The sequence below is a fragment of the Crinia signifera genome, chromosome 1 (genome assembly GCF_055691185.1).
Source record: "Crinia signifera chromosome 1, ASM5569118v1, whole genome shotgun sequence".
Classification (NCBI taxonomy): Eukaryota; Metazoa; Chordata; class Amphibia; order Anura; family Myobatrachidae; genus Crinia; species Crinia signifera.
In genome coordinates this window covers 67,315,227-67,459,405 of record NC_139217.1, presented here as the reverse complement: position 1 = coordinate 67,459,405, position 144,179 = coordinate 67,315,227, and the positions used below count along the sequence as shown (strand labels likewise).

The following is a 144,179-nucleotide window of genomic DNA, read 5'->3' as shown; positions in this document are numbered from 1 at the left end:
CGTTTTTTTGGGATGTCCCACATCCCGCCTAGGACCGGCAGTTTCCCGCAGGGGGGGGGGGGGGCAGTGGGGTGTCCCCCTGCCCAGCAGTGCGGTAAATAGACACTGTGCACATGCTCATTGTGTCTATTCCCGGAGACAGAGGGGATGGGGGCATGGCCAGCATCTCGTATAGCCGCTGACCATGCCTCCACAGTGGCAAAGATGGGGGCATGGACTTTGGGGAGCTTTGTGAGTATAGGCCATGCCCAAATGGAGCTGCTGGTATCAGATATGGAGGAGCAAAGCTATTGGCATTCCTGGGCAGTGTATAGAAGCTGTCGTGAAGGGCCTGCAAAAAATTTGTTGCAGGGGTGCTGCCATCTGTGCAGTATAATTCCAGGGGTGCCTCCATCTGTGCAGTTTAATTACAGGGGTGCCGCCATGTGTGCTGTGTCAGGTCAGGGGTGCTGCCGTGTATTCTGTATCAGATCAGGGGTGCCGCCATGCTTGCTGTATCAGTCCAGGGGAGCCGCCATCTGTGCTGTATAATTCCAGGGGTGCCCCATGTATGCTGTATCAGTCCAGGGGTGCTGCCATGTGTACTTTATAATTCCAGGGATGCTGCCATGTGTGGTGCATAATTCCAGGGATGCCCAGTGTATGCCGTATAATCCAGGGGTGCTGCCATGTGTGACGTATAATTTCAGGGGTTCTGCCACGTGCACTGTATAGTTCCAGGGGTGCTCCATGTGTGCCGTATTAGTCCAGGAGTGCTTCCCCAATGTATAAAAAAAAAAAGTATTTTTTCTTTTCTTTTACTGCAATGGTGCTGCTAAGTATGTCATATCATTCCAGTTGTGCTGCTATGTGTGCAGTATCAGTCAAGGTGTTCTGCTAAATGTGCAATATCAGTCCAAAGCTGCAGCTAAGTGTGCCATATCAGTTAGGGGTGTTCCAAATTGTGCTGTATCAGTCCAAAGCTGCTACTAAGTGTGCCATATCAGTCCAGTTGTGCTGCTATGTGTGCAGTATTAGCCAAGGTGTGCTGCTAAATGTGCAGTATCAGTCCAAAGGTGCAGCTAAGTGTGCCGTATCAGTCCAGTTGTGCTGCTATGTGTGCAGTATTAGCCAAGGTGTGCTGCTAAATGTGCAGTATCAGTCCAAAGGTGCTGCTAAGTGTGCCATATCAGATCAGGGGTGTTCCTAATTGTGCTGTATCAGTCCAGTGTTTGTGCTGCCCACTTGTGTCGCATAGCAAAGTCCTCGGTGAAAACCCTTCGCCCAAAAACAATATTGGGAGGTGTGAGCTGTTTAGAATAGACTGGAAATGAGTGGAAATTAATGTTATTGAGGTTAATAAAACTGTAGAAACAAAACAAAAAACATATGTGATTTATGCTGTTTTTATGATTTAAAAAAAAATAAATACAGATCCAAGACCAAAACCCGAAAGGGTGGTTTTGTCAAAACCAATCCAGATCCAAAACACGAAGGGAGATCCAGATCCAAAACAAAAACACAAAACCTGAAAAGTTTCCGGTGCACACCCCTAATATCAAGTCCAAGGCAGGTGGTTTCTTGTTCCTACAGTACCAGGTAATTTACGCTGTTCTAGAGTAGGAATATAGAATTTGAGTGGGCTGTCTGGATCCTGACTTTAGAGGAGGAGGGGGGCCCTCAGACAGTGGGGCTCACTGGGAATTTCCATTTTACCCCTGTGGGCCAATCAGACCCTAGGGCACCACCCAGAACAATGGAGATGACCATCCCCTCCAACAACTGCTGAAGATTCCTACAATCCCTGATGTCCCTATTAAAAAATCCTAATTATAATTTTATTGCAATGCAAATAGTATTCAATCTGTTATTTCATATAATAATTTGACCTAAAGAAATAAAAAAAACACAAACATTTAAATAAATGAGAAAATAACTGTACGGAATAGCATAGAATTAGCGATTTTTTTTTCCATCCCTGGAAAGAGTTTTGTTGCTTTGAAGGATCCAGAATTTCATGTCAATTTACTGGCAGAAAATAAGCTTGGGGACTTTCCAGTATGATGAGCCCATTCCTTTTTTGTTCATTTGAATCTGATATCCAAGAAAATTGGGAGAAGAATCCCTATTTTCAGAAGGCTTTTGCCAGGTTCTGGAGTAGTCAGGATGATTAGTCTGCTGCTTAGTGTTTTACAGAAGGATTAAAACCATTTCAGATTGAATATGGCCTCATTTCTTGGCATTTGAAATTGAATGACTTCCAGCACAGGGATTTAACAAATGACTTTAGCAGTAGTGAGCGGTAGAGATAGATTTCGTATGGCTCGTCAGATATAAAATGAGATTCAGATATAAAAAAAAAAAGACCCAACACTAAGGGGAAATTTTGATAGGATGAGAGATTCAGAAAGTGAGAGATTTGGTAAGAAATCTCCAGGTTTTTAAAGCAGCAATCATTTACATTGCAAAACCAGTTTGGTTTTGCAGTGTAAATGATTGCCGCTTTAAAAATCTGGAGATTTCTTACCAAATCTCTCACTTTCTGAATCTTTCATCCTATTACATTTCACCCTAAGTTTTTTTTTTTTATTCATCTTTCTCTCTCTTCCTCACGCTCAGCCCATCCTATATACTGTTAGGAAGAGCATTACCCAGTGTTGGCTTCTGTGATCAGCCTGTGTGTCTGTGAGATGGGCAGTTGGACCTTGTGCGCGGACTCTCTTTGAGTGGGGGCCCCAGGGTGAGTCTGGAAGACCAGCCTTCTTAAGGGCTGGTTCCGGGTGATAGATCTACAGTTTCTAGATAGACAGTCAATAGGTCGACACTGAAAGATCGACATCTGATAGGTCGACACAACTGTCACGATTACAGCGGGACAGTCCCGATTTTCGGGTCCTGTCCCGCTGTCTCACCCGCGGCAGGCATTGTCCCGCTGCGGGGGGTGGCAGTTGGAAGACCCCCCAATCTAATAGAATAGACGCTGTGCGCATGCGCACAGCGTCTATTCTCGTATGAAAATGAGGTTGCGGCTAATTAGCATAAGCCACACCCTCATTTGCATATGCCCCGCCCCCTTTTTGGGCGCTGTGTCCCTATTTCCCCAACACAGAAGTTGGGAGGTATGCAGCTGTAAGTTATCTGGGTATGGTAGCTCTATTAGTTGCTGGGGCAAAAGAACTGCACTAGTTCCAGGGGCAAGGGAACTGTACTGGTTACAATGATATGGTTGCAATAATATATACTGGGGCATAGGAGCTGCACTAGATACCTGTCCATAAGAGCTGCACTAGATACCTGGCCATGGGAGCTGCACTAGATACCTGGCTATGGGAGCTGCACTAGATACCTGGCCATGGGAGCTGCACTAGATACCTGGCCATGGGAGCTGCACTAGATACCTGGCCATGGGAGCTGCACTAGATACCTGGCCATGGGAGGTGCACTAGATACCTGGCCATGGGAGCCGCAATAGATACCTGGCCATGGGAGGTGCACTAGATACTTGGCCATGGGAGCCGCACTAGATACCTGGCCATGGGAGCTGCACTAGATACCTGGCCATGGGAGGTGCACTAGATACCTAGCCATGGGAGCCGCAATAGATACCTGGCCATGGGAGGTGCACTAGATACCTGGCCATGGGAGCCGCACTAGATACCTGGCCATGGGAGCCGCACTAGATACCTGGCCATGGGAGGTGCACTAGATACCTAGCCATGGGAGCCGCAATAGATACCTGGCCATGGGAGGTGCACTAGATACCTGGCCATGGGAGCCGCACTAGATACCTGGCCATGGGAGCCGCACTAGATACCTGGCCATGGGAGCTGCACTAGATACCTGGCCATGGGAGCTGCACTAGATACCTGGCCATGGGAGCTGCACTAGATACCTGTCCATGGGAGCCGCACTAGATACCTGGCCATGGGAGCTGCACTAGATACCTGGCCATGGGAGCCGCACTAGATACCTGGCCATGGGAGCTACACTAGATACCTAGCCATGGGAGCTGCAATAGATACCTGTCCATGGGAGCTGTACTAGATACCTAGCCATGGGAGCTGCACTAGATACCTGTCCATGGGAGCTGCACTAGATACCTGGCCATGGGAGCTGCACTAGATACCTGGCCATGGGAGCTGCACTAGTTATTGGGGCACAGGAACAGTTCTAGTTACTAGGGCATGCAAGCTTTACTAGTTATTGAAAAGGGGGGCTGTACAGGTTGAGTATCCCGTATCCGAATATCCGTTATCCAAATTATTCCGAAAACCATACTTTTCAGAAAGTGGAAAAAAAATATTTTTTTTGCTAAAAACTCACTGGGGACATATGTAACAGCACTACTGAGGACATGATATGTAACTGGCACTATATATGTACAAGACAATGATTGCTTGGCATTCTAATTCAATATCTGAGATAGTACACAAATTTTGTTTCATGTTTTGAAACCTTGTTTTTTGAACAAATAAAATATATTTGTGTGTATTTTATGTGGTAATAAAATATATTTGTGTTTATTTTATGTGTTTATACAGCATAAATGCAAGATACTTCAAAATACATCATTGAAATATTAAAATATTCCGAAATACAGAATAATCCGTTATCCAAAATTCTCCTGGTCCCGAGCATTTTGGATACGGGATACTCAACCTGTACTAGTAACTGGGACATGGGAGCTGTACAGGTTTTCTAAGTGGGTAACTGAAGTTCCCCTCTCAGTCCTTTTGTACTTGCGTTAGGAAGCTCAAAAGCAGGGGGGGCGATTACTTGGGGGTAGGTGGAGTCTCCCCAGTAATTCATGACGCCATAGGTATTATAATTCCACTATCATGGTTCAGCTTACCTGAGGTGTACTGCTAACTTAGCATGACCTCCACAAACTAACAATACGGCTCTTTATACAACAGTAATATAGCTGTAAACCGCCTGGGTCTATTTTTAAAATCCTCCCACATTTAAAAAATTTATATTTGGCTTAATTTGGAATATGCCGTAACTTTAGGAAGCTGAATAGAATGCCGTGATTTGTGTGCTGATAATCACTGTTATATAAGACAAAAAGAAAAAAAAAATCTTTTGAGGCCGGCAGGTGTGACATTAACACAGTTGGAGATGCATTTAGTACCCGCACGCTGCTTGTTTAAGCTCAGCTACTTAAATGATCAACTGCATGATGCAGAATACTCTATTATCCATGGGCAGGCAGAGGTTGGGGCAGCTGTTTCCTTTCTGACTGTTAGCAGAGCTCTATTTTATTCTCCCCGGTTCATGCTATCAACCTGACATGAAACTTTTCAATGTGGAACGGGACCTTTGTGATGCATATGGCCTTTCTTGTGTTCCATTGTGCAGGCTGTGACAGAGCGCTGCGCTGGCGGAGTGCAAGGAGCAGGTTTCTGCATTGTCCGTGTAGATATGTACTGCTGGGTGCACCCCCTGTAGAAGGTATTTATTATGTTCAGGACAGACGCCGACCCTGACAACTGCCCTGACCCCCAGCAGATGGTAGTGCAGCATCGCCACTGGCCTGGAACTAACAGCATATGCCAGCTCCCTATTGTCTGCATTATACAGCCAGGACAAGCCGTGTGCCCTCCATTGCTAAGCAGCTGTATATACAGTAGGGGCTGCCAAAAATCTAACTGCCTGATGAGTGCATTGGAAGCTAAGCTGCAGTCAGTGGAAGTGATACACTATTCTCTCCCCCACCGCAATCTCCTCGGTGACATTTACAAATACTCCAATCAGGTGATGACTTTGCAGCAAGTTAAATCTGCTGTTCCATTTAATATACTTCTTTATCTGCTGTTGGCAACCGAACGAGAGGCCCTTTGTTTTATAGAAGGACTAAGGAGGGATTATTTCAATTAACCCCATAATTACATTTATCAAATATAACAATGACAATGAGGGGAAATGAAGAGTGCTAATCTATTTATTCTTATAGCATCCGTATGGTGCCGTGGTAACCCAAAATAAAAGATGATTGGGGGGTATATAGTGTAAAATCATTTATTGAGCAAAAAAAACATATAAAAATAGGAATGGAACCAAATGGCATATTACCGTCACAGATGGAGAACAGAGATGTATATCAAAGTTTTCAAACAGGCTAAAGATGAGCGGGGCTGATCCCGGGAAAAACAGTCCACACTCCTTCCACGTGTTGGTCCCCTCTGGACCGTGTGTACTTACCGCACAACACGTGGAAGGAGTGTGGACTGTTTTTCCCGGGAGGTGTTGAGAAATACATCCCATCAGTGTGGCATCTACCCCTGGGATCTGTCTGAGCTTATACACTCGGAGAAGAGGAGCCCTCTTACTCATTAAGGGGCGTATGGTATTTATACACTAGCTTTCCCTAATTGGAGAAGAGGACCGTTCCTTTATATACAGGAAAGTATGATTTGGCGCCAGTAGAGGAGATATCAATACTTATTGACCACTATTGATCGATTTTTTTTTTTCTTAGTTTTTTTAAAAACTTTTTTAAACTTTATTATCCACGTGGACTGTAACTGGGAACAGTATGCGAAGCACGGGTGTGGATCAATTGGTCACCAGCAAGTTGTTAGACAGTCATTAGGTCGACATGCATTTAGATCGACATGTGTCTTGGTCGAGAGGGTCATTAGGTCGACAGGGTCATTAGGTCGACAGTCAAAAAGTCCACATGGGGTTTTTCAATGTTTTTTGACCCGAATGTTGACACAGTCGACATGGACACAGGTTAAAGTGCACCTGGTCCACTCGTATGGCTCATTGCGCTCGCCATGCTTCGGGCTAGTGGATAGTAGGGCATGAAATACCTCCTGTCGGCTCAAAAAACTGTAAAAACCCCATGTCGACCTTTTGACTGTCAACCTAACCCATGTCGTCCTAATGACCCTGTCGACCTAATGACCCTGTTGACCTAACCCATGTCGATCTAGACTCATGTTGATCTTCCTGCATGTCGACCAGTGATGGCTAACCTTGACACTCCAGCTGTTGTTGAACTACATATCCCAGCATGCCCTGCATCAATTTTATCATGGCCAAATAGCAAAACTGTAGCAGAGCATGCTGGGATGTGTAGTTCAACAACATCTGGAGTGTCAAGGTTAGCCATCAAGGACCTAGACACATGTCGACCTAAATGCATGTCGACCTAAATGCACGTCGACCTAATAACTGTCTAACAACTTGCTGGTGACCCGATGACCATATCCCACTAAGCACAGCTAGGCACCTGGTCTGTACCTTAGCGGGTGACGCAAGCCATGTTGGGGTACGCGGTGCTCTAACTGGGGATCTACGTGTCCAAATCTACTAATTTACATAAAAAAAAATGGAGAAATGCATGTTTTCACGTGTTGATCATTTCAGTGTCGACCTATTGCTTATGTTGACCTTTTTCCTATGTCAACCATTTGGGGGTCAACCTAAATACTGTCAACCCTATGATCCACGCCACCCCAGGGGTATATTTAGTAACTGAACATTTGTAGAAGAGGAGATATTGCCCATAGTAACCGTTGAGGTTCTAGCTATTATCTTATAAAAGGTGCTAGATTTACCTTGTGTGTTTTATTCACATTACAGATGCAGAGAACACTACTCACAGCGTACCAGAGACGCTGGGCTGTGACTTTAACCACACTGAAATTAGCTTAAGTCCCATTGTGGCCAGGGGAGAAGTCGCTTTAGTGTATGGGGGCCTTTAGCCTCTACCACCTCTGATGGAGGTGAATGCTTAACCCTTTGCCATTCAAACAGTCTGGTTTAAATGTTTAAATTAACTGTCTTTTTTTTTTTTTTATTCAAAAATGGTCTACATTGAATGTTGAACGATGTTAATGTTCTTATTTTAAAGTGGCTCACTGTTGGATCTGCTATTAGTGCTAGGGCTGTTGAGTCTGACTAGATGTTGGACCTGGAAGGGTTAAAGAACAGTGAATGCTATAAGCAGCTCTTTTTAATCACACTTGCTAACTCCTAGGCAGGGGTGTGCGGGAAGGTCCAGGGGAGAGGGCAGCCTGGGGAACCTGGGGGCGGCTCTACGATCATCGGCAAATACCGGGAGACCTACCTGTACTTCCTGGAATCCAGGAGAGTGACCTAAGAGCCAGGAGTCTCCTGGACATTGTAGAAGAATAGGCATTTATGTTCCTTATTAACTTGGGTCTAAGGTGTATTGCTCCCCCTAGAAGAAAACTGTAGTTATAAGATCAAGCCACAAAAGTGGAACTTATAGGACAGAAAACAGACTGAACATTATTATAATAATAATTTTGGTACTTGTGTAGTTTCACGGCGCCAGCATGTGCGTCTGAGTCCCCTTGCGGGCTCGGTGGCTCGCTACGCTCGCCACGCTATTTAAAATCAACTCCTGGCACCGTGAAACTACACAAGTACCATAATTTTTATTATCGGTTATATAAAATAGGCACACTTTACACTACATTACAGCTATTTTTTTTTAAAGTTTAATTGCAAACTGCCCAGGATTCTACTTACTAAACATAAATGTGCTTTGTATTATTTTATAAAATGCTTGGCTGCAGTCAGTAGACAGAAGTGTCTACAGTAATGATTTAGGTATGTGCCTTATAGAACAATAGGCAAGGCAATAAAAGTATCACATAAAATACATCTAAATTCTAAGTCTGATGTGACCTACATTTGTAATTCAAAATTGCATTGGGAAAACCATCCTTCTTGTCCTCCTTCCTAGAACGTGGTTAACCAGTACGTATCCTGTGTTTATAACATTCCTGAAGGCTTGTATCACTGCAATGGTAGTAGCAGAATTAAAGCCAGCAGTGGAATGAAGAAGTGCTCTGTAGGTTGAATTGGATTTCGTAGTCTCTGGATCCTCGGACTGATCACTCTTAATAACCCCATGGTGAATATTATATCAGTAAATCTGCAACTCGCATTAATGTTTATCTGATATGTTACACGCGCCAGACTCATCATTTTGGAACTTTGATAAGAAATCCCTACAGGCCAACAGACTCCTGACTAATACTTACGTGCACTAGGAAGGGCCCAGCACAAATGCCTATCCGCTGTCCGCTGAGTGTTGCGACAGTCTCAAACTTGGTCAGCAAAATATTCATCGAACTTCTTGTTAGCATTTAAAAATACGTTTTATAAGAAAGAAGCAGATTGGTTGCTATGGCAACTTCTCCAGCCATCCACTCTAATCACCTGGGGAAAGGAGTGGACTAGGCATAAGGATTATAGCACATCCTGTAATGGGCAGCAACAACATGTGTCTATTTACAGTCGCCTTTGCGAGCTTATGCAAATGTTGCTGCACATGGGTTCACCCAACTGTGCAAGGTGTGAGACGCACACTTCTAACTCCCATGCATGATGTATACCTCCCAACAATTATCTGTTCCTGGACCTCCTTGCCAGTGGAATTACGGAGGTAGGGCAGTCCAAAATTTAAATAGGGGAGCCACATCTACTGTCATTGGGTCTTGGACTGTTGTGTTTGGCAGTGTTAGAAGTGGCAGTTGGTTCAGACTCCCCTATTAGAATTTTGGACTGTACTGCAGCACTATCTCTGCAACTGCCACTGGCAATAAAGTCAAGGAACAGAGCATCTTGTCCCTCCTGGAATCGGTGCTGTTGGGAGGTATGCGTGCTGTAATACCTATCAGAATGCACAGTCGCTTGCACCATTGAAACTTGCACCAACCCTATGGTAGGTGGTTTTTCCCTTCTGACCACAACCTCCTATGCTTATGGCTCTGCATCTGGGAACAAAGCCGATTACATTGACACCTGCTACAATTTTTGCTTGCACTACTTCATACATACAGTAGCAGCATACCTCCTAACATGACCCATTCCAGGAGGGACAAAATGCTCTGTTCCTGGTCTTCCTTGCCAGTGCTGTCTCCAGAGAAGGGGCTACAGCACAGTCCAAAGTTCAAATAGGGGAGCCACACCAACTGCCACCCCAAACACTACCATGCACCACTGGCTGGGACTTACTGGTACAAGGTGGGGTTCCCCTATTTAAATTTGGGACTGTCCTGCAGCACCACATCTGCAACTGCACTGGCAAGAAAGTCCAGGAACAGAGCATTTTGTCCCTCCTGCAATGGGTCATGTTGGGTAGTATGTACCAGTCACCACCCCTGTCACTTTTCAGCCACATTTTGATAGTTTGTGCCTATTGCAAAGGCACCACTGTGTGTGCACTGTGGGTTCAGCATGCGCCATAGGAGATTTTACATTTTTTCATGCATGTGCAGTTGCAAATAATCGCTCAATTACGGATCATCGGCATGGTGTGTAATAATTTATAAAGGTGGTTGTGACCTTCCCAGGCATCAGGTTCCCATGCGATACATCACATGTGGTCCTTTGACATGTGATGTATCGCATGCAACCTCATTCCCCCCACCACCGGGAAAGGGTCCAAGTTGGAGGTCGGATGTGCAAGCAGGTTTGACCTCCGACTCTGATTCGATTTACACGGGACCACACATCAGATCGAATGTGATATAAACACACGCGATATTGGCCTATTTCACTCAATTTCTCAGCCCAACTTGTCAGAATTGGGTGAAATTGGCCCAAATCCCATAGGTGTATGGGGACATTTAGGGGGAAATTTACTAACATGTGTATTCTATTTCACATGTGATGTTCCTATGGGCAACCAATCAGAATCTACTACTTATTTATTTAGCACCCTCTAGAAGATAGTAGACAGGATTTGATTGGTTGCCCATAGCAACATGTAATGTAGAATATACATCTTAACAAATTTCCCCCTAAGTCTCTGAATGTACAAATAAAATCAATAACCTACCAGTGTTCAAAAGGCTGTGGCTCTCCAGTTGTTGTCACAAACTACAAATCCCAGCATTCCCTGCCTACAGTATGTTACAGAGGTTGGTAAAGTATTCTACATCTGCCATAGAGAGAGAGCTTCAGATAGCTGTGAGGGTTTTTTTTAGTTTTGCGGGCAGGAAACTTGCTCCAAACAGCTGGTAGAGGTGTGAGCCAGCAACGTGCGACATTTCCTCCTGTAACGTGTGCTGCTGTACATCACTCTGAACCTTGTGCTCAACTGAATCTCCCTCATAATGTTTATAGTGTGGCAGAGACAGCATATCTCCACATGAGAGTAATGTGGAGGAGCCAGACCAGGTTTTGGCGCAGTAGCAGAAGCCAGATGTGTAATCAGCAGCACCTGTGATTTCCAGGGCAGAGTGCACAAGCTCCTGAGGGTGGATCAGCTGCCCAAGTGATAGGCCGGGATGTGGGCTATGGTAGGGACCACTGGAGCATTTAATAGAGTCTGTGTTTGATGTGATTACCCGTATGCTGCTGCCTGTAACTACGCTTGCCTATGGAATTCATCTGGTATGCTGTGACCTGCTATACAAAATAAAGATCAAAGTCTTCATTTGAATCCCCAGTGACTACCTAAACTTACCTCATTCTCTTTACATAACCAGCCTCCCTTTCTCTCCATAACCAGCCTCCCTTTCTCTCCATAACCAGTCTCCCTTTCTCTCCATACTAGGGATGGCCAGTGGTTTGATTGCCATAGATTGTTACAAATCGTCATCGATGGTAATATACCATGTAATGTATGACCATCGATGGTTTTGTCTATTGATAGTAATCCCTTTTCTCTAGCTGACTGGCCCATGGGCCAATCAGTACTTGGGGTGGGATTTTACAAGTGTTGGGAGTGGAGCCATGCCCCATGTCCCAGCAACTTGGGGGGAAAATTATTCAATTATGCTGTGCCATCAATGGAGTGAAAGCATCTGGTTCTCCCTCATTGATAGCAAAACTACCCTTCATCGGCCATAAACCATCGATGATTATGAATCATCAATGCTCGATGGCCAACCCTAGTTCATACATAGACTTTCTTTCCCTCTACAACCAGTCTTTTGTTCCCTCCATGACCAGTCTCTCATTCTCTTCATAACAACATAATATCCTGATTCAGCTTCACTACACTTATTACAGTATCTCCCAAAAACGCTCACCGCTATTCTCAGACCATTGGCCAAATATAATAGCCTCTGAGTTCGTTGCCCCTTTAAAAAATCTCAGAGTTCGGCCATCACCAAACATGAAGTCTATTACATTTGGCCCCATAAGTCTGATTCCGTGCTGCGTCTACCATGTCACGCAGATAAACGTGACACGTGTTCTGGATATACTGGCCACTCATTCTGCATGCGCTTACTTAAAATATGCACCATTTGCACGCACAGACGACACTGCGTCAGCCTTTAAATAATCCTAATCAGCTCCCAACTGTCATTTTCCACATTGCTTTTGAAAAAATACTAGGTAGGAACTGATTGGTTGATACTCCCCTTTAGCTCTCTCGAAATTTGAATACATCTCCCCTTCTGTAAATAAAACCCAAACGTATTTATATGTTCCACTATTAGATATATATATACTGACTCAATGTTGTAATTATCCCATTATTTATCAGCCACCAGCTAAAGTGTTCTGGGCACAAGCTGAGCAAAAACACTTCCCTGGTGTAATCTTATCAGCAGCTTTAATTTACTAATGATCCAATGAAACATTTCAGCAGTATCTATAATTAACTTCAGCTGATCCTTCAAACCGCCTGTGGTTAGTAATTCATTGGGTTTATTTACCACATAAATATGAAACATCATCATTCAATCAACCAAAAACTAATGTTAATTGAACAAGTACAAGTAAAACAATGATAGCAAATATTTAATTGGTTGCTGTTGGGTTCATTAAACATTTGTTAGTAAATTTGTTACTGAAAATAAACTGAAACATAAAAACCAAGAATGCCAACGGCCATTATTAATTATATATTATAATAAAAAGCCAGTGGCATACACTTAGCAAATAAAGAGAAGACAGTTCTTATACAGGCAAGAAGAAATCCACCAATTGGCTGCTCCACAATTCAGATCCATCTCTGTATTGTAGAACCACTAAAGCTGTGTGCACACGGAGCAATATGATCTCTGGCAACATATTGCTCAGCAATCCTATTGCTCAGTGTTTTCCGCTTTCGTTGCTGATGAAAATGACACACTGCCGGGAGAAGCGGTAGGGGAAGTCGCTGGTCGGAGGAGCATGCTCCTCCGACCAGTGACCATTAGGGGGCTGAAAACGGGAGCAGCACGCCGGTGCACACTCCAATCAATAAATCGACCATATTGGCAGCGATTTATTGCCAGTGTGTCTGCACCTTTACAGTAAGCAGGAGACCACTGTGCATTCCATATGGGTTCCATTACAAGTAATCACAAGCACTCAACACTTTTAAGGTTCATCTACAGATAATCTGGCTGGTTGAAACAAAAACCTGGTAATGGAGGAGAGCAAATGCCAGTTGACCATTTGCTTCAAAATGCTGGAAAACTGCCAAACTGTCATTTAGTTATTACCAGGTTTTTGTGCCAACCAGCCCAATCTGACAATAAATCTGTAGATGTATGGCCAGCTTTATGCTGTTTTTGTGAATTTACTCAGGCACCATACATGGCCTAGTCCACCACTGGTATGCAGATGATACACAATTGCACCTTTCCTTTGCTAGGGGTACTGAGAACCCTAAAACAATCCTAAGGCTGGTTTCACACACTCCGGTCCTGCCGGACGGTGAAATCCCGCACGGCCAGGGAGCCGTGCCGCACACACTAGTTTATCATGGAAGGGATGGCCACAGCCCGGCAGCCGTCCCTTCCAGTGGCGGGATCCGGCTGCAACCGTGCGGCCGGGTCGTGGCCGTCCCGTGTGAATGGACACAATAGTGTCCATTCACAACTAATGTGTGCGGCACGGCTCCCTTGCCGTGCGGGATTTCACCGTCCGGCAGGAGCCGAAATGTGTGAAACCGGCCTAAATGTCTTGAAGTGAACTGAACTTCAGGAGTGGATGAGTACCAGCTGGATGCAAATGAATCATGAACTGGTTCTTATGATAGAACTTCAAAATCAGAAACATGCAGCATCGCCAACCAACTGGACTTAAGGTGGCCATACACACGCAGGTTTATCGTCAGATCTGGCTGGTTGGAACAAAAACATGGTTATGGATGAAAGCAAATGACGGTTGACCATTTGCTTGGAAATGCCAGAAAACAGACAAACTTTCACTCATCCATAACCATGTTTTTTTTCCAACCTGCCAGATCTGAAGATAAATCTTACTAGTGTATGGGCACCTTTACATTTGGGGGGTGCAGTATTACAAAGCACCAGTGGTGGCTCCGTCACAGTCCAATTCTCAAATAGGGGAGCCACACCAACTGCCAATGAGTCAGTTTGGAATGACAGTTGGTGGCAGTTGGTGTGGCTCCCCTATTTGAATTTTGTACTCTGCAGCAGCCCTACCTCTGGCCCTGCCACTGCAAAGCACTGATTATGTCCAGAATCTTGGCGTTGTCCTTGATGGTGTCCTGATAGATCAAATCCTCATTTTTTTCATCTGAGGAACATAGCCAGAATCAAACAATTTATTCCCATTGAAGATCTGCCAAAAGTCATACATGCATTTGTATCATCTTGCTTAAGGTGCATACACACGGGGGCGATTATTGCAAATATCGCTGGAAATATGGTCGCTGAGCGTTTAGTGTTTTTGGGACGAGTCTCTGAATGCCTCTCTGTCATCTCATCTTTTTTTCTCGCCACCTCAAACTCAACATTTCCAATATAGAATTAATTATATTCCCAATTTCCCACCAGCCAAGAGCAGTTACCATCCTGATATCTCCATAACTGTTGACAACTCAAAAATCGGTACTTGTGTATTATAGCGGCGCCCCCGATGTACATCGTACGATGAACGTATCGCATCGCATGCCATGTACCCGATGGCATGCGATGCGACGCGATTTTGACCCCCTATACGATTAAAAATCGTATAAGCACCCTAAAGGGTGCTTTTGAGCACCCTAATGGGTGCTTACAATGTTAAATGCACCCCCACGCCACCCCCCCCCCCACTATAAACGTGAACCCGAAGCAGGGCGAGCGCAGCGAGCCCGCGAGGGGCGGCGGTACGTGTCCTACGACCTTTTCATACCTCCACTATCCACGTCGGCGTGGAGTTGAGAATAGATTAGTGTGGCGAGCGCAGTGAGCCACCGAGCCCGAAGCGTGGAGAGCGGACGCGGATACCTTCACAGGTAAACGCGTCCCTTCGCGGGCTTCACAGGTATCCGCGTCTACTCGCGGGGCTCGCTGCGCTCGCGCACTTCGGGCTTAGTGGCTCGCTAAGCTCGCCACACTAATCTATTCTCAACTCCACGTCGACGTGGATAGTGGGGGTATGAAAAGGTCGTAGGACGCGTACCGCCGCCCCTCGCGGGCTCGCTGCGCTCGCCATGCTTCGGGTTCACGTTTATAGTGGGGGGGTGGCGTGGGGGTGCATTTAACATTGTATGCACCCATTAGGGTGCTTAACATTGTATAAGCACCCATTAGGGTGCTTATACAATGTTTAATCGCATCGCATCGTATGGCATTGTATGCCATGTACACTGGCATACAATTTGAAAATTGTATGCCATCGTACACTAACCAACGAAATCGCGTCGCATCGCATACCATCGCATGCGTTATGGTATACGATGCGATGGGTGCCGCCAAAATACACAAGTACCCAAAAATCTACCCTGCCCCACATGCTTGCTGCCTAGGATTCATCCTAGACTCTGTACTGTCCTTTCTTCCCCACATTCAATCTGTCTCCAAATCATGTTGCATGCATCTAAAAAACATATCCAAAATACGACCCTATCTCACACAACACACTGCTAAAGCTCTAATAAATACACTCATTATATACTTCTACTCACATATAAAGCTATTAACCATACTGCACCAATGTATATCTCTTTACTTATCTCTAAATATCTCCCAACTTGACCACTCCACTCTGCACACATCTATCTTCTGCAAGGATCACTAGCTCCCATTCACTATTACAGGACTTTCACCAGGCTGCTCCCATCCTATGGAATGCCCTTCCTCGCACAATAAGACTCTCCACTAGCCTCCAAACTTGCAAGCGTTCCCTGAAAACTCACCTCTTCAGGCAAGCCTATCATATTTAAGTTCTACACGCATAACCCTCGCTGTTTGTGTATTCAATGCAAAAATGGAGAACGGTGCTCACTTTTTTTTTTTGGTATGGCTCTACGTTTTGCTCTCATTTTTTAGGTGAACTCAACTTACGTACTTATGTTTTTTTGGTGTTTACAAGTCTATTTTTTATTATTTGAAGGACCTATATATTTTTTTCGGTACTCTTTACTTAGAAGGGCGCCCATCTCGGCCATCTCGGGCATTGAATGCACTAAAAAATCAGGTGCGATGCGACAGACGAGATGCCCGAGATTTCCCATAGGGAACAATGTTAAATGTCTCAATTGACCCGATTTTCCTGTTAAATGCCTCAATTGACCCAATTTTTCCATAGGAAACAAGGTAAACGGGCCACAGAGGCCAAATAGGCACCCTGAATTGAATAATGGCCACCCGAATTGTTAACGCCACCCCACGATCAACGTCAACCCGAAGCGTGGCGAGCGCAGCGAGCCCGCGAGGGTCGGCGGTACGCGTCCTACGACCTTTTCATACCCCCACTATCCACGTCGGCGTGGAGTTGAGAATAGAAAGTGTGGCGAGCGCAGCGAGCCACCGAGCCCGAAGCGTGGCGAGCGTAGCGAGCCCCGCGAGGGGACGCGGATACCTTCACAGGTATCCGCGTCCCCTCGCGGGCTTCACAGCTGTCCGCGTACCCTCGCGGGGCTCGCTGCGCTCGCCACGCTTCGGGCTCGGTGGCTCGCTGCGCTCGCCACACTTTCTATTCTCAACTCCACGCCGACGTGGATAGTGGGGGTATGAAAAGGTCGTAGGACGCGTACCGCCGCCCCTCGCGGGCTCGCTGCGCTCGCCACGCAGCGGGTTGACGTTGATCGTGGGGTGGCGTTAACAATTCGGGTGGCCATTATACACTTCAGGGTGCCTATTTGGCCTCTGTGGCCCATTTAACATTGTTTCCTATGGAAAAATCGGGTCAATTGAGGCATTGAACAGGAAAATTGGGTCAATTGAGACATTTAACATTGTTCCCTATGGGAAATCTCGGGCATCTCGTCGGTTGATCGCACCCGATTTTTTAGTGCATTCAATGCCCGAGATGCCTGAGATTTTTTACTAACGATGCCCACGATCAAAATCGTGGGCGCCCTTCTAAGTAAAGAGTACCTTTTTTTTCTTTAGAAGAGCCACATTAATATATTTTTATTTTTCCGTGGTAATTTCCCCCCCCCCACATGATGCATTCTGTTTCTCACTGTTTATTCTACCCATAATTCACCTCAGTTATTACCCATGATTCACCTCTTCTTCCTCACTCCTTCGTTTGGACTTTGAGGAGATATACCGATTTTCACACAGATTTAACTGCTTTGGAATACTTTTTTTAGGCTAATTTGTGTTTTTGAACACTGACTACAAATGGAGCCAATAAATCCTTTTATGCCTCATTGGTCAATGCTCGCCATCAGGGTCCTTGTTACAGTACTGTACAAGGACCTGATGCAGTGCAGTGTCAGGCCCTTGTGTATAACATGCTTCCCTGCGTGATGCCCAGGGCCCCGCCTCCAAGTACGATTGCTTTGTCAGTAGAGACGACTAGTTGCAGCGCCAACTCGACAATGCGCCGCTGCAGTGCCGAGTTTCTTTGCCTGGTTATAGGCTCCGGTCAAGGTATACCCATCTCTAGTCTTGGGGAAAAATTGCAGACTGTCACTATATCATCTTGAAATACTGACACTAATAGTTGCATGGACGTCACATTGTCAATGGCTATGCCACACACAGAAATACAGAAAGGTAGTAGCGCTAGACAGTAATACATTTAAAAAAGCAAATTTAATAATGGCATAATATCAAAATGCACAAAAAGTTAAAATTAAAAAGCACAGGCACCACTATTACTTTGCTACCTATAGTAAGGGTCCATTCCTATTGTACCGCCATAGATCTTTATATAGAATTTCCGGATAGAACAACAATGTCTTTTTGGTTTGAAGAGATGTAGTATAGTTACCGCAATGGATGTCCAAATGAAGAATTAATCTGTGTACAAAAGCATAGCAGCAGGGTCCTTCAAATGGAAATGGAAGATAATTTGCAAAGTTACATATAGTAGCGGATTTGATGGCAAACTCTGGTGGCGGCTGGTCTGGAACGAAATAACAAGGTAGGTAGCAGGAGGGTAGCCAGTGTGCTTGGGGCTGATGCGTTTTGCTGTAGCCAGGTACAGCTTTATTTTCCTTTGATTTTATATATATATATATATATATATATATATATATATATATATAGAGCCGGTAGGTGTGGCACTCGTAGCTTATGAAATCAAGTGACAGGAGCCAAATTGATAACAACGTTTCAAATTTTAGTAATTTTTCATCAGGTTATAACACATATAAAAACGAACATACCTTTATACAAACGATCACCAGAAAGTGTGTGGCTGAGCGGGACGGGGTTGTAACACCCGCCCTTTCCGCCGGCAGAACTGACGTCATCAAATCAATGAGTCAGAAGAACAGCAGTGTATACCCATCACCATAGCAACAATCCTGCATAAGTAAATAACTGCATTTAGTCATTATAATCACAAGTAAGCAGCAAAGGCAAAACATAGTAAACACTACCTGTAACAGATCTCATCTAAACACGGAGAGAGAAATCTGCTCATTTAAGCCATTAGGAGAGATGACATTCAGGCGCTGAATCCATCTGGATTCACAGCGCAATAATTGGAGAGGACGATTACCACCTCTGATGGCCGGTGGAATGCAATCAATAATTCTGAATCGCAGGCTGTTCAGTGGATGTCGACACTCCAAAAAGTGGCGAGCCACTGGCTGTTCAGCCTTACCACTGGAAAGAGCCGCCCGGATAGCACTTCTGTGTAGCGCAATGCTCTCTTTGCATTTGCGCTCTGTCTTCCCAATGTAGCTGAGACTACACGGGCAGATGAGTTGATAAACAATAAACGATGAATTGCACGTGAAGTGGTATTTAATTTTAAACACTTTACCGGAGTGGGGGTGGGAAAAAGAGTCTCCTGACAGCATAAATTGACATGCCGTGCATGTACATTTAAAGCAACCGGGGCGGAGTTGGTTAAGCCAGTTAGGTTCAGTGGGTGACGGGTTAAAAATATCATTGGTTTTCACCAGGAAATCTTTCAGATTTCGACCTCTGGAGTGGCAAGGCATAATGCGAGTGTCCTTAAACGGTAAGGAACAGTCGCTTTGAAGCAAGGACCAATTCTTTTTTATCACTGATGATATGGCATTGCTAGATGTGTTATATTTATTAACCCATGTAATGGTTTGCGCAGCCTTATTGGTTTTGGGTTTGTGGCACAACAAGGAATTTCTTTCCATAGTGAGCACTCTGGCCAGACATTCCATCAATTCACCTCTGTTATACCCACGGGTAACAAATTTTTCAACAAGTTCTTTAAGTTGGATCATACAGATGGCATCAGTATTATTAATGCGACGATATCGAATCATCTGTGAAAAAGGAAGGGACTTAACAAGGTTACGTGGGTGACAACTGATCGGTTGGAGGGTTGTATTACGGTCCGTCCCTTTGATGTACACACTCGTAATAAGGGTATTGTCGACCATTTTTATGTCGACATCCAAAAAGTGGACATGGTTATCATTAATTTCAAAGGTGAATTTTATTGGGTTGTCGGACAGATTATGAGTGTTGATGAGGTTACTGAGTAATGATGGTGGACCCTGCCATAAAACGAACAGATCATCAATATAACGTTTAAATAATAAAAAATTATTAGAAATATCTGTAACCGAAAAAAACACATCAAATTCAACAGAAAACATGGTGCCACCGAAGAACCCATGGCACAGCCACGTACCTGTAAATAAAAATCGTTATTGTATATGAAAAAATTGTTGTTTAAAATTAAGTCCAATAGAAGAATAATAAACTCAATTTTACTCAAATCAAAATCACTGTGCTGGGAAAGAAATCTGCGCATAGCAGCTAAGCCAAGAGAGTGGGGAATGACCGTGTATAAATTTACCACATCGATGGTAGCAAGATGACAGTTCGAGGGTAGCTGGGGAAGTTCATCAATGTTCTTTAAAAAAGAGGTGGTATCCAATAAGAAAGTCTGTTGACATTTAATCAAAGGTTGCAGCAGATCGTCCAAAAAAGTGGCTGCTGGTTGCAAAAGGGAGCCTTGAGCCGACACGATGGGGCGACCAGGGGGAGGGTCGAGACCCTTATGAATTTTGGGCAAAGTGTATAGGATTGGTACCAGTGGGAATTCAGGGGTAAGAATTTTCTTGGTGGCGTTATTGATGACATGGGAATCGACTCCCCATTGGAGGATTTCAACCAGTTTCTGTCGGCAAATCTTGGTAGGATTGTTGGATAATTTCCGATAGGTCGACACGTCAGACAAGTGTCTCATAATTTCAGAGTGGTAGGCGTCGATATCCTGAAGCACGATAGCACCTCCTTTATCCGCTTGGCGGATGATGAGGTTGCTATTATTGGCTAGATTCTGTAGAGCAAAACGTTCATTATTTGAAAGGTTAGGATGGACCGTCGTAGGTTTTTGAACAATGTCCATGGTTTCTTGGTCAATGAGTCTGGCAAATGTTTTGATACTAGGGCTGTTAGTAAAAGGTTCAAAGGAGGAAGGGGGAGCAAATTTCTTGATTGAAGAAGGGATGGCATCAGTGGAGGGTATGAGGGAGGGCGTCTGGTTAGCGAAGAATTCTTTTAATTAAATTTTTCTGAGCAACTCGTGGTTCTCAATTTTACACTGTAATTCCTGTGCAGGCACGGAAGGGATAAATGAGAAACCATGGTTCAGAAGTTTGATTTCGCTTTCCGATAAGTCATAAGAGGACAAGTTATAAATCAGGGTTTCTTGTTCGTTGGGGGACGACCCACTCGACCTCTGCCTCTTCCACTGCTTGTCTCGACGTGTACATCTTCTTTTATTCCTCCTTTCACTCCTCTGCCTCGTCGGATTTTGACCCCTAAAGGGGCTTTGCCAGAAAAAGCCTTGTCAGAGTCACTATTAGAACTATGAATGTCCTGGGAAGAATCAGACTCAAATTGACTAAGGCCGGTTTTAGGTGTTTTTTTCTTTCTAAAGAATGGACGTCTTTGACCTTCTGCTGAGTTGCCGGCAAGCCAGCGGTACACTTGATGTCTGTCATAGTCACCTTGTACTTTACTTAGTTTTTCCTTCTTGAATAGGATAAGTTCTTTTTTGTACACAGTGATTTGGTGTTGTAGGCGATCAAGCCAGTCGGTCTCAGAATCAGAAGTAAGCAGTGGCAGATTGGTAGATTCGTAGCTCTTGATTTTATCTTTGATAATAACATGTTCCTTGGACGATTGTTCTATTACAAGAACCATTAGGTCCAAGGAGCACTTGTTTAAAGTGCCTATCCATCGCTTACAGAATTGGGGGTCAAAACGACCAATGGTAGGACAGTTGCGTATTCTAAAACCTCTGGGGATCATCTTAGCTTTAAAATAATCGCTTAAAGAGACAGCATGTAAGTGAAAATCTATTTCTTTCTTCTTTAAACGGAGAAGATCGCGAAAGATAATGTCAGGGGTAGAGGATTCCAATTCATCATCCAGACCAGTGTCTAACAAGATAGCACCAATTTCAGCATCGGAGAGGACATGAATATCACCAATAGGAAAGTGAAAAAGGGCAGCAGTATCCTCAGACATGATTAGCAGATCCGATACAGTTGTTGTAAACGAAGCTGGAGTGTTGCTTGTGGAACACCGATGTGAAGAGAGGGTGGAAGAAATATATACACTGCTATAGTACTTAGGAAGATAGCACTAAACACAGAACTTCCATGATGAACTTTGAAGAAAATAGGATGGGTGCCATGGCTGAAGAAGGTTCCTTGGCAAAAAACACCTAAAACCGGCCTTAGTCAATTTGAGTCTGATTCTTCCCAGGACATTCATAGTTCTAATAGTGACTCTGACAAGTCTTTTTCTGGCAAAGCCCCTTTAGGGGTCAAAACCCGACGAGGCAGAGGAGTGAAAGGAGGAATAAAAGAAGATGTACACGTCGAGGCAAGCAGTGGAAGAGGCAGAGGTCGAGTGGGTCGTCCCCCAACGAACAAGAAACCCTGATTTATAACTTGTCCTCTTATGACTTATCGGAAAGCGAAATCAAACTTCTGAACCATGGTCTCTCATTTATCCCTTCCGTGCCTGCACAGGAATTACAGTGTAAAATTGAGAACCACGAGTTGCTAAGAAAAATTAAATTAAAAGAATTCTTCGCTAACCAGACACCCTCCCTCATACCCTCCACTGATGCCATCCCTTCTTCAATCAAGAAATTTGCTCCCCCTTCCTCCTTTGAACCTTTTACCAACAGCCCTAGTATCAAAACATTTGCCAGACTCATTGACCAAGAAACCATGGACATTGTTCAAAAACCTACGACGGTCCATCCTAACCTTTCAAATAATGAACGTTTTGCTCTACAGAATCTAGCCAATAATAGCAACCTCATCATCCGCCAAGCGGATAAAGGAGGTGCTATCGTGCTTCAGGATATCGACGCCTACCACTCTGAAATTATGAGACACTTGTCTGACGTGTCGACCTATCGGAAATTATCCAACAATCCTACCAAGATTTGCCGACAGAAACTGGTTGAAATCCTCCAATGGGGAGTCGATTCCCATGTCATCAATAACGCCACCAAGAAAATTCTTACCCCTGAATTCCCACTGGTACCAATCCTATACACTTTGCCCAAAATTCATAAGGGTCTCGACCCTCCCCCTGGTCGCCCCATCGTGTCGGCTCAAGGCTCCCTTTTGCAACCAGCAGCCACTTTTTTGGACGATCTGCTGCAACCTTTGATTAAATGTCAACAGACTTTCTTATTGGATACCACCTCTTTTTTAAAGAACATTGATGAACTTCCCCAGCTACCCTCGAACTGTCATCTTGCTACCATCGATGTGGTAAATTTATACACGGTCATTCCCCACTCTCTTGGCTTAGCTGCTATGCGCAGATTTCTTTCCCAGCACAGTGATTTTGATTTGAGTAAAATTGAGTTTATTATTCTTCTATTGGACTTAATTTTAAACAACAATTTTTTCATATACAATAACGATTTTTATTTACAGGTACGTGGCTGTGCGTGGGTTCTTCGGTGGCACCAGCCTACGTCAACATATTCATGTTTTCTGTTGAATTTGATGTGTTTTTTTCGGTTACAGATATTTCTAATAATTTTTTATTATTTAAACGTTATATTGATGATCTGTTCGTTTTATGGCAGGGTTCACCATCATTACTCAGTAACCTCATCAACACTCATAATCTGTCCGACAACCCAATAAAATTCACCTTTGAAATTAATGATAACCATGTCCACTTTTTGGATGTCGACATAAAAATGGTCGACAATACCCTTATTACGAGTGTGTACATCAAAGGGACGGACCGTAATACAACCATCCAACCGATCAGTTGTCACCCACGTAACCTTGTTAAGTCCCTTCCTTTTTCACAGATGATTCGATATCGTCGCATTAATAATACTGATGCCATCTGTATGATCCAACTTAAAGAACTTGTTGAAAAATTTGTTACCCGTGGGTATAACAGAGGTGAATTGATGGAATGTCTGGCCAGAGTGCTCACTATGGAAAGAAATTCCTTGTTGTGCCACAAACCCAAAACCAATAAGGCTGTGCAAACCATTACATGGGTTAATAAATATAACACATCTAGCAATGCCATATCATCAGTGATAAAAAAGAATTGGTCCTTGCTTCAAAGCGACTGTTCCTTACCGTTTAAGGACACTCGCATTATGCCTTGCCACTCCAGAGGTCGAAATCTGAAAGATTTCCTGGTGAAAACCAATGTTATTTTTAACCCGTCACCCACTGAACCTAACTGGCTTAACCAACTCCGCCCCGGTTGCTTTAAATGTACATGCACGGCATGTCAATTTATGCTGTCAGGAGACTCTTTCTCCCACCCCCACTCCGGTAAAGTGTTTAAAATGAAATACCACTTCACGTGCAATTCATCGTTTATTGTTTATCAACTCATCTGCCCGTGTAGTCTCAGCTACATTGGGAAGACAGAGCGCAAATGCAAAGAGCGCATTGCGCTACACAGAAGTGCTATCCGGGCGGCTCTTTCCAGTGGTAAGGCTGAACAGCCAGTGGCTCGCCACTTTTTGGAGTGTCGACATCCACTGAACAGCCTGCGATTCAGAATTATTGATTGCATTCCACCGGCCATCAGAGGTGGTAATCGTCCTCTCCAATTATTGCGCTGTGAATCCAGATGGATTCAGCGCCTGAATGTCATCTCTCCTAATGGCTTAAATGAGCAGATTTCTCTCTCCGTGTTTAGATGAGATCTGTTACAGTTAGTGTTTACTATGTTTTGCCTTTGCTGCTTACTTGTGATTATAATGACTAAATGCGGTTATTTACTTATGCAGGATTGTTGCTATGGTGATGGGTATACACTGCTGTTCTTCTGACTCATTGATTTGATGACGTCAGTTCTGCCGGCGGAAAGGGCGGGTGTTACAACCCCGTCCCGCTCAGCCACACACTTTCTGGTGATCGTTTGTATAAAGGTATGTTCGTTTTTATATGTGTTATAACCTGATGAAAAATTACTAAAATTTGAAACGTTGTTATCAATTTGGCTCCTGTCACTTGATTTCATAAGCTACGAGTGCCACACCTACCGGCTCTATACCTATTCTCTATGCTGGCACCAGCTGAAGTTCCTCACGTTGTTTGGAGTGCCTGACCCTCCATTTACTATATATATATATATATATATATATATATAGAGAGAGAGAGAGAGAGAGAGAGAGAGAGAGACAATGTCACCTGTCACTCAACGCTGACCAAGCGGAGACAACCCTTTAGGGGGGGAAGTTCTCATAAAAGAAGGGTTATACCATACAGGGTGACTATAAAGTGTCAAATTTTATTAACTGTAATTCTTTGACAACCTTTGTTGTCTATCTTCTTACGTGGATGTGGTTTAAAATACGTAAGGAAGACGAAAAGGTGTTTGAAGATAAGAATTTTAGAACACATCAGAAATATTAAGCTAGAGTCCAGAACCATAGTGTCTCGAGACACTTTATTTATTATTTTATTAAGTTTCTTATATAGCGCATACATATTCTGCAGCGCTTTACAGAGGGAATTTAAGGAATTTCATGGTTGCGATCCTTGTAGTTTAACTTTTAAAGGAATCAAACTTGTCCAGAAGGGGAATAGAGGTGGGGATCATGAGAAGTACCTGTTAAAACGGGAAACAATATGGATCCTTAGGATTAATTCCCTCGTACCCAACGGACTAAACGAGGGTTATGAAATTACTCCTTTTATTAATTGACTATTTGTCCTACTAATCAATTATCCCCCTTTTTAAGTTTTATATATATATTTTTATTTATTGGTTAATTGGGGTTTATTGTGCCTCTTTTTTATATAAATCTTTTGAAATTTTTGTCACCTGAAATATGTTTCAGTTAACATTTTCAATTGGATATAAAGTTGTGCAGGTGCACAGCGATAGTCAGGCGCTGGGGGGGGGGTTGGGATAAGCAACAATGAACGGTGGACCATACGACAATTGGGATAGGGATAACGTGGGGGGGTTAGTACGACAAGATGGATAGAAAAAGGGGGGGTAATGCGATACAATGAGAGGATTTTTAGATAAAGAACTGAATAATGAAAAAAATGAAATGAAAAAAATGAAATGAAAAAAAGAATGAAATGAAAAAGACCTAAATAAAAATCAATACAAATAAATAAAAGTAAATAAATAAAAATGAAAATAAATCAAAATAAAAATAAATATAAAAATACAAATAAAAAATAAAAAATAAATAAAATAAAATAAATAAAAAAATTGACCAAATATGTTTACACTCCTTCTGTGAGTATGTGGGAGCAGTCCAGGTTAGAGGGAGGTTAAATAAGCTTGCCCTGCACTATACTGACGAATATGCCGCTTGCTGCGGCTTTGCAGACTTACAGGACTCCGGAGCGTACAGCTGGTGACGTCACCTGCCGGCTTCTTCGTTTGCGGCTCTGCAGTATCGTCTGGCGGGGGGATGCTTCTCCTCTTCTGCTGGGGGCTTCTTTTCATCCAACGCGTTTCACACGCAAGGTGCTTTATCAATCCTTGATAAAGCACCTTGCGTGTGAAACGCGTTGGATGAAAAGAAGCCCCCAGCAGAAGAGGAGAAGCATCCCCCCGCCAGACGATACTGCAGAGCCGCAAACGAAGAAGCCGGCAGGTGACGTCACCAGCTGTACGCTCCGGAGTCCTGTAAGTCTGCAAAGCCGCAGCAAGCGGCATATTTGTCAGTATAGTGCAGGGCAAGCTTATTTAACCTCCCTCTAACCTGGACTGCTCCCACATACTCACAGAAGGAGTGTAAACATATTTGGTCAATTTTTTTATTTATTTTATTTTATTTATTTTTTATTTTTTATTTTTATTTTTATATTTATTTTTATTTTGATTTATTTTCATTTTTATTTATTTACTTTTATTTATTTGTATTGATTTTTATTTAGGTCTTTTTCATTTCATTCTTTTTTTCATTTCATTTTTTTCATTTCATTTTTTTTATTATTCAGTTCTTTATCTAAAAATCCTCTCATTGTATCGCATTACCCCCCCTTTTTCTATCCATCTTGTCGTACTAACCCCCCCACGTTATCCCTATCCCAATTGTCGTATGGTCCACCGTTCATTGTTGCTTATCCCACCCCCCACCCCCAGCGCCTGACTATCGCTGTGCACCTGCACAACTTTATATCCAATTTAAAACTTCTTAATCAGGCTGCTTCTACCCACTGAGCGCAAATCCTATAAAAAGGATTTTTTCCTTTACAAACCCATAGTTAACATTTTCAAGTTCTCCTCACAGAGGGCCTTATTCTGGTCGATGCGTAATTTTCCGAATTCTTTCGGATGGCGTTTTTTAGCCGTCTGCGCATGCGTGGGCAATGCTATGCGCATGTGCCACGCAAGGTCTCCGTACTCGTTCTCACTAATACCGTACAGAAATGTGCACCGCATTCACTCGTGAAATATGGGCGTAATATGGCGTCATTCGGAACTACACAGGGGCGTAGTTTCAAAGTGGGCTAAACTGGGCGTAAACATGGGCGTACACGAGGGAGTGCACTAATTATGGTAGGCGTGCATTCGGACAGCACACCGACTGCACACGAACAAAAAGGCAGGAAATATGCGGTCTTCATAAGCAAGTATTGCTTTGCGGACACCACTCGGTCATGCGCTAGGCAGTCGGAACGCCCAATCAGTACGGCCGCACCTGAACCAATGTCAGCTGAACACAATACAATCCACTCCTTTACTCATTAATTACACTCTTTTCATTGCTTCAATTGGAACCATTGCAGCTTAAATGGACCATTACTAAACACACAAATATATGCTTAAAGCACGGCTGCATTTTTTACACACATTTACACTGTAAGCAATGGACAGAACTTGCTATCACTAATATAAATGTATATGTCACTTTTACATTCACCAATAACAGCACACATTTGGGGATAAAAAGAAAAATTTATTACAGGAAGATTTAAATCATAACATTTTAAAAGCATGTTCTTTGCCACATGCCAAAAATTAAAGTTACCATAACAGGAATTTTAAATCGAAAAAAAAAAAATAGTGTATTCTTTGCATACATAACCACAGCAGAATCATTAGGAACACATCAGGTGGCTTCACAACAAAAGTATAGCACCAACACTTCAAGTACAGCAGACAGTAATGGTAGCCGAAAGAGGGCAACAGGGGAACCAAACAAAACATTCGAACCGAGGGCAAATGTGGGTACCCTGTGCACGGGATTGGGTTGCACACAGGAAGCTGACACACACAGCTAAATGAAAGATTTGGGAAAACATAAGGGTGGAGATTAATGTGGACACAAGTTCATTTGTGGGACTTTTTGGCCATGGTAGGGCCCTTGCCACGTGCAGCAGCTCCTCGGCCACGTCCACGTTGGTGGGGCAGGTGGAGCAGATGCTGTTAAACGGGGGGATGGTGTTCCCCTTCTGCCAGCAGGGAGTGCTGGTGTTGGAAATGCACCAGAAACGACTGACAATAGGGCCCTATTGGTGGTAACTAGCTCCACCATAAGCTCATTATGGTGGAGGAGGAGGGCATTTTGGCGCAGGGCTTGATCTGCCAGCACCTGCAGGCTGGCAGCTTTGGCCTGCTGGGTGCCAGCCATGGCCTGCTGGGTGTCAGCAATTGCCTGCTGGCTCCCAGCTATTGCCTGCTGGGTGCTGACAATACCCTGCATGACCTCCTCGGTCCTACGCAGCCGCTCTGATGCTAACTCTCCCTGCTTGCGAATCTGCCCAAGCATCTGCACCCACCTGCCCAAATCTGGTGTGGCCGTTGGCTGCTGCTGCTGCACATGGCTGCCACTGGTGGCAGGTGGCACTGACTCCTCCGCCTCCTCAAGAGATTCACGACCAAACGGTGGGGATGCTGCTGAAAGAGAAACTTACAATTACAACACATTCCTTGAAAATTAGTACAAACTACTTATGCCATGCAAACAAATTACCTTCTAAATCAGCAGCAAAAACGTCCACTGGGGCCTCACTATCCATGTTGCTCACCCCCCCGGACCTCCTCAATTGCTATACAGCCCTCAGCCATCTCCTCCAGGGATGTGAGCTTCAGGCGGCCAGGCATGGGGCCAGCCCCAGAGGTGTGGCTGTGTTCCCACCGTTTGGTCATTTTCTTCTTGAGGTTGGTTTTGAAGTCATGCCACCTGCAACCGAAGTTTACATATTACTACATGTCACTCCTGATGTTTGATGTAGCAGCCATTGCAATCTGCTACAGATTACAACATGTGCTTCATTCCACATAACTTACATTATGTTAAACTATAAAACCAACCCTTAGAAGATACATTCACACTCACCCTACAAAAACTATAGACTAAGTAACATGGCAATCATGGGTACTCTTTACCTAGCACGGCGCCCATCGCGGGCATCGTGGCCATCGCATGCACTAAAAAACGGGTGCGACGCGATGCCCGCGATGCCCTATAGGGAACAATGTTAAAAGTGTGATTGGACGCGATTTTACTGTTCAATGCCTCAATGCCCCGCGAGGGGACGCGGATACCTTCACAGGTAAACGCGTCCCTTCGCGGGCTTCACAGGTATCCGCGTCCCCTCGCGGAGCTCGCTGCGCTCGCCACGCTTCGGGCTCGGTGGCTCGCTGCGCTCGCCACACTATTCTATTCTCAACTCCATGCCGACGTGGATAGTGGGGGTATGAAAAGGTCGGAGGACGCGTACCGCCGCCCCTCGCGGGCTCGCTGCGCTCGCCACGCTTCGGGTTCACGTTGATCGTGGGGTGGCGTTAACAATTGTGGGACATTTCAGACTTCAGGGGGACTATTAGGGCTCTGTGGCCCATTTAACATTGTTTCCTATGGAAAAATCGTGGGCATTGAGGTATTGAACACTAAAATCGCGTCCAATCACACTTTTATCATTGATCCCAATGGGAAATCGCGGGCATCGCGATTTTTTACCCCCGATGACCGCGATGGACATCGTGGGCGCCGTGTTAGGTAAAGAGTACCCAATCATGTCTGTTGCTCCTAGCAACGTGACCAACCATTTACCAACTCCATCTAACATCTATTAAAAACATTACTGGTCTTGTTCTGCTCAAATGTAACACACTTGAACTTGCCTCTTCTTCACATGCTCCGCCTCACGAACTTGTGGAGCTACCGCATTATTCTCCACAGTTATGTCCTCCCAAATCTTCCATCTCATTGTGTGTGTCAACCTCTCCTGTGGACACTCTATCCAATCCCGTGCACGGGGTACCAGTATGGCAAGCTCCTGCGGTTCGAATGCCATGTTCCTGCTGCTTGGTTCCTCTGTTGGCCTTTTTCGGCCACGGCCACCAGTCGCTGTACTTGAAGTGCTGGCCAGGCTACTCTCTTGAGAAGCCACCTGCTGTGTTCCCAATGATTCTGCTGAGGCAGAAGTTGGCCCAGCTGCAGATTGGGCATCTGTCGATTGACCTGCTGTTGATGGCCCAGCTGCCTGCTCACCTCCCAATGGCTGGTCTTTGGTGAGGGGCACATAGGAGGTGCTGGAGTCCAGGCGAGCTAGGAGGCCCTGTTACTCCTGTTCTCCCTCTGATTGAGAACCAGACATGTTTGCAACACCATTTTGTTTTTCTAGCACACCTTTATATACACATTTCTGTCATTGGCGTACATCAGCCACACCCTGCGTTCTTTGCGGCAGCGTTCCGTACGGCAGCGTTCCGTACGGCAGTGTACACCGTGCGGCGCTTAGGCCACGCCCATACCAGCGGACAAACAAAAGTACAAAACCAGGCATACATTCATAGTCTGATTTTGTACTTATTGGCAGATTTGAACACCAATCTTTGGCCAGACATAAAATCTATATGTGAATGTTCATTTCTACTGTGCACTTGTTTGGTATGTACAACAAATGACACTAACCCATTCCATATGTTCATCCAGTCCACAACTCATGCATTAGTAATCACTGCTTGCATCCAAATCACATGTGATAGGCCTATAAATATTGCCTTGATGCTAGGTACATAAATGCCACCATGGGAAAGGGAAAAGGTAAAGCACTATTTTGTATGTTAGTGGTGTATTGCTTTCTGACCACTAAGGCTGACTAATGTAGTACCTTGTACAGATATGTGTAACTGTATATTGTGGCACACTATTTCACCTGTTGTTTTCTGCCATGTTTGGTGATTACATTGGTTTTCAAACTTCTTTCACCCTGTCTGTTTTGAATATACTAAGTACTGCCAAGGTTAGCGCAGCGATGCCAACCTACAGCAAGTGTTGTTTGGCTATGCGATGTTTTAGCCGTTTGTTGTGGCGCATACACGCTGTTAATGTTAAAATGATCTATAAAGTTATTATCAAATTTCACTGTGAACAACCAATTACAGGACATGATTGGTTGTATTGTGCCATTGCTAAGATGGCGGCCTATGGCAGAGCAGCCCCATTTTCACCTGCGGAGCTCAGGACACTGGTCTCCGTTATGGAGAGAAGGCTGGGCCGTGCGGGGCCATTCATCACAAAAAGCCAGAAGCGTAATGCTTATGCAGGGGCCCGCCGCCGAATATTCGCCCGCACCCAGGTGCGGAGGAGCAACGCCCAGCTGGAGCGGCGATGGTCAGACCTCCGGAGGCGACAGCCAGATTTGCTCCAGCAAATCAGGGGCAGGATTGCTCAATGTGAGTGTTTACACAATGAATGGACATTTTTACATCATTGCTTACATGAACTTTTTAAAGTCAATAAGGTAAACTGGCTGATCATGAGTTTAACATGCCATACACTATATATGTGCTACTTCCTCTTTGACATGCAGTCATGTGGATATAATATGTAATTCTATAGGATTATTGATTGTGATGCATACAATGGGCCAGATGTCACATCATAACTGCCATGTTACAGGCTGTGTTTGATAAAAGTCAGTAAGGAGCTGATTGGCTGGACATTTATCTCTTGAAAAAGACCAACGGGTCGAAACGCGTTGGTGCGGTACCTCCTGGCCACTTGCTGTACAACTTTTTTTGCCTTCCTGGACACCCCAACTTTGATCTGGTGAGTCACCCCGGGTTTTTTCCATCTTACTCCCAGTGATAAAGTGAGGAGAAAAGGAGGCTTTTTAAAGATCAGCTTTTACAGACTTGTACATATATTTTTTCTGTCGTGTGTTTGTTTGGAGAATAAAAAGATTTGTTTTTTGGATATTACATTGGATGGACATCCACTCTATTTGAGATATGAAAGATACCTTGATGAGAGGATCCACATCTGTACTAAAGTGAGCATACACGTAAGCACACTTTCTGGAGGTGGATGGGAATGAATGTGATATCGTAAAAAGATACCGTGATAGGTGTTCCCCTTGTTTTGCATATGTAAGCATACATGTAAGCTAAGAGACGTATTGCCTGCACGAGGTGACCCCTAATTCGAATAAGGACAACACTTTGGGTTTTAGAAAGGACCCTATTTATTCATTTCCCTGGTTTATTACCATAATATATATGTGGGTATGAACGCCTACTAAAACCATCTTGAAAAATTATTTCTTTTTCATGGTTGCGGTAAACTACACCCCCGACTGAGATTTGGGAGCCAGATCGTTCAATACGTATAGGAGAATTTGTGGTGTTTAAAGAAAAGATACCTTGATAGGTTTACCACCCGAGATGCATATGTAAGCATACATGTGAGCATGCCTTCCTTTTGACCACACGAGGTGTTCCCTAAACAACTAAAGAAGACACCCGGGTACATAGAAGGACCCCATATATCTCCCAACATCATTGTGAAAACGTGTGACATTCCAGAGACTGAGACTATATTTTGTGTTTGTGTATCTTCTCTTTTTCATGGTCCGGTTTTCAACTGAACTTTGTGAACTCCACATATCACATTTCTCTCATCGCCCTTAATGGACATGATCGTACCACGAAGAGACGGTATGGTCTCTCTCCTTTTTTAAATAAACCATCGTTCCCACTTGAGGGGCGCCACACTAAAAACCCCTATTTTTACTGTATATCTTATGTTACCAGGCTGATAATACCTGGTTTTAGTGTATTGGCTGACCCTATTCAGCGCCTTAACAGTATATTGTTTGCCTATTGTGATTTATCTCTACTTATCACCCTCGCATTTATCGCTTGTTAAGGTTTAATACATCTGCCCCAATGACCCTTAATTGGCACTAATGTTTCTTTTCTCCAACACAGCAGGGGATCGAGCACGACAGGCCCGGGAGGAGGCAGAGGCGGGGCAGGCCCGGGAGGAGGTGCCGGAGGAGATGGAGGAGGAGGTGGTGCCGGAGGAAGTGGAGGCGGAGGAGGTGCCGGAGGAAGTGGAGGAAGTGGAGGAGGTGGTGGCGGAGGAAGTGGAGGAAGTGGAGGAGGAGGTGGTGGCGGTGGAGGAGGCCAGGGATGAAGTGGAGGAGGTGGAGCCGGAGGAGGAGGAGGCCTGTGAGGTGGTGCAAGCGGAAGAAAGTGGTATGTATACATAATGCATCATTATTCATTTTTTAGACTACTATTTGCTATGTAGCACTGGTGATTCAATTGTGTTTTACAATAGTATAAAGTCATAAAACAAACTGGGTACCAACAGACACACTTAGGGGTTAGATAGGGTGTCAAAGTCATCCCTTTCATCCTGGACACATCTTAATTACAGAGGTTCTGGGGATGGCTTTCAGCTCGATTTTAACTGCCACTGAACCTGTGTAGTTAATCCTGGATTAAAGGGATGACGTGCTCATCTAAGGGTTACATTTCCCTGCTGCAAGCGTACAATCTGTAGCCTCATATAGGTGAATAGAGTTTACAGTTGATTGATATTTCTAAACTAGATTAAGTATGGCATAAATGGAGTATGGACAGGCGTGGCTTAGAATGGAGTCACAAGTGGTCAGTGCCCCTGGGCCCTCCTCTAGCTAGCCACCCCCTGTGGTTTGCATGTATTTTTGCAAACATAATTGTTGGTTGATTTTGTCTTAATAATGATTTTGTGCATGGGAGTGGGTTAGTGCTGCAGCTTCACCTACCTGGCATTATGACAATGATTTATGGAGCAGACCATCAGCAGCCAAGCCATCCATGATTGCACAAATGTACTGTGCATTCCTGAGAGTTGAAGTCCCATGCCACGTTGCAGTTGCATCAGAGAACAGACACTGAGCGGTTTTTGATAAGTTGTTATTGGTGGAGCTCATTAGCTTAGTCATGGGTGGGTTGGGATTCAGAAGGAGCACTATGACTGTGAGGTCTTCTACAGAGTAAAGGGTAGAGGGACAAAAACAGGCTTTACATTTAGTATGTATGCATGTATGTATAGATGTATGTGTCATATATATTTATATATGTCTCTATATATATATATACACAATGGAAGACCGGCGGCACCCGGAGTCTGTTCAAATAATTGGAGAATTGTTTCCCTTGGGTCAATCACCATAACGTAGCGAGTAAAGAGATCCTGAATATCTCTAGAGACCTGTGGCCCATTGTCGGGACCGATCCTGAGCTACAATTGGGTAACAAAAGACTCATGCCCTGCTATACCCGGGGAAAAAATATCAGGGATTGGGTTATGAAAACCGATATCAGTGGTTTTGACAGTGCCCAATCTGTACAAACAGGCTTTCTACAACGCAAACTGGGTTGCTACCGCTGCCTTAACTGTGCAGTTTGCAAATGCCTCAACACTGGCAGTAACTTCCCGCATCCCTTGACTGGCCGCCGCATCAACATCAAACACCGAGTAACCTGTACCACACGGTACATTATCTATTTAATAATGTGTCCGTGCGGTCTTGGTTACGTCGGGAAAACCATACCATACCAATACTGTATATAGATGTATGTTATTGTAGTGTGCAGATCCTTGCAATACACAAATGTACTATAATTGTAGAGCAATTAACATTATCCAAACAACAAAATACACACACACACTGTGTTTATAACTGTTGTTAAGTTTCCTTTAGTATGTGTTAGTAATAATTAGCACATTGTAGAATATTGCATTTGACGTGCAATTATGATATAATATGCATACATAAAACCTAGATAAAGGGGTGACAATGAATAAATAGCACTTCACATGATGTAAGGGTTAATGTCTGTAATGAATGTGGTAGTAATGTGTTTAAGTATCTATTAGGATTTAATTGATTTCAATTCCAAACAAACACTTTTTAATGAGGTTGCCTAATTGCATAAGTGGGTCATGTGACCGATTTTGGAGTTCAGATAATAGTGGTGAGTTTTGCTAAAATACACCGCATCGGTGCGTACGGGCAGGTTCCCGTCCGTTCTGACGTGGTAAGACCGTGCAAACGCTGTAAGACCGTGCAGAATATGTGTGTGTGTCCACCGCACACGCAAGGTTTGGATGTCGTCCGTAAACACGCCCTGTTCTTAAAGTGTGAGTCCGTCCGTATGCGGAGGTCCGGTGGGCGTTTCTTCGTACGATGTCCGCACAGCGTGGCGTGCGAACCGCTCCGAAAGAATTCGGAAATTTACGCACCAACCTGAATAACCTCCAGAATCACAAGTGAACTATTTAGCTCCAACTGTGGATCTTTTGAAATGTGTTAGTCAGTAATAAGTGCACCTGTGTACCTGTGAGATGAGCTGGAAAACGTGAACTGTTGGTAGTCTACCCTCCCGGAATGGCTGGGAGGGTCCCGGAAATCGGGTCCCCCTCCCAGCCCCCCGGAAAGGGGGGCAACCTCCCGCATAACCCCCCGTCTCCTGGGAAATGCCCTTTGGCGGGGGTGTTCACGTTATCGTTAACGGTGCACGTTCCCATGGATTGTTACCGATAACTCCTATCATCTCAACATGCCGTCAAATCTGAACATATCAGTGACTGCATGTTCGGCAGGAGTCCCGCAGTGATATATTTAACAATGTCTTTCAGTGTTTACCCAGCGGGTCATTCGTTGGCACCGCCAATATAAAATATGCATTACTGACGCATATTGTATAGTGCGTACAGGGCATCAGACCTGTAAACAGCCAAATAATGCTCATAGAGGTGATTCAGGTTGGCTCGGTACGCAGCGTAAATTCGCTGCTTGCTGAGCGCTAAAATGCTAAAAACAACCTGAATCAGGCCCATACTAAATTGGCTGGAACAGATGACAGAGGTTGGTAAATGCTGATAAACATGTTGCTTGAGCCAAGCGAGTTATCAGTGACGCAGGACAGAAGTCATGCGGGGAGACTTCACGTGCAGCAGATGCTCCGGCTCTTACACACCAGCTAATTGGCTCACACTAAGCATTTGCTGACACAAGATCAGCAAGCTGCAGTGTCAGAGCTGGCAGACATGAATCCATTGTCCGGCACACACAGACTCAGATGGACCCCAGCACCTCCAGCTACGTCCTCACTTCTGGGTCACTCACCTCTATGGATTTTATTCACACCTGATCGCCTCTTTGCTAATATGCAGAGCCCCGGGATCAGACCGCCTCCGCCCAGCCAGGGGGAATTCCCACCCTGTGCAAGTCAGGCGATTAGCTGCAAATCCATCTTTTCCAGCATTTGCAGCCTGTGCGTAACCCAGGACCTACTCGGCCAGTGCCATAAAATCAGGCTAATCGAGGCCGGAGCTGACTCCACACACGCCCTCCCTGAAAATGGTTGGGTATGCCTGCATTTTTACTGACACACCCAGAAAACGGCAGAGGTCCACCCCCCCAAACGCCAGCTTCCTGCCAATCAACTTGCGAACGGGTTGCGATCAGAAAAGACGTTGGGTTTTATCACTGGATGGCCCCACGCATAGGTGCTACTGTCTGTACACATGAATAGTCCTTTGATAAACCATCCGGCCTAATCAGGTCTGAATAATACCCTGTATTTCTACACCCAGCCCAAGACCGCTAGCTTAACAGGTTCCAGAAAAGCGGCCCACAATAACTTCTGGCCGTCACACACACACACACACCCACACCCGCCATGCAAGGAAAATACAGGCTAACTTTGACTTTACATATATTGCCCATGTTTTATGAGACTGTAAGCTCCTTAGAACAGGGTCCTCTTCCCTCCTGTTCTCACAGCACCCTTCTTGCATTTCAATGACATCTCTCTTAGGGCCAGATCAGCTTCTACTTGCCATGTCTCAGGCTGTGTTTGAAAAATGACAGGTCGGAGCTGATTGGTTGGTGGTTTATCACTCTCCATTTGATCACTTTTCAAGGCTTAGTACATCTCACCCTTACTACCTACCATCTATACCGGCATTTGTTCTAATTCACTTCCCTATATCCCTATATCTCAGCTGTATTGTGTACTAAGCTTTGTGCTGTTAATTGTGTTCTGTTTTTGATCTTCTGTCACTGTTATGTCTAGTTCTGTATACCCTGTACTGTTCTAATGTGTGCTATATGTACGGCGCTGTGTACCACTTGTGGCGCCTTATAAATAAAAATATAATAATAATAGCTATACAAATAATGTTTGATCAACCAAATTAGTCCTGGGCCTAGGGTTAATTTTGCCAGAATTCAATTAGCCCACTGTTACAGTCAGGGTTGTCTACCCTCCTGGAATGGCCGGGAGGGTCCCGGAGATCGGGTCCCCCTCCCGGCCCCCCGGAAAGGGAGGCAACCCTCCCGCATTGCCCTACATCTCCGGCGGACCCCCCCCCCCCCCCCCTGAAATTACGTGATCGCAGCCCCAGGCATTGCACGGCGGGGCTAAAATGACGCGATCACTATGGACACGCCCTAATAGGGCAGCCCATCAGTGGCTCCACCACTAACCCCACCCCCTTTTCCCTCCCGGTGATGGCCCCGCCCCCTGCTTTACTGAGCTGGCTGCCCTCTCCCAGATTATTCAGAGGTGATCGCTCTTGTGTCAACCATTATTGAACGACTACACGTGCATACGGATTACAGTACGCATGTGCGAGGCCAGACAGCGACAAAATTCAACAAAAAATCTAATCATAATCCCCTCTCAACTTGATGTACAGGAAGCCACCATTTGGTGGTGGTAACTGGACATTTTCTGGGAGTGTCGGAAAAAAAACGCAGACATGCCCAAGCATTTTCAGTGAGGGTGTGTGACATCAGCTCCAGCCTCTATCAGCCTGTCTCTGTCATTAAGTTGTAGAAGAGTCAGGGTTACTGACTGGATTTGCAGCTGGCGGCTAATCAGCGATGCATTCACAAGTCATTCCCAGACATGCACTTGTGTGCGCCACATATCGTACACACTGATACCACTTCCTCAAGTTTGTAACATTGTGGTGCACCCTTCATTATGTTTCAGTGCTCCTTGCATTGTGGCACTACCTGCATTGTGGCACTCCCTGCATTAGGGCACTTCCTTCATTGTGTTTGAGTGCTCCTTTCATTTGCATAACTCTCTGTATTGTGGTGCTTCCTACATTATGGCATTGTCTGCGATGTGGCATTGTCTGCATTGTGGAGTTCTTGGCATTGTGGCGCTCCTGGTATTGTGGCACTCCCTGCATTGAGATTTAGTGCTCTTTGCATTGTGGCGCTCCCTGCATTGCTTCACTCCCTGCATTGTGGCGCTACATGCATTGTAGTGATCCTGCATTGTGGGGAGTACATTGCGTGAGTTTACACATATAGTTTACGGGAAAATCCGAAGTTTATGTTATTGAACCAAGTGGACCTACTGTACAGTAAATTTTAAGTGCGAAGAGCTTTGATGTGGGGCATATTTATTAAAGAGCATCCTTTACTTACAAAATTAATCATACACAGGTTGAGTATCTCTTCTCCAAAATGCTTGGGACCAGAAGAATTTTGGATAATTGATTATTCCGTATTTTGGAATATTTTAATATTTCAATTATGTATTTTGAAGTATCTTGCATTTATGCTGTATAAACACATCAACCACATGAAATAGACACAAATATAATATATTTGTGCATAAAACAAGGTTTCAAAACATGAAACAATGTTTGTGTACTATCACAGGCACTGACTTTCAATGCCAAGCAATCAATGGCCCTTATTCTTGTTCGTGCGGTACGGCCCGCGTGCGGCCGTACCGCCGATGTTTTTACACTGCACATGCGCAGAGGTCAATCTGCGCATGTGCAGCCCCCTTCGCCGCAGACGTATTTCGTCCGCCGCAAAGGGGGCGTATAGGGGCGTGAGAGGCATCATGCCCTCATTTCCCTATGTGTACGCCCCGCGTTTCATGGGCGTTCCCATGCAAACGCGGGGCGTACGCATGGTAATGAGGCCATGACGCAACACATGGGGGCGGAAAGCTGACGTCGCCGGATGTCAGCTTTCAGCCCCCATACAAGCTACCACACGGACGATTGTCCGTGTGGTCTCAGCTTGCGGGAGCTGCCGCGGCGTGCGGACCTGCCTTCGATGGTCGACGACCATCGAATGCAGGGGGCAGCTCCCACCATGGTGGAGGCGTACGCCTCCACCATTTTTATGCGGATCGCCAGCCGTCCGTGTACGGACGGCCGTGGCGATCCGTAGGGTGGGCGGGGATTCGTCTGGTGCGGTCGGAGCCGCATATGCGGCTCGACCGCACCAACCAGAATAAGGGCCAATGTCTTGTACATATATAGTGCCAGTTACATATCATGTCCCCAGTAGTGCCAGTTACATATCATGTCCCCAGTAGTGCTGTTACATATCATGTCCCCAGTAGTGCTGTTACATATCATGTCCCCAGTAGTGCTGTTACATATCATGTCTCCAGTAGTGCTGTTCCAGATGTCCCCAGTTTTTAGCAAAAAAATAATAATATTTTTTCACTTTCGGAATGAATGGTTTTCGGAATAATTTGGATAACGGATATTTGGATAAGGGATACTCAACCTGTACTAATTATATGTGGATGCTCCCAGAGACTGTAAAATGCACTACACATACAGGTAGGCATACTTGGGGATAAGAACTGCTAATGTGCACAGTTTTATGGTTTGTAAATAATCCTTGGTGAGTTTGCATATGTTGGAAATGAAGTATTTGCGTGTGTTTTTATTGCAGTTATATATAAACTCACCAGCAGATGTCTCACCCTAGGATGAGCCCAGTTACAAGACCAGTGTGGTTGGTTTATTGATATATAGCAGGTACAGCCGTACTCACTGTTACATGTACTCTGGTTTCACACAGTAAAATAAAAGAATGACCCTGCCCATATTTATTAATATTCTCAATGGCAAGCTTGACAGCTGGTACATATAGGTTACATATAGGTTTCAATTGTCTCAGTGAACAGGCAGCAGAAGATTCAACTTATGCCATGGATCGTACAATTTAAACACATATAACACATAGGGTGGAGCGGCGACTCATAAGAGATTGAGATATAGAGTTGGGGGGGGGGGGGGTGCGCAGAGAGTCAGTAGGTGCAAAAAGTGGCTAAAGGGGGTTGCAAATATGGACAAACATTTGGAAACAGACCCGCAACAGTAGCAGTGCCTCAGAGTCGCTAGTCATCGATGACTGTCACAGATGGCTTTTTTACGGGAATAATATAGCTGTATTTCCTTATTTCCATTAGATTATTGGAAATCTAATAAACATTCCGTGTTACCATTTATTTTTTTAGAGGTTTTCTGCCTTGCAGTGACCTCTGAGATGCTGCGTGTGACAGAAAAAAAGATTGACGGTTGTTTTGTAATGTTGTTACTGTTGCCATGGGAACCCAGAAGATTTGTACAACTGTTGAAAAATAGCCACACCTTAACACCAGCAATATCTTCTCTTACTAATGTGACACCTATGCCAGTAAGCGCTGTCTGTCCTGTAGTAGTTCATAACAAACGCATTTATCTTGTGTTAGAGCAGTACTACGGTATACTATACCTATAGTTTCATTATTTAACCTTTTTTCCCCCCCAATTGTTTGTTTTAAAGTAACACTCGTTACGTGGAGACTTCATTTGTCAAGATGTGTCATAGCTTGTTATATTGCAAATTAAAAGGTGCAAACCTATTATTTTGTATTGTTTGCCCAAACCCTCAGAGCAAGGAGTGAGGTTAGTGAGCAAATAAACTTCTATTTGATATAACCTACATTATTATCAATTATTTGCAGGGTGCCAGAACACATAAATCATGCACACAGACAGAACAAGTGTGTACAAGGCTGACAAAGAAGATGCAGATTCGAGAAGACTCTGCTTGTTATAGGTTACTGCCTAGAGCAGGCATGTCAAAACTGTGGCCCTCCAGCTGTTATGAAACTACACATCCCAGCATGCCTTGCCATAGTTTTAGCATTCCCTAATAGCAAAACCGTGGCAAGGCATGGTGGGAGTTGTAGTTCCACAATAGCTGGAGGATCATAGTTTGGACATGCCTGACCTAGAGGGAATTGCAGGCACATGTCACAGGTAAAAACAACTATATACACAGTTTCCGGTCTTCCTAAGAAAAGACTCTCACCTCTACAATCCATGTTGAATGCAGCTGCGAGGCTAGACGTTCATCGTCTTCTGATCTGCTCTGTCAATCCCTCCATTGGTTGCCTGTATATTACCGCATTCAATATAAAATACTTCTACTTACATACAAAGCCATTACTCTGAGTACACCGACTTATATCTCTTCACTTATCTCAAAATATATCCCCACGGACCTCTCGGCTCTGCACAAGATCTGCGTCTCTCATCCACACTCATTACTTGCTCCCATCCTATGGAATGCCCTATCACGCACATTAAGACTTTCCTCTAGCCTCCAAACTTTCAAGTGTTCCCCGAAAACTCACCTCTTCAGGCAAGTTTATCATATTCAGGACCCCCCCCCCACAACTTCCAGTAGCATTTATATCTAATTGCATCCCATCGGGGTTGTCTTGTAATCTTGTGGGACTGCCATGCTATGGAATTCTATCCTTATGCATACCTCCTATTATCCCTATAGATTGTAAGCTTGCGAGCAGGGCCCTCCTACCTCCATGTCGGTTTGTATCTACCCAGTTTGTTTAATCACTGTTGTCTCCCATTGTAAAGCGCAGCGGAATATGCTGCGCTATATAAGAAACTGTAAATAAATAATAACTAAATAATTCCATGATATAGATTAGAATATTGCACATAAGCATAGAAAACTGCTCTAATTGAAACTGATGCAGTCTTTCTGTCCATATAAAGGCCCCAGGCCTCTTGAAATAAAGTTCCTATGACCAGTATTATGGAAATAGCATTTACCAATGATGGACAAGTGGTGATGACCAGCTGGTTGGAGTCATCTTTTTGCTGTGGTACTCTGAATAGGAGGATTTTTTACCAATCTCCACTGGAGAGAGTATGCTGGTGCCCACAGTGATCCAATTTGGCAGAGGTAGAGGTTCAAACATTGTCTTCTGGCTCAACAAGAATTAGAGGTCCGGGGCTGTTTCAGACTGCAAACTGCCGATACGGTTTTCAGAGGAGCGTGTGTGGAATATAGCAGGGGCTGACGCGTTTCGCTGTGTACCCCCAACAGCGTTATCAAAGGCATGGTAACACAGCTCAGTGCTGGATATTTATACCTACTTAATGAACTAATCAGTGTCACATGATACTACACAGATCATCCAATCAAAGAAATTTTTAAAAAAAATATTAATGAACTAAGAGGATTTATTACAGGTAAAAAAATGGCTCAAGTGGGGGATATGTATCAAATGGCAAACGATAAAGTGGAGAAAGCTAAAGTACTACAGCTGTCATTTATCAATGACAGCTAGGGGCTGATTAATCAGTACTTTAATCCACTTTATGTCTCTACAAGCTTTGATAGATATGGGCAGCACGGATGGTGTAATGGTTAGCATTACTGCCTCACAGCGCTGAGGTCATGGGTTCGATTCCCACCATGGCCCTAACTGTGCGGAGTTTGTATGTTCTCCCCATGCTTGCATGGGTTTCCTCCGGGTGCTCCGGTTTCCTCCCACAATCCAAAATATACTGGTAGGTTAATTGGCTTCCAACAAAAAGAACCCTAGAATGTCTGTGTGTGTGTGTGTACATGTGGTAGGGAATGTAGATTGTAAGCTCCACTGGGGCAGGGACTGATGTGAAAGTTCAAATATTCTCTGTAAAGCGCTGCGGAATATGTGTGCGCTATATATGTATATAACTGGTAATAAATAAATAAATATGGGCAATCAGATACTAAATATTGTCTTCTAGAAGGGGCTAAATAAACATGAAGTTGATTCTGATTGGTTGCCCATAGCAACATCCCATGTGAAATACAACTCCCATCTTATTAAATTTCCCCCCATGTAAATGAATCGCAGCCACTGATCTGTGCACACAGATCCCAATTCAGACTTGATCGTAATGGACAAAACCATGTGCACTGCAGGTGGGGCAGATGTAACATGTGCAGAGAAAGTAATACTGCTTTCACATTGCAAAACCTGCTTAGACCCAGTATTTGAAAGGTTTCTTAAAACGGGTCTGAGCAAGTTACACCCCTTTAACATCGCCAGTTGTAACCTGTATATTACCGATTCATTACTGGGTTGGTACATTTCACACTGAACCCATTTCACCCATAGAAAACAGTTGTTGTCATTTGTAATGGACTTTTATGGCTCACATTTTTGTATTATAGCTAAAAATAAGCCTGTTTGTTGATGATTATGTACTGGACCAATTACAAATGCCTTTAGTTATATGTGAGCGAATCCTTTACAGTGCCAGTGATTTGTCTGGCAATGTCAGCCTCCCCTCTTATCTAAGCATCTCCATCCCCTCCTTATCAGTCTGTGTTGCTATAACATACTCTCCAACATATGCAATCTGTTAAACGGGAATTCCCGAAAAGGGGGCGTGGTCTATGGAAAGGGGCCATGGCCTCAAGTGATGATGTGTCCTTAGGCCCCTGTTTTCCGCCCTTTTGAAATGCTGAATAGACACTGTGCGCACGCTGTGTCTATTCCCTTCAGACTGGGTGGAACTGCCCACTGCCCCCCCCCCACTGCAGCACACTGGCAGCCCCAGGCTGAGTAAAAACAAAGCAGCCAATATTTACCCTGCACAGGGATAAAGTAACTCCCCCAGATCTAAAGGTCCACTGGGTGTTTTTGCCCAGCATGTATGGATAACGAGCTGCCGATCTGATAGATCCTACATTCAGCACTTGTGATCTAGGGACTCTGGTCTGATCTGCACAGAACTGCAAAACACATGCGATACGCCTGATTTCCCGTCCAGAGGAGAAATCGGGCAAAAATGTAGTAGTGTATGGCCACCTTAAAGGTGCGTACACACAGTGAGATTTTGTCTATGGCTGATTTTGACTATGCAGTTTCCCTTGAACTCCCCAGAGCTCAGAACCATACAATCTTGACTATATTTGCTTTAGATTTGAATTATATTTACCTGCTCCTGAAGAAGCTGGGAGGATAATCCCAGGGAAACGCGTTAATCTTATTTACTGGACATTCATCTCCATCTTCACTAAGGGCTATTTATGAACCACGGACAATTCCAATTCATCTGTCTATTGTAATCTCCACCAACAAATTACCCGGAAAAGCAATCCGAGGCAGCTCCAGCCCTGCATAGGTCATCCAGGTTTACCATCACCCCTGTCAGAGGAACCTAAATTCCACCTATGGACTCTGTTTTGGGACTCATTGGCCACCTGATGTTCATCTGCTGCTCCATTGGAAGACACTTTACATTGATGTCCGAATGGTAATATGCCCTATACATTTGCATGCATATGTAAAGTTTTATTGTTCCTCAGTGAGAAAAACAAAATAGCAATCTAGCAAATATGATACCTTTTAATGGCTAACAAATATAAATGTTGTTAACAACATTTATTTTTGTTAGCCATTAAAAGGTATCATATTTGCTAGATTGCTATTTTGTTTTTCTCACTGAGGAACAATAAAACTTTTCTTATCAACTGGTGTGGAAGTCTAGGTACACACACGCCATTTTGTGATAGTATGGCCGCCATTTTGGTTCGCAGAGTTGCGCAAATAAAGTTTCCATACCCGAGTATGTGTGACAATGTGGACCAGAAGAGTAGACATACTATCACACATAAATTCATAATAACACACTTACACGAAAGGAAATATAGTTAAAAGGTTTAGAACGCCACACATAGCTTAGTTAGCCCTGCACACATCTGTCTGTATCGTGTTTAGTATCGTTCCGCTCAGCTCATCATGCAAAGTATTCCGGTCATTGCGAATATTTCGCAATGTACACTGTCCGATAGTTATGGACAAAATCCATATTCCAGAGACAGTTTCTGTTGTAAGTAGTTAACAAAGGAAACTAGCTCAAACCGGTTCTTATCCTTGCTGACGCCGAAACCACCAAACAAAGGACTCTTAAAGTTCCCTCCCCTGCACCTGGTCAGACCAGGTACAGCGTCTAACCTCCAATCACAGTGGACCGGACATATGATCTCTGGCCAATGAGAATGGCCTTTTGACCTCCCCCTTCTGACCCTATAAGATATGCGACCCAGAGCAGCCAGGGTCTCTTCGGCACAACTACTTTCCCTGGACCTTCCTACCGGACTATCGCTCATTCCTGAACGATAGTGAGCTCTGACCGGACTGCTTTTCACATACTAGATGACCACGGTAAACGGTTGCATTTTCACGGTATTTATTCTTAAAGTATTGTTGGCTGATTGTGTTTTGTATTTGTATTCTTTCCCCTTAGCAGAGTTTGTTTAGTATTCATTGTTATTGTATTGTATCACTTGTTATACCTGTTTATTCTTATTTCTGTAACCCCCTTTTTGTCCATTAGGGACTTTAATACAATCTTTTTACGGAGTTCTAACCTCCTTACTTCTATTCAGTGGTCGTGTCTAGTTATTCGCATAATAGCGATAAGGTACATTAAGGACTCTGTCCTTACATTGCGGACTCTGTCCTTTAAGGTATATTCGCACAATTGGAGACAAAGTCCTGCGAAAGGATCTCTTATTAAGGTATCGGTTCTTGGTGTATAACATACAATAGACTGTACGCTGCGCTGCGCTACGTTTTGTTCGCACGCAGTTAGGTATAAAGGGTACGTTGGTTGCGGACTTATTACGTAACCAACGCTTTTCACTTATCGTCACTCTGGTTATATTTTAATCACCATTAACAATTGGGGTGCTCGCCCGGTCGTTTCACAGTCCGGAACTCAGTACCAGGCGTGCGACTCGACCTATACCAGCAAAAGGGTGGAAGTATTTATTTGTTTCCATTGCTGGATAGGCCGAGTCCGCGGCGGTGCGGGGTTCGGGAAGTGCTAGCGCTGAACCCGGAGTACAATAAGTGAAAGCCACATGTTTTAAAGCATATCATACCTAAGTGTTTAGTAAACTGTACTTCTGCCTGCCACAAGTAGTTTAACGGGGTATAGTGTCTTGGGCTGCTTGTTTATTATAGTATATGTACCACGTGCGATAAGGTTCGCACACGTGGAATCTGTGTTTATTATAGTACATAGAGGATCCCCTCTGTGCAAAACTATAATTGTTTATTGTTAGCTACCGCAAAAACAGGGACTCCGCCACGTGGCGACAAGTCCTGGGCCTTTTGCAGTAACGTAAAGCGTCTATTGTGTATTACGCAAGGTGCGCGCGCACGTGCCCACATCGGGAAAGTTTCGCATCTTTGTACGTGGTTTACGGATTAAGTGCGGGATTTATTTCGCATCTTGATACGTAACTCTCGGACAGAGTTAAGGGATTTATTCCACATTTAGGCGCAATTACTGAGTATAGCGAAACCCGAGCGCAACCTTGCAAATACACTATAGAACACGTGGGTGGCCGATTCATCGGCGGCCTGTGAACAAGCGCACGTACACACGTGGCTGTTCATTGGTACTGCACACGCAGCACACATAGGAAGAAGTGAACAGTATTTAAACCACTAGCTTTATTTAAACAGTATAGTAATATACTGCGAATGAAGCGGTGATTTAAGAAAAGAAAATAAGGTTTTCTTTTTGTTCATTTTCTCATAAGCAAGCAACTCAAGCATTATTTTAATAGATTCCTATAGCTTATTATAAGGGATTTATACCTGCATAAGAATCTAGTGAAAAGCTACCGGCCTGGGAAAAATTTTCTGTACAGAAATATTTCAAAAATAAGCATAAGACCTAGGTGTAAATAGCGCCCAGTGTGAAAAAGAACTGAGGCGGACGGGTGTGGGACGGACACAACCCAAGCGCAGTGTAATAGGACAGGTCCAGTTAGGACAGGGTGTACGTGCCGACGTACACATAGGAACTGCCCCTTCAGTGGAATTAATTCCGCTAGGAGGGTACAAGAAGATATATCGGAACGCACTTGTTTCCGATTAGCTACTTTAGAAATCCGATTTTTGGGGGTATAGGAAAACAAGTTTGTTATACCCTGGAAAAATTGTGCCGCATCAAGCAAGTTGGCTAGAAGTTCGCTGCTAGTTGAGAGCTTGGTGATTGAGTATAATACCTCGTATCCTTCGCACCTGCTTGACTGTGGGATGTTCTAGGAAGCTGTAGAAGTGAGTGTTTGGGGAGCTCTCAGATAAGTAATAACCCACCGATATCTATTAAGCTGTGAACGTTTATTCCTGTAACTATGGGTAATAACGGGTCACGCTGTGATAACGTGCAAGATAGGGAGGAAGCAAGCCGGCCAAGAGGATCGGCTGCTTTTATTATGTGCAGGAAGCACGGTGAACTCGCAGTTGTTTACCAAAATAAATGGAGAAAAATGACACAAGGCAGCAAGTTAGAATTTCCCAGTGTTGGTAGCTTCGATCCAGAAATCTTATCGGCAGTAAAAGATGAAATATGCCTACTCTCCAGTCGTAAGGAGAGAGTGAAGCATATAAATATTCTTAAATTGTGGCAGAAGGAAGGACAGGAACAATGGGGAGCCAGAGGTCTGGCAATACCTGATGCAATCAGCCACAATAAAAATGCAAATGCAACCGCTGCCACACTAGAATCAGCTCCCCCACCCCCATATGTGCCGAAGGGGTTAATGTCTCATAAGAAAGACCTAAGTAATAATGTACCTGTTACTAACTTGTACCCTGTTTTATCCCCTTACAAGGAAACCCGAGAGGAAAACGAGCAGCTGTTGGCACTGGCCGTCTCTCATGCAATTAATATGATTGAGGGAAAAGCTCAACCCGCTGTTGAGGCCCCAGCACAGGAGGAGGAGACGGCTGATGCCAACAGCATAGTATTGGACTCAGGTAATGATGCACCACACAGCACAGACACAAATGACTCCCAAGCAGGTCCCAGTAATGCGAATGTGGTACAAACATACCCTGTACGCACACTGGAGGTTCCCTATGGTAAGGCAGACAGAGAGGGTGTGATACCTACCAGAAAGATGACCATGCTAAACCCATGGACACGGTTAGAGCTGCGGTCCATCATTACAGATTTCCCTGATCCTAGGAAAGATCTGGCAGTGTGCCGGAAATTTGTAAGGGATCTAGGAAACTCTGATGAGCCCACCAACAAGGATTGGAGAATCATGTTGAGGGCCTGTCTCCCCACTCACATTGACATCCCGAAATTCATTCAGGATAGTGGATTGAAAGTGGACAAGGAGATAAATGATGAGATCAACCAGGAGAATATACGCCTGATTAACTTACAGTTGGGAGTATATTTTCCTGCGGCAGTAGAATATAGCAAGATTTTCACCATCAAACAGAAAGATGGCGAAACTGCTGCTGATTATTTTACAAAAGCCTTACTGGAGGTATCAAAGTACACTGGTGTCTCCGAGCCTAAGGACGACCCCCACCTGAGGGAGATGATTGTCTCTGTGCTGGTGGAAGGGCTTAGGGAAAACCTGAGAGCCAGAGTCCAAACCTCTTTCCCAAATTGGCGTGGAATGACAGTGGATGCCCTACGGGAATCTGCTGTGGACCACGACCGCAACATTAAGAAGCACAGGGAACTGCAAACTGACAAACTGATGATGGTTAGCATCCAAGCCCTTACTAATGCCCCAAACAAAGCTGCATACCAACAACGAAACACCAGGGAAACAGGTAGAAAGCCAATTATCTGTTACAACTGCAATAAGGAGGGACACATTGCAGCTCAGTGTAGGTTCGGAAACCACAGGAGTTATCAGACACATAAGCGAGAATGGGAATCTCACAAAGGTGAGACACGGAGATACCCAGCACCTAGACAATGGGAGGAGACAGACAGGTCACGCAACATGCCTCCTCCCCATCTGATGGCTGACACTGTGCTAAGGGCAACCCAGGTCAGACCATAGGAAACAGGTCATACCTGTATCCTACAGCCAGTTAGACTAACACAACACCTTGGAGAGGAACCTCAGGTGAAGGTTGATATAGCTGGAGTAAGACAAACCTTTTTGGTTGATACAGGGGCGGCCAGATCTGTTCTCAACACTCCTCTTCACTTGGGTTTCACTAACCAATCAGTAGCGGCAATTGGGGTAACAGGAAAAATACAACATTACCCACTGACAAAACCAGCGGAGGTTACAATCGGGCCTCTGCATACCAAACACTCTTTTCTGTTGGCTGCAGCGGCCCCGACTAACCTCCTGGGTAGAGATTTACTATGCAAAATGGGATGTGTCATCTATTGCACCCCCGATGGGGTATTTCTGGACACTCCTAGAAATCTTACACAAGAAGTGCAAGATATGCTGGATAGTCCTCAGAGGCTAATGTTGTGTTCCACTGTTGTAGAATCAAATCCATCTAGGGTAGCTGAAATTACAGCACAAATACCGAGTTCCCTTTGGACTAAAGATGGACAGGATGCTGGGCTGATGGCAAATGTAGCTCCAGTAGAAATCCGCTTAAAAGAAGGCAGGATAGCCCCAAAAATACCGCAATACCCTTTAAAACCTGAAGTTGAGCTAGGAATATTTCCAGTGATCCAACGATTGCTCCAACAGGAAATCCTAGTTAGAACTTCCAGCACGGCCAATAGTCCCATCTTTCCTGTGAAAAAGAGCGGGGGGAGGGGCTACAGACTAGTGCAGGATTTGAGAGGGGTAAACAAGGTAGTCGAGAGCCAATTCCCCGTAGTGCCAAACCCAGCTGTCATCCTCATGCAAATCCCACCCCACTGTACACATTTCACAGTCATTGATTTGTGTTCAGCATTCTTCTCCGTCCCTTTGCATCCTGACAGCCAGTATCTGTTCGCCTTTACTTACAGAGGAGTACAGTATACCTGGACAAGACTCCCCCAGGGGTTCATAGACAGCCCCAGCATCTTCTCCCAGGCCTTGCATGATTGTTTGCAATCCTTTCAACCCATGAGGGGTTCGATACTGATACAATATGTGGATGACTTATTGTTGTGTTCTGAATCACTGGAGTCATCAGTGGATGACACTAGACAGCTACTGATGCATCTCTCAGAAACAGGACATAAAGTATCAAAGGATAAGCTGCAATTATGCCAGACCAGGGTTAAATATCTGGGCCACTGTCTTACCCAAGGGCTGAGACACCTCACCGACGACAGAATCCAAGCGATTCAGAACATGGTACTGCCACAGACCCAACATCAGATCCGTACGTTCCTAGGCATGTGTGGATACTGTCGCAATTGGATCCCAGGATTCTCTATTCTGGCATTACCACTGCAAGAGATGGTTTCCTCAACTAAGCCTGATCGGGTCTCTCATACTGAGGAATCTGAGCTGGCTTTCGAGGAACTAAAGGTGAGCCTAACCAAGGCCCCAGCACTAGGAATGCCAGATTATGGGAAACCCTTTGAACTGTACGGAACTGAATCAGGTGGGTGTGCGGCAGGAGTGCTTGTACAAAAACATGGTGATGCCAACCGACCAATAGCGTACTACAGTGGCCAGCTGGACACAGTAGCACGCTCACTCCCAACTTGCTTACGAAGTGTGGCTGCAATAGCACAACTAGTAAGTAAGAGTGAGGACGTAGTGCTGGGACACGATTTAACTGTTCATGCTCCCCATGCTGTCTCTGCTCTCCTAAATTCTGCCCAAACACGTCATGTGTCCTCAGCACGGTTCACTAAGTGGGAACTGGCGCTGATGGCCCCAGTAAATATTACCATCAAAAGATGCAACACATTAAACCCAGCCACATTTCTTCCTCATGTGCCCTCCAAGGCACAAAGGGTGGAGGGTGATGGAAATGTTGCTGAATATGGTAAAGCAGAGTTTAGTGAGAGTGAGGACAAACATGATTGCATGACCTACCTGAATCAGACCTTCACAGCACGTCCTGACATAAGCGACAGCCCATTAAGTGAGGTAGACATAACCTTATTCACAGATGGTAGCTGTCATAGACAGACGGAGACGGGAGAGCTTTGCACAGGCTACGCGGTAGTAGATGGAGAAGGTATTGTGGAAGCTGAACCCTTAGGACCACCTCACTCAGCGCAAGTAGCGGAACTGGTGGCACTGACCAGAGCATGTGAACTGGCTAAAGGGAAATCAGTGAACATATATACCGACTCCAGATATGCTTTCGGAGTAGTCCATGATTTTGGAGCCCTATGGCGCCTCCGAAATTTCATGACGGCGGCTGGCACACCAGTGGCGCATGCGACGTACATTAGGAGACTTCTGGGAGCTATCCAGCTTCCAGACAGAGTGGCTGTTATCAAGTGCAAAGCTCACACATCAGAGAAAGACCCGGTGTCACTTGGTAACAGCCGCGCTGATGAGGCAGCGAAAAGGGCCGCATGCCCTGTAAATATTTTTACCCATCCCACCAACCTTTGTACACTGAACATGGTATCCACATCCAAACTGATAGACATGCAGAATTTGTGTTCCCCACAGGAAAGAGCAGTATGGAAGTCGAAGGGATGTGGCCAAGAGTCCACCGGACTTTGGAGAGATGGACACGGGAAACCAGTGGCCCCCAGAGCATACCTTCCTAGTCTAGCCGAGGCGGCCCATGGGCTGACACATCTTGGGAAGGAAGGTATGTGCAAGCTGGTAAAGGCCTACTGGTGTGCACCAGGGTTCGCTTCTCAAGCAGGTAGAGTGGCAATGTCATGCCTCACCTGTTTGAGGAAGAACGTTGGAAAAGCCATCCCAACAGAGCCATCCCACATCCCTCCTACAGAAGGCCCTTTCCAGGTAATACAAATCGACTTCATACAGTTACCACCCTGTAGAAATTTGAAATATGTATTGGTTTGTGTTGACATGTTTTCCAGCTGGGTGGAGGCTTTCCCCGCTGCCTCCAACACTGCTACCTTTACAGCAAAGAAAATATGTCAGGAGTTTGTCTGTAGATATGGTATCCCAAAGGTCATTGAGAGTGACAGAGGCACTCATTTCACAGGAGAGGTCTTCCAAATCATGTGTAAACTCCTGGGGATTAATAGTAAACTTCATACTCCATATCGTCCCCAGGCGAGCGCCAAAGTTGAGAGAATGAATGGTACTATTAAGAACAAATTGGGTAAAGTTATGGCTGAAACAGGGTTGTTATGGCCAGAGGCACTGCCTATTGTGTTGTATAGCATTAGGACCACTCCCAGGACTCCGCTCAACCTGTCCCCCTTCGAAATACTGTTTGGTCGGCAGCCACACATCATGATAGACCCACAGGATGATCTAAAATGTAATAATGAGCTAACTGTACAGTATATCCTAAAGCTAAACAAACAGCTAAGGAAGCAACAAAAGCAGCTGAATTTACTGAACCCTGATATGCCTACCGAGAATTGTCATAATCTTAAACCAGGAGACTTTGTTATGATCCGAAATTTCTTACGCTCAGGTTGTTTGATAGACCGTTGGGAAGGACCGTACCAAGTTTTGTTGACCAGCACTACATCAATTAAAGTCGCAGAGAGAGAGACTTGGATACATTCGTCCCACTGCAAGAAAGCCAGTAACCCAGAATCCCAGTGTGCAGAGAGCGAGAGAGAAGAAGTGTCGCTAGAAGCATTGTTTCGGGAACACTGAGAAGCAGCCAAGGTCGAGCAACCTGAGCGAACAAAGGTCTAAGAAGCAGAGCAAAATACAAGTCCCCTGGTAGAGATGATGGAAGGACTCCAAGCAAAAGGTTCACAGTTATGCACATATGTCTTTGTTTTCTTTCTGTGTTCTTCTCTTCATCCTAAAATACTCGGTGGCTGCCACATTCTAGAGCGATCGGAGCGGAATCCTGACAGTGTAATAATGGACCCAGATATGGGTGAGGTAGAATCCCTAAACCAGCTTGACACTTTACCCATGACAGGAGAAGGTAAAAGGTATGAGGAAAACGTAGTTCAAGGGCTATGTGATGATTTATTGTCTGGTGAGTACTGTGTCTGTAGATATTGTCAACCTAAAATGGAAGAAGGATGCATCCAGCGATGTCAGTCGACCAGTAAGGCAACTACCGGCCAACATCCTTTGAGTGATTACCACTCATTAGTGGGTAAGGTTTTAAACCAAACAGAATGCTGGGTGTGTTCTCAAGTATTACATAAAAGGAGTAGTGTAGGCCTAGTCCCATACCCGCTTAGTATTTCAGAGATAAGCGTATTAAATAAGGGGAGGCCATTGGATAAGAGATACCTGTATACCAGGTCCCCTAGTCTTAGATTACACCCATACCAAGTGGATAAATCCCTGGTATGTATGAACTTCTCAAGTTCCAGAACAATTGGTACTTGGGAAGTGACATGGCAAAACCAGACAATAACTTACTCCCAGCGTCCAGATGGAGAGCCCATAGATAAAGAATTATTATTAAAAATCCGAACCAGTGGAAGACACTATAAATATGTTTACACGGTGAAGAAAAGTAAAATGATGGCCGGCAGAGTATCAGCCGGCTACTGTAATATGACCCTACAGCCAGAAACATGTGAGGAACGAGTCAGGGAGCAGGGGACGGGGATGTTCTTATGGATAATGTGTGACAAGATAATGAAATACTCTGTCCCTTATTTTCTCCCTGACGATGTTTATTATATTTGTGGTAGAAGGGCGTACAAATGGCTCTCCATGAACTACGTTGGTATTTGTTATCTAGGCAGAGTGTTACCGGAAGTGATGACCCTCACACACGATGAGATGATGAACGTACACAGAGGTATTTCTCCTCCTTACACTCATACCCATTATGACCAAATCCATAAAAGGGATTTAACAATAAGAAAAGAACCCCTAGCTTCTGAAATGATACACGAGTCGTTCGGTATCCAATTCCTCATTGCATTAGATATCACCCATACCGCCCGAGGAGTTATCAATTTTAAATACATACAAGCATTAGCCAGCTTGGTAGATAACATAACTGAGATTTATGATGACACCTTTAGATACACTGGGAAGGAGTTGCAAGCGTATAAAAGAGAGCTAGTCCAACATCGAATGGTGTTGAACTATCTGACAGCCATGACAGGAGGATATTGTGTCACCCTCTCTACACAGTTTGGGGTGAAATGCTGTACATATATCACCAACAATACTGAAGACCCAGAAGAAATCATCGATCACCGGATGGATGAGATTCTTCAGCTTAAATGGGAATTTAGAAGGGAACATAATATCAGCCTGGCAGAAATAGGTAACAAAGTTAGCGAATGGACCTCCTGGTTGAATCCAATGCACTGGTTCTCTGGTTTAGGAGAATGGGCGCAGGGGATCATAGCTAGCATAGGAAAACTCCTTCTCTGCATCGGTGGTGCCATCATAGTCTTTGTGCTATTGTTCAAATGTTTAAAGGTGGTGACCCGGGGAAAGGCAAAACGTACCGAAATCATGAGTGTAAGAACGAGGGATACAGAGGAAGACCAGGGTTTGGTATATGACCCAAAAATCGAAACCACCTCCCTTTAAAGAAACCATATTTGTGAACGTGTATATGTTGTAACCACCCCTGTTTTTATTTTTATCCCAAAATTGTACATTATCCTTCGTGACCCTGAGTAGATTGTTCGATAAATGCGGCCCATCATTTATCCATGATCCTGGATCGGCCGAGAGCAGATGGTTTACTCCCCTTATATGTTTATTTCATGGATCCCAATTTCTTTGTTAGGATTATGAATTTCTGTTTTGTCGTGTGAAATATTTTGTAATGTAACAGTTTTATATTTACTGTTAAAGGGTGGACTGTGGAAGTCTAGGTACACACACGCCATTTTGTGATAGTATGGCCGCCATTTTGGTTCGCAGAGTTGCGCAAATAAAGTTTCCATACCCGAGTATGTGTGACAATGTGGACCAGAAGAGTAGACATACTATCACACATAAATTCATAATAACACACTTACACGAAAGGAAATATAGTTAAAAGGTTTAGAACGCCACACATAGCTTAGTTAGCCCTGCACACATCTGTCTGTATCGTGTTTAGTATCGTTCCGCTCAGCTCATCATGCGAAGTATTCCGGTCATTGCGAATATTTCGCAATGTACACTGTCCGATAGTTATGGACAAAATCCATATTCCAGAGACAGTTTCTGTTGTAAGTAGTTAACAAAGGAAACTAGCTCAAACCGGTTCTTATCCTTGCTGACGCCGAAACCACCAAACAAAGGACTCTTAAAGTTCCCTCCCCTGCACCTGGTCAGACCAGGTACAGCGTCTAACCTCCAATCACAGTGGACCGGACATATGATCTCTGGCCAATGAGAATGGCCTTTTGACCTCCCCCTTCTGACCCTATAAGATATGCGACCCAGAGCAGCCAGGGTCTCTTCGGCACAACTACTTTCCCTGGACCTTCCTACCGGACTATCGCTCATTCCTGAACGATAGTGAGCTCTGACCGGACTGCTTTTCACATACTAGATGACCACGGTAAACGGTTGCATTTTCACGGTATTTATTCTTAAAGTATTGTTGGCTGATTGTGTTTTGTATTTGTATTCTTTCCCCTTAGCAGAGTTTGTTTAGTATTCATTGTTATTGTATTGTATCACTTGTTATACCTGTTTATTCTTATTTCTGTAACCCCCTTTTTGTCCATTAGGGACTTTAATACAATCTTTTTACGGAGTTCTAACCTCCTTACTTCTATTCAGTGGTCGTGTCTAGTTATTCGCATAATAGCGATAAGGTACATTAAGGACTCTGTCCTTACATTGCGGACTCTGTCCTTTAAGGTATATTCGCACAATTGGAGACAAAGTCCTGCGAAAGGATCTCTTATTAAGGTATCGGTTCTTGGTGTATAACATACAATAGACTGTACGCTGCGCTGCGCTACGTTTTGTTCGCACGCAGTTAGGTATAAAGGGTACGTTGGTTGCGGACTTATTACGTAACCAACGCTTTTCACTTATCGTCACTCTGGTTATATTTTAATCACCATTAACACTGGCTAACACGGTACCAAACCTTTTTCTTTTGACATGCATATGTAGTGATGTTAAACATTGAGATAATGATTGTCCAATTATTTTATACTTGTTTTAATTTTTATGGAATTCCATGAATTTAAATTACAGCTATTTTGATTAATAAATTATATTGTACAAGATACCGTTCTATTATATAGTTTTTTTTTTTCTTCAGCCTGCACTGGTACACCCACCTGTTACTTGAGATTTTGACTGTACTAGAACACTATACTGTATACTATATAGTCTGCACAGTCTATTTTTTTCTTGTAACGCTGATCCCACGGGGGCAGGCATTGGCATCGCAAGCTGTAGACACACTGTGTGATTTGTGGTAACTTTTCTTCCGATTTATATATAGTTAGAATCGGAAGGTCAAATTGCACTGCGTGTATGCACCCCTGAAGACTGAGAATGAGAGGCACATAATAGACAATTGTAAAGCGCAACGGAATCTGCTGCGCTATATAAGAACCTGTAAATAAATAAACAAATAAATTTTTAGAGAAACTTGCCAAATTGTAACACACATACATTGGGAAAACCTAGCAAGTGCTGTGGTCCTACTGCATGTCAAAATCAAGAAAAGCATTAATTACTGCGCTCCAAAACATTTGGGGAATATTACATGTGAATATGACAAATTCCACTCAGAATGACAGCAGTTTGCTTTAGATTTAGCATGCGATTTAAGGGTGTATGAAGAGTTACACTTCGCTGGAGAGTTACGGAACCGACACCGTACACTTATGCGATTTCTTGGAGAGAGAATTCCCATAAGAATTCCCCCTACACCGCCCAGGAGCTTCCCCAGTTTTATATTTGAAACATTCAAAGTGCTGGAGAGTTAGAGCCAGATGTATCAAACTTCAAACAATGATAGATCCAATCAGCTCCTAACTACCATGATACAGACTGGGTTTGAAAAAATGACAAGCATGAGCTGATTGGCTGGTTGTTTATCACTCTCCACTTTATAATTTTTTGAAGCTTGATACATCTGGCCCTCAATGTGGTGGTTTTGGGACAAGATCATAAGCAATGTGCAACAATTCCAAAACCGCCAGAGAAACAGGATCCCCCCTCCCAGGAGTTGTATTCTGCAGGTCTATTCTTGTTTTGACATATGTTTTTTTTTTTTTTTTTAAATTGTTTTTATTGCAAAAGATGAATACAACAGTATAAAATGTCATTGAACATCATTGTATAATGCAAGCATTTTCAATTTTTATTTTTCTTACCAGTCAACATTGATCACTTCTTAGGGGGGTATTCAATGTCAGGGACACGGCTGTCGAGCTAGCGTGACAGCCGTGCCCCTGTCCCGTTCTCGGTCAGCGTGGCCGCGAGTTGATGACGGAAATAGACGAGCTCCGGCCGGGAGCTCGCCTATTTCCGGCTTTTCTCGGCAGAACGAGCCCGACAGCTTGTGATGTCGGGCTCGTTCTGCGCAAATCCCCTGTTCAATGCTGTCGGGGAAGACAGCATTGAATAGGGCCCCGCAGCCATCTCCCCCGTCGGGAGATGGCTGCGGAAGCTCGAATGACATTGAATACCCCCCTTAGAGTCTGAGAATGGTACAATAAAGATATTGTATATAAGTGAGTTATGTATGTTAACACTTGTGAAGTTTTGGACATACTAGGGATACATTTTAAGTATATATACAATATATTAGCCAATTCCTGTAAATATTAGTTCTGTGTAAAGCAAATTTCAAAAAAGTGTATTTGGAATAAATCAATACATTAAAAAAAAAAATTCAACAATGACATCCGGAATCATAATAATGTATGATAAAGCTTCTTATGCTGCTGAGATCCCATAATCGCGCTACTCTGTAGCAAACAGCATTTTCCCTTCTCCATTAAGGACAAGTTCTGTTGCCTCATATCACTTTTGCAAGAGCTTACTGAGCAGTGGAGACAGTGGAAATCCTCGCGAGATCTCCCAAAGTTCCCACGCCTGTTGTGTCTGAGGCTGAGAACCCAGCAGCCCCCTCCCCCCACCCCTGGTGAGCTGGCTGCAGGCTGACAGTGGAGTCTCATACAGGCTGCTGCTCCTGCTATGCTAGTATTGCCTGACAAACTACTGTACTTCTGCAAAATTGGCAACTGCTTCAGATCAGAGTTTGGTATTCTGTTCTATATAAATGTTTTATCAGAAGAATTCTGCTCTGGTGCTGTTGCTTTCACATTGTAAGCTGGCAGGCCCTCTATGGGTGTGAGGTATCAGTGTTAAGATTGGTACACACTTGGGGGCCCACTTCATATTGCAATATGTGATCCTAGGGATGTATCAGGGATGTATCATTCCCCCAGGTAGGAGCCTGTCCCTGCGATGAGCTCAGCCGGAAGCCAGGGGGTCTGCACATGTGCAGAGGTCATGGGTTCGATTCCCACGATGGCCCTGTGTGGAGTTTGTATATTCTCCCCATACTTGCGTGGGTTTCCTCCGGTGACTCCGGTTTCCTCCCACGATCCAAAAATATACTGGTAGGCTAATTGGCTCCCAACAAAATTAACCCCAGAATGTCTGTGTGTGCGTGTACATGTGGTAGGGAATATAGATTGTAAGCTCCACTGGGGCAGGGACTGATGTGAGTGTTCAAATATTCTCTGTAAAGCGCTGCGGAATATGTGTGCGCTATATAAGAAACTGTTAATAAATAATAAATAAATAAATGTGCAGTTAGCGCTGCCCCCCTTCCGACCTCACTGCCCTGGCGGCAGTGCGGTGTGTAGCCCATAGGCGACAATGGGCTACCGCCATCTCAGAATGGCGGTAGCCTGGGGATGTGAAGCGCTGCTGCCCGATGTTCATACATCGGGCATCTTCACATCCCCCATAGAAACCTATGCAGGACGCGGCCGGCGGCGGTGCAGGAGGGATCGGCAATTCCTGCTGAGATCCCTCCTGATACATTCCAGTGATACTTAATTGTTACCCAACTGGCTGCTGCACAGAAAACCGAAAACAAATTCCTAGTATACGCAAGTATACCTGGCCAATAAAGCTGATTCTGATTTGCGGCTGACCCCCGAAAAAGGATTTAGTCACAAATATTGAATGATAAATGAGCCCCTTATATCCCTTTCACACTGCCTCCTCAATCTGGGTTATTGCATGAAGTCTGTGTGAGCGGCGGGCGGCGTTTAATCCACACGCGAAGCTGCGAAATTAGCAGCCATTGCGTGTGGACCAAAATAAATCTGTGGCAGAACTTGTGGGGTGTGAGCCCAGGTGCAAAACTATAATTTGGAGCCCCCTCCTCCACCCCAAACCAAGTTCACAATATGTTACATGGCAGTGGGTGACAGGGAGAGGCACAGAGGGTAACAGGGAGAGGGAGATGGTGACAGGGAGAGGCACAGAGGGTAAGAGGGAGAGGGAGATGGTGAAAGGGAGAAGCACAGAGGGTAACAGGGAGAGGGAGCAGTGGCGTAACTATAGCCCCGCAGCCCCCGCGGTGGTGGGGAGGCGCTGAGGGGCTGTGGGCGCCGATCTGCGGGGCTATAGTTACAACTATATATATAACAACCCCCCTTACCCCTCCGCATGCCGCCGCCAGCGCCGCCGCATTCAAGGTCCCGGCCGCAGCGCAGATCTTGTCCTGGCTCCGTCTCCTCCTGCAGTACTTCTAATGAAAAATAACTATCAGAAAATGGCTGCCCCCTAACAGCAGACAGTTTTTTGGGATGCTAGAGGAGGCGCGGGCCTCCTCTAGCATCCTTAAAAACTGTCTGCTGTTAGGGGGCAGCCATTTTCTGATGGTCATTATAGAACTGCAGGAGGAGACAGAGCCGGCTGCGGGACCATGAATGCGGCGGCACGCGGAGGGGTAAGGGGGGTTTTAACTTCACTTGGGAAGGTGGGTGGGAGGGCTAGGGGAAGGGGGGGCCGCGCTGCCGTTATCGGCGGGGGGGGGGGGGGGGGGCGCACAAATTCTAGCTACGCCACTGAGAGGCAGATGGTGACAGGGAGAGGCAGAGTGTGTAAGATGTAAGTATTCCTGCATACCAGCAATCAATACTGCAAAAAATTATACTTTGCACTCTAAGGGGCACATTTACTATTGAATATTTGCAGCTAATTCCACAAAAACACCCATTTTCTGGGGTTAGCCACAAATATTAAGTACCTCTTGCATGTAAGACGGAGAAACAGCAGCAGGAATCTCAGTTCCCTGCTGTGATTCCCCCCTGCACTGCTGACAACCGCTCCCCCATAAGTTTCTATTGGGGATATGATGCTGTACAATGTATATGTACAAATATCGGGCATCATTTCATCAGGTCCCGGTGCTACCTCCATTCTCAGATGACAGTGGCTCATTGTAGCCTATGTGCTACTTACCGCACTGCCGGCGGGGAATTATGGCCAGCGCGGGCCAGCGCTAACTGTATATGAACAGACCTTCCGCATCCAGTGAAGCAGATTGCAGGGACATTGATAAAATTGAGAGTGATAAACAACCAACCAATCAGCTCCTGCCTGATATTTTCAAGCACAGTCTGTGACATGGAAGTTAGGAGCTGATTGGCTGGCTGTTTATCACTCTCCATTTTATCACTTTTGAAGCTTAGAGCATCTGGCCCTAAATGTGCTAAAATTACCAATCAGATGCTGTCTATCATTTTCTAGGATGCAATTGTGAATTGATAGACATAATCTGATTGGTTGCTATGGGCAACATCACCTCTTCATTTTTAAAAGCTTTAGCATACCTCCCAACTGTCACGATTACAGCAGGACAGTACCGATTTTCAGGTCCTGTCCCGCTGTCCCACCCGCGGCAGGCATTGTCCCGCTGCGGGGGGTGGCAGTTGGGAGACCCCCCAATCTAATAGAATAGACGCTATGCGCACAGCGTCTATTCTCATATAAAAATGAGGCCGCGGCTAATTAGCATAAGCCGCACCCTCTTTTGCATACGCCCCGCCCCCTTTTTGGGCACGCCCGCGGCTTCGCCGCGCGAGTGTCCCTATTTCTGAAGCAAAGAAGTTGGGAGGTATGGCTTTAGTAAATGTACCCTCTAGGTATAATGCTGCGATTTAACTTATTTGTTTCATCTATGTTATTGTTTTTTATATTTTTTTCCTGCATTATATGAACAACAATATATGATTGAAAAATATAGTAATTAAACCAGTGATCATGGACGCCATTTTTACTGAGCAGCACTTTCCTTTTGGCACCATTTTCTGCTGAGTGAAAGGACCAGTAAAAAGCTGAACACATTGCAATTGAGCTATCACCCTTTCCTCTACTCCTGAGATGTGCATGAGTGTATATTCCAGGAATGAGACTACAGCACGCATTGTCCAACTCCATCCCACTGTCCTCCCTTGCCTCTGCCCCATCTCTAGAATCCCTCCCTCTGCTGACTGTCTCCTCAGCCTCCTTGTTCTGATCCATCCTGCTGTGAGTGACAACGTGGAGGGAGCTTATATAGAAAGTGCTCCTAGTTTTACACATGCACAGGCAGAAAATATAACAGCCCAGCCAGTGGAAGACAATCATTTTTGTGAATAAATATTTTTTTACAGCTCCCTCAGAAGCTTTGTTCTCGGATTAAAATTTCCAAGTAATTGTGAAAGAAAAGAAACACAGGGCCTAATTCAGAGCAGATCACTGCGGTGCGATTTTGCTGAGCCCTACGATCAGATAGTCGCCACCCTGCCAGAGTGAAAACCCGCCTCTTTACAAGTCTGTGGATGGCTTGTAAAAATCTCGTTGATCGTCAGTCAGCTGCAAATTCATGTGCAGCTCACTCCCCACATCCAATGTTTTTTTCCAGTGTGTGTCAGTCTGACCCTTCCACAACTCTGCGTCAGAGACACGCTGATTGAGGCTGGAGCTGACGCCACAAACCCTCCTTGAAATTGCTTGGGAACAGCTGCGCTTTCCCTGACTCCCCCAGAAATTGCCTGGGTGACACCCACAAACATTGGTTTCTTGTCAATCAACTTTCAAACATCTTGTGAAGAGAGTAATTGCTGAATTCTGACAATGTTTGGCCTTGCACATGCGTACTACGATCAGCTCACATGCACAGCCGTTTGATAATCGGTCACCGTGCAAATTTTGCAGAGCAGCGATCAGGTTTGAATAACTCCCACTGGTCCTGACACAAACAATTGTACGCAAAGAATTGCAACATGGCCATACTGACGGCGGCACAAATGATGCCATCATCCAGGCTACAAAGACAAGGTTGTAGCAACTCTGGCCAACTCATACTATACCTACTTAGGCACCCAGTGCAATAACGGAGGTGCCTGCCTGGGTTCCATGTTCTTTATATGGGTCAGATGCACTAAGCTTCAAAAGTGATAAAATGGAAAGTGATAAACAGCCAGCGAGTCTCTCCTTATCAGTGCATCAGGCATGTGTGATCGCACCCCCCCCCCCCCCCCCCCGGCTGCCTGGGCATGCGCGAGATCTCGCTATTATCGCGAGAACTCCAGTGCAGCTTGGAGCCAGCAGCAGTTGTCCCTGTAGTGGGGATAGGACAATGCTAGCCCAATGCTAGCAGGGGACATCCCGCCGAGCTGTCCCTAGTGCACATTAAGTGCGCTGTTTATACATTTAAAAAACTGTAATCCCCTCCAGTTAACCAACGTTAAGTGCAGAAATGAACTTAATACTGGTTAATACATCTGCCCCTATCTGGGCCAGATGTATCAAGCTTCAAAAGTGATAAAATGGAGAGTGATAAACAGCCAGCCAATCAGCTCCCACCTGCCATGTCCCAGACTGTGTTTGAAAAATATCAGTTAGGAGCTGATTGGCTGGCTATTTATCATTCTCCATTTTATCACTTTTGAAGCTTGATACATCTGGCCCTTTTATCTTATTTATGATCAGACAGTTATTAATTATACATAAAACCTTCAGATAATTGGGCAGATGTATTAAGCCTGGAGAAGAGATAAACTGGAGATAAAGTAAAAAGGAGATAAATCAACTCCCAACTGTCATTTTGGTACTTCCTCATCTTTTGTGGCCACCGCTTACGTTACGGAACTTATGTAGCACCATTGTCCGCTCGCCATGCTTTGGGCTCGGCTTTGTGCCTAAGGGCGCCCTCATCCCTAAATCCGCCCCTGGTAGCGTGGACATATGAGGGTGGCGTGGACACAGGAGGGTAGCCGCGAAGATGAGGAAGTACCGTCATTTTCAAACACAGTTCTTTGGCTGGTGCTTTATCTCCTTTAACTTCATCTCTGCTTTATCTCCAGTTTATCTTTCTCCAGGCTTAATACATCTGACCCAATGTGTGTGTGATAGTGAGTTGTGCGCTGCCAGGCTGCCAGCCAGCCAGCCCGCCCACAATGTGTGAATGTAATCCTGCCTGACGTCACACAGGCAGCACATAGTAACACGTAGTATATAGGCGGCGTGGGAACGCAAGCTGGGGCGTGGTCATAGTGTGGGAAGGAGGAGCAGGCTGGGCGGGGCTGTTCCCGGAGGGGCGGGGCTGAGGCTGGCTGGACGTTCTACCGACAACAGCCTGGTTCTCGCGAGCTTTGGAGTTTTGGCGAGAGTTTGTGGAAGATGGCGCCTGTTGTGACAGGGTAAGTCTGGGAGTCGGGGCGGCTGTGAGGTGGACCGGGGCGGGCGGGGCTGAACGATGCTGTGTAAGGGGAGGCGGTCACCCGGTGCCTGCGGCTGTATGAGGCTCCGGTCCCGAGAAGGGCGGTCTCCGTAGTTTTCGGCCGGTACCGCTCACTCCCTGTGTGTGTGCCGGAGCTCTCCGCTGCCGTGTGTGTGCGGGCGGGGAGCGCTGTGTGCGGGGCTTTGTGTCCAGAACTACCCGGTGTGTGCTGGAGCTCTCCTGTGTGCGGAGCACTATGCAGCCGCAATCCCGTATGTGTAGCTGTTTGCGGCAGCATGTGATCCCCAGTGTCCCCATGCCTACTGGTCCCTGTACCCTTCCCTGTAACAACCCCCCTTTCCCGTACCCATCCCTGTGATCCCCCTCCCTTCCCGTACCCATCTCTGTGATCCCCCTCCAGTACCCATCTCTGTGATCCCCCTCCAGTACCCATCTCTGTGATCCCCCTCCAGTACCCGTCTCTGTGATCCCTCTCCAGTACCCATCTCTGTGATCCCCCTCCAGTACCCATCTCTGTGATCCCCCTCCAGTACCCATCTCTGTGATCCCCCTCCAGTACCCATCTCTGTGATCCCCCTCCAGTACCCATCTCTGTGATCCCCCTCCAGTACCCATCTCTGTGATCCCCCTCCAGTACCCATCTCTGTGATCCCCCTCCAGTACCCATCTCTGTGATCCCCCCCCCGCAGTACCCATCCCTGTCACCCCCCCCCGCAGTACCCATCCCTGTCACCCCCCCCCCGCAGTACCCATCCCTGTCACCCCCCCCCCGCAGTACCCATCCCTGTCACCCCCCCCCCGCAGTACCCATCCCTGTCACCCCCCCCCCCCGCAGTACCCATCCCTGTCAGCCCCCCCACCGCAGTACCCATCCCTGTAACCATCTGTCACCCCCCCCCCCCAGTATCCATCCACGTCAGCCCCCCCACCGCAGTACCCATCCCTGTAACCATCTGTCACCCCCCCTGCAGTATCCATCCACGTCACCCCCCCCCCCCGCGCGCAGTACCCATCCCTGTAAACCCCCTCCCTGCAAGTACCCATCCCACGACCCCCCGCACCCGTCCCAGGAACCCAACCCCCCCCCCCCCAGTTTCCGACCCTGTAATCCCCCCGGTGCCCATCCCTGTGAATCCCCCTCCCGTAACCCCCCCCCAGTTTCCGACCCTGTAATCCCCCCGGTGCCCATCCCTGTGAATCCCCCTCCCGTTTCGGCCCTGTAATCCTCCCACCTCCATTCCTGTCCCTGTAATCCACTACCCCACACCTCATTTCCATCCCAGTAAACCACCACCTCCCTGTGCCCAGCTCTGTATTTACCATCCTCCGCTCGTGCCCATTTCTGTAATACCCCACCCCTTTGTACCCATGTCTGTAACCCACTTCCTTTTCTCCATTTCTAATCTTTTCCTGTATTGTTTGCTGTAATCCATCCCACTATTAAAACAACTCCAGCGTGACATGCCCTGCAATCCCTCCCCATTTAACATTCCCTGTATAAAAATTCCTGAACCATCCACATAACTTCCATACTGTACATCATTCTGCCCACTTGCTGTGCCTCCTTTTTACACCGTTCCCGTGTTCTTTCTCTACTCTCACTAACCCCCTGCCTGCAGTTCCATATGTATTATTGTGCCACAAAAGCCTTTACATGTGGCGGGACCAATTTGCCATTTGTTGCATTTATTCTCGTGTATTGAATTCCCAATCTCTTAAAATTGTCAGCATAATATTATTTGTCAAGTCTTTTTTTTTTTTTTTTTTTATTACTTTTAAGTTCTCAATTGTAAGCGCAATAGAAATATAGTTTTTCTATAAATTAATGCTAATAAATGCAACTACTGTTCCAGTACTGTGAACTGTGCAACCTCCATACACCATTCCACTACCTCTGTAATACCATATAATAACACTGGTGTTGCTGTCCCCACCTCACCTGATGTATAGCCTGCGAGCCCATGTGTGTCTTCCAGGTTATCTTCTATACATATTTTAGGGATTCCAGCTGTGAAAACATATGTCCATTTCCTTCGTGGTGTAAACTCGCCCCTCTCATTCCCTGTAACACGATGCCTTGTGTAAAACTCCATTTACTCCGTGCGCTTATAGACTTCCTCTCCTTTCTCTATTTTGTTGGATGACGTCACTTGTAAATGGGTGACATCCCATGTAAATTACTTCTCGATAGGTGGCATCCTTTATATACCCTTCTTTGATTGGTCTGTCCGGTGAAAACCCCCCTCAGCATTTGGGGATGTCCTGTGTAACCCTCGCCCTTGATGTGTCATGTACCTCCTTTCCCTCATTGAGCGTTGTCCTAGTTAAACTCCCTCCACTCTTCCTCTTATTGTGTGGCGGCTATGCAACCCCGCTTGTGTGACGTATCATGTACACTACCCTCATGTAAATATTCCCCTACACATTGTGATGTATTGCTTAAATTTTGAGTGTCAATTTGTGTAACCACTACTCTTTCCCCACATTATAGAAACATAGAATTGATGGCCGATAAGAACCACTTAGCTCATCTAGTCTGCCTGTGTACATACTAACACTTCAGTGTTTATTTTCTGTCGGGAGCCAAATAACCTATCAGCATGTTTGGAATGTTGGAGGAAAGAGGGGAGGATATGCCACCTCCACACAGCTATGAACAACAGTGGGGGGGGGGGGGGGGTCGCCCTCATCTGTGGGTGCACATTGGCAGTCGTGTACAGCATACACACTGCCCGATAAAACAAGTGATATCACTCTGTGCATGTACAGATGACCCGCGGGAGTGCGCATCAGGCGTCTTGTACGGCATCGAACTGGGCGAAAAAATGATATCACTCTGTGCATGTACAGATGACCCGCGGGAGTGCGCATCAGGCGTCTTGTACGGCATCGAACTGGGCGAAAAAATGAACGCTATCACCCATTTTATTGCCCAGTGTGTACGTGGCTTTAGGGTTGTCCTCTTTTGTGAAAACTATTGCATATAGCCATCCCCTGTTGTGATAACGCAACCCCGCTCTTTGAATAAGGCTTTGTTTAACACACCAAGTTGTCTTACGTTGAGTGACATCCCATGTAGCACTATTCTCGCTTTTTGCTCAATGTCCATTGTATAAATAAATGTAAAAAAAAAAAGCACTCTGGTAATATCCCATATTATTGAACAATTATCGGTAAATGATCCTTCTGTCATGTAGCAAGATTAAAAAGAAATCCCCATTCGCTTTCATCTTTTTTACAGATCATTTGTAATGATGGCTGCACATAGCGCTGTTCTTTGGGACAGTTTTTGAATGACATTATTGTAATAACGTGTTTGCACAGATCCAGAGAGAGAGTGTGTTTGTGTGTGTGAGAGAGAGTGAGATCATACAGCCTGTAGTGATTCCGGGTTGCCTGATGACATCATGCTTTATGTAATCTGTGATTGGTTGCCCCGATTTACTCTTCTGCTCTTTCAGTACAGACTTTGATTTCAATAGTAATTATGGTCGGTCTCTCTCTCTCTCTCTCTCTCTCTCTCTCTCTCTCTCTCTCTCTCTCTCTCTCTCTCTCTCTCTCTCTCTCTCTCTCTCTCTCTCTCTCTCTCTCTCTCTCTCTCTCTCTCAATTTGGCTTGATGAAGTTGAATTACAGTATCATTGAAGTAGGTGGCCTGACACTTAAAAATATGTTGCCCAAGTAAAATAATCATATCTACATTTTTGCCCTTGAAAACTAAAATAAGCCCCTCTCACCGATGATAGGTTCACTGTTTGGGTGAGATGTGCATGGAAGCTCAAACATAATTCCAACAATTGTTTTGATGCCTAACCATCCCGTATAGAAGGGAACAGTAGAGGCCCAAAACAATTGAATTGGCCAACATTGGGAGCAGTTTAATTGTGGCGCACGACCCCCCTACTGGGTTTATACACTGTACGAATGGGTGTCTATTGGAGCTATTCAATTGCTTTTCCAATTAGATGCCCATTAGTAGTAAGTGTGCCTGTTAGCTCTGGGATTGGCTGTGCAAAGCTGCTAAACCGGCCTAAAGTTCTTGATTTGGGTGTAGGTGCCCAAACTAGGCTTTTTCACACATTTTTTTCTCACAGCTCTGGAGGCTGGGCCCTGATAGACGCCCGTTTGTATAGATGCCCAGCAGGGGTGCAGGCCACAATTGGATCACCACTATTGTGTCCAGTTCAACGACAACATTGTGAAAGCATCCCTTCTATAGTGCAGAACAATTTTTACATAAATCATTTGTCAATTAAATTAGCCCGCCCAGACAGTCTGCCTGTATTTATTTATACCACATGAAATGCACCAAAATAAATGGATGGAAAACGGCAGCATGTTGCTGGTCGTCGGCCGCTGGTTATAGGTGTGACATTCCTTAGTGATTTGTAAATTGGTTCACAAGAACTTTTGGAGGCTGTGATTTGCTGTTTGGTCAGAATTTGAGTCCCATGTCCTCAGAGAACCGTCCTTTAATATACCAATATTGTATCTATATAGTTGTGTGTTTGTGTGTATATAAGATTGCAGATTTATTATTTTTGTGACATTGGAAGTCCTAGTTCTTGCAGCGCTGTGCAAACTCTGCAGTGCTTACTGTAGCCATGTTTGTTTTATACACATTGGGTGATTCAGGTTGGCTCGCTAGCCAGTGGTTGTTTGCTGCCTAGTGAGCCCCCTAGCGCCATACGCCCCCCTGCTGAGCGCCCCCCCCCCCTTCAGCTGAACCCCCTCATGCAAGGGGATTTATGTGTTAGGCCGACCGGCGGAAGGTCCACATGTTTTTTTATTCATTTTTTAGCCGTCTAGTTCTGGACACTGTCTAAGTGTACGGCAGCCCCTCGCATCACTTACTCCACTCGCCATGCTTTGGACACGGTGCCTTGCTACGCTCGGCACACTAATTATTCTCCCTCCATGCCCTAGTGGATGGTAGGGCATAAACTACCAACTGTTCTGGAACCACAGTAGGGGAAATAAATATAAAAAAAACCCTGTGTCTACCTTCTGCATTGTTGACCTAAGGATCCTGTTGACCTTCTGCCTGTTGACCTAAAGAACGTCCACCTTTCTTGTGCCGACCTAATGACCGCATCCCCTCTTACCCGTGCCCCAAGGCGCTTTATAAAAAAACCCAGAAAATTGCCTAAATTCTCAAGAATTTTATTACTTTTGAAAAAGAACAAATCGTCTGAAGTTTGACGCATTTGGGGTATTCGCCATCCCAAAATGTATCGAATAAACATAAAGGACAAGGGTTGAAATACATATTCAGACTAGAACAATAAAATATTACAGTTGAAAGCGATATGTTTGAGCCACTATATGGCGATAAATCTGACTTGCCCTATTGAATCCCCGTATCGTCCCCCCCCCCCCCCCCCCCCCCGCAGTGTGTGTGCACATCTTTAGTGCTGATGGTGCTATTTGCCCTGTTGGTGTGAAAGTGTGACTGACTGCTCTCATCTCACCACCTAGAATTCCTTATCAGAAGAATCAGGACTGTGCTGTATTGTGTGTGTGTGTGTGTGTGTGTGTCTTTCCTAGTATACCGCACTATGTAGGTGACTTTCATTGCAGGACTCAATGAACATACAAATAATGTACATTTCTCTTTTCTCTCTGATATATATCATGTTAATTTTTCTGTGTCCTCTCCCAGAAAAGTTTTCATATTGTGACTATAATCCGTCTGTACGGAGAGAGTTCACCCAAACAACTTCTACCAGCTCTTGTCGCTTGGAATACAGTGTCATGTTATGACAAGGTCTCACTATTACAGCATTGCCTATATATGTAGTATTATGTGGTGCTGTCAGTATGCCTATTATTGGTACTCTTGATATCGTCAGGATCACCTCTCCTGTAATGTATTACATTGCTTGTTTCATGCTTCATCATCTTAACTAATTTATCCGCCCAAATTATATAATTCATCCTTGCGGCTTGTCTGTCTTAGGACAGACCATAGTGCATTAGTCTATGGATTGTTTTTATGTAGGGTAATGAAAAATTGCATGCAGATGTAGACGTGCTCATTGTTTGACTTCCGTGGTGATTAGCGTGATCCCCTCGCATCAAGTGTGTTTAACTTTCATAAAAAAACAGCATTGAGCAGTGACATCGCAGTACGGCGGTTCAACGACAGCAGCTGTGAATTTGGTTGCGACAAATGAGCACAAATGGCCAAATAGTGGCAGTGATAAGCGCGACTACTTCTGTAGGCAAAAAAGATTCCGCTGGGCAGCTGCCTCTTGCTGACTTGTGACGCATTTGGTGCTGAGGACATGCAGGGCTGGTGTTACAGAAACATGTACACAGTTAGAGAAATAAATGGGTGCGGAGCAGATGTGGTTTATTTCTTTTTGACTTGTGTGTTGCCTGAGAATATCAATTGCTTGGATCTATACATCTGGAAGAATGTGTACAGTTTACATATATTTTTATAGTGTTTGTGTATTAGGTATGAATTTTAATTGGTTTTATGCTAATTATTGTAAAACAGTTTTTTTTGGGGGGGGGGGGGGGGAATTTGACCCTTTATATAGCAGATTCTGGGAATTGTCACTCATTAAGGAAGTATTTATCAAAGTACGATATCTGTAGTGGCCGCAGGTGAAGGATTAAAGGTGGCCATACACCTACAGATTTATCTTCAGATCTGGCTGGTTGGAACAAAAACATGGTTATGGATGAGAGCAAATGACAGTTGACCATTTGCTGGGAAATGCTGGAAAACTGTCACTCAGATATGACCAGATTTTTGTTCCAACCAGCCAGATCTGAAGATAAATCTGTAGTTGTCTGGCCACCTTTAGTGTGTACACACAACAATATCCTTGTCATTCATTGACGCCTCTAGGACCCTGCTGAACATGCAAGATTGACCTGCATATTCAGACGACTGGGGCGTCATTAACGATATTGAGCATACACACTACACGTGAGATCTGACTCAGAGGGGCCCTTCTGAGTGGTATCTTTTAAATTAAAATGGCTTTAAACTTTCTGTGGTGGGCTTTGCTGGGGCAGGACAAACCTGCCCTGGTAGGTTTGTCCTGCCCCATCAAAACCCACCACTCAAGGGGTTAATGCTCCTTCCCCGAGCCTGGCTCCCATGAGCTTCTACGTGTATCAGGGCTCTTCTGGGACGTGCAGTGAAGTTCTATCCAATGAAACTTGCTACATGCTATCTTTCATAGTTTATAGGATGATCTTTTTCACAATATTATTTGCTTTGTTTATGAAGGAAATACATTTACCCATGCATGTGGTTATAATGAATTGAATAGTTTGATGGGCTATGGAACTATGCATGCATTTTTGCAGTTAGATTGGGGAGGGGCAGGTTTCGTCACTAGGCTCGGGGGTAAGGAAGGTTAGGTTGTGTGGCGGGGGTTAGGTGTAGGCATTGGGGAGGGAGTTTTCAGGGATACTTATCTGAACCCGGTGGTGATTCTCCTTCGGGATGCTGGCATGTATATTCTGACCACCGGTCACCCATGTGTATCCCACCTGCTATACCTAAAAGAAAACAAAAAGCTGGTTCACAGACACACACACATGTACTTCCTAATGTAACAGAGGACAAGCTGTGCCTGAGGCAGTCTGCTATGTCCGTGGCCTTCATTGTCATTGCAGGAGGCAGAACTTTATCTCCAGTATCTTGTGCACCTTTCACATTGGTATTTGTGACTTTTATTATTGCGGCTTTTTAAAAAATGATTCAGTTTTACTACTATAAAGATAATTACGTTTATATGTGACGTTCTGCTGTCAGTCTCCATGATCTCTGGCTGCGCACATGTCTATTACAGTGCGGTCTTAACTCATCTTCCCTCCCACCTCTTTGTAGTGCGCGACCATTGCACTGAATTAAGGGGGTTATTCTGACCTGATCGCTGGGCTGCGTATTTGCAGGCCGTCCCATGAACTATTGCGCATGCATAGAGATCATATGTACATGTGCGAGGCCATCCAGTGATCAAATCTGGCGCATTTTCTGATCGCAAGTTGATTGGCAGGAGGAAGGTGTTTGGCAGTGAACACCGGACGGTTTCCGGGAGTATCAGGGAAAAGCAGGCATGCCCAATCGGATTCAGGGAGGATGCGTGGTGTCAGCTCTGGCCCCGATCAGATGGATTCTGTTGCACTGGCTGAGTAGGTCCTGGGTTGCGCACAGACTGCATACACACTGGAAAAAATCGTTCCATTGTGAGTGGATTTACAGCTAATTGCCATTCGCAGACTTGCACAGGACGATAGGTAGTACACTCTGGCGCATACTGTCTCGCATAATATAAACAAGCACAACAGCTGTATAGTAAAAAAAAAATATATATATATATCGTTTATTTCTGCCCTGCAACTGTAATGAAAGAAGTGTAAAGTAATATAAAAGCCTTTATTGCTGGTGATGTATGGTGAAACACATAAGTTTCTTACAAAAAAACAAAGAAAACATTGCTCATTTCGTATACAGTAACACAAAGCGGTCTATTTCTGTTGTTCCCATTCACGCTCCAGTTTAACTGCCAAGGTTACTGCGTGTAAGAGCGGTGTGAGAGGACTACTGTGTGCGCTGTGGAATTGGTCGCTCTGCAAGGTGTGAGGTGTCGCCTGCTGTTTATGATCACAGTGAAGGCATGTTCATCTTATCAGTATATTTAGATATGAGATGATCAATAGCATCGTCCTGCTGCAGCCACCTGCTCCGTTCCCACAGGCGTTCCGTACAGCTCTTCATTTTCACATACTGAATTTGCTACTATGGAACAAACAAGTCGAAAAAAAAAAAAAAGAATCTATTAATCATCTTTAAGTTCGAGAAGTATATAACTTGTAAGTTAAAAGCGACGGCAGTGTGCTTCCTACTGAGGACATCTGTGCCCAAGTCACATCTCTGTAGCAATAGCAGGGCGAAAAATAACTGAATTACCACTCGGGGCTTATCGGTTTAAAATTCCGTAGTTGTGATCGCGTGTACGTGTTTCAATCCTTGTAAGTTTAGTGGCCGTAGGGATATTAAATTTGGGCATGGTTCAAATTGCCTACTATTGGACTGAATTAGTAATATGTCTGATTTTTAAAAACAAAGAAGTTTGTATCCTCTTTGTTTTCTATAGTTTACTGGCATGAGGAAGTCGGCTATGTGGGATTAGAACCGCACACTAGCAGCTGTTGGAGTGGACTGGATTTGCGCAGAACTATTTTAAAGTTGAATTACCCCATATTTTGGTCTAGTCTGATTTTTAAGCCAAAAACATTGGTTATGGCTTCTAACGTTGGGCCTGATTCAGAAGTGGAAGCAATACTGATACAGTAGAGCGATTATCGGCCCACTGTGTATGCGCCATGGTACTTCTGCGAGGACTCCATAACGAAGGATTGACAGGAATTGGCGGTCTTGTGGCGGCTTTGCCTAGATCTGAAATATGTTGTAGTTCCAGCAGCCATTCTGCGTGACTATGGAATTGATTATTGAAGGATCTGTGACCGCTGCGTGTGAATACGAAGTTACTGATGTCAGCAAGGATGCTGGTGGGCATCGCAGCGCATGTTCAGCCGCCAGTATTAGCATAGGTTCGCACAAATAACTGCTTATGGAATCACAGCTGCGATTACATTAAGGTGGCCATACATGGTATAATTAATGAGTCCCGCACACATCACATCGTACAGCACAAAAAGTATGCCCTGCACATACATTTTGTACTAGATTGCATCTTATTGCATTGCAAAATGTATGCAATGCGATCTAGTCCAAATTGCATACAATAATTGTACCATGTGTGGTCACTTGGTCAGACATATTAAGCCTGGGGAAGTGGTGATAAAGCACCAGCCAATCAGCGGCGTTTTTAAAAAGGACAGTTAGGAATTGATTGGCTGGTGCGTTATCCCCTTCTGCTTTATCATCACTACTCCTGGCTTAATACATCTGCCCCTGTATTTACTAAGGTTATTTGTTTGTTTTTTTGGTCCCCTGTATTTACAGAGCCTTTTGTATCACTTTGTGCTAGTATAAAATTGTTACATTTAAAAAAAAAAATACTGTTAACAGCATTTTCGATGGTACTGGTTTTTAAAGCTTTAAGCCAATGGGGGGAAAAACGCACTCAATACTAAGAATATCGTAATATTTACTCCTTCTCATTGCTTTTTCTTTGAATTGCTATTCATGATTGAATATTCTGCAGAGTCCCCAGTGTGTCATGATTGTTGTTGACCATGGCAACCGTAGTCACATGGCAAATGATGTAGCAAGCAGAGAGATTCTAATGCACCTCTGAGCAGTCTTTTTTTTTTTTCACTGTGACATCCTCCTACTCCTGTCCCCTCCTCTGCCTTCACATAACATGCATGGACCTGTGGCAGCTATATTTGGTTGGTATTGAACAGGAGCCATTTTTCTGACCTCTCCTACAAAGTATTATGAGATGCATGCACTTTTAAGATACAGATGGCCTTGAGAGCTGGTAATGGGCCAAGTTATATTGCCCATGAATCATGGTATATTTTTGGCAGTTGTTTAGATTGCCACACCTGTGGATAATTCTGGGTTCCCGTCAGAGCGCTTATTGGGCAGAGCAAAATTAAATGGGTTTTTCAATTTTGAAAATAATTATTGCAGATTACTCCCCACTTATTAGAAGTTGTTCAGTTCTGTTGCAGTACAATGCAGCATATAAAAAGTAATAGATGTATATACCTTTTATATACTAGTGTACTGTATTACAGAAATAAGAGCGTAGTGATAGAAATAACCAAAACCACGTCATGTAAAATCACAATGCAGCCACTTTATGTTACTTCTGTTCTGTTGTTTCAGGCTTGAACTGCTACAGATCTACTTCATTATTTTTACTACTGAGAGTTGCATTTAGGTAGAAGAATGTTGCTGGTGTATTTTGAGATACTTTTACTTAGGGGGGTATTCAATCGCCGGCGACTATCTCCACACGGGGGAGATGGCGCCGGGCCCTATTCAATCCCTGACAGCATTGATCAGGGTTTCTCAGCAGAACGAGCCCGACTTCACAAGCTGTTGGGCTCATTCTGCTGAGAATGGCCGGGAAGGGACGAGCTGCCGTCTTCAGCTTGCCTCTTCCCGGCCGCAACTCGCGGCCACGCCCCCTTCTCATCCCACTGCAGGCAGGACATTGAATCCCGCCTACATGTTTTCGGTCGAGCTGACCAAGAACGGAACAGGGTCATGGCGGTCGAGCAAGCTCGACCGCCGTGACCTACACATTGAATACCCCCCTTAATCTGCAAAAAGGGATTATGGCCCTTCTTCTGGTTCACTCGCAAAGCCAAATTCCTTCTCAAATGGACAAAACCATTTTGGTGGGGCAGATGTAACATGTGCAGAGAGAATTAGATTTGGGTGGGTTTTTACTTCAAAATGATTTCTATATTGCAGTGTAAAAATAAAGCAGTCAGTATTTTCCCTGCACAGAAACAAAATAACTCCCCCAAATCTAATTCTCTCTGCACACGTTACATCTGCCCCACCAACATGGTTTTGTCCATTTGAGAAGGGATTTGCCTCTGAGAGTGAACCAGAATAAGGGCCTATGTCTAGGTAGACAGTCAACAGGTGGACACAGAATAGGTCAGCATGTGTTCTTTTTGGTTTCGGTGTCAACACCTGAGCATGTGGTCCCCCAGTTAGTGTAGCGCGTATACCTCACATGGCTCCCTTTGCTTCTGGCTGCGCTCGGCACACTTGACCATTCCCACATGGGTTGTAAAGAAGCAAATTAAAAACGATCATGAGACACTCATGTCGACCTTTTGTGACTGTTGACCTTTTGTGATTGTCAACTCAGTGCATGTTGACCTATTGACTGCGTTACCTAGGCGCTTGTCTGCGAGCCATCCGGGTACTGCCTTCGTCAGTGCGGAGGAATCATTTTCACAGCAGCATTATGTAAGCTACATGTATTTACATCTATATCCAATGTGGCACTGTAGGCCAAAGGACATGTTTTAGTGGCTGGAGTCGGCAGATTTTAGTTTTTGCATACATTTTATGCTTTGTCAATATGAGGAGGTACAACCAATAAACAGAATTTAGCCCAAAGTGGGATCAAAGCAAAAAATTTAAAAGGAGATTTAACATCTTGACCACACCCTCTAAGGGGTCCTGTAAAAGGGTGAACTTGATGGATGTAAAGGGGCATACAGACAGGGCGACTTCAGCCCCATTTCTAAGGGATTTGACTAGATTGCTTTACAATCGAGCATGGATCACTCTGTGTGTATGCTCTGCAGTGATGGCGATGCGTGGTCCTGCGCAATCCCGTGCTTGCACTGGCTTGCCGTCTAGATTGCGGGGCTTTGCCCAAAAAATAATAGCAAGGACCAGCTGAGCACGATCACTCGGCACACATCATCGCGGGTGTACCGCGATGTGTACGGAGCATTTGTGCTTTAAGCTGGCCATACACTTGGAGATTTAATGCGCAATCTGGCTGGTTGGAACAAAAATCTGGTAATATTTGAATGACAGTTTTTGTCAGTTTTCCAGCATTTCAAAGCAAATGGTCACTTGTCATTCGCACCCGTTAATTACCAGATTTTGTTCCAACCAGCCAGATTGCGCAATAAATCTCCAAGTGTATGGCCACATTAAGCCTGTCCACCAGCATGGAGGACTACTACTTTATTCATAGAAACCTACCCCATAGTCACTGCAGTTGGTGTATGTTTTGCTCTTCATGCTGCGTTCCTCCTTTGGAATTTTTTTTTGAAGCTGCGTTCCGTTTTGAGACCCTCCCTCTTATGGGAATTCCCTTGGATGAGTTTGTTTATTTGGAGCTATGATGACAATGTTGTATTTGGAAATGTGTAGGGTCTGGCAGCATAGCTAACATTATTGTAAAGGGAATGCTTGGTTCTTGTTTAACAGTAACTGACAGGGTGTTTGTGGCCTTTCAAAGAAATACGTCAGGATAAGAAACCTTTTAATGATGTTGTATTCTATGAAAAACCAGGCACGGTTGTGCGTATTGATTGGCTAAATTCCTCTACGCTAAGGCTAAACTGATTCATAATTAGCTATTGTATTTGTAAGGGTATTGCCAGTGGATTACAGGGTAGGTTTTGTGTAGGTAAGATACCTATTAGCAGTCTGACATGATACTAATTTCATTACACAGCCTCTGTGTGGTACTCTGTCTTCATTACACGTCTGCTGTTTATTTCTCAGTTTCACTTCGAGTGTTGAAAGTATAAACCTTTCTTTTTGTGCCAGGAAAAATGTATTCACTTACATTATTAATGTGGTTAGTATGAGTGCACGCGGGGACTTTTGTCTCTTGATGTATTCTGGCAGGCCTTATTATTTGCATGTAATTCTGTTTTAGATGCAGACTGGTTTATCAATTGATTAAAATGTGACCCTCGGTATCAACTGGAGGGATACGGTCTTTAGGTCTACAGAAACTAGGTCGACACGCATTGGATCAACACCACTAGGTCGACATGGGTCTAGGTCGACAGGGGCAAAGTCGATAGTCAAAAGGTCGACATGGGTTTAAAAAAAAAAAAAAAATTGTGCCAACAGGCAGTATTCCATGCCCTACCATCCACTAGGGCGTGGTGGGAGAATAAAATAGTGTGCCAAGCGTAGCGAGGCACCGTGCCCAAACATCGCGAGCGGATGCGGTGTACTTCAAACTGTGTCCATGTTGACATTCAGGTAAAAAAACCAGTGAAAAACCCCATGTCGACCTTTTGATTGTCGACCTAATGCTTTCGTTCACCCTGACCCATGTCGACCCAGTTGTTGTAGACCTAACAAACCACAACCCAACTGGAAAACCATGTGGGAGCCAGGCATTACCGCCAATCTCACTAATGCTGTCCTGGCGACTGAATCTATGCCTGTCCTGGCAGTTGTGCTGCAAAATCTAGAGCAGTGGTGTCAAACTCAGTGCTCAGCTGTTGTGGAACTACACTTCCCAGCATGCCCTGCCATAGTTTTAGCAATAAATTGTATAAAATCTGTGGCAGGGCATGCTGGGATGTGTAGTTCCACAACAGCTGGAGGGCAATGAATTTGACACCACTGATCTAGAGGAGAGCCTTCCCGGAAGAGCGGGGGCTGCTGCAGCAGCAGTGAGGGAAGCCGCAGTATTGAACAATCACATGTGGAAAGCAGTCATTCCGTCAGTACCTGGACAGGAGAATGCCGACACTGTTCTAATGTTAAAACATTTTAACTCTCGGTATGGGTCAAATGACCCATACCGAAATTAGGTCAGCATGCGTTGAGTCGACCACTGAAGGTCAATAGGGTTGGAAGGTCTACACAAGTATTAGGTGGACAGTGGCAAGGACGAAAGTCAAAACGTCAACATGAGATTTCAGTTTTTCATCCTAAGTGTCGACGTGGACTCCGGCAGTGTGTCCCACGCCCCCTCGCATGGCTCGCTATGCTCAGCACACTTTTTTATTCTCCCATCACACCATAGTGGATGGTGGAGCATGAAATACCACCTGTCGGCTAAAAAAAAAACACGTGAAAACGCATGTCGACCTTAATATTGAAGACCTAATGCTTGTATCGACCTTCCAACCCTAACGATCTTAGCCATGTAGACCTATTTCAGTCGACCCGATGCATGTCTACCTAATGACCGTATCACCTCGGCAGTATACCTTGAAACACGATTCTATACAATTATGCTTACAGTTACCATACCGGCATATGCCACATATTGGGGCAGATGTATTAAGCTTTAACAAGAGATAAATCCAAGGGTGGTAAGGAGATAACCCTCCAGCCAATCACCTGCTAACTGCCATGTTACAGGCTGTGTCTGAAAAAAGTCAGTAAGAAGCTGATTGGCTGGACGTTTATCTCTCCTTATCACCCTGGCCTTTATCTTTTGTTAAGGCTTAAAAATACATCTGCCAGATATGAGTATTCCTATACTTTTGGTCATGAGTTATTTTTTGGGTTGATGAAGTTCTAAGAAGCATTCATCCTTAACCCCTTCATGACAGAGCCAGTTTGTGCCTTCATGACAGAGCCCTTTTTTTCAAATCTGACATGTCTCACTTAAGTGGGGATAACTTTTTTTTGCTTTTACTTATCCCAGTGATTTTGAGATTGTTTTCTCGTGACACATTGTACTTCAAATTAGTGGTAAATTTGGGTCGATACAGTCTGTGTTTTTTTGTGAAAAATACCAAAATATCGTGAAAAAATGGAAAATTTAGCAATTTGCAAAATGTTAAATTTTCTGCTTGTGAGACAAATAATCATACCACTCAAAATAGTTAATAACTAACATAGACCATATGTCTACTTTATGTTTCCATCATTATTTCAACTTCCTTTTAATTTTTTTGGACACTAGGAGGCTTACAATATGAATAGCAAATTCTCAAATTTTCATGAAAATTTCAAACACTGATTTTTTTAGGGACCAGTTCAGTTCTGATGTGACTTTGAGGGACTTGTATGTGAGACACCCCCATAAATGATGCCATTTCAAAAACTGCACCCCTCACAGTATTCAAAACAGCATTTTGGAAGTTTGTTAACCCTTTAGGTGTTTCACAGGAATTAAAACAAAGTGTAGGTGAAATTTCAAAATTTCTTTTTTTTTTGCAGAGTTTCAATTTTAATACATTTTTCTAACGAATACAGTAGATTTTACTAGAGAAATGTGACTAAAAATTGATTCCCCCAATTCTTTTGTTTTCAAAAATATCCTATATGTGGCCCTAGTGTGCACGTTGACCAAACCACAGGCTTCATAATAGAAGGAGCACCTATTTGATTTTGGAGCCTCCTTTTTATGAGATTTTTTTTTAGGCACCATGTAGGTTTCTAGGCACCATAAGTGCTAAAAGTTAGGAACCTCCCCCACAAGTCACCCCATTTTGCAATCTACACCCCTCAGGGAATTCATCTAGGGGTATAGTGTACATTTCAAACCCCCAGGGGTTTCACCAATTTTGGTACAACTGGGATGTGAAAATGAAAAATTACATTTTTTTACACAAACATGCAGTTCTGGCTCAAAAATTTTCATTTTCACAAGGAATGAAGGAGACAAAGCACCCCAAAATCTGTGCCCCAATTTCTCCCGAGTACGGCAATGCCTCACATGTGACCAAAAAATACCAGTTGGGTGCATGGCAGGACTCAGAAGGGAAGGAGTGATTTTTGGATTTTGCAGCAAAGATTTTGGTGGAATGAATGGTGGGTACTATGATGCATTAGCAAGACTCCCAAAGCACCAATACAGTGGAACCCCCCCACAAGTCACCCCATTTTGCAAAGTACACCCCTCAGGGAATTCATCTAGGGGTATAGTGTACATTTCAAACCCCCAGGGGTTTCACCAATTTTGATACAACTGGGATGTGAAAATGGAAAATTACATTTTTTTACACAAACATGCAGTTCTGGCTCAAAATTTTTCATTTTCACAAGGAATGAAGGAGACAAAGCACCCCAAAATCTGTGCCCCAATTTCTCCCGAGTACGGCAATGCCTCACATGTGACCAAAAAATACCAGTTGGGTGCATGGCAGGACTCAGAAGGGAAGGAGTGATTTTTGGATTTTGCAGCAAAGATTTTGGTGGAATGAATGGTGGGTACTATGATGCATTAGCAAGACTCCCAAAGCACCAATACAGTGGAACCCCCCCACAAGTCACCCCATTTTGCAAAGTACACCCCTCAGGGAATTCATCTAGGGGTATAGTGTACATTTCAAACCCCCAGGGGTTTCACCAATTTTGATACAACTGGGATGTGAAAATGGAAAATTACATTTTTTTACACAAACATGCAGTTCTGGCTCAAAATTTGTCATTTTCACAAGGAATGAAGGAGACAAAGCACCCCAAAATCTGTGCCCCAATTTCTCCCGAGTACGGCAATGCCTCACATGTGACCAAAAAATACCAGTTGGGTGCATGGCAGGACTTAGAAGGGAAGGAGTGATTTTTGGATTTTGCAGCTCAGATTCTGGTGGAATTTTTGTGGGTGCTATGTCGCATTAGCAAGACCCCCCAAGCACCAATACAGTGGAACCCCCCCACAAGTGACCCCATTTTGCAAACTACACCCCTCAGGGAATTCATCTAGGGGTATAGTGTACATTTCAAACCCCCAGGGGTTTCACCAATTTTGGTACAACTGGGATGTGAAAATGGAAAATTACATTTTTTTACACAAACATGCAGTTCTGGCTCAAAATTTTTCATTTTCACAAGGAATGAAGGAGACAAAGCACCCCAAAATCTGTGCCCCAATTTCTCCCGAGTACGGCAATGCCTCACATGTGACCAAAAAATACCAGTTGGGTGCATGGCAGGACTTAGAAGGGAAGGAGTGATTTTTGGATTTTGCAGCTCAGATTCTGGTGGAATTTTGGTGGGTGCTATGTCGCATTAGCAAGACCCCCCAAGCACCAATACAGTGGAACCCCCCCACAAGTGACCCCATTTTGCAAACTACACCCCTCAGGGAATTCATCTAGGGGTATAGTGTACATTTCAATCCCCCAGGGGTTTCATCAATTTTGGTACAACTGGGCAGTGAAAATGAAAAAAAATACATTTTTTTACACAAAAATGTACTTCTGGCTCAAAATTTTTCATTTTCACAAGGAATGAAGGAGACAAAGCACCCCAAAATCTGTGCCCCCATTTCTCCAGAGTACGGCAATGCCTCACATGTGACCAAAAAATACCAGTTGGGTGCATGGCAGGACTCAGAAGGGAAGGAGTGATTTTTGGATTTTGGAGCACAGATTTTGGTGGAATGAATGGTGGGTGCTATGTTGCATTACCAATACAGTGGAACCCCCCCCACAAGTGACCCCATTTTGCAAACTACACCCCTCAGGGAATTCATCTAGGGGTATAGTGTACATTTCAAACCCCCAGGGGTTTCATCAATTTTGGTACAACTGGGCAGTGAAAATGAAAAAAATACATTTTTTTACACAAAAATGTACTTCTGGCTCAAAATTTTTCATTTTCACAAGGAATGAAGGAGACAAAGCACCCCAAAATCTGTGCCCCCATTTCTCCAGAGTACGGCAATGCCTCACATGTGACCAAAAAATACCAGTTGGGTGCATGGCAGGACTCAGAAGGGAAGGAGTGATTTTTGGATTTTGGAGCACAGATTTTGGTGGAATGAATGGTGGGTGCTATGTTGCATTACCAATACAGTGGAACCCCCCCACAAGTGACCCCATTTTGCAAACTACACCCCTCAGGGAATTCATCTAGGGGTATAGTGTACATTTCAAACCCCCAGGGGTTTCATCAATTTTGGTACAACTGGGCAGTGAAAATGAAAAAAATACATTTTTTTACACAAAAATGTACTTCTGGCTCAAAATTTTTCATTTTCACAAGGAATGAAGGAGACAAAGCACCCCAAAATCTGTGCCCCCATTTCTCCAGAGTACGGCAATGCCTCACATGTGACCAAAAAATACCAGTTGGGTGCATGGCAGGACTCAGAAGGGAATGAGTGATTTTGGGATTTTGCAGCTCAGATTCTGGTGGAATGAATGGTGGGTGCTATGTGGCATTAGCAAGACCCCCGAAGCACGGTGAAATGATGAACCTAATAATCCATAGATGTGTGGTATATTTTGAAACACTCCTTTATACATAGGCCGGGTTTGTCGGGGCAAGTTTCACAGTGGAAAATAGTATCCTTTCTTATTCCCTTTTTATAGCAAACTTTGCACCTTTTTTGTGTCCTGCCCTTTCTTGCAGTGGAGGGGATTTCGTTGGGAAAATGCTGCCCTGGTACAATACGGGGGCCAGTACTAGAAGTACTGGGGCCCTCTGCCTGCTGATTCCCAAATATTAGGCTCTTTATGACTTCCTCTTGAAAGTGCATAAATGTCCCCCTCTGGCCGGTAGAACGGAATAGCACGTAAGCGTTATACAGTGCCATCTGGATGATATACACGGCCAGCTTCTTGTACCAGATATTTGTTTTCCGCAGGGCACTGTACGGCTTCAGTACCTGATCTGAAAGATCCACTCCGCCCATGTACTTATTGTAATCTAGGATACAATTTGGTTTTGAGGTGTGGGTACTGGTACCTCGTACAGGGATGGAGGTGGTACTGTCTCCATGAATTGTTGCCAGTATAAGGACATCCCTCTTGTCCTTATATTTGACCAACAACATATTTTCGGTGCATATTCCCCTGCTTTCACCCCTTCTCATTACTTGGGCAATGTGCGTTTTGGGGAGGCCTCTTTGGTTCTTGCGCACAGTACCGCAAGCTGCTGTACCTCTTGAACCAAGGGCCTTAAACAGGGGGATGCTGGTGTAAAAGTTATCCACATAGAGGTGATAACCCTTATCCAGGAAGGGGTGCATTAAATCCCAGACAATTTTTCCACTAACACCTACGAGGGAGGGGGGGCATTCTGGTGGTTCAATTCTTGAATCCTTCCCTTCATATACCCTAAACTTGTGGGTGTACCCTGTGGTGCTTTCACACAGCTTATACATTTTTATGCCATACCTTGCCCTCTTACTGGGAAGGTACTGGCGGAATTTAACCCTTCCTTTAAAATGTATAAGGGACTCGTCGATACTAATACATTTATCAGGGATGTATAGCTCTGCAAATTTGGCACTGAAATGATCAATGACCGGCCTGACTTTGAATAGCCTGTCAAAGGTGGGATCATCTCTGGGTGGGCACTGTGCATTATCGGTGTAATGTATAAATTTATGGATTGCCTCAAAACGAGCCCGGGGCATGGCCATACGGTGAAATGGGGTGCTGTACAGAACATCTGTACTCCAATATTGCCTAATTTGTGGCTTTTTTACTATGCCCATGTGTAACACCAGACCCCAAAACGTCATCATCTCTACTGCATCTACAGGGGTCCACCTAGCAAATGATGACGTGGGGTTTTGAGCAATAAACTGCTGGGCATATAAATTAGTTTGGTCCACCATTAAATTTATAAAATCATCAGAGAAAAATAATTTGAAAAAGTCAATTTCTCTGAGACCTGTTGAATCAAATTGGATTCCTGGGATGGCCAAAAACTCAGGAACCTGGGGCTCAAAATTGTCTGGTGGTGGGGTCCATACGAGATCAATTATTGGGGGGGGGGGTCTCAGCTGCTCTACGGGGGCGTCTTTGAGGGGGTCCCTCATCACCAGAGGAGGAAGAAGAGCTTAAGACGAATCCTTCAAATTCCCCGCTTGCCTCACTGGCTGTGTCAGAGTCAGAGGCAAGCATGGCATATGCCTCCTCCACTGAATACATTCTCCTGGATGACTGGGACGACATTTGGGATGACATTTGGGATGACATTTATATTTTTGTGTTACTGGTAGTGAAATGTTTCAACACGTGTATAGTGTAGGGGGGGGTACAAACTTTATTTCAACCCGGGGGGTATGTAGTGTGTGGTGTGTATGTAGTGCAGAAAAAAAAAATACAAAAAAAAAAAAAATTGAAGGGTTAAAAAAAAATAAAAATGGAAGGGGTTAAAAAAAAAAAAATGGAAGGGGTTAAAAAAAAAAAAAAGGTCCTGCGCCAAAAATTGAGCACAGATGTTGGTCAGTAACGTCCGTCACTGAACAGCGCTCAAAGGCAACAGGAATTTGATCAAAAAAAAAAAAAAATAGATCAACCCTGTGCCGAAAAAGCTGATCAGTGATGTACGTCACTGATCAGCGCACAGTGGCCACAGGACACACACAAAATCACAGTGTGTGTAAAAAAAAAATTTAAAAAAGACCCCACAGCACTCACAAAAAATAAAAAAAGGTGATCAGTGATGCGACACTGATTACCAGTGAGGGGCAGCAGGTGCACAACCTTTGGTGCAACTGACAGTGCAACTGGCAGCAACTGACAGGTATATATAAAAAAAAAAACCTCTGTACCCCCAAAAAGTTGCTGATCACCTCAGATATAGTGATCAGCACAAAAGGCGGGGGCAGCAGACACAAAATTTAGCACTCTCTATCACTCTCTGTCACTATCTCTCTCTATCTCTCTATCTCTCACTATCTATCACTCTATGACACTGCAGCAGCAGCACTGACAGGTATATCTATATATTAAAAAAAAACTGCGCCCCCAAAAAGTTGCTGATCAGTTAATTTATACTGATCAGCACAAAAGGGGGGGCAGCAGTCAGTTATATAAAAAATATATAGCACAATCTGTCACTATCTCTCTATCTCTCTCTATCTCTCTCTCTATCTATCTCTCTCTATCTATCTATAGCTCTATCACACTGCAGCAGCACAAAATATAGCACTAGGCCTCTCTATCTCTCTCTATCTCTATCTCTTTCAGTTATATAAAAAATATATAGCACAATCTGTCACTATCTCTCTCTCTCTATCTCTCTCTATCTCTCTCTATCTCTCTATCTATAGCTCTATCACACTGCAGCAGCACAAAATATAGCACTAGGCCTCTCTATCTCTCTCTATCTCTCTATATCTCTTTCAGTTATATAAAAAATATATAGCACAATCTGTCACTATCTGTCACTATCTCTCTCTCTATCTCTCTCTCTCTCTATCTCTCTATCTATAGCTCTATCACACTGCAGCAGCACAAAATATAGCACTAGGCCTCTCTATCTCTATCTCTCTCTATCTCTCTCTCTATCTAATAACTCGCAGCAGCACAAGATGTCACAGGATGTCACAAGATGTCACAAGAATAAGCAATATCTAGGCAGTGATCAGGTAAGTATTTGGATGGGTTCTGGTCAGTATTGGCGGCAGCTGGGCACGGTGACCGCACTGCACGCTATTCCAGACCGGAATGGCGTCTGCAGTGCAGTCACCGTTAGTTTAAACCCCCCTCCTTGGCTGTGATTGGTCCGTCGGTCCGACGGACCAATCACGGCCTTTGGGGGCGGGCGGGGTGAGGTGGGGTGACACCAGTGTCACCCTTACACCCCGCGGTGATTGGTGCTGTACTTTACAGCACCAATCACCTCCGATCCCGTGTCACCGGCGAACGTTATTCGCCGGTGACACAGAAAACGCTGTGAATGGCTGTTCACACTGAACAGCCAATCACAGCGATCGCCGACGGGGGGGCGGCATCGCAGCCCCCCCTGGGCATGCACGGACATGTCTGCTGTCAGGGACAGCAGACATCGTCCCTCTGTCACTGCGTCTCTAGACGCAGTGACAGTTTTAAGCCATGACGTATATATACGTCAACGGTCGGGAAGTACTTCCCGGCCATGACGTATATATACGTCAAATGTCGTGAAGGGGTTAAGAAATAAAAAAAATGTTAAGGTTATTGTGGTAATAGGATTCATAGGGGTTTATTCACTAAGATGGGATGGTGCCTAGCAACCAATCAGAATCTACAGAATCTATTTATTTAGCACCTTCTATATGAAAATAGAATGATTGGTTGCCTATAGCAACGTCCCCTCTTCAGTAGAACTACCATTTTAGTAAATAAACCCCAGAGTTTAATTCAGCGACTCTGTGGCCTGCAGGGCTCCTTATCACCCTGTATACAGCCTGACACTCCCGCCTCCCTTCCTGCTATTGCAGCCTCAGAGCCGGCATGTATTTCAGCTTCTGTTCCCCCAGATGCTTATTACATACTGTTAATGAACTAGCTCATCTACTCATCCTGAAATATATAATTTTTTTGTGCTTCTCTGCATAAAGGAAGCCATATGTGTTTGGCATGTTTTGGAGAAATTGGATGTCATCCTTTGGAATCTGTCTAGTCAAGTCTTTCCTCTTTTAATGACCATGTGATCTTTGGGACTAGAGCCGGGAAGCTGAGAATAGACCTCATTCCCCAAAAATGTGCCTGCTTTCATACACCTCCTATCCTTGACTTGTTTGCTGAAGTTTTGCCAGCTTATGATGTTGAGGTCAAGTAAAACTATTCCCATAACGTACAAACTCATTTAGAAATTGTGATTTTCTCGTGGGCTTCTGTGCACTTTATATATTTAAAACCGTAAAAGTTCTGGTTAAGCATCTGCTGCGAAGGCACAATCTAAATGATCTACGTAAGTGATAGGAGACATCGTGACTGGGTTTCCCTGTAGCAGTGGAACAGACAGGGAATGTGTGAGTGCACTTTGGCTGCGGTTCTTCTCCCAATGCTGGTAATTCATCCAAATGCCTTTTGACAGTTGCGGTGATGCAGAGCAGGGTTTAAGGGCATTTGCTCGATGCGTCGACGGTTGAACTTTGGGTATAAATGAATTGGCCAATGCTGGCACACACTTGATATAATGTATATTTTAGTCTGATATGATGTGTTGTGTATTGTTGGTATAATGGTTGCTGCCTCCAGTATGTTTATACTGATCTGCATCTCAAGCAGACCCATTGTGAGAGCTTTCTTATTACAAGCTGGTTAGGAAGTGAGTTGTTGGAGTCGGTGTGAGGCAAAAGGGTTCGTAAGCCATGTTATGCCTAGTGATGTTACAGAGGCTTCTGTTCGCTTCAAGTGGTTATATTTGATAAGTATTGATGGGATAAATGTATGAAGCTTGGAGGAGTTTTATCTATCCGCATAAAGAACATTGGGGCAGATGTATTAAGCCTTAACAAGAGATAAATGCAAGGGTGATAAAGAGAGATAAACGTCCAGCCAATCACCTACTAACTGCCATGTTACAGCCTGTGTTTGAAAAAAGTCAGTAAGGAGCTGATTGGCTGGACGTTTAGCTCTCCTTATCACCCTCGCATTTATCTCTTGTTAAGGCTTAATACATCTGCCCCATTCTGTGCAAGAGGATAATGCACCAGCCAATCAGCTCCAATATTTAAATTTACATATTGGAGCTGATTGGCTGGAGCATTATCGCCGTTCTCTATGGGGATAGATACCACTTCTCCACACTTCATACAGTTACCATGTTGTGTGTAATGAATAGTGACACTTTCTGATCGCCCTATAAAGCAAATAAACAGTGTATCAGTGCGAGCCTAAACAGTGACCTTTAAACTCGTGCCTTATAGGAACGTTTTTATATTTTAGGTTTTCTTTTAAAATAGAGCAATGTTTAAAAAAAAAAAAAAATGAAGTAAAGGCTGCGTTCCCTGAGTCTGACCTCTGTAGTGTTTCTATACAGTACTAGAGATTAGATTTTGGCATGTAGTTTTGGGCACTGATATATGGTGGTTGTTGGAGGCTGTGTACCATCGGTGTGTACACGCCGGCAGTGACCCCTGCATCATGTATTTCGCCTACAGTATGCCCGGCTTTTCTTCACCTTGCACATCACCCATACCTTGTGCCTGAATGCTACCTTACATAGCATTTCATTGGGCAGAGTGCAAATAATGTATTGTTACAAATCATTCTGTCCCGACCCCCTCTGTAGTACAATGACGGCAGCTTTCCTGTCAGCAACGTCAGTCCTGCATAATCGGACTCCATTTCTAGTCTTTACCTACCAGAGCCACTGACATGAACTGAGACCTATAGGCAGGAAAGTGTGAGGAGTGTACATGAGTGTATTGTATATTATTGTATTGGCACAGGCTAGTGTGCAGCGACAGGTGCGTTTAGCAGTGTGTAATGACTGTGTACAATGCTTGAGACATACTTGAGGCTGCTATAACAATACAGAGAGAAGGTTAGAGGAGGAGGCCAGATGGTCTCTTGTCAGGCTCTCTGTCTCCTGTAACACCATTTACAATGCTCTTGGTCTGTGCTAAGCCCGTTACACCAATGAAATACATGCAAGAAGTTTAATACTTGTGTTATTTATTTTCTTTTGTTTTTGCATTTGTTCTTATATAATATAATGAATTGTTAGTACATGTTTTAAAAGTACAAAGATTGTAAATCTACTGCACAGGTGCATGCAATGTGTGTATGGCATATACTTTCAATGAAAGTTTCTGCAAAAGAATGCATAAACTGACCCTGAGCAAAATCTATTAGTAGGAGTTTTCTAGGGGTCTGTTTCGGGCTGCCAGGGATGTACAGGTTTGCCTTGTGCCCAGTGCAACCTGTGTCTATTTATTTCCTTTTGAAGACATCATTTAGTATTGTTATTTTGGGATACGGTCATATTGTCTACAGCATTTAGGTCGACGTGCATTTAGGTTGACGGGGTCCTTAGGTTGACGGGGTCCTTAGGTTGACGGGGTCCTTAGGTTGCCGGGGTCCTTAGGTTGACGGGGTCCTTAGGTTGACGGGGTCCTTAGGTTGACGGGGTCCTTAGGTTGACGGGGTCCTTAGGTCGACATGGGGAAGGTCAACAGGCAAAAGGTCGACATGGGGTCATTTGACAGTTTTATGAGTCGACAGGTGGTTTTTCATGCCCAACCATCCACTTGGGCAGACATGTCCAACGTTGGCCCTCCAGATGTTGTGAAACTATACATCCCAGCATGCTTTGCAATAGTTTTAGCATTCTCTAATAGCAAAACTGTGGCAAAGCATGCTGGGATGTGTAGTTTCACAACATCTGGAGGGCCAACGTTGGACATGCCTGCACTAGGGCGTGGTGGGAGAATGAAATAGTGTGCCGAGCTTAGCGAGGCACCGTGCCCGAAGCATGGCGAGCGCAGCGGTGCTATGTTGACTCTGTCGACGCTTGCAAAAAATGAAAGAAAAAAACCCCATGTCAACCTAATGACCCTGTCGACCTAAATGCAAGTCGACCTAATGGTGTAGACCTAATGCTTGTAGACCTAAATGCAGTCTGACGAATGATCCCATTCCGTTATTTTATGTGTTTGAGTTGCTTTACTGTGTAGACATCATAAATAAGCAGTCGTAACCCTACTAACAGGGGGTAATTCAGTTCTATGCGATGTGCTGTGTCAGAACAGTACGTTGCACCTGCCCACATGACATGTTTTGCCTCGCACCCCATTGCATTGCTGGGAAAAATGTAAGTGTTAACACTACTGTAAATGACTGATAAACTAGCAGCTGGGTCCGGCATATTGAATGAATCGCACACCCTAATATACCCCTTTCACATCGCACAAATAAGCCGAGTCGTAACCGTGTTATTGCTGATTCAACCCGGGGCGATGTGATAGCACCACAGTCAATAACCGGGGTCAAATTACCCGATATTTCAACCCGGGAAAAAAAGAAGGGTTATACACGGGTCAGACCCAGGCTATTGGGCATTTAAAACTGCAGACCCTGGTTATTTCCTTGCTCTTTGTTTTAGAGACCAATGAAGTACTTTAAAAATGACATCGCACACTGGTTTTAACATGGGTGACCCAAGCTGAGTAAAAATACACCAACCCTGCAATAACCTGGGAATAGCCCTGGTCAATAATGCATTATAAACGTCTCTGACCTTGGTCTGATCCATGTTTGAAACCCGGTTCCGACCCTGCTTTTGTGATCTGAAAGGGGTAGTGTGTTTATAGGTCTTGAAATTAAGACAAACTTTTTTTATTGAGCTATTATGTGGCCAATAATGCACTATACTACTTGACAACATACTGACAGATATCAGTCATCTTCTCATTCATCCAGTGATCTTTCATATTGTGTTCCTATCCTGCACCACAACACTGCCTCTAGTGGTGTCCTGCAGCTTGTACTGCTAGTGATAAAGCAAACTAGTGGGGAATGTTCCTGTTAAATGCGGTCCAGGCTACTGCTTGCCGGAATGTGCTTCGTGTTATGCACTTGCTAGCTTTAGGTGTGGTTGTAATTGACCAACCGTAATTAGTAGGAAGCCCACATACTTTTGGCCAAGTGTTGATTGTATGATACCATGTCATATACACAGTCATCAGGGCTAGAGGATTCATTTCACAGTGTTGTGTAGATCTGGAAATTCTAGTGTGTTTTTTTATTCTGGTTATTATTCCAGCCTCCTGCTTATTGGCCTTCCTTTGAAAGAATGATTAAAGTCTCTATTTAAAAATAATGTGCATCAGAAAGCCCCTTCTTGCTGAGTGGAGTGATGCACCTCACCAAATATGTCCCTTCTGAGCAGGTTACCAGGTTAAAGGGAGGTGATTATCATCACCCCCTGTGCACGGCTTCTGGGCATGATCAAAAGCATTGGGCTCTCAGACAATTGCATGCATACCTTTCTGATGGAGACGTGCAATTTTGGGCACCGATTAATCAGGCACGTCTGCTCTGTAGCAATTCACGGTGTTGATTAGGGGGAGAGGCCATTGATGTCACAACTGCTTTAATGATTATCATTTATTTATATGGCGTCACAAGGGATCCAAAGTGCCCAATTACAGCGTACATAAATGAATAAGTAAAACTGTGACCGTTAAATACAATAGAGAACAGGGTACATACACATAGCTGCATCAGCAGGGGACACTGGTATCTGTATCAGTGTGGCAGGAAACCGCAGGATTTGGTGCCATCAAATATGGTTTGAGTAAGAAAAGGAAAAAGCACATGAGGGAAGAGGGCCCTGCTCGCGAGAGATTAACTTTTCAGATCCCATCATGTACCCACCAATCATCGGGACAGGGTTTAAAAAAAAATACTAATTCTGCTAGATCTTAAGCTACTAATGCTATGACTGTAGCTGTCTCTCAAGTCATAAAACATTAATTACCGTATATACTCGAGTATAAGTTGACCCATATATAAGCCAATGCACCTAATTTTACAACAAAAAACTGGGAAAATGTATCGACTCAAGTGGGACCCTCACTCGAGTATAAGCCGAGGGGGGCTTTTTCAGCATAAAAAATGTTCTGAAAAAGTAGGCTTATACTCGAGTATATATGGTATCTGTTCATAGTAGTAGAATGTGTTTTATAATAGTGAACTTTAAGCATACAGATTTGGGAAACCAGCACATGGTAAATGTTTTTGCTAAAATAAATGTATTGTGCGGAAGTAAAGCATTTACCTGCCACATGGTATGTTTAACAAAAATGGATGGGTGGCCGAGGACTTCAGCTAATAATAATACAGTATGTGATGAGAAATTAATTTGAAATGTAAAGTGAATTGGCTGCTCTTCGCTTTGGTTGTTAAACACACCCTTATTATTGGTTTATTTAGTACAGTTTTTAAGTCTGGTGCGTCACAGAGCAAATAAGTCACGGCAGCAGTGTTGACTGATGTATCGTAACACAAAACAGGTTGTGAACCGCTGCAGTGCAATACTATGCAAACCTGAGACATTGTCCCAAAGCCTTCATATGTAATATGCCTTACGTGGCATATACGATCTGCGCTGGGCGATCCCTGAAGTTCAGCAGGAGGAATCCTGACAGTACTGTGTATCTCTGTTAGCTGCTGAGGGGTCGAGTTCAGTTAACTTTTTGGGATTAGTCTGCCCTTTAACGTTAACCTTTCCCAGGATTTCAACTACTCCTTTGTTTTGTATACAGTAATTGCGAAATTGTGTTGTGTAGGTCTTGTCTTTTTGGAGGGTATGGACAGAGGGGGGCCCTGGACTGCACACCCTGAAATGAGAGGTGCTACCTTGCTTTGATTTTTAGATGCAAAACAGAGGGGGGTTGCAGGTGCACTATACAATCATTACTGCTAACATGTATTCCTTTTATAATTAATTTCTGAGGATGTTAGCATACATTTGGCCAAATATATCTACCTGCTCACCACGTTAAGGTCTCCTCATTAGAGCAAGTCCCTAGCACTATGGGGTTCATGCCTGGGGCACAGGGCCGCCCCCAAGCCAGTCCAGCAAAACCACCCCAGGGCATCACATAAATAAAATATAGCTGTGAAGTGTAATAGAGTGTATAGTGTCATAGAATGTAGGGTATGTGTAAGCAACTAATAGTGATAAAGGGTGTGTCAAAAAAGAAAAAAATTGTGAAAAAAGACATGTGAGTCTATGTGTAAAGTAGCGATGCCCTGGAGTGGTCCAGCCAGACAAGCCCAGGGGGCCCCGCACCCAGACAATTACCTCAAGAAAACTGACATTTGTAAATTATTAGGACTTACTTGGAATTATGCCTTCATCACAGTTGTGCAGTCATTGCTAGTCCCTGCTTAAAAACATTTGAGGGTGGTGGGGGAGGGGTGCTAATCTAGGCAGAGGGTGGTGGGGGAGGGGTGCTAATCTAGGCAGAAGCAATCTCAGGCTTCAGGTGTGTACGGATACAGTTAAGCCCTGTACACACGGGGGAGATATATTGTTTAGCAATATATTGCTAGCAATATATTGCTGAGTGTCTCTCCTGTTCATCAGCGACCAGAGATGGTCGCTGATAATCAGGAGACTCTGCCGGGGGAAGAGGCAGGGAAATAGCTGATCGCAGGAGCAAGCTCCAGCGACCATCAGGGGCTGCACACGGGAGCGCGCACCCGGCGATTCATCGCCGACAGCACACACAAATCACTGGCAATATGGTCGCTCAGCGACCATATTCCCAGCGATATGTGCTGAAATTGCACCCGTGTGTACGCACCTTTTATACAGATATAGTGCACCTGCAACCCCCCTCTGTTTTGCATATAGCTAAAAATCTCAGCAAGGTAGCACCTCTCATTACAGGGTGTGCAGTCTAGGGCTGTCCATGATTCTTTTACACCAAAGAAAAACCTGGGTTTTTCAGCAAATTCCCGGGTTGAAAAGCTTTAACCCGGTAATTTGCTGGGGGTGGGAATTGGGGTTCGGCTTCACCCGGCAAAATGACTCGGCACTCAAAAATGCTGGATAATTGCAGAGTGGCCGGTGTGAAAGGGGTATAATAGATCTGTTTGTACTTCTTCCAGCTGCCTAAAGTGTAATCCAAGTCATCCCATAGCGGGTATACACATTTCTTTCAGTAACTGGGTCTTTTGTGAAGTTTCTGCTACTCTAGAAGTTATGCCTACTGTAGGTTACTGATGTGCACATCAAAGATTGATACCTGGAGTAGCAGATTTAGCTGACCTATATTCATTTGTGGTGTTCATTTGTACACTTTCTAGCAATTTCTGTTTAATGCCCCTTTACTTGTTTTGCTGCACTGGGAAACTTGTTTTAGCATAGCCACACTTTGTGTTTTCTATGGACTGTACAGATGCAGGGTTGGAAAATAAACAACACTTTAAAAAATATATTTTTATGTTTAAATAACATTTAATTTAATGGTAACATTCTATTTGCAATATAACTTCCATCTTAATAAATTTACCCCTAGCAATCCAAATTTGAAATCTTTCATTAAAACCAATTATAGACTAAACCATAAGTAAAACATGCAAAAGTAATTTTCAGATAAAAGCACAAACACCCAAAAAACAGAGTTAAGCATTTAGCACTGGATTTGTCACTGGCATTAAATATTTTGAATAACAACACTAGTTTAGATACCTCTTCAGTCTGCTTCGAATGAACTAAACCAAAAGAAAAAAAAAAATATATTTCTACAATAGCTGAAGATGAATCGGCAGTAATGGGAAGTACATTAGGAGTAAAAAAATGTTGGGGGCGAAGCTTGATGCTAGGCAGACTTAGCACCTCTTTTATCTGAATCACCTCCCTATATCTCTGGTGTGTGTGTGTGTGTGTGTGTGTGTGTGTGTGTGAGTGATTTACTACATAGGTTTAGTTTACAGACACCCCTTTCACACAGAAAATGAAATACCCGGGTTAAGCAGTCCCACCCGGGTGAAGGACCCGTGTATTTAATTAAATACACGGGTTCTTTTTCTGTGTGAAAGGGCACACCCGTGTCGTAAATCCCGTGTCTCCGACCCCAGAATTGACCAGGGTCGAGGACACGGGATTTATTACCTGTATTGACCCTTTCACACAGAAGAAATACCCGTGTTATTCAGCAAATTACTGGAAAAACTAGAAATTTTCAACCCGGTAATTTGTTCTTCTGTGTGAAGGGGGGTCAGGCTGCTCCTGGCAAAATGACATGGCATTTCAAATTTGCCAGGATTTTCAGACTTTTCTGTCTGAAAGGGGTATTAGATAGACCACAAGCAATGTGGAATAACACTAGGGATTCTCTTACAACAGTCTTTTCTTTTTTTTGTGTGTGTGTTGTGCTGTAGTCGCAACATATTAAAACAACCGGTGTGTTTTAAAAAATAAATAAAAAAAACAACCCATTTGGTTTAAACCAAAGTGAATGAAACCAGCCAACCCTGTACAGATACCTGAATAATCCCCTCTGTATGGGTCAATAAAAACTAGGGCTTTCCTCTCTGTAGGTTGCATATTAATGCTTTAGCAGAAATATTTTCCTATGGTGGCCTCAAAACTGATTGAGAGTTTTCCCTTTTTTAATCACAGTATTGCTTATAAGATAACTTTGTTATCAATGAATTCACAATAATTCAGGGATAGACAAACTTTTGGAGTCAGCGATTTACTATCAAGGCTAAAAAGGGGGCAAGACCTTCCAGCAAGGGGTGTAGGGACTGCCTTGCCTGAAATCACACAATGGCCACCACAGAAATAGACATACTGCCCCACACAGAGAAACCCTTTCAAACACATGCCCTCCAGTCCTTATACTACACCCTCATAGCTGGCCATACCCCTCAACGCCCCCCCCCTCAACACAGCTCGTTTCATCTAAATGGAGGCCCTCACATGTGACAGTCTCAGCCAATAAGATAAAGCCTGATTTCGTTTGGCTATTACTTTCACAGTGCCAGCCATATAGACAGAAGCTTGCCAATAAAAGACTGCTTCGTATTGGCTAATATAGACTGTAACCCATGTGCCTGCTTGATTGCTTGCTTGTTAGATACATTGTGCGATAGTATCTGACACCGTATCATTTCCTGCTGATGCTTAGTTTCTGGGGAGCAGGTACTGTGCACATATGTTCGCTAACATTTTTGAGTCACGGCACCCCTAGGCCAAACAATTAAATAAATTGTGTTTATATTTCCTGATATACCAATAGATACCATCATAAAAGCCACAATCTCTTTAAACAAACTACTTACCTCATCATTTTACGCTGAGATGCATTTTAAAATCCTACATAGGGCTTATTACACACCCAAACACTGCTTTTTGATGGGAATATCGGATGACTCCAATTGCTTCAAATGCTTGTCCCCAGAAGCTGACATCTACCACTGCTTGTGGACATGTACTATGGTGCAAGCCTTTTGGCATGATGTACAGCAATATATTAACCATACATTAAAAATATCTTTTAACATAACTCCCTCCTGGGCGTTATGGAATATTCATGGTGTGGATACACCCTCATCTCTTTCCAGGGGTATTAAGTGCCTGTTAGCCAAAATTGCGGCAACCACCAAAAAAAAATCCTCTCCCAATGGATACATTCTAATCCTATATCATTGCAACTTACGCTCCCAAGAATAAAATTCCTCTTCCAGATGGATTGGATTGAATGCCTTGGTTACTGTACATAGTATCCCTCACGGCCCAGGAAAAGGACCGTATTAGACAAGCGGTGGCTCTCACAACGTGGTATAATATGGCCACCCTGGAACGGGGACACCCTCCCTTTTGAATTAGCATTGGATGTTTCACCTTTTCTTGCTTAGCCAATCTGTTAATAAAGAAAGATTTGCCTTCCTTCTTTTAAACTAAGGAAGCTAGTCTGTCTATGGTCGAAATGTCATAGCATGTGCCATTCTGTATTTAATTCTATTCGTGTTACATTCAGTCAAGTTGAAAATTGAAATGATATTCACTGTCATTGTCGTTGTACCATATATGACTTAATTTTCTTTAATAAAAAAAAAAATATATATATATATATATATAAAAAAAAAAAAATTGTGTTTATATGTCACCCCCTATGTTCAGTTATGTGATGAGGGACAGAAATTGCTTCTGTTTGTCAATGTTTTATGATTGGAAGCCACAAGCACTGATTTTTAATTGGCCCAGTACCACCAAATCATGCCACCCCTGCAAGTACTAGGTGTAGAAGAATTGTAGGTAATGTTCTTTATCTCTGCAAATGAAAGTACCGTTAAGACGATTTGTGTCTCTTACATAATCAGAAATAAAAAAAGTTTTTATTTCTTTGGTTTCTACATTGTGGTGGCGTTAGAGTCCCCAAATGTGTAACCAGTGTAAAACGTGCTTAAAGTACAGGACTGTATCATAAAATTGCATTATGCCTTCTAAGTTCTACTGCTTACTTATGAAACAGCTTGCTTTTGATTGAACGGTCAACTTGTATTGATTAATTTTCCAGTTTCTGTGAGTTAGTCTAGTATTAATGGTGACTTCGTGATCATACCTGCAGTATAAACGGTTTAGGTTGGCTTTATCTGCCAGTCATGCAGTAGAGGGCTTTTATTTGTATAAAACAAACACATGGGGACATAGAAATAAAGTCTAGTTACAATAAAACCTAGCGCCACGAGCAGTGGTTGCTATAAGGTAGGCTTGCGCAGATGGCGGTATGTGGAATTCTACTCCGCTACAAAGGCTGTTTTTCAGGTCTATTTGTTAGTTTTGAATAAATGACTCCCGTGTTCAGTATGTTGGTTCAGTGTTGAGTTAAAGGTGTCTGTACAGTACACAGTAAGTCATTTATTTATTCTCGGTGTGAGACTCGCTTTAGCCTGTGATTCCAGCTCTATTGTTAAGGCGGTAGTCAGGACCACTTGTTTGCCTCAGGAAAACACGTCCTGACGTCATTGGATAACTAGTGCATAGAAACTGAGACGTAGGTAAATATTGTGATGCGCTTCCTTTCCAGCGATGAAACGCCAGCTTGCGTTATGGGCAAAGCGTATTCTTAACACAAGATAAGTGAAATTAAACACGTTATCAGGGTTACAATTGCTTGTTTCCTATTATTTCGATAGGACTATTGCCCCAGCCTGTTGTGTATGTTGTATTACACATTTCGCTGATTGCCATGCAGTAATGTCTTGTGGGTGCTTTGTCCTAAATAAAGCAATTACACGGCAAGTCTGCAGTTAGAGCCAGTATAAGAATGGTACCTAAAGGGTATACTCACCATTCTGCTCTTACTATATTAAACACAATGTGGTTACGTACATTAAGAAATACTGGTATATTCAAAGCTATGACTGTGAGCAATGCCTACTGCTCGCCATCATAAACCCCGCCCCCCCCCCCTGCACTCGCTGTTTGCACCTCGCCGTTTTTAAAAAGTGCGGTGTATACCTTGCATTCACACCCTTATTTTCCTTACTATTAGGCCCACTCAAAGCAAATGCTTCGAAAGGTAGCTAATGTGTGTGAGAGAGAACGAGAAAGATGTAGTTTAACTTGATGCCAACAGATGGCAGTGTTTCGGTGACAGACAGACACCAGCGGGGTATACACTTATGGATACATAGGTAATATGCCGACTTGTTCAATGCCGCCTGAATATCCAGATGACTTCATGATGCCGGTGTATGCACATCTTCCCTGTCTCCTTAGCTGCTCGCTCCAGTATTATACATGTACTTTTTCTGCTTTGTGTATAATATTTGGAACGGTGAAGCCTACAGGCTGCTGGTGGGAATGTTTCTGCTGACTGGTATTAAGGGAGGTGTCACATTGATGCCAGCTTGGTTTGAAATGCAGAGAAACAAATCCGCTACCAACTGCTGGTCTCTGTGTACTCTCCTCTCTCCCCGGAGGTGCGAGCAGGAGTGAATGTTCGCTGCTGCATCCAGGTCTGTAATGCAATCGCTCTGGTACGTTACCTAAAGGAACACACTGCACACATCAACTACTTACTGATTGTATCTGAGTGTCAGTATAATATACATTGTAAAAATAATTTGATGAGGACTAAAAATGTACTGTACAGGGGCGGGCTAGGTGATGTCAGATCTGTCGACGCTAGTGTCGGGGAGTGGAGCCCGGCACCTAGAGCTGTGCTGGCTTCCTCCAAGAACATCGGCGGGTCGGACGGCTGGCTGCTCTAGCAAGGCTAGAGAGGCAGGGTTCAATTTGCCCTTTAAAAATCGGGCAGGGCACCTGGACCGTGCATACCCTCACTCCCCCCAGCGGCACTTATTCTGGCCAGCAATGGCAAGTGTGCACCCCAAACCCCACCAGGTCTCCTTGCAGAAGATGATACTGGGTACACACGTCATCCAGTGTGAACTCATTTTAAATATATAAAGTGAATTAATGCAGTAACCAATGAGTTCATGACTGTCATTATTCAAACACAGCCTGTAACATGAGAGTTAAGGACCATACAAACATTAAGATTTAGGCTAGGCGATTTTACCCTAAAACTTCCCGGTTTTTAGATCGCCCATACCACACATTGCTACATGTGTAAGCTTTAAAAAAAAACAAAAAAAACCCCATACTAAGCAATCTGAGATGTGTGCGTGCTACCCAAGATTTGAGCCGGAGAGGGCGCTATGGGGTGTACACACAGATCACTTGGAAAACAGGCAATAAGTGCAATGTGTGTATGCCCCCTAAGAAGATGATTGGGTAACTGCTTTATATCGTTGCACATGTTCTCCCTGCATACTTTTATACATATAAAGTGTGTCCATATCTTACTGGTGATTTTAATTATGATTAACAGTACAGAGTGAATTTTTAAACCGGAACCTTCATTCAAAAATAATGGAGACACGCTTTTGCACACATTGCACAACTGTAAGGTTTATTCTCTTTTGCTTTTTGTTTGTAATGTGAAGTGCCGCTGGTGGCAGAGCTCACTTACCGGCACGGTCATCCCTTTTATTTAGGACCCCTCTGCATTAGTCTCCCCGTCTTCTTCGGGTATTTGCCTTTATTCTCAGTAAAGAGGAAATGCTTCCACCTACAATATGTGGTTAGATCTCTAGCAGCGCTGGTGAAGCTAAACTGCATTTGAAGTCTGACCTTCTTCATAAATGAATTGGGGGCAGGAAAGACAGCTGCTGCTGATGGACTGGAGGCTCCATTGCTTGCTGACAAATGGTTTCAGGTAAGAAACGCTGCTTGTGGCTCATGATTGCCTCCGTAGAACGTCAGCTGTGCCCTACGTTTTCCTTTAGTTGCATCATAACTTTCCTAATAGAAGGTCAATGGTGTATGCATCCGTGGTGTTTTTATAGAAGATCATTCATGGCGGGTTCGATGACAGCGAATTATCTTTTCAGCTTTCATGTTCAAGTTTTGTGACTTTAAAACTCTTATATTTAATTTAATTTTTTAGCCAATTTATGTATTTTTGCGAGTTTTGAAAAACCAGTGAATGTGCAGTGGTGGCCAAACCGGTTCTCGAGATTTTCCAACAGTCCATGTGTAAATCACCTAGCTGGTGCACAGCTGTAGTCATTACTAACTGTCACATTCCCCAGACCACCTAGCTGGTGCACAGCTGTAGTCATTACTAACTGTCACATTCCCCAGACCACCTAGCTGGTGCACAGCTGGAGTCATTACTAACTGTCACATTCCCCAGACCACCTAGCTGGTGCACAGCTGGAGTCATTACTAACTGTCACATTCCCCAGACCACCTAGCTGGTGCACAGCTGTAGTCATTACTAACTGTCACATTCCCCAGACCACCTAGCTGGTGCACAGCTGGAGTCATTACTAACTGTCACATTCCCCAGACCACCTAGCTGGTGCACAGCTGGAGTCATTACTAACTGTCACATTTTCAAACATGCTGCATTCATTCCTACTATAGACCCACAGGTTGCCTGATATACATGAACTGTTGGTAGATCTTAAGGACAGGTTTGCCCTGTGGTAGCGAGTTCCAATCAATGTGGTACATATCCAAGGCTGGATATGTGTGTGCAACATAACAAGATATAAGACTGCTCTTCAAATACATAGTACATACGTAATAGTGTTTGTAAGCCAATGTTTTTAATTGTAAAGGAATTAATCCTGTAGTATTTGGAAGCCTCTTGAGGACCAGAGGGAGTTTGCACCTTTTATTAGCGGCTTTCTGCATTGTCTGTTGGCATAAATTATTCGGCCAGTTTTGTGGGTATTTTTTTTATTTTTTTCAGTAGCAATTTAATTTGTAACATATTGGCGTGAAATATGTTTTTTATACACACACATATTATTGGAAGCTACTGCTGTGTTGGGGCTAGATAATCCTAATCTAACCCTTGGTCGGGGCACAATTTAAAAGTGATTTTTCCTCCAGACGATCTGCACTTGACAGATGGTGAATAATCTGCAGCATCTATGTGCATACCGCACCAAGCCTGACAGGCAGACATCCGCGCTATCTCCCAACCACAACCATGACATGGAGAAACGTAGCGTACATTAGCTTTGTATGCTTACCTCCCACATCATGAGCAGCGGTGTACTGTAAAGCTGTGTGGTACTAATAAAAATAGACAAATCTTTATTTGCGGCTCTGCGTGTGAACGTGGGCGATTCGGCATTTATTCACTTACATAAAACCACAACATTTGAGTTTACTGATGGCATTCTTCCAGATGTGAAACAAGCTTAATGGTTATTTACCCAAAAGGGAGGGCAAGCCTAATAACCCGTGTGGTTTATAATAGTGCACGATGGCAGACACTCCTGGGTAGCAGCAATCTTTGTTCTGTTTGTGGTGTTCTAGAGCTGGAACTTCCCTGACTGTGTAGCTTTGATTGCTGCAAGTCGCTGCAGCAGCTGTAGAATAAATTGGGCCGTTCAGGCTTGACATCCTGTGGTTAGCCCCCAACTAAAGTCACACTAAACTTGTGCCATCTTTAATTGCCAGGCAGATGGATGTTCATATGATACATGTAGCGTTGTTTCTCTGTGATATATTGTACATATCTTTCTATACACACACTTGTTAAAATCTTTTCAGAGCGACCGCACAAAACATCTCCATGTGTGAGAATGCAGGGTAAACCTGCCAGCTAAGGAGAAAGGAAATGACTAGAGAATAGCAAAATTAAAAATATATATATATTTTTTTTAAAAGCTTCCTTTTTTTTTTGCGACAAAAAACATTCTCTGATAATTGGCGCTTGGCCTTGTACCCAGATAGAATGTGCAATGGCAGGCAAAGTAACTAACTTTAAAATAACCTCTCCATGCATAAACTATTAAGCAGAAGGAACTGATCACATTGGAGCTGGTTCAGATTTGTTTAAAGTCGAATCTGCATTGTCTGAAACGGCTGCTAAATTGTCACATTTGTGGCAGTTTTCGACAATAAAATATTGGCCAATTTCACGTCTTTGTCGACTGTCGGAATGTTTCAGACAACCGGGGGGAAAAGGGCAAAACATTGAATAGGTCCAATGTTATTTTGACGGGTCCATGACGGTTCATATTTTTGGATTGTTTATGGAAGTCGAAATAAAAGAGGTTGAATAGATAGAATGCTGATTTAATATATACTGCACGAGGATCACATTTGTCACCCGGGATCAAATACCCCCCTTTTAATCTTGGACCGCATCAAATCCTATGTTTACTTGGCCTCTGTTGTATTCAGCTTGAAGTCACTGTTTTTCTGTTTTTACTTATTTGTCTCCTCTCTAATTGGACGCTGCAGATCCTATGTGGCGCAAATAATCCTATTGTTAAGACCATACAAAGCATTACATACATATTATTTGGTTGTGAATCGTTATCACATCTACTTGTCTCTGTTTTGTTACAATTACAGTACTTGCTAAAACGTGAAGCCACTAGTCTGCTTATAGACTATACGCTGTGAATGCCTTAAATATCGAAACCTACTAATTTGATTAAAGTTTCTCGTTTTATAACTTTGGTTCACGTTTGTCACTCAAATAAATTACCACGGATATCCAATTTAGCTGGTTTATGTATCAAGGTGCTCCCCCCCCCCCCCCCCCCACCTCTCCCTCCTCCGGTGCTGTCGTGTGTTACCTTATACAAGTTTTGCATGATTTATATGAAAACATGTCACAATCTGCAACATCTGTAATCTGGATAACTTTTCCTTCCAAACACTAGTCTGATATTCACTAGCCGATGGGGTAGCCACAGATGTTGTCCTTTAAAAAAAAAAAAAAAAAAAAAAAATGTTTTTAGATTTTTTTTTATTTCTATTTTAACAGATAATGGAGTATATTTACTAAAGCTTCTTAAGATGAAACGATGTTGCCCGTAGCAACCAAGCAGATTCTGTCTTGTCATCTCTCAGTTGCATCTTCGAAAATGATACAAACAGGACTAATTCGACTCAAGACTATTCAATTGCGAGCGTTTTCTTCTGTGTTTTTTTTTTTTTTTTTAAATTTTTCGCAGATGCTGTTTCGCTTCCTTTTTTGGTCCATAAGGCATAGGAGAAAAATTACCAAAATTGCATGCGAACGTCTTCTGAAATTTTGCCTGACCATAGATGAAAACATGTGGATTGCTGGATTTTTGCCCTAGGCAAAGAATTGTCACTTTAATTGAATAGGTCATATTGAAATTCAACCTAAAAACTGTCAATCTGCACAAATTGAATACCCCTATAAGTAATTTTGTTATCTGTATAAGAAACTTCATGTTTTTTAAAAAAATAAATAAAAAAGATTATTTATAAAATGATTAATTCAGCTTTTCCAGCAGATTCATTTGTAGTTTTGTGGATGTTTAGTACATATGTATCCTCTCCTTAAACTTACAGAAATGTGCCTTTTATGAAGTTGAATTGTGCCTAGAATTAACAATTAATTATCTTTGAACCAAAAGTAACTGAGGTGAAAAATTGAATATATTTGGTATTCTAACACTTGTGTAAGGCATGCAAATGTGTGCACCATACCAACTTGTGTTTTTACTAGTGTTATGGTCCCCCTATGATGCCACAATGGTTCCGCAGCACTGAACCAATAAATGAGCCAAAAAAAACCAAGACATTTTTATTAAATATACAAAAAACATAAGTAATGGGTACATAAATAAAAGAGATTGGGCACAAGGCAGACTGGGGTGGAGGCTGTAAAACACTCAATGGCATAGAGCACCAGGGGCATGGATCATTAGGTCAACATAAGTTAAGGTCGATATGGGTAAGTTCTACCGGGTCATTAGGTCGACATTGAAAAGTCGACATGTTTTTTTTTTTCCTGGAATGTCAACACAGTCAACATAAACACTAAAACGTAGCAATGCATCCCCTTGCATGGGTCGCTGCACTCGCAATGCTTCGGTGCGGTGCCTCGCTACACTCTGCACACTATTTGATTGTAACACCACAGCCTAGTGGATGGTAGGGCATGAAATACCGCCTGTCGGCACATGTCGGCTCAAAAAAACAGTAAAAAAATAATAAAACCTGTCGACCTAATGACCCTGTCGACCTAATGCTTGTTGACCATCACGCTGGTGACAAAATGACCGTATCCCGAGTATCAGTACACATTATAAAAGAAAAGGTTTGGAGGATAGGCAAAGCAGACACCAGCATGTGAAGATAAAGAGGAACGTACTCATGCAAAATGTGAAGTGTTGCAGCATTTCAAGGTTAAGGTTCAGATGCCAGGGACTCATTCATGTCAAATGAGGGAAGGGGCAAGTCACTTTTGTGTCCTTTGGGGCGCCCACCACCCCGATGCATACATTTTTCATGGATATTTCACAAGTGGCGAGGAAGGGCCCATAGAGTATAGGACATTACGAGTCTTCTTATCAGAGGATATGGGTTTTTGGTGCTGAATAAGGATGGGAGGGAGTGGGTGTAGGGGAGGAACACTTCCAATGTCATGCAATGGTAAAATATTAATATGTTGGAGTAGTATGGGCTCTGTTCCTATGATTGCGGTGATAAATCGCAAGAAAAGATACCAAATTACAGGTGACTGACAGCAGGTTTGATGCGCATCACACTGGCTGCACAAGCAATCTCTTGTATCATCCGAGCCGGGTTGGTTTGGCTGGGATCACTTGCAATATATCCCAGGTGGCTCAAGGGGGAATCGCTGGCAACTTCTGATAAGAGGAGTCGCTTTAAGGGGTGTACACAGGGGAGGCTGCGGGCTATTTTGACTTGATTTTGAAAATTGCCTTGTCTGAACTGTCTATAGTTCCGTGCGGTAGCTGGGCCGTGCATCGCCTGCAGTGTACCCACAGTGCGATTTTGGCTAACCTAGCCGATTTTGATTAGTCAAATTGCACTGTGTGTACCCGGCTTAAGTTACAGATTTTGCTTTTAACATCCTAAACCTTGCTTGAGGATTTTGTCTGCCAGGAGACTTCCCTAGCCTACGCGAGAGAATGTGCTACCACTTGGCAGGTATTGACGAGGAAGTGGCTAAAATCAGACTAGGCTATTACAGCAATCAGACTATAAACATCCCTGTGTTTTATGTTTTTATAGCTTTGTGGTCCGTATTATACCGTATTATGCAAGGGGTGCAAATAATGGCCTGCAACCTCTCTGTGTCAGACCATTTATGTGCGGGGCAGACGTGTGTTTTCCTTTTGCTATTTTTGGTCGGAATAATATCTTTTGCAGTGCGTAGACAGCTTTATGTAAGATGCAGAAACCTGATTGTCCTACATCAGAGAGGGAAGCTTTCACTTTCCATTGCTTGTTCCAGTTTATCCGCCCAGCCGAGAACTTGCAGGTAGTGCTGCAGCTCCGTATTCAGAAACCAGAATTTCAACTTACTGGATTTCAGCATAAAGTACCTTGTACTTATATAAATTGCTTCAGCTGTAAAAGCTTTTGGATATGTTCCTTTCATTTTTATTGCTCAGTTGACCCCTATGCTGGCAGCTTTTCACTAGCACATATACAGTTTAAAATGTGCTATACGTAGTAATCTTTGGCGGCCATTCTTTGTAGTAGATGCAGAATATCTGTATTGTAGCAATTCAACATACCCAATAATAGTCACATTATGCAGCTCTCACATCGCAAACCCTGCTCTGACCCGGTATTTGAAAACTTTTCTGAAATGGATTGGAGCAAGCTAAACCCCTTTCCACATCGCATTGTGGAACCAGTTTATTACTGGGTTATTGCCGGGTTGGTGCCTTTTCACACTGAACCCAGTTCACCCATAACCGTGTAATGTCATTGGTAATGGAGTTTTATAGCTCACATATTTGTATTCTAGCTAAAATTAAACCTGGTTGTTGATGTTTATGCACTGGACCAATTACAAATGTTTTTATATATTAGAGAATCCCTTATGTGGTCAGCAACCAAGTTAGCGTGGTCTGTATTCTTCTTTGGGCTTGAAGGTTTATGAGCAGCCGTTCAACCATAATGTCCAAGTGCATGGGCCTCCCTACAAATTGTCCTGGTCAAAACTGGTATTAGTTCCCATATGGAAGTCATGTGCAATGTTATTCATGGGACGACCCTTGTTCTTTCGCAGTCCCCTGATTAGCACCCTCCGGTCCCTAGGTACAGTGGCGTAAATTCATTCCAGTTCCCCGGAGGCAAGATAAATATGGATGCCCTCCAAATAGCTCAATCAGTAAGGTGTCTGTCTTCAGTAAGACAGGTCATGGGTTCTAATACAGCGTGTGACACCTTGCAAAAAGGATGTTAGTAGGGGGAGTCAGCCACAGAAGCGATATCGACCGCTTTCAATTAACTGGTTCAAACTGGCAGGGGAGGAGAGGTGCCCACTTGGCAGCTGGAGCCCGGTGGAAGATGTCTCCATTGCCTCCCAGAGTTATGCCTCTGCCTAGGTAGTTGTTTTGGACGCTTCTATGATCGTTCTTCCATGCCTTAATGACGAGACATCTTAGATTTAGATATCTTCTTAACATCCGCAATGCTCCTCACACATACCCCTGATCGAGCCGCCTATGATGATCACCTTTTCGAACTCTGTTAGAGACCCCTCAGCAAGCCATTTTGTTAGCATATGATCTAATCAGTGCCCGTCTACCTGCACAACCACGTGTCCTGCTGCAGGAGCGCACCATTTTGCATGCAAGAGGGGTGGATGTCTAAGTAGACACATCTGTTATATCACATCGGGTTTGAAGATGCTTTTCAAACTTTTTCATGCACTGTGCAAGGAATTGATCTTTAGCCAATAATGTGACATTTTTGCCGTTATCAGTAAACACATGTTTTTTTGTTTGTTTTTATTAAACGTATACTGAGTTGATACATTTTTAGGTTGCACAAGATGTCCGTCCTCATTTGTTTTCAGCTCCTATAAATATATGTACAGATGGAGGACTGTTTGGATTCTTTTAGAAGAGAATCTGCTATTGCAATAATGTGAATCTGTTATTGCTTAAAATCCTATGGGCTTGTAAGCAGGGACTTCCTACCTCTGCCTGTTATTACCGTTTTATTTTATCAATGTTTCCTGTTGTAAAACACAACAGAATTTGAAATATAAAAAACCTTCATAAATGTAAGTATGTGATACCATTTACTACAAATGACACTGTGATATGAGCAAGACTTCTCCTTACCTGCCTTCCCCTTTTGAGCAGCATTGCCTACTTAACTGAACCCTGGCTAGGCAGGGAAAGGAGAAAATACCTTCCAACAGACTTCAGTTGGTGCAGGAAATCCCCCCCCCCCCCCCTCCCCCTTCACTACAGCTTACTAGAAAGACTGTCAGCCTCTGTGTATCACCAAGGGGATCGGAGCTGTGCTTTTGATTGTTTTATAAAATTGCTCATTCATGGGACGTTTTGAATTTACAGTTTTGAGCATTGTAGTTTAATTGTGTATCATGTGAGTGTGTTAGCTGGAGGGGAGAGAAGTCCGCAGAGATGACAGATCTAAATGTAGGTGCTGGTTTCCTCTTCACACCCAATGATACCACCTGATGGTTTCATGGACAGTTCTGTACTTCTGGTTATTGTGGCTTGTCAGCTTCCTTCAACTAACCTCTGTCCTCCCAACTTTATATTACAATAAAATAAACCATGTAGAATTAACAGATTTCTACTTGAATTGCATTTTTCTGAAGAAAAATATCAGGATTCTATAATTTTACATCGCAAAATTTGTGGACAAATCGCGCCTGCCAAAATAAGTGGGGAAAGACATGGTTGCTCCCGACACATCCCCCCCCCCCTTGCATGCACCTGTCCATATATATGCTCAAAGCATGGCGATCGCATGCCATGCGAGGGGACGCAGGACACGTGTACAGTGTCCATGTTGACATAGACACCAAAAACTGCTAAACTTGTGTCGACCCGCTATACAAGTGTTTTTCAACCACTGTGCCGTGGCGGTTCACCTCTAGTGTGCCTTCAGCTGCTCTCCAGTGTGCGCCCAGATCTAGAGATGTCCAAACCTGTTTACAGCCACCACCAGTTCAACTGGTCTCTTCTTTTCATGTAAAGGGCCAGTGTATTTTATTTTTGTTACCTGTGGGGACCAGTGTGATTGTTTTTTTGTTTGGTTTTTATATGGGGGGCCAATAGGTGTTTTTTTTTTTTTTTAATCTGTGGGGGCCATGGTGTGCCTTGGCAAATTTAAAATCTTATTTAGTATGCCGCAAAGTAAAAGTTTGAAAATCACTGCTCTATACTTTAACCGGTTTCATGCCAGTACAATAGGGCCAATGTTCTGCAGTCACTATAAGGTTGATCAGTATAAGGTATATTTATTGTGATGTTGTCGTTCTACTGACAGATTACGGCTATTCTTATTTTATTTCTTCAACTGCATCAGAACAATTGGTTAGAAAATGACTGATCTGAAACTGTGGGGTAAATTTAATAGGATGAGAGAATCAGAAAGTGAGAGATTTGGTAAGAAATCTCCCGTTTTTTTTAAGCAAAATCAAACTGGTTTTGCAGTGTAAATGATTGCCGCTTTAAAAAAAAAAAATTAATGGAGATTTCTTACCAAATCTCTCACTTTCTGAATCTCTCATCCTATTGAATTTCACCCTATGTCATTTAATGTTTACAAATAACATTAATCAAACTAACAAATAATTGAGATGATATTTTCCCTAACACCTATGCTGTTAGTCACATTTCTTTGTGGTTTTTTTTTTTTTTTTATTAATACATTTCATCGGCTCTCGTTGCTATTTTTCTGTTCTGTATCGCCAGCAGCATCCGTTACCAGCTAGAGCAGCCTCTAACGTTCCTTTTATTTTTACCAGTATTGTTTCCATGGCTGCGTGCCCTCTGTACTAAAATGAATATTAGGCCAGTATCACATGCCACATGTGTGTCTTTCATGCTTCTTATTTGTAATTGATATTTTCTGTGTTTACAGGAAGTTTGGGGAGCGGCCTCAACCCAAACGTCTCACAAGGTAAGGTTCACTTAAGCAGTTTCCTATTTTGCCCACTAAAATGCATTGAAGTAAAGATATAAAAAAAAAAACCCAAAACCTAGGGAACTTGACACCTTGGTAAAGTGGCAGGTGAGTGCACTTGTGACTTACATTTGTTTTCACACCTTTCTAGTAGCAGTCGGACCACCCATGGTTTCTGCTTTAGATTTTTGTATTTACAGTAAGTATAGCAGCTAGGCCCTCACTATGGGTTGGTGCAATAAGAATTATTCTGAGGTGGGGGTTTGCCACTATTGAATTATATTCCAGTTCTGTAGCACCTCTACACAGCTCGTCAGTGGGGTCTGCGTTTTTACACCTAGTTACATTCTTGGGTACAAAGATAAGCAAAAGAACAAAACAAGAAAAAATAGTGAGGGGGGGGGGAGGGGCGGTCATGGAGCTCCCACAGCCGGGTGTAAGGGAACGTAACTCCGGCAGCCAGGCAGAGGCAGGGACGGAGCTGCTGGCGGTAAGCAGTCTCTCCCTGATGGGACCTGCGGCCGCCGCACTTAAACATTTAGACACGGGCAGCTGGGAGAGCGCATCTTCTTATACCAGCCTGTGTCTGACAGGCTGGTCGGGGACCGCGCTGCCGCTGGCCTGACAGGAGCGGGAGATGGGTCGTCGGGATGCCGACGACCAGATTCTGCTTCCTCCCTCCCTCCCTGCAAAATATCTGGTCGCCGTGGTGACCTGGCCCCCGGTATTTGTTGAGCCCTGTTCTAAGAAAAGCACATGAGGAGAGAGGGCCCTGCTCGTTAGAGCTTCCATTCTAAAGGGAAGGGGCAGACAAACTGGGGTGACACAGCAGGGATAGAAGTGAGCATAAACAGAGGGTTAGGATGAGAAATGGTTAGGTGCCATAGTGCTCCAAGTGTGAAAAACCCAACAATTTTACCCAAAATCAGTCCCCTCGGGTCCCTTGCGCATCAGACCTGGGTCGGAGATTGGACCGGCATGCAGGGCCAACCTCGGACCCTCCGCCCGGCGGCAGGGAACACGGGTCACATGCGATCATCACACGTGAAAGGACTGCATGTGATGTATCACATGTGGCTCGCAGGGGATCGGCTGGACATACACTGCTGTGAGAGATCGCAGTACTGCATGGCCAGCTTTACTGTTGCATACAAAGAAGTAAAGTCTCCAATCTCCACATCCAACATCTGTAACAGTGATATTTCCTGTCTAATGAATTGGTCACATCTATAACTGCAGAAAGGATGCCATTAATATAGATATAAGTGAGTAGCAGGGTGTAATACAAATGGGGATATCCAGTTAGCTTCGGGAGCGAAAAAATGGACGGTTTTCGCAATTTTTCCTGATGTTTCCCAGTTTTTCTTCTTCCTCAGGCTATCCTATTTGGCGTGTGAATTTGAGGTGTAAATTTGCACATATAAGTGAACCCAAATAGCCAGCAGCAGTCCTATGCATCTGAATAAAATGAGAGAAAAGCCCCCAAATACACTGCCTTGGAGTTTTTCTTGATTCCTCACTCTCCTTTAAAGCACATATCCAACACCTCTCGCCATTTCCACCTCCTCTCCAGACTGGACAACTGTAATCTCCTCCTACCTGACAAACGCCTCTCTCCTCTCCAGTCTAACCTCAATGCTGCTGCCTGGCTTATCTTCCTCAACAAGTCTTCTACGTCCACCTCTCTTCAATTACTGGCTTCACTTTCTAATCCAATTCAATACAAAGCCCTCACCCATTCCTCTCCCTCTTACATCTCTTACCACTCTTTGCACTCTCACCCGTCCTCTTCACTGCACAAATACATGCCACCTGTCCTGCCAACTGGTTACCATCCTCCCACTCCTTCCTCCAAGATTTTGGCCGTTGTGCTTTTTATTTTTGGAATTCTCTACCCCTCCCTATCAGACATCCCTACAAAACGTTAAGCAGTTTCAAGACCCACTTCTTCATTAAACCCATCCATCTCTCATCCTAACCTTTTTTCTCTGGCTTTCCTCATGCAATATAAACCACTTACCCAGATGCCATCAGGAGTAAACCGATCAGTGAAATAGACTATACAAGCAAGACCATATAGTACAGATCCAGTGCGTTTTGCTTGCCGTTCGATTCTGATCCCAAAAGGATCGGTATCGCATTGCAAGCAAAATTGCACCTTGGGAACACAGCATAACTTCTTTTCTTTATGAACTTAATGTTCATTTCCGGGTGCTTCCCTGCTTACAGAGGGGAATAGAATTGTTTTTGGGTGCCGTATGTAATGGGGTGAGTAGAACTCTGCAAATAGTTGGGCTTTTGGATGCCCAAACTGCCATGTTGGCAGCACCTTTATTACTTTGAATATAATGGTATCCCATGTAGAAAACCAGGCAGGGCTGATCTCTTCAATATAGGCAATATACAGTATTATGTGTATGTACAGCACTTTTCCTGCTTGGGCTGCTTTCATGTGACCGCATCTGCTGCGCTCGGCGATACTGAAAGTCTGTGTGCTTTCCAAATGTGTGACTGTACTTTCTGTATAGCTGATTGCATTCCATCTGGGGCGGTCCTCGAGATCTACCAACAGTTCACGTTTTCCAGACCACCTGCGGATCTGTAGAATGTGTCGATTAGGAATGAATGCAGCATGTTTGAAAATGTGACAGTTGGTAATGGCTTACACCTGTGCATAAGCTAGGCTGTCTGGAAAACGTGGACTGCTGGTAGAGCTACAGTACTGTTTACACATGAACTCTAGATGTAGCATGCAAGTTAGTTAGTATTGCATCATATTTGTGGAGGACTTCATGTTTTGGACCACCTAATGGTATTTGATTGTGTAGTGAATCATTATGTTGAATCTTGGGGGTGAGGGTGTTATCTAGTATCTATGTAAACAGACTCTTCGTATAGGTTGCACTGCCCACAACATAATAGAAACCAATGTGGAAATGCCCTATGCAAAGACCAAAAGTACTTCCCAAAACTATATATACAAGGTTTTTGTTTAGTTCTATGCATTCGGTTGCCGTTTCCTTTTTATGGTTATTGCGAAACTTATACCAGGTTCAACAGTGCAGGGGGCATAGAATCATCATATAAATATTTTTAATTAGTTCCTGTTTTTTATTTGTATTTTTTTGTTGTCGTTTTTTGCTTAGCATCACGCAGCTGCATCTGCAAATAATCTGTACGCATTAAGTTGCTTGGCTTTAATTTAACACTGTCCCGTCAGCAGCGTTAGCGCTTATGTTCATTTATTTTAACCCTTTGACTGCCAACATCTCTGTGAGAGCTGTTCAAAATATCCACAAAAAATGCCGGCGTCGCTCACATTTGTTATATAAATTCAAATTAAATATGTTGTGTAAAAAAAGATTATATGTCCTTTATAAGGTAAACTTTACAGTCAATATGATGAATACAAATGTCTGCTTGGCAATTTTGACGTTTATTTTGACAAATTTATTTGCCACTCAGAGGGTTAAATCTACAAAAGAAACCGACATTATTCTAGAACCCTTATTTAGCTCTATCTTCGGTATTGTCCGCTGTGAGAATGCGACTTAGTTTTCACTACACTCGTCCTGTGCTTAAAAAACCTTAACTAATGAACCAATAGGAACCTTCACACTTTTATCTATACAAGGCCACCTCATTTGCTGCTGAAGACTCAAAGCCTGTGGTTACCAATACCATGACAGTAAAGGACTTTAGTAGCTGAAGGTGCCCACACACTAGAACAATTTTTTTGCAGATTGTCCGATATATCGTCCAATGTTTACCAATAATCAGTCGAAAATCGTCCGATGCGCGGTCCTGTGGATTTTTTGCTAAATCTTCTGATCTTTCATGTCACACAAAAGATCAGAAGATTTAACAAAAGATCCATAGGATTGCACATGGGATCTTAAGAAAAATCTTTGGTTAAGATGTGCGCTTGCCTGAAATCTTTTGTCCAGGACGGACAGAAGATTTCAAGGCTAATTTATGCCCACATCTTAAGATCGCAGGTCTTTCTAGTGGTGTGGGCACCGGTTTAGTAGTCTATATTTGACATACTATCTCCCCGTCCAGTTTGCTATGGTGTTGTATGTACAGATTCTGACCCAGTTAACCGTTGCTGCGATCAAGACTTGCTTCTCTATAAATAAGGCAGTAGCCATGGTCGTTGCAAGCCTGCGTTGTAAGCGGGACAGAATCACCAGGTACTTGGCGGCAGCTGCTGGGACAGGGTGAGAACTTTGTTGAGCCACAAAGCTGTGGAAGTGAAGCAGTGAGCGCTCTGGTTTATCTCCTGCAGCTCAGAGGTGGTGGTTGTAGAAAACCACAGCAAAGACCTGCAGATTTGCATCTACTAAGCATGAATACAATGTTTTTATGCAGCTCAACCACAGATAATTAGTTTTACTCAAAGTAAAGTCTTCCACAAGTCCTCAAAAAACATCACTTTTGTATGACATTTATCTTAACTGGTAATAGCCTCTACATGCCTAATGTTGGTCTTTTCATTTTATTTGCTTTTAGGGAAGCAATGCGGAATTATTTAAAAGAACGGGGTGATCAGACCGTACTCATCCTCCATGCTAAAGTTGCACAGAAGTCTTATGGAAATGAAAAAAGGTACGTAAGCCTACGACATCGGAATACGTTTCTTATACATGAAGTGAATGAATGCTGTATAAACATACACCAAGCCATGCTCACCACAGGTGAACATTCAGGTAGACTTGTGCAGCACCTTTTCTGGCCAGTTACTGTAGCTGTTTCTGCTCACATTTCCGCAGGCTGCAAGCAGAAGTCCCCTACAATGATATAACGCCTCTGGAAAGAACGTAGCTCACACCAGAGCCCCCATCGCAGTTCCAAATGTCACAGTGCAACGCATACACAGATATGACAGATGTGGTATGGGGGTCAGACAGTCAGGATTCTGCTGGTCGGTAGACTGATGTCAGAATCCAGACTGTTAAAAGCCCAACAGTGGGAATGCCGACTTACAAGGCTATTCTCCCTCGTGGAGGTCCATGACCCCCATAGAGGGAGAATGTAACATGTGGTGAGCACAGCGAGCCCACAAGGGGCTTCTTTGCACTAGCCCCATTGCCTCGGGATTTTGACGCCAGACAGTGGGGCGAGCGTAAGGAATCCCCTTTGCGGGCTTGCTGCGCTCGCACGGGTTATATTCTACTTCTATGGGGATCGTGGACCCCGCGAGGGAGAATAGCCTTTGTAAGTCAGTATTTCTACTGTCTGGCTTTTCACCGAATGGATTCCATGGTCATTCTACTGACCATCAGAATCCCGGCTGTTGGGAGGTCATTCGGCACCCAATGTGATGGTTGTATAGTCTTTAAACTAAGTATAGATAATGATGGGAGTGGAGTGGTGCGCTATCAATAGCAGCTGGCACTGGGTTGTCAAGCCCAAAAATATAGGAAAAACAAACAAGAGATGTGCCAGCGCTAGCTATTCCAATAATTGAGACAAGACGTTCTCAAAGATTAATATTTAATTAATAACACAAATGATGTACATCTATCACCTAATATATGAAAAAAGGGGGGTACATAAATATGATTAAAAATTGAGCAATCAATGGATTCTATCAGGGATTTATGATGTTAGTATAATTGAGATCTCCAACTCTTGGGATAATTAAGAATAGGGGTGAAGAATATTGTGATGAATATTACCATCCGTGTGTTATCTTCTGGATATTAGGGGTACAGTGAAAGGTGACACCAGATGTCCTTGGTTGCCCTATATTTGCAAGGGCTCAGGCCTCCCGATTTGGCGTGCTTGTTTTCTCCTTGTTGCTGGAATTAGGAATAGTGCAAGTATCCCAAAATTGCAGAACTCCAGTTTGAGCAGGAGTTTAAACGTCGGTGGGAGAGTGGACAGGTCACACTGCCGAACTTGCTATTGTAACATGAGGTGAATGTGATTGCACTACTAATTTTCACTAAACAATCTATTTCCAGATCATTACAATAGAAACTAAATTTAACTAGAGAAAAATGTATGAATGCTCTAAATCTATGTAGTAAAAATGAACTTTTACTCATTGTGTAGAACAATGCTCTTACAGTGGGCATTAATACTGTATATGCACCACATCTGTCTGTGTGTATGTGTATGTGTGTGTATATATATATATATATATATATATATATATATATATATATATATATATATATATATATATATAGATATATAGATATATAGATATATAGATATATATATATATATATATATATATATATATATAGATATATATATATATAGATATATAAATATAGATATGTGTGTGTGTGTGTACTGTATGTATGTCCTATTGGTGAGATTTATACCCTTTTACATCAAAATCCCAGATCCGACCCGGTATTTGGAACACTGTTCCAAGCCAGGTCGGATCTGGGATTTGCACCAGTTACACTGTGGTGCCGACCCGCAGTGTAAACGGGGGTGGCACTTAGAGACAACATCATCTCCAAGCACCGGGATCGCCACACTGGGGCCCCGGACCGCCACGCTAGGGGCAAACTCAGCACCAAGGAGCCGAGTCAGACAACCCAGCATACCCATTTACACTGCTCACTACCCAGGTCCTGACTATGTTCCACCCTGTTCAGGACGTGGGTGGAAGTCCCGTTTAAGTGGACATGGGTTGACCCCTTTTACACTGCTGCTGACCTGGGTCCACAAGCAAAAGCCCAGGTTTTTGTGGCGGTGTAAAAGGGTTATAAGTTGATGGTCCAGTGTAAATGTAATGTTCCACTCCGTTTAAAGATTGACACCTTCAGATTAGTGTAATGCCCTTATGTAACTTTATCTCTTTGGCTTCCTATGGTGGTGGTCAGCCATGTCTATATAATCCTCCTTATCTTCCCCTGCATACAACACATGGCAGCTCTGCGTACTGAGAGTAAGGTCACAATATGCGATAAGCCATAAGTCTTTTTGAGCATTAATAGGTGATTACAGAAACAAAGAAGGAAAACTGAAACACAAAAGAAATGATGATGTAAATAAAATAAAACCCCATTCATAGGGACACTCCTCAGCATATGAAACCTAATGGGTGTGTGTGTCATTAGGGTGTTCAGTACAAGATTCCCTTCCCCCTATATCTGCCACTATTACATGCCACTATCTGTATTATAATCACACAAGTGGGCGGGTCTTTGCCCACTCGCATGCTCAGGCCACTCCTCTCCCCCTGCTGTGACCCACGTGTTCAGGCCACTCCTCTCCCCCTGCTGTGACCCACATGTTCAGGCCACTCCTCTCCCCCTGCTGTGACCCGCATGCTCAGGCCACTCCTCTCCCCCTGCTGTGACCCACATGATCAGGCCACTCCTCTCCCCCTGCTGTGACCCACATGTTCAGGCCACTCCTCTCCCCCTGCTGTGACCCACGTGATCAGACCACTCCTCTCCCCCTGCTGTGACCCACGTGATCAGACCACTCCTCTCCCCCTGCTGTGACCCACATGTTCAGGCCACTCCTCTCCCCCTGCTGTGACCCACAAGTTCAGGCCACTCCTCTCCCCCTGCTGCGACCCACGTGATCAGTCCACTCCTCTCCCACTGCTGTGACCATTTACAACCTATTCCGCTTACAAAGGGCCACTGTTTGAGAGCGCTTCTATTTATTCATGTATAATTATACTGCGTATGTTAATAGTTTGCTGAATAGAAGATACATTTTCACAGTGCAGAATATAAAAGGAGCCCACAGGCCCCCAAAAATGCAATCTGAATAATATTGTCAGCACAGAATGGAAACTGTTAGCAGCAGCGAGTTTTCAGGGCTTTTTCTTTTTTTTTGTATTTTTTGTCTTGGTCTCCAGCCTCCCTTATTTATTATATTGTACGTTTTAGTATGAAGCATAAACAGCAAGTCCAAATGTGTTTGTAGAAAAGCTTTTGGAGGACGACCTTACATTCCTGTATTACAGGATAGTTTTCAGAGTAAAATAAAAAGTAATAAAACGCAAACCTGGCCTAGTCCTACCCCATCTACTGCCAGCTCCTGGTCATACGATATTGTATTCTGCACATGATAACTGCTAGGAACAGCTTCATGATCATTATCACAGTGGCCGTCTGTACATTTCATTCATCTCATAATGCAAAATAATCATGTCCTATGTAGTATCCCCACATTTATTAACTGTTTCTTATATAGCGCACACATATCATTAGAGCAGCCAAGATGGTGCCGTCTCCTGCGATATTGTTTTGTTGCAGCACTAATTATATACGTTTGCCGTTTGGAAAATCCACATTCCGATTCACACAATGTAGCACTGGCTGTGGTGTTGCGTGCGTTGGTCAAGTGATCATTTAGACGAGAGTGCCATCTTGTGGACAAAGCACGCATATCGCAAAAGTTAGTTGAATGCTTGACCTGAATTTTCTAAGTACTTTTCTGTCTCCCGTTTCTCCCCATATTATACCATGATCATCAGTAGTTAGTCGGAATTTCCTGCTAGTCTAAAGTACATTAGGTTGACATGCTCAAAAGGTCGACACAAGCCAATGGTCAACATGAAAAAAGGTCACCATGAGTTTTTTTGTGTTGAAACTGACTTTGTTCTTCCTTTACCATCCCAGTAGGCATAGAGGGAGGACATAAGTGTGTCGATCACAGCGGTACACTCATACGGTGTTTATGTCAACTTCTGCCAGCATAGAAAAACATGTCAACTCATGTCAACCTTTTTACTGTCGACCTGCTTGTGTTGACTTGATGATCAACCAGCTTGTGTTGAGATTTTTGATCATGTCGAACTTATAATTGGTCCTACTACAATACTGTGATGTATCCTTGCACCTGCTGCTGCCATTCCTGCGTGAGAATCGAGAATTACTAAGCAATCTGTGACTCTTTCGCAGGTTTTTTTGTCCTCCCCCTTGTGTGTATCTTATGGGTAGTGGATGGAAGAAAAAGAAAGAACAGATGGAGAGAGACGGCTGCTCTGAGCAGGAGTCTCAGCCATGTGCCTTTATCGGCATTGGGAACAGCGAGCAAGAGATGCAGCAGCTGAACTTAGAAGGAAAGGTGAGCGGGTAGAGCTGTGCGCTATTTCTTGAAGGCATGAAGAACCTTTTTAGCTCCTCTTATGTACTTTGTGGGCACTTCCCTGTACTCTGGCAGAAAACTATGGTTCCTGCGAGTGAGAAGTCCTGTATAAATGTGGCTCTCCTACTTGGAGAGCACAGAGATAAAGGTCACTCTGGAAACTGCACAGTTTATGAATAAGGACCAATCCGTTAAAAGAAGGATCTTTTTAACTAACCACAACAGTATGTGCCTGTGTATTTTTTTTAAATATATAGTCATGTTTATAGTCTTATAGATGTTGCCTCCCTGGTGATTGGCAGTTACTGGCCTTCTGCGGCAATGCCGTGTGCAGCTGGTCTCACACACACACACACACACAGAGATCTGGCTGTCTGGGCTCTGAAGATGGTCCTTGTACAGCACCAATTTGGTGCTGTAGCTCAGCCTCTTATTTCTCCATCACGTTGGATCCGTTGAGTGCGTTTTGGTCCCACACATACCTAGCTTGGTGTTTGCCATTAAAAACAAACAAACTAGAATTCTTTATTGAGCCTATATGTGTAAGGTATTAGTTTTCCAGAACCTCTGAGTAATTCTGTTAAAGCCATTTGTATCCTACGGGTGATTCTCTCTCTCTCCACAGAATTATTGCACTGCCAAAACCCTGTACATATCCGACTCTGACAAGAGAAAGCACTTCATGTTATCAGTGAAAATGTTCTATGGCAATAGCGACGACATTGGTGTGTTCTTAAGCAAACGTATCAAGGTCATCTCAAAGCCATCTAAGAAGAAGCAGTCACTGAAAAATGCAGACCGTAAGTAAAGCGTGTCCCCACGTGACATGTCTATGCTGTAGCAGGTGCTCAGTTAGTCTGTCACTCCCATCTTTCTTCTATTTGATGCATTTTATTTCTATTATTTTTCTCTTGCCTGAAAGATAGTACTTTTCTCTTTTCATTCACTGAAATATTAATGATGGGGCGTCAGCTGTGTAACTGGTAAAGGACCTTTCAGCATGTTGGCAGCAGGTAGTGGTGAAGCACAACTGCGTAACCGGCTAATCACTTTCTCACGTGTTACAGGTTTTTGGTTTATAATATTAAAAATCCATGCTAGAAAACAAACGCTGTCGGGTCTGACCCCCAGTCCCTATTGCTAAGCTCTACGCCAGTGGTAGCCAACTCCAGTCCTTGAGAGCTACCGAGAGTTCACGTTTTCCAGACAACCTAGCTGCTGCACAGGTGCACTCATTACTCACTGACATTTTAAAAGATCCACAGGTTGAGCGAAGTACTTCACTTGTGATTCTGTGAGGAGATCTGGAAAACGTTAACTGTTGGTAGCTCTCAAGGACTGGAGTTGGCTACCCCTGGTCTAGCAGTTGAGTCTTGTTGGCATTATGATGCCTGTGTTATGAACATGGTAACCTTTTACTTGTCAAACTTCAATACATTTTGTCATTCTAAAAGGTCTTCATGCTATGCCCAAAAGGTCATGATACCCCGTACACCAGGGGTGGCCAAACCTGTCCTCAAGATCTACCAACAGTTCATGTATATCAGGCAACCTGTGGATCTGTAGAAGTAATGAATTCAGCAAGTTTGAAAATGTGACAGTTAGTAATTACTCCAGCTGTGAACCAGCTTGGGGATTTGGAAAACATGGACCGTTGGTAGATCTCCAGGACCGGTTTGGCCACCCCTGCCGCACACAGTACGCCTTTATTAAATGTATTGTATTAATAATTTTGTATAAAGTGCAATGCTATCAATCATTGCACATATTCGGAATTCATACTCTTGCAATAACCACTTGAATCCATGTTGCGGGGTTGGGTGATGATTGGTGCATCTATACAATAAAGAAAGAATTATTAGTGAAAAGGAAATTTGAAAAATTATATATTTTTTTTATTAAAGAGCTTGAATACCCGCTTGAACTTTAATATACATAATATGTTCAATAGCACTCCAAAAGCAGTATGTACATTAATCTGAGGGGCTTTATCTCGAATGTGGTTTTTGTGGGTCTAGTAATGGTCAATGCGGACAGCCACCGTAGCATCGTAAAGGACGTTTTTTGTGTTTCCTAACTTAGATCTCTTATCTGTTCCAGTATGTATTGCATCAGGGACAAAGGTGGCACTATTTAACCGACTGCGATCACAGACGGTTAGTACAAGATATTTGCACGTAGAAGGTGGAAACTTTCACGCCAGTTCGCAACAGTGGGGAGCGTTTTACATCCACCTTTGTAAGTCCGACAGGAGTTCTTCTTTTTTTATTATTTGTAAAAACTTTCCAGCACTCTGGAATGAGCTGTTTCACAGATAGAATTGTATTAATGCAGAGGATCTATATAAAGTGTTTATGCTGGGAATAGATTATACAATTATCCACCTGATGTGTCTGACATTTTATCTGTCAGTGTAAGCCCAGCATTGATAATTAGTAAATTACGAATGTGAAGAAGATTTACTAAAAGCTTTTAAATGAGTCCTTTGACACTGGAAACCCTAACCTACACGAATAAGTGTTCAAGTAATGTTGTATTTAATATTTACTCATCGACGTATTTGTCTTTTTTAGTGGATGAGGATGAGTCAGAAGGAGAGGAATTCACTGTGCGTGATGGTTACATTCATTATGGACAGACAGTAAAACTTGTGTGTTCTGTTACTGGCATGGCACTCCCCAGACTGGTACGTCCTCTATTACTAACTGCCAAGGCTGACGGACTGTAATTTATACATTATATGTCCGATGGCCAGGGTGTTTTATTAATCATCAATATGGTAAATGCTTACAGTCTAAATGTAAACGGTAGGGGAGATTTCAGCAATTTAGCAGCAGGATTTAAAGAATAATCCTTTTTTTATTCTATATAAGGCAGGGGTGGGGAACCTTTTGGGGTCCGAGGGCTGTTAACATTGAGACATAATGCCATTTAAAAAAACAACAACTTACAAATCATCCTGCTGCAGCCGTCCCACGCTCCAGCGGCTGCTGCAGGTTACAAGTCGCCGGTCTGTGTGGTCCGGCGGCTGTGCAGGGAGTCTCATACAGGGGAAATCTCACGAGCGGTCGGTAGCTCTCACGAGATTTCTCCTGTATGAGACTCGTTGTACAGCCACAAAAACCGGCTCCGGGGGCCAGAGGTTCCCCACCGCTGATATAAGGCATAACCAGCCTTGGGTTCAATTATTATAGGAAATCTTTTTTTTCTTTTTTTATATATATATTTTGCCCTTTTATGTATATTGGAATTTTTCGACTTGTATATATTTTTTTGTATTTTTTACTGATTACTTTTAAATTGGATAATATAAAAGGTGCAAATGCATTGACTGGAAGCCACTGTTTCACATGCACTCCCCATAGAGAACTGTGGGGCAGATGTGACCAGCCAATCAACGCCTAATTTAACTGTCATTTAAAAAAAAAATGCAGTGGATTGGCTGGTGCATTATCACCGTCCATTTATCACCTCTTCATCACTTTGCCAGGCTTAATTACCTCTGAGATACGGTCACTAGGTCTACAAGGAATTAGGTCGACATGCATGAAGGTCGACAGGGTTTATGTCCCACCAGTAGTGCCACTTACAGATATCCCAGTAGTGCTTTGAGCAAAAGAAAAGTAAATTCTAGAAACTATTGTTTCTGGAATAATTTGGACAACGGATATATAGATAAGGGATACTCAACCTGTATATCTTTTCCTCAAAGATTTTTCTAGATGTATCAGCTTTGTCCACTTTTTTTATTTATTTTTTTGTCGTCCCATTTTACCATCCATTAAGCAATGAATAACTGCTGTCTCCCACTCCAAGCTTCATAGGATACAGTGCCCCTCATTGGTATTGCAGCAGCGGAAATATGTGGGGATTTGCGCATCTGCAGTAGACTCTGGAGCAATGGCCGTGTCTACTGGGCTGCAGAGAAAAGGGGTCCTGGCCATGTGCAGCTTGCAGCTAATTGTCTATTGTGTTCATTAGCAGATAGTGTTCTAGTGATGGGTACAGTCTAATGCACATCACTTTAATTGTTGTCAGAGTAAAACCGCTTCAGGGTGCCCAGTATTTAACTTAATGTTATACGGTTTAACTGAAAAAATGTAACTGTTTTCTTAAAAGTATTTCAATCAGGTATTTATAGTGGACAAGGCAGACAAAATGCATGTTTATTGTACAGTGCGTTACTATATGTATATGACGTTGACGGCATCAGCATCAGACTAGATGACCACTCCTCTGACTGTGGAAACACTCCGGAGCAGCTGGATCTTCCTGCATCAATCATCTTCCTTCCCGCCCCCATAATAGAATATTCTTTGCATTATGTGCAGATTATCCGGAAGGTGGATAAACAGACAGCATTGTTAGATGCAGATGATCCCGTCTCCCAGCTCCATAAATGTGCGTTCTACCTGAAGGATACAGAGAGAATGTACTTGTGCCTTTCTCAGGAACGAATAATCCAGTTTCAAGTGAGTTTTTTTTTTCTTTTGTCAAGTCTGACGTTTAAAACTTTTTCCAAACTTTTATATTTGTGTTCTTTGCAAATAATGTGAATGATCCTAATTTTCTGCTGCTGTTTCATAAAAAACACAAAGGCCACTCCATGTCCCAAAGAGCCAAACAAAGAGATGATAAACGATGGTGCATCATGGACAATCATTAGCACGGACAAGGCAGAATACACGTTCTATGAAGGCATGGGACCAGTCCACGCACCGGTGACTCCTGTGCCTGTTGTAGAAAGCCTTCAGGTAAGGTCCCCTTGGGAGCATCTGTTACACACCTTGGTTCTAAATTTGTGGAATTGTAGTAAACAAGCAATTAATTTTATTTCCCCATAGCTTATTGCTTCAGTCTACAATATTACAGTATTCAATCTGGGATTCCGACTGTCGAAACATCCCGACAATCGGAATCCCAGACCGTTTTCGCTTCACTAGACTGCAACTCGACAGTCAGAATTACATTTTTTCGTCTGTTGAGTGTTGGAAAGTTTGAGGATTGGCTAAAATGACCTCAGATTGTCGAGAAACGATAGAGAATTCAAAAATCCACAGCCTTCAATGCTGTAAACAACTGCAGCATTGAATAGGGGACGGATGCTATTTCCACATGCGGAAATAGCAGCAGGGATTGAATAGCCCCTATGTATGATTAGATTACAAAAAGAAAAGCCACTGTAAACGTAAATGCGGGAAGAATACTTTTATGGCGATAAATCAAATATAATGCACTCTCCTTTTGAAGATGACTGGTGTCTGGTTAAATGGCAGTTGTGTTCCACATTACCTCTGCCGTTGAGGTACTGTGAGTACAGCACAGACAAATACACTGAGGGGGATATTTACTAAGATGTAAGTTGTATTTCACATGGGATGTTGCTATCTGTTATCTTCTAGAACTGGGGTAGCCAACTCCAGTCCTCGAGAGCTACCAACAGTTAATGTATTCCAGATCTCCTCACAGAATGTAGTAATGTGAAGTAATTAGCTCCACCTGTGGTTCTTTTAAAATGTTAGCCAGTAATGCGTGCAGCTGGTTGTCTGGAAAACATGAACTGTTGGTAGCTCTCGAGGACTGGAGTTGGCTACCACTGTTCTAGAAGGTGCTAAAAAAAAAGAGTAGTTTCTGATTGGTTGCCCATATGAACATCCCATGTGAAATACAACTCACATCTAAATTTCCCCCTGAATGTGCCCATGTCCTGTCTCTAACTACAGATTATTTTAAAGTGGAATAAACTGCAGTATCCACCAGCAGCGAACATCACCTCTGTAGCAAACACAGTTCATATATTTAGGTGTTTTTTTTTTAGTGCACAAAGTGTATTTAGAACTACAAGCGTGGCAAGCCTGTACAAAACATACTGCAGTGCAAGTTAGGTTTTATAAAGGATGACTAAAAAAGTTAGTGTAGTTCTGAAAGCTTTCCCCCGTGTGTGTGTGTGTGATTTTTACCATTGTTTTGTTTTTTCAGCTGAATGGAGGTGGAGATGTAGCAATGTTGGAGCTCACAGGACAGAACTTCACTCCAAATTTGCGAGTTTGGTTTGGGGATGTGGAGGCAGAGACTATGTACAGGTATCTTTTGGCTTGTGTACAGTTCTGATATCCTTTGTCCTATTGTCCAATGATTTGCCTCTTGCTTGTCGTTGTCTCAGCTCGTTCGCTGTCCTCTTGCTCACCGGTTGTCTTGCCCCATGTGCTTTGCCCTCATTCCATGTTTACCCTGTTTCATTCTGATTATATTCTAGATTTAATTCCACATAGACTCCCCTTATTCTTTGTCCTGTGGTGGTATTCTCCTTCAAGTTTCCCTATTAATATCATGTCCATTCATACTGTTTCTTCTGGGGCTACAGCGCATCACATTGTTGGTGGTCAGATCCACCACTTGAAGCGGAGTAATGTCCTAAAGCCACAGTGAGCTTGTGTACTTGCCACTAGAGCAGTGGTTCCCAAACCTGGTCCTCAAGTACCCCCAGCAGTGCACGTTTTGCAGGTCTCCACACAGAATCACAGGTGAGATAATTAGCTCCACCTGTGAACTTTTCAAATGTGCCTGCATAATGAGTGCACCTGCCATGTGACCTGGAAAAAGTGTACTGTTGGGGTACTTGTGGACCAGGGTTGGGAACCACTGCACTAGAGAGCACCGTGGAACACTCATTTAATTTTTTTTACTAAATATATTTTATTGAGCCTCAATAAGCAAAAACAATACATCTAACAGTGGATGATGATATACAAAATGTCAATGAGGATCAAAAACCATTTTCAACATTTTCTAAACAAAAAAACACTGTAGAATAGAGGAAATAGTTATCTCCTATCTGAATAAAATAGGGACGGGAGGTGCTTTCTACAGCTTCTAAGGAGCAAGGAGGAGAAAATATCTCTAAGCAATCCACTCAACATAGGCATATGATCACTATAGTGTTAAAATAAAAACATGACAATAAAATAAATGGAAACAAAATAAAAAGAAAAGAAAGTAACTTGGTCAAATGCAGACAAAGTGACTTACAGAACAATAGAACAAAATACCTGCCCAACAACCGACCTGGGCCGCCGGCCCATCCACAGACAGATCCAGCCAATCAGCAGGAAATAGGGATAGGGAAGACTGGGTATCGAGTGGGTAGATGGAATGGGGGAAAGGAACCTAGTAGAAGGCAGATGTAAAATAGTATTTGGAACACTCATTTTGGTACTTTATTCCTAGCATGGCGCACAAGATTTTCATCTTATGGCATCTTATGCCATCGCATCGCAAGCCATATAGCCGCATGCGATGCAATACGTTTTTTTAATTGTATAAGCACCCTAATGGGTGCTTACAATGTTAAATGCACCCCCACGCCACCCCCAACTATCAACGCATCCTCCGACATTTTCATACCCCCACTATCCACGTCGGCGTGGAGTAGATTATAGATAGCGTGGCAAACCCGAAGCGCAGTGAGCCTCGCGAGGGGCCGCGTATTACTTTATATGTATTCCGCATCTCCTCACGGGGCTCGCTGCGCTCGCCACACTATCTAGAATCAACTCTGCGCCGACGTGGATAGTGGGGGTATGAAAAGGTCGGAGGACGCGTACCGCTGCGCTCACCTCTCGTCGGGTTGGCGTTGACAATGGGGGGCCATTTAACATTGTAGGGACCCATCAGGGTGGTTGTACAATAAAAAATCGTATACCATCGCATTGTATGCCACTGTATGGCATACAATGCGATACGATATTTTATTGTACAATAACGCGTTGCATCGTATACCATATTTAGTCTTATGGTATACGATGCGATGGGCGCCGTGCTAGGAAAGCAGTACCCTCATAAACGGAACCCACTAGTAAAGGGTATGGGCCATTGAGTCGACCATTGAAGGTTGACATGGGTTAAACATGAAATAGGTTGACATGCCTAAGGTCGACATGGTTGAAAGGTGGACACGAGCATTAGTCGACAATGGCTAGGGAGACAGTCAAAAGATCGACATGGGGTTTTACATTGTTTTCTTGTCCTAAATTTCGGCATGGGCATCGTCTAATTGTAACGCGCCCCCTCACATGGTGCCTCGATAAGCTTAGCACACTATTATATTCTCCCTCCACGCCCTCCCTCCACATGTCTAGCCAGCAACCAACCCCCCCCCCCTCCCCTCCACCCCAAAAAAAGTGAAAAACCCATGTTGACCTTTTGACTGTTGACCTTAGGCATGAGCATCTTGCGTTTCAGCATAGTTTCATGTCAGGGTTTAAATCTAGATGCTGCTTTTTGACTTCCTATATCTTTAATAAATTGTTAGCAGCGGACATACAGTGTAAATTCCCAGGGTATGTGAAAGATGTCTCCAACTAGTGAACATTGCATCGCTAATGGGTCTGTTGTCTCCCCAGGTGTGCAGAGAGCATGTTGTGCGTCGTTCCCGATATATCAGCTTTCCGAGAGGGCTGGAGGTGGGTCCGCCAGCCAGTGCAGGTGCCAGTAACTTTGGTCCGGAATGATGGCATAATTTATTCAACCAGCCTTACTTTCACATACACCCCAGAGCCTGGACCTCGACCCCATTGTAGCGCAGCCGGGGCAATCCTACGAGCCAACTCAAGCCTTTTGGCCTCCAGCGATTCCAGCACGAATAGCGAGGGAAGTTACACAAACGTCAGCACAAACCCAACCAACGTCACATCATCCACGGCAGCAGTAGTGTCCTAACCTCAAACTCTTGTACCTGGACTTCAGCTGACTTTTGTTTTTTTGTTTTTACATGGAAGGACATGTATAATGAACTTTTTATTTTTGACTTTTTTTTTCCTTAGGTTTTTATTTTTTTTTAATTTGTTTTTTATTCTATTTCGAGCTTTCGTGAGAAAACATTTTCTCCATATTTTGTTCATATCGCCTGAACCTTTTGAACTGCAAGTGCCGAGTTAATAAAAAAAAGAAAAAATGAAGCCACAATAATGAAATGGGGGGTAGGGAAATGTATGTAAGTGTAAAAACACCACTGAAAAATCTATTTTTAGCCGTATTTTTTATTTAAGTCAAAAAATTGGCCAGAAATAGAGACTGTGGCTCGGAGGTGAAATCTTCAGCAAAAGTAGGATGCATGAACATAACCTAGTTTTTACGGACCAAGAAACTTGTATAAGCTTTAGTAAAAGGTACATTTTCACCATGCCTTTTTATATCATAACATATAGTACACTTTTGTTACCAAATAGGTTTTTACTTTTATTTTGTTTTCTCTCAAAAAAGTATAATCGGGTTCCAAACCTGGCTATACCTGTGTAATGTAATTGTCATACTCATCCAGTTACAAACAACAATGGTCAACAGCTGGAAATCTTTTTTTTTTTTTTTTAACTGAAATCTTTATTTCAGCATAACAAACCACATAAAGGCCAGCTTTTTTTTTCTTTGTTTTAAAGATTATATGAAGTCTGTGCAAAAAGCTTTAAAAAAATGCCTCTACCTTGCCTGCAATACAAACTGTATGTGGATAGTGCGCTCCCTATTCAGTCATTGTCTGGGTTTGTTAAATGTCGTTTTAGAACCAGTGATCCTGTTGTTTTCCAGCTGTTGCTATAACGCTTCTGCTGCCGCGTGTAATTGCGCCGAGGTGTGTAGCGTTCAAAGAGCAACAATTGAAGAGCTACATATGGTAGTCACTGATATATGTAAATATATATATATATGTTTCCTTGTCGCCTCTTCATCGGCAAGAGTCCATAGCGGCTTTCTTCGATGTAGATGCTATTGTATTTATAGAGACTATTTATGGTCCTAGCATACCTGAAAAAAATATCCATTCAGAACATGGCATTTAAACAATCCTTTCATATTTTTTAAGTAAAGCAAAATTAATTTTCATGTTTGAGGTTCAGGTGTTCTTTTTTTTTTTTTTTCTAGAATCTTGTACATAACATGTATTAAGTGTAAGTGAAGTGTTTTTATTACTATTTCCTTTTTTTTTTTTTTATATTGAGTTGTTCCCTATGGCTTATGTTGCTATTTATCGCCTTATTGGCACTGGGCTTTGGGATTATGAGACCTGTTCAGTGAACCGATGCAACTGAAGGAAAAAAATGAACCAGCTACCAAATATGTCTACACTGTTTTATGTGCACCTGTTTTGTCTACAGTGGAGGCAGCCATTTTGTGTGCCGAGCCCCCATGTGTGATACTGTGGCTTATCCTTTCATTAAGAGCCGGTGAAGTCCCGTGTCACTTCTACCTAGTGGATTGTTGCATTGTAATGGGTTCTCAGCTGACAAAGTGGATGCTGTCACTGCCGGTAGAAAGTGGGGCGCACTTTAATCTGTATCTGTTAAAGAAACCTGTTCTTTGGCACTGTTAAAGGGCTACTAAACCTAAAAGTACCCATGAAGTTACCCATACCATAGACAGAACATGAAATGTTTACTATTGTCTGTGTTGCTTTGTGCATAGTCTTTAATATAATTGCAAGTCTTCACTGTGTAGTAACCCATAGCAACGTAAGACATGTGCTTAGTGAAATCTGATTACAGTTTGTTTGCTATGTCTTACTGCATGGCGGATCTTTGGGAAATAACACCCACTGGTTTGATTCATTCAGCAGTATGCTTCTTATACTGCTGTGTGTGTGTGTGCGTATAATTAGTATGTATGTCTTTAAATTTACTATATGTTTAGGTTTAGTGGCCCTTTCTGAACCCACTCCTTAATATGTACTGCATTACCCTGGCTGGACATGATTCTGATATCTTGTAACTGAGGTTGGTACTACCAAATATCACTCATTCCACTTACACAAGGTACATTTTAATATCCCTAATTTTATAACCAATAGAATGGCACAGACCGAAATACACACATGATCATTTCTTGCCCACATCATTGAAGTGGCAATGCCACTTGTCATTTCACTTTGACTGGTGCTCATATGAAATAAGTTTTTATAAATTGTACAATTTTATTTCCCCACTAGTCTTAATGAACCTTGTTAAGCACTTAAAAATGGTCATTTTTTAAAGCACTTTCCCTTACTGCCTCTGCGATCCATATGCACCTATCAAAACCCAACATTAGTGACAGCGGGGTCTCTATTGTCCAATTACATTCACTGTTCCTGAATGGGCTAAAAAGGGGGTACCATACTTGCAATTAAGCAGGTACTAGCAGGGAGACTACATACATTTCTTTCCTACACACGATTTGTGTGAATAAAGACTAGTTGGAATATGTATACAATTAACAATCCCCAACATAAATTCCAGTTATGTTCTGTGTAATTGTAGGAGATGTATATGATTCTACTCACTTAGATTTGGTGCTCCGGGACCCTTTTACAAAGCGGCCATGCTAGAAAATGCTTCCTGCGGTATAAACATTGTCTGAATGGAAGTTTTCCTTTTTCTTCAAAGGATTTATTTCTTAATAAGCTCATGAGGCCATAATAAATATCAGTATTACATAGTTTTGGGGGACTTGCTCCAGATAGCTCTAATTGCATAGACATTAAAAATGTTACACACACACACACACACACCCACCCACACACACTCACTCACTCACGTCTTAGAGATAAATAACCCAGATTGCATTTATTTCATGCCATTCTCATGTGTTACGAGATCTATCCTTGTCCCGGTTACTGGTTTAGGGCCTGCTTCAGAGCTGATCGCTAATGTGAGAAGTTGCAGATGACTGAGTAGATAGCCGCTGCTCAAACAGAAAGAAAAACAACCCATGCAAATCTGCCGCTATCCACTAGCAATTCTCAAACCATCAAACCGTTTTTGCCGTCTGTGCAAATGTGAGTAACTGTGAGGCTTCCGCTAACCAGCAACTGAACCAGGCCAGTGCTGAAGTCACAGACCCTCCGTTAAAACTCCTAGACGCATATATTTAGACACACCCAGAAAACAGCAGGTTTCCACCCCCCAAACGCCAGCATCCTGTCTGTCAAAGTCCAGCCACATTGCATTTAGCGGCATAAAAGGCGCATGGATATTAATCACCCGATGCATACAGTAGGTATGCACAAGCGTTCGATAATTGCTCCACTTGCAAATGCTTTCATTAGCGATCAAATTTGAATCAGGCCGTTACTATGCTGACACTGCCGTTTTCCTCCATGTCTGCCCACGAGGCAGGTGAATTGCCATAGACTATGTTTGTACAAAAGAAGGTCCTCCATCTGTTACTAGAAGTCTCTGTGGGTGAGCCATAGGATGCCTACCCCTTTTATATAATGTATAGTTGCCAACAATTTCCATCCGTGTGCAGCGTTACCTCACCTTGTGCTACTCGCAACCCAAGACCAAATTCCACAAGAAGCATATTTAAAGGGTCGTTCATTTTGAGTGAGCCTAAACTTTTTTGCTAGCCCATGTAGCATCACGTGCCTTCCAGGTGTGCTTCTTTCACTAACATAAGCAAAAAATAATACCCCCACCTTCTCTTTGGTTACGGTATCCTTGTTCAACAATGTCTAGGCCAATTAATAGTGGTCGACCTTGCCAGAAGGTTGACTTAAGGTGGACACTCAAAAGGTCAATGAGTTTTGTTCACGTGTTTTGGGTCTTTGTTGACTTATGTCCACATGGACACCGTATAAATGTAGCGCTGGGCTCGCCATGCTTGGGGCACGGTGCCTCACTGAGCTCAAAACACTGTTATATTCTCACTCTATGCCCACTTGGATAGTAAAGTATGGTCCAAGTCGGTCTACACCAGGGATGGGGAACCTTCGACCCTCCAGCTGTTGTTGAACTACACATCCCAGGATGCTCTGCTACAGTTTTGCTATTTGGCCATGCTAAAACGGTTGCAGGGCATGCTGGGATATGTAGTTCACCAGCAGCTGGAGGGCTGAAGGTTCCCCATCCCTGGTCTACACCAACAAAAAGTGGAAAATCCCATGTTGACCTTAAGCTTGTGTCAACCTTCTGTCACTGCCGACCTTTGATATGTTGATATGTTGACCATTGTTGGTTGACCCAGGGTCCGCATACCCATCTCATTAGATTTAGTTAGTTTACTATACAGCTGACACGTTTCTCTTTTCCTTCTTGGTAATGTCCTGTGGATGCATTCTAGACAGAATATTATCTTCTCTTGTGCTATTGAAAATACAAATAAATCCGTAGCTGGGATCCATCCAACCTTCGGATAACGCATCCATCTTGCCATTTGCCTTTTAATGTCTTGTATTTTTATATGCTGTTTGTATAGACTGTAGAGTTTTTTTGTTTTGTTGTTTTTTGTTCTGTTGCTCTTAGGAACAAATTGCCTTGCTTCATCTCTGTCATTGACCAAGAACTTAATTCATTGTGGCCTTATCTCTTGGTTTTCCCTCGCTGTGAATAGTTTACTGGAATTTGTTTCCTTTGTCTTGACTATGACTTCTTGTTGCGCTTGTACCGTATGTTTAGCTGTGGCTGTGGGGGACTGTCTGTGTCTTCACTGTGAGCCGATTAGCTGGGTTTGACCCTCCAATTTTCTCGTGTTCCTTTAAATAATGGAAACAGATGTAACAATTACCAAAGTATATTTTTTTTGGGGGGAGGGGGGTGCGTGTGGGTTGTTTTGTTTATTATACCTTTTAAATGGCCAAGCAGACCGTTAGACCAGCAATTACGTTACTTTATGTAGTCAAATGCCTGTTATACATATCGAAAGCATATTGTTGCATCACCAGCAAAACAAACACTACAAGACGTCAGCGTGTAATGTTGTGCCTATAATAATGCTGTATCTTTTAGCGCTGTCTTCCATAATTTCGTGTCCTCTTGCGTCTGTGAGATGTGTGTAGCCAGTGTCCCATAATAATAATTGTCCTCAGCAGCTGTGCTCTAATAGTTTGCTGCGCTGTACCTGTGCGTGGTCTCTTCTCTGTAGAACCTGTGATCGTTTAAACTAGTCTGCTAACGAAACTGTATTTTTTTTTTTTATTGCTCGCTAGACAGATGGACATGCTAACATTTGGCCATGATTCACACTGCTGCTGGGCGTACTGTGTTTAATGTACTTCTTTTTAGGGCCTTTAACTAATAACCCTTTGATGTTGAAGCTATTGTGTATGTTTTCACCCATCGCCTCGGCACTAATATGTTTTTTGTTTTCCTCCTGAAAGAGGGCTGAAGGTCCCGTTTAGTAATACAAACAGTTGTATTGTGCAAGCTTGATAAAGGTTATACCAAATAATTCTGCGAATAATCATTGAAGATGGCATGTTTTTATTGCCTTCATTTTGTGTGTGTGTATTATGTAAGTACAATATGAAAAATGTATAAACCTTTTTTTTTTTTTTGCCAGGTTTTCCTTTTGTTCACAGCACTGTGCTTTTAGGATGTTCTTGCTACTTGCAGTGGAGACTACGATTTTGCATGCTGAACTAATATTCTTGAGAATGTACTAGGAACTAGCGGCAACCGGGAGACCGTTTTTGCAATAGGTCTCAGGAATGCCCTTCATTCCATGGTATTATGGCATAGTTGCCTTCTCCGGGTATGTTCCTGAAGCTTGGAGAAGTGTTCTTTATCCGCCATAAAGAAGGTGCAAGGTGATCATGCTCCAGCCAATCAGCTCCCAACTGTCAATTTACATATTGGAGCTGATTGGCCGGAGCATTATCACCTTGCACATAACGATCTTTATGGTGGATAGAGACCACTTCTCCAAGATTCATACATTTTACACCTAAATTCTCCAGGAGATTCTCCCAGAGGTTTGATGCCATTGGAAGCAAAGTATGCCACCATGGCACACCCCTCACCTGCCACTTGAACCTACATGAAAGTAGGCAAGTATAATTTAATGGATGAATATTGGTCCAGCCCACAAAATGGCAGCCTCCAGTGTATGTATGCAACAGGTACACCTTTGAATGCCACTATGCTAAACGGATGGGATTTCCCAAGGCAAAGCACCTCTGGCATACAGAAAGGTTAAATACATTAGTTGGGGTTGCTGGGTAACCCTTCGTGAACTAAATCTGTGTCCTGTTGCGTTCCTGCTTTGACAGAATTCTTATAGTAGTCATTCATTTGGCTAGGTAGTCTGCTATCATGGCTAACAAATCTATCCGATTTTAGAGAAGCCGGCTTTTGTTTTCAGGCTTCAGAGTTACATTTTACAACTGTGCATCTGGTTTCTTAGCAATAAAATAGTCGAGCAATTTTTTTTTTATTTTTGTAAGAATGCTCAATAAAAAATTTTCATCAAGAAAACAAACTTCTTGCAATATATGAGCAGTCTTCGTAATAAAAAAAGGTTAAATGCAAACCATTCTATAGAGTGTTAGTGCTTTGTATGTGTTCTTATTAACTGTCGCTATTACATAGGGCACGACCATGTAGAGCGGACTGACTAATAGGAGCTTGCAGTCAGGTGTCTTCGTTTAACATAAGCCAGATCTTTAAAGATCATTCAAGGTGCACTCTTCTCCTAAACCTTGGAATCAAGGTTACATTTTTATACCATTGTGTCTAATCCTGTAACTGTTTTATTTGTGTATATATTTTTTGACAATATTACACATTAAATTTTGTTAACGCTCTATTTCCACAGATAAGTGTGTCATATTCCTTTTATGAAGGATGGTACTGTTTACACTTTCTTTTAAGGCTAATAAAAAAACATTACAATAAATGGTGTCCACCTGTCGGCTCCATTTCGACTCATATCCATACGCCGTTTCTTTGAACACTTAGCCAGCCAATCAGCTCCATCTGGTTATCACTTGAAGGTCTCCCTCAGACCGTAAGAATGTATAGGAAGTGGTTGGGTGCGCTAGATTTACCAGGCGCCAGAGAATGGTTTCAAAATATTTTCAAATTTATTGTGCAAATAACATGTACTTGAAAAAAAGAAGGATGAATCCTTACCCCTAAGGGAATTTGGAGCCAGCAAGGGATGGTAAGTGGCAGGGATGCAGTCGGGAAGTGCACCCTGCTGTAACCCCAAATACCTTAGCACTTGGTAGGTTCAACCAGGTCAGGTCCAATCAGTCACTGCCACCAATGCGTTTCGAGCATCAGGTGCTCTTCTAGGGCAAGGTGACTAGTAGGTGTGTGTGTTGCTGATATTTATACTTTGAAATGGTGCCCATTGTGTCCGTGACCGGAAGTGCGCGTCCGCAGTCTAAAAAAACAGACAGCCACAAAAACTACAATGAATAAATACGCCTTTATCACCACATACAGCTCCCATCCTAGAAAATTGGAATCGATATTCAGAAAGCACTGACACATACTAAAGAAAGACTCCAGTCTAGCCAAAGAACTACCATCTAAACCTCATTTCATCTACAAAAAAGCTGGGAAACTTACAAAGCAAGATTGTTAGAAGTGCTATAGATACCACAGTCAATACCAGAATAAAAACAAATGGATTCCACCGATGTGGCACATGTCAGATGTGTCGCCTAGTGAAATCAAAAACAACAGAATTTGAAATAAAAGGATAAAGCCATAAGATAAAAGATTTTATAACCTGCCATACTACACATGTGGTATACTTAATTGAATGCACATGCGGACTTTGTTAGGTGTGAAGAAGTTCTAGAAATCTCAAAATCATAATGAATGAGCACATAAGAAATATCAGAAAGAGACTAGAAACCCACTCCCTGTCTGAGTACTTCAAAAAGGTTCATGCATGCAATCCAAATCGCATAAAAAAATTCCTGGGGATCGAAACCATCAAAACATCTAGGAGACATTTTGATGTCGATCAGAAACTGGCAAAAAAGGAGATGCATTGGATCTTTCAATGAAAATCCCTGATTCCCACAGGGCTCAACAAAGACTTTGAACTCAAATGGTTCATATATTATAATAATATAATATCACATATTTTAAGAAAAGTTTAATAGTATCACTTTTATAAATTTGTACCTATAATTTTTAATGTGAGAACCCTGTTATTATATATATATTCTTTCTTTTTTATATCATTACCAACTGAGGAAAAAGCCCAGGATTAATATGGAGAAATAGAAGTACTACTTCCACCAATCTCCGATCACGGATCGCCATCCATGACCGGAAACCGGAAGTGATCACTAGATGCCGGTACTCGCGGCACTTCTGCCAACGGGAATCGAGTTGAACTGTCAAATACACAGCCCCTGGCACAAGAGGTACATAACACCTCATGATATGAACCTGCGGGGTGACCTTATATTTAGAAGAACTGTCATTTATAATAGAACTACGAAAACCGGAAGTCATGGCCATGCACTTCCGGTCACGGACACAATGGGCGCCATTTCAAAGTATAAATATCAGCAACACACACCTACCAGTCGCCTTGCCCTAGAAGAAGAGCACCTGATACTCGAAATGCGTCGGCGGAAGTGACTGATTGGACCTGACCTGGTTGAACCTACCAAGTGCTAAGGTATTTGGGCCCACAGCAGGTTGCACTTCCGGACTGCATCCCTGCCACTTACCATCCCTTGCTGGTGCCAAATACCCTTAGGGGTAAGGATTCATCCTTCTTTTTTACAAGTACATGTTACTTGCACAATAAATTTGAAAATATTTTTAACCTACAGTATTCTCTGGCGCCTGTTCTTAAATACTATCTGCTGGCAAAGAAGATGAGATATGATGTCTAAACGAATTTCGATGGAGAGGTCTAGGTTTCTCGCTACAGTGTCTGCATGCACTAGCTCGACAAAGGCAACAGGTCCGTATGTGATAGGTTGACATTGACACCAAAAACTGAAAAACTCATGCCGACCTGTTGCCTATGTGGACACCAGTCGACGTGGACCCCAATTAATGTATCGCGGAATCCTTGCACGGCTCACTTCGATCTCCATACTTCAGGCCCAGTGCCTCGCTTCTCTGCAAACATTATGGTTCCCAATTGTAGTCAACCATTGGCATGTCCGAACATTTACTTGTGAAGACCTTTAGTCAATGTCGTCTTTGGCTGTCAACCTATTGCATGTATCTACTTATTGACTGTCTACCTAGACACTAGTCCTTTCAGCATACTACTTTATCAACACTTGTTCATATCTGACGTGCAAACTGGAAATAGTTAGATGTTATACTCTGCCACCAGATCAAGGTATATTCAACCAGGCAGCTCAACAGTTGGCTAGCATCTGAGGGCTTAATGCGTTTCACCCAGAAGGACTTTATCAGAAGGCTAAAATTGATCATCCAGAACATACTTAGTCTCAGGAGACGTGGCTTTTTTTTTTTTTTTACTATTGAGTAGCCCTATAAAATATATGGAAGATTATGTTTAATATTGATAAATGTAAGGTTATGCATTTTGGGACCAGAAACTTGCGTTCAACCAAACCGAACTGTAACCTAGTTTGTGAGGTTAAAAAAAAGACCATAGAGTTAAACGTATTTATACAATTTTCTGAGCCCATGGCTGATATTTACCCTACTGGACCTCCCACTATGCATTATAATTAATGATTGTATCCCGGTGTCTCTCTCCGCTATAGTAACGTAGTTTCCTCTACCTCCCCCATGGCAGCCATCACATATGGGTTCTTCCCTGATTGGGTAGCATTGGAAAGGAAAAAAAGACTCCTGCATAAAAGGCTCCTCCTCCTTCCTTCTTGTGTCTTTTTTTCCTTTCCCTGCGGGTAGCTAGAGGTGGTGGCTTACCCTGTGAAGATTGGCCGGTCCCCCCCCCCCCCCCTGCCTTCCGTGAGTTCCGGGGGGGGGGACGACGACAAGGTGCTGGGTCCCAGTACAAGCCTCAGAGAGGCCGCATGCCGTCCCCAGGTGCGGGCGGCTACAGGCGGGATGGCGTCCTAGGTGGTCAGCGGGAGCGGCCATCTGCCCGGGTGCATCAGTGTGTGAAGCCGGGCGGGCGTCTGCACTCGTGGCTAAAGACACGGTAGCCGCGAGTGAGGAAGTGAGTCACGCGCGGCGGCGCCGGGAGATCACGTCAGGCGCAGCAGCGTGTGCTGTGCGCGCGGCAGAGACTTGATGGCGCCGGGCGCGCGCACGTAGTGCGCGGCTGGCGTGACGCGGCCAGCCAGGATTGGATAGTGGCCGGCGCGCGAGTATATGATGAGGCAGCTGCATTTGCACTATGCCACCAACGGAGAAGGATATACTCTAAGCTCCCAGGCTGTGCGGTGGTGCTCAGCAGAAATTTGGGATTGCTGCAGATCCCCTTGGCTGGAACTAAGCAGCGTTGGTTACCACTGAGTGGTAAGTGTGTGTGTAATCAGCTTTTCATTGGAATGTTTGCTAAGTCTGGCACTAAGGGTATTATGTCTTTTTAGACTTAAAATATCTATGATGGAGGAGGAAAAGAGGCAGGCCACACAAAATCCAGGGTAAGCCACTATGAAGATAAAGTTATTGTTGAATACTGTTGGGATGGACTAGTAAAAAATAAAATGCATGTGTGTGGTGCAGGTCTGACAACAGTAAGGATAAAGGAGAAGGAAAAGCCAAGCATAAGAAGCTACATGCCGCTAAGTGCTTAATGTGTAGCAAGGCTTTGCCGGACAAGCATGTGGGCAGTGTCTGTGATACCTGTAGAGTCCCACAGATACCATTGGCGCAAATGTCCGGATTAGTGGACATGCTCAAGACGGCCCTTACCGGCACTTTTGTGACAAAAGAGGACCTAGCAAAAGCAACGGGGAAGAGAAGCCGTTCTAGGATAAGCGAAGGATCAGCAGAGTCCGGGGATGATGCTGGAGGTTCTACGGCAGAAGCCGCTGATAAACCAGAAGATCCACCTCTGGATAAATCAGAAAGCGAGTTTAGCACTGATATGGTAGAGAATTTCCTGGCATTAATACACAAACACTCAACATAGAGGATGCTCCGGAGGAGTTGAAGCTACAGGAGTTGCTTTTTAGAGACAAGAAGAAGAGAAGTAAAACATTTCCCCTATCCCAATCAGTGAAAGATATGGTTTTGGATGAGTGGAAATCCGGATAAGAGGACGGTAATTCCAGTAAAAATGGGGAAGATGTATCCGTTCCAAAAGGATCAAATAGCAACATGGGATGAGCTGCCGAAAGTGGACGCAGCGATTGCTAGAATTTCAAAGAAGACGACCTTGCCACTGAAGGACGCGAATAACTTTAAGGACCCAATGAAGCATCGAATTGGGTTTAAGAAAGCAGCACCTAATAACAGGGGCGGCATTGAAACCGGCAGCTGCGATGGCCATTACATCAAGGGTGATGAGAGAGTGGTGTAATCAGTTGGAGGCAGATATGCTGGACGGCATAAGGAGATCCGACTTGTTGAAGACAGTGCAGAAGGTACAGTTGGCTATTGAATTCCTGTGAGAGGCCTCATTAGATTCAATGAGGTTGGCAGCTAGAGCCAGTGCAACAGCAGCTGTGACCAGACGAGCCCTATGGCTCAAACCGTGGGCGGCTGATGTACAGTCGAAGAACAAGGGGCAGGCGGCATCAAAGATTACAATTGCCCGATGGATAAGGAGTTGTATTGTGGAAGCCTATAAAGCGAGTAAACAAGAACCGCCAAAAGGGTTGAAGGCTCATTCGACCAGGGCGATGGCAACTTCTTGGGCGGAAAAGGGTGAGGCCTCTATATCGGAGTTATGCAAAGCCGCAGGATGGGCCTCAGTACACACCTTTGCCAAGCATTACAGGTTGGATGTTATGGCCTCAGCAGATGCCAAGTTTGGACGTAAGGTACTGTCTGCAGTAATATAAAAGAGATGTGTGTAAAAAAAATAAAAAAAAATAGTATATATATATATATATATATATATATATATATATATATATATATATATATATATATATATACACAGTTAATTTGCAGTGTAATTTGGAAAATCCCAACCCAGTGACTATTAACTGCTAGGGTATGACCCATATGTGATGGCTGCCATGGGGGAGGTAGAGGAAATATCAGATTCTTACCTGATAATGTTTTCCTCTACTCCACCATGGCAGCATAGTTCCCAACCCGGTATTATGTATGCAATTAACTGTTTGTGTTTGAGAGCTAGAAACAAAGACACAAGCAGGAAGGAGGAGGAGCCTTTTATGCAGGAGGAGTCTTTTTTTCCTTTCCAATGCTACCCAATCAGGGAAGAACCCATATGTGATGGCTGCCATGGTGGAGTAGAGGAAAACATATTATCAGGTAAGAATCTGATATTTGTGAGGCTGGGAAAAATACATAAACATATACATAAATGGAGAATATCTGCATCGGGAGACTCATTAATGGAGATGGATTTGGGGTTGCTCATAAATAATGAAGTGCTCAATGTCAAGGAGCAGCAGCAAAGGCCAACAAGGTATTGACTTGCATAAAAAGAGGCAATGGAAGATGGGGCAATCCTGCCACTGTATAAATCGTTGCTACGGCCTCATCTGGAATATAATGTTCAGTTCTAGGCACCATTCCATAAAAATAAAAAAAAGACATTGGTGAACTTTTTCAAGTTCCAAGAAGAGCAACTTATACTGCTTTCAGACAACAAACCCAGGTCCAACCCTGCTGCGACCTGGGTCAGACACCTCTTTGACACCTTTCACACTGCATTTTAACACGGGTTATTCCCAGGTTGGACGCTTTCACACTGGACCCGGGTCAGCACAGCAAATCCTATGGGTGTCCTTAAAAGTGGACCTTTTTTCAGGCTCACAAACATGACATCACAAAGGAAACAAAAGTGAGGGGCAGGGACGGTTATGCAGTAGCATCCACGGCAGACATCTCTGAGCTCATGAGTCTTTGTGCTTTAATTATGTTTGATTGAAGTGTTGGCATACAACAGTGTGTCGCACTGTGCAGCATGTTGTACACCTGTTTTATGATGAGGAGCAGTGCAAAGTTTTGGGCTGAGAGGAATACTGAGTGCCAGGGGCGTAACTAGAACTATGTGGGCCCCATAGCAACATTTTTAAGGGGCCCCCCCACAACTTTTAATGCTGGTCCACAATGCATAGTGTGTGTATATATATATATATATATATATATATATATATATATATATATATATATATATATATATATATATTTTTTATTATTTATTTATTTATCAACAGTTTCTTATATAGCGCAGCATATTCCGTTGCACTATATATATATATATATATATATATATATATATATATATATATATTCATTCATACTGTACATATACACATGGGATGTAGTCCCAGCAGTTAGGATGCTGGCATTCAGTATACTGATGCTGGCATCCCAATTGCTGTCAACAGGTTCTGGAACATCAAAATGGATCAAGATGCTCACACTGGAATCCCAACACAGAGAATCCCGATTGGTAAGAATGCAGGGAGTGGTAGTGTGGGCATGGGGAAAGTGTGTGTGTGTGTGGGGGGGGGGGTGTTAGGCACTACTGGATTAATCCTATAGATTGTAAGCTTGCGAGCAGGGCCCTCCTACCTTTTGACTGTCTGCAAATACCCTGTTTGTTGTATTACTGTCTCCTTTGTAAAGCACAACGGAATATGCTGCGCTATATAAGAAACTGTTCATAAATAAATAAATTAGGGTTGGGCAATGGGGGGGTTAGTTTTAGGCACCTAGAAGGGGGGGTTAGGCTGCGAGGCAGAAGTGGTTAGGTGCAAGGTGGTAAGGTATTAGCAAGGAGGGCTAGGTCAGGCTGTGGGGGCTTAGGCTGCGGGCAGGGATGGTTAGAGTGGGGCAGGGGATGGGGAAGTATATAAATACACTGCCTCTCAAATACAAACATACTGTACATACACTGTTTCCATACATATATCCTATACATCCCAACCCTGCAGCATGGCACATTGAGACCACTACTATCACCTTCCCCCCAGGCCCAGGCAGTGAATCAAGGTAGCAGCTACTTCCCCGGGCTGTGCATTGACATATGACTGACATCCTACCAGTAAACCCATTGACTTTGGCCATGTTAGCGATGTGTTGGTGCTGGCGCTGCTGCCCACGGAGGAGGAGGAGATACAGCTTCCTCTGAGCTGCTGATGGCGGCGGTGGGTAGTAGAAGAGGCAGCTGCGCATTGCAGGAAGTGGCTGCTGTCCCTGCTTACACGCTGCCCACTGAGGAGGAGTTCCCTCCAGCGTCCCATTGATCATGTTTGAATGTGCTGTCGGCGGGGGTGTGAGTCTGAGAAAAGTCACGCAGCTACACGTTGTGTCCAGCGGGGAGCAGCTGCTGTTGCACCACTCACTCACTGGGGAGGAGAAGGAGAAGCAGCGTTCCGTCGCTACCTTCTCCAGTCCTGGCTTGGAGCTGCTGTGGGCGGGGGTGGGAAGAGACGGGCAGGCGGGGAGCAGCTGCTGCTGTCTCTGCTTTTTGCAGCGCAGCCAGCTAGGGAGAAGAAGCAGAGGCAGTGCGTGTGCTAGTGGTGTAACTATAGAGGAGGCAGGGGTGCACTTGTTATGGGGCCCCCCAAGCCCTCGGGCCCCATAGCAAGTGCACCCCCTGCACCCTCTATAGTTACGCCACTGCTGAGTGCCGCCTATATTTGCACCACAGCGTCTTTTACTGTTCCTGTCATTTGCGGATTTCCTCCTCTCCCCTTATATTCAGCAATCCCCTCACCTCCTCATCTGACCAAACTGAGGACATGGCTGTGCTACTGCCAGAATGCTTCCTCAGACGTGTGCTCTGCAGTGTGCTGCTTGGTTTTCCGGGCTCTGGTCTGACCTCATCAAAGCTGCGTTGAATAACACGGGTAAGGAAATTTCAGACTGCACACCAACCTGGGTTAGAGCCGTGTTCAACCCTGGTCGAGACCAGAGTTTCTAGACCCGGGAAGAGTTTCATCCCAGTAAGGGTAGTGAAGTTATTGAATACTCATCCATTGAGTCTGCCATCACAACAGTCTCTGGCAATGTTTAAAAAGATTTAGGCCCATATTCAATCGCGGCTAAAGTTTTTCCCAGGTGAAAAATCCTATTCAATCCCAGTGCTGATTTTTGCCTGGGCGAAAAATTCAGCATCAGCAAAAACCGTGTGTATCTGCGATTTCTGGGAGTGTCCCGGAAAACTCAGGCGTTGCCCAGCCATTGGGATGTAAGGCCACTAACTTCATCAGTAGCTTCCATCTCCCCACGGAAATCGCAGCACTAAATAAGTCTCTAGTCACTCGGCACTACGAAAAGGGGAAAACCATTTGTTGGTGAATGATTGTGAATAGTTTTCCCCCTGTGTGCGTGGCTGCAAATGTGTTTACCTTATTGCTGGGCAGTGAAAATTCACAGGAAGAAGTGAATGAGATATGACCCTCTGTGCGCCTAGGCAGCCTGTAGGGAAGTACACCTAAATGATATCTCTAAAATATCAGATATTGGCAAAATGCAAAACAAAGTGAAGGTGTTCCTCCCGAATGGCGCCTTAGTAAGAAGAGTAAGTCCATATTTATAAAGGAAGGATCCTCTTCTTCGTGTGTGTAGGACAATAATATAATACCACAACACTCCTTCTGATGGGAACTAGGATAAAACAAAGTTCTCAAAAGTGCATGGAAAGGAAGGTAGGTACCCAGGATATACCTCCACGTCCAGGCCAGGCCAGTAGGCAATTGATCCAGTGTCCAATCCTCAATAAAAACAACAGGAGCTCCAAGCGCACTTTCGATTATCTGCTGTGAACTTCTTCAAAGGGAGTGCTCCTTTGGATTGGACACTGGATCAATTGCCTACTCCTTGAGGATTGGACACTGGATCAATTGCCTACTGGCCTGGCCTGGACGTGGAGGCATATCCCGAGTACCTACCTTCCTTTCCATGCGCTTTTGAGAACTTTGTTTTATCCTAGTTCCCATCAGAAGGAGTATTGTGGTATTATATTATTGTCCTACACACACGGAGAAGAGGATCGTTCCTTTATAAATAGGGGCGTACTCTTCTCACTAAGGCGCCATTCGTGAGGAACACCTTCACTTTGTTTTGTATTTAGTGAAAATTCACAGTCTGAATCGGGCCCAATGTCATATTTTGTACCAAGGGTATCCAACTCCAATCCTTGAGAGCTACCAACAGTTCAGGCACCTTGCAGATGCATAGGTGTATTTATTACAAATGTCAGACTGGGGTATAAAGGGCCCACCGGGGAAATGCACTCATAGGGGCCCACCGAGAGGCGGGGTCATTGCTTTAAGGGGTGTGGTCTCCTGACCAGAGAGGTGTGCCTGCCCATGCCATTCCTGTATCCTAGTGTCCTCTTCGGGCTGCACATTCTCTTGAGCTTTGTTTCGTATTCCCATTGTTTCCATTATGCTGCAGACATAGAGGAGGATGACTGCAGGCACCACTATGATCACTGGCTGCACACACACTGTGGCTGCAGCAGTTGGCTCCCTCTCTGCGGCTGCATACCAGCCAGATTGCCGCACACACTGCATGGGCTACACTGCGCCAGGCTTCAGGACTGAGACTGAGTTTAATATAGCACAATTATTACCAGCCCTGCTCGCTTCTCTCTCCACTGCTTGTAATAATTATGTGGGTGAGGTTATGCAGGGGCTGGATGGCAACTTTCAGTCTGGGGGGCAAATGGTACAAAGTAGCCCATGGATTTTCTACCAGCCCATCACGCATTTCTCCCTTACTGTCCACTCCATAGCTCTCTCATATCGGGGGGGTATTCAATCTGTGCCAATATTTCCTGACAGGGGAAATATCAAATATGATATATTTGCAAACCCTGCACGCTGCAAAAATTTACACTATAATGCCAATTACACATAATGCCACACATGTAATGCCCTTTAACAATGCCACACATGTAATACCCTTTAACATAATGTCACACACTGTAATGCCCATTACACATAATCCAACACCAGAATGCCCATTACACATAATGCCACCCACGTAATGCCCATTACACAGAATGCCACATACCGTAATGCCCATTAAACAGAATGCCACACCCCATAATGCCCATTAAACACAATGCCCATTAAGCATAATGCCACACACCGTAATGCCCATTAAACATAATTCCACACACCGTAATGCCCTTTAACATAATGCCACACACCGTAATGCCCATTAAACATGCCACACACTGTAAATCCATTTAACATAATGCCACACACCATAATGCCCATTACACATAATGCCACACACCATAATGCCCATTACACATAATGCCACACACCGTAATGCCCATTACACATAATGACACAAATTTGAACAGATGAAACCAGACTAATACTGAATTAATTGGCCACTAGATGGCACTGATTAATTCACATATATGCAAATGACAGTGTGTATAGTGAACATAGAGTTAATATTTATTGCGGTAAAAAACAGACATAAGTATGCATGCACTTTTTACAAAGAACAAATGCTACGTGGGGAGTAGGGATGCCAATCCCGGGGCATTTTTTCAATCCTGGGATCCGGG

The 144,179-nt window shown here is 43.7% G+C and overlaps 1 protein-coding gene across 2 annotated transcripts; it reads left to right on the top strand.

Annotated features, from left to right (window-relative positions):
• The first annotated feature begins 63,529 nt into the window (after positions 1-63,529).
• RBPJ (recombination signal binding protein for immunoglobulin kappa J region) lies at positions 63,530-127,697 on the top strand. 2 transcript variants are annotated; one of them, XM_083159781.1, is made up of 11 exons: positions 63,530-63,642; positions 108,705-108,743; positions 113,259-113,354; positions 117,635-117,800; positions 118,447-118,621; positions 119,922-120,059; positions 120,395-120,507; positions 122,153-122,293; positions 122,420-122,575; positions 123,801-123,904; positions 126,224-127,697. In XM_083159781.1, exons 1-11 carry the CDS (start codon positions 63,623-63,625, stop codon positions 126,537-126,539), a joined length of 1,464 nt encoding a protein of 487 aa, XP_083015907.1. In that variant the 5' UTR covers positions 63,530-63,622; the 3' UTR covers positions 126,540-127,697. The 2 variants fall into 2 exon arrangements, with proteins under 2 accessions (XP_083015907.1, XP_083015829.1); XM_083159703.1 differs by having other exon boundaries at positions 119,904-120,059.
• Positions 127,698-144,179: the final 16,482 nt, after the last annotated feature.

What these genes read in the sequence shown, in the direction of transcription:
- RBPJ (XM_083159703.1), top strand. Translation starts at nt 63,623, where the DNA reads ATGGCGCCTGTTGTGACAGG. An exon ending in AACGAATAATCCAGTTTCAA is followed by an intron (nt 122,294 to 122,419) that starts GTGAGTTTTTTT and finishes AAAAACACAAAG; the next exon opens with GCCACTCCATGTCCCAAAGA. An exon ending in CTGTTGTAGAAAGCCTTCAG is followed by an intron (nt 122,576 to 123,800) that starts GTAAGGTCCCCT and finishes TTGTTTTTTCAG; the next exon opens with CTGAATGGAGGTGGAGATGT.